This window comes from Rattus norvegicus, chromosome 5 (assembly GCF_021556685.1).
Source record: "Rattus norvegicus strain SHRSP/BbbUtx chromosome 5, alternate assembly SHRSP_T2T, whole genome shotgun sequence".
In the NCBI taxonomy this organism is placed as follows: domain Eukaryota; kingdom Metazoa; phylum Chordata; class Mammalia; order Rodentia; family Muridae; genus Rattus; species Rattus norvegicus.
The window spans coordinates 148,273,283-148,384,416 of record NC_141538.1 but is presented as its reverse complement, the minus strand read 5'-3'; the positions used below and the strand labels follow the sequence as shown (position 1 = coordinate 148,384,416).

Below are 111,134 nucleotides of genomic sequence, written 5' to 3'. Positions count from 1 at the left end.
CCCAAAGTAAAATAAAACAAACAAAAAAGTCTGTAAAAATACCACTGAGTTTGTTTTGTGCTTGCCAGCTTCTCTGCGCATGAAGACTGACCTGACGTGTGGTGAATGTACCCAGTGAACCTCCTCTGGGTTTATAGGCATCAATGGAAGAGCCACCCATCACCTCTGGCTTTTACAAGCTTCCCACCTCCTCTTCCACACAGATCCCAGAGCCTTGAGGGAAGGGCTTTAATGACAACATCCCATTTAGGATTGAGTGCTTCAAAGTCTGTCCCTCTCTGCCCAGTGCCCAGTGACAGGTCTCTGTGTTAGTCCCCATCTACCACAGAAGAAGCTTCCCCGATGAGGGCTGAGTGAGGCACTGATTTGTGGGCGCAGCAAAATGTCCCCAGGAATCATTTCATTGTTATGTTCCTTTAGTAGAATAACAGTATTCAGTTTTACCTTAGGCCTATGACTTAACCTAGTTTCAGGTTCTCAGCCACTTTAGCAGTGTTAGGTGTGGTTCCTTCTCAGATCGGGCCCTAAAAACCAATCAAAAAGTGGTTGGTTACTCCAGCCACACGTGTGCCACTACTGCGCCAAGGCGTCTTATAGGCAGGTCAGTTATAGACTAGAGGAATTGAGGAGAGAGATAATGATGATGACATTTCTCCTCTCAGAGTACGCTGAGTACCCCCCCCCCAGTACTGTGAATGCTGGTCAGTAGGGGTGATGCTTCTAGTTAGACACCAGATTGACTTCTCTGCGTTCAGTGGCCTATATCCATGTTGTCTTCAGTCGCAGGTCTTTATCATCAGGTTATGGAGAGTAACCAATAGTCTTGGCAATCACCTGTGATGTTCGGGGTTTTCATGGAGCCCCTTTGATCAATGACTCGACAAGAAATAATTCATCCCTGGCATTGGAAGTTTTACTTGATGGTAAAAGATGTCGAGTTGGGACATTTCCCCTCTGTTATATGGTGACTTCATTTAGATTCTTTTCATAGATGCATGTATTCTAGGAACCTTCCACAGTAGTGGGTTTCTCTACTGTTTTTTCAGATGCCCTTTAGTGTTAGCTGCCCCCCACCCCCATACTCTCTCATTTAGCCTTCTCCACCACCCCCTTCCCCGCGTAACTCTCCTACTCTAGTCTGCCCGTTGCCTCTCCATGACAATGTATTCTATCTCCCCCTACTTGGGAGACCCTCTCCTCTCCTACAGTCCCTTACCAGGTAACTAACCTCTGTGGCTATTCAAATTATAGCGCACAAATGGGAGGCTTGAAAGCTAGCATCCACATATGAGAGAAAACACTTAAGATTTCTTTTTTAGGGTCTGGGTTACCTCACTCAGGATGTTTTTTTTTTCCCTAGCTCGATCCACTTACCTGAAATTTTCATAATTTCATTTTTCTTCACAGTTGGATAATATTCCATTGTGTGAGTGTATCACATTTTCATCACCATTCATCAGTTGATGAACAGTTAGGCTGTTTCCAATTTCTGGTTATTATGAATAGAGCAGCAGTGAACAGGATTTGGGCAAGTGTCTCTGTGGTAGAATGTAGAATCCTTTGGGTTTATGCCCAAGAGTGGTATGTCGTGATAATTTCTTACCCCAATAAGCCCATATTAAAAAACACACACAACCCGGTGATTATATTTATAAGCTATATGCCTAGATTGGGCAGATCTATCATTACACTAATTTATTCCCCAGCTACGAGACCCCTTGAGACTTGCAGCTTCTCCAGGCCACGTGGTTCTCCTCCATGTTGGCTGCCACCTCCTCTTCCTCTGTCCTCTCTCTTCCTCCTTCCTCTCCCCTCTGAGACCTCCAGCCCCAACTTTCCCTTCCATTGCCCAATCATAGGCTCTAGTCTATTCAGCCAGTTAGAATGGGGCGAAGGTTCAGTGAGATCAACTGAATCCGTGACCTACTCTTCGGTGGAAGCAGCCCCTCTTGAGGAAGCAGAACTAACATCAAAATACAAACAGCACCAGGGCAACCCACAGCGGTGATAAGGCTGGATCTTGAGTTCCATCAATTCCCAGCTCCTAAAAAACCTGACACACTGATTCCCATCATGGTTGCACCAGTTTGCACTCCCATCAGCAATAAAAAGTGCCCCGTCTCTGCCTCCTTGCCACCATGAACTGTCATTTATTATAAATATTTTTTATTCGTGGTTTTTACTGGATATTTTATTATAAACATTTTTTTAAAGTGGCTTGAGCATGGTGACACCCACCTATAGTTACAGAATTTGGGAGGCTGAGGCAGGAGACTCGCGATGAGTTCAAGTCCAGCCAGGGCTATATAGTCTGACCTGTCTCTAAAGCAATGAAAACTATCGGGTACCTGGGGAAAGGAGGAAGGGGAAGTCTTTGGAGGAGAGCACAGAGCAAATTCAAAGGCCCTAGCAGGAGACAAACCATGAAACTAGTTCCAGAAGCAGCCAAGGTAGCCACAGCTGAGTCTGAGAGGAGCAATAGCAACAATGGCGACCCAGTGGGGACCATAATGTGCTGTGTCTTAGACTGTGAGAGAAGATTTACATTCACTCAAAGAGCAATCAGAGGCCCCCGGGCAGAATATCTATGGCTCTCCCCAGCTTCCCCACCTTGGTATCTTAGAGTCTATATCTTCCTCATTGCCATGGTACCATTGCCCCACTTGCGGCCCAGCACAATGTTTATTGAATGGCTAAATCCTATTCTCCTAGGCCCAGACTTGACGCCAAGGCCCAGAGTAGATCATCTGGGTTATCAAGGAGTCCTTGGATAGCTCAGGATAGGAGTTATCTGGACCAGGTGAGCACATGTAAGTGTCCTTTAGAAGAGTCTGACCTTTCTGTCCAGATCCACAATGGAAGCCACACTAGTCCATGAAGTGTAGCAATTTGCCTGTCTAAAATAAAAATAATGTCTTTTGGATCTTCAAGGTCAACGTTCTGGGCATGTTCATCAAAGCAGAATTTTATGCACAATGTGGCTGCTTGGATGATGTATTTCAAGTTGGACATAGACTGCCTACCAAGTCACTCAGGGCTAGGTGTCAGGGCTTGCCCAACAATGCCATCAGTAATATGGCATCGATCTGAGAGACACAGTGCATTCTCTGATCCACAGAATGGACGAAAACAAAGTAGAGGGGCTCGGAATGTAGCTCAGTAACATCCAAGAAGCTCTGGGTTCGGGGCTGGAGAGATGGCTCAGTGGTTAAGAGCACTGACTGCTCTTCCAGAGGTCCTGAGTTCAATTCCCAGCAACCACATGGTGGCTCACACCTATAGTCTTGCTATCTAGAGGCAAAGGCAGGAGATCAGAAATTCAAGATCATCTTCTGCTGCCAAGGAACAGACAGACAGCCATGGGTATGGGGAGTTAGTCCCAAAGCAGGAAGGGCCTGTGTAATAAGATCAAAGCCTGTCTGGACTACATAAAAGCCGGTGTTAGTAGGAGGTGGGGGGGGACTAGCCCAGCCTTGAAGGGAGCCCTGCCCTTGCTCCAGCATACTTTTTTAAAAAAAGATTTATTTATTTATTATACATAAGTACACTGTAGCTGTCTTCAGACACACCAGAAGAGGACATCAGATCCCATTACAGATGGTTGTGAGCCACCATGTGTTTGCTGGGAATTGAACTCAGGACCTCTGGAAGAGCAGTCAGTGCTCTTAACCACTGAGCCATCTCTCTAGCAGGCTCCAGCATTATTCTTATTTTTTCTTCTTCCTCCTCTTCTTCCTCTTCCTCTTCTTCCTCCTTCCCTTCCTCTTCTTCCTTCTCTTCTTCCCCCCTCCTCCCCTTCCTTCTTCTCCTCTTTCTCCTCCCCCTCCTCCTCTCCTCTCCTCTCCTCCCCTTTTTCCTTTCTCCTTTTTTTCTTTTTTGCTGCTGGGCTGAGTACTGAGCCTCTGCGTTCAATGCTCCCCGCAATCTGCCATCTAGCAGAGAGAGACTCATCACAGGATCCTCAAGTGGGTTCCACAGCATCTTGTACTCTGTACATAGACTCTAAGGGAATTAGACCCAGTCCCCAGCTAGGAGAAAAGTTGACCTACCCACAATCTTCACACACACACCCCCAAACTCATTGTCCTCTCGGGAAACTTAGAGCCGAGCTCTTTCTCAGTGGGGATAAAAGCAGGTTGTCTCTGAATAGCACTCCTATACAGGCCAGCCTCTCAGAGCCACTCCAAGCTAAACTGCCTCCACTGGGTTCGAGCATCCCACCCCAGAGCATGCAGTGAGTAGGAAGAGACAAACAAGCCTGAGGAAGCGGGGGTGGAAGGGGGCCTCCGATCGATGGCATTAACATGGTGCCCAAATTAAATATTGACTTTCCTGGTTGACTCTAGGGACGCCTGGATTGATGGCTGGAGCTGTGCAGTGCCACCATAGCAGAAGGGGACATGCCAGCCTGGAGCAGGCACTAAGAGAATCAGAGACCTGTGGTAGGAGAGGATTTCCCCTGCTCTTGCCTGTTTAGGAGGAGCAGAAACTGGGGCTGCAGGGTGTTGGACCTGTTTCTTCTCCTCATGCCTGAGAGCTTCCACATGGAGCTCAGCATCCTCTTCCCAGAGGCCTTAGACCCAGATGTTATCAACTGTCCACCCCCAGAACTCCCTTCCTCCCCTCTCCAGGGACTGTTGCTGGCCTACAGCCCAACCAATGAGCTTAAATCGATCTCTGTGATGAGCCCCAATTACTGTTCTCAGGACCCTGCCTCAGCATGGTAGGGCTGGTTATTTCTCATTATTTAGGAACTTGGCAGGGAGGAGGGGGGTAACTCTCTCCAGAGAATTCACCTTCAGCGTCTACAGCAGGCCCTGCGTTTTCTTTTCAAAGCTTTGTGTCAGAAACTGTCTAAACCGCTTTCATTTCTTCCCCTCCCACTTGCTCAACAGCCCGCTCCAGCCCAGCTCCCTGCCATGTCACCGACTCTAGCCAGTTCCCTCCCGAGTTCCAGCCCTGTGTCCAACCGCCTACCTTCTCCCAATGTCTTCCCCTTAAATATCTGAAAGTTAACATGCCCAAGGCCAAATTCATAACTGTCTTTCCCGAAGCAGTTCTTCTTGTGCTAAGCCAATGGCATGGTCACCTCTACAGGTGGGCAAGACAGAGGCTCGAGGGCCACTGCTCCTTTCCTCACTCCAGCCGCAAGAAGGGGCAGAGTTCTGCCTGTGCACGCACACAGACCACCGTTCTCCTCAATGGTGGTCCCCACAAAGTCTCCTTCCTGTGGACGGCTTCCTTGTTAGTCTCATCATAGCCACCCTCACTCTTTAGTGTCCCCCAATTTGTTTCTCACCCATCCATTCACCCTGCGAACACCCAGATGTCTCCATGCTGGGCCTCTGCTCAAAACCCCCTTGACTAATGACCCAAACCTCCAGCAGAGTTCCTCTAGCCCTACACACTGTGTATGTATCTTTGGGGATTAAGAGGTTAGTCGTCTTACCGGAGCAGGTGGCCTTAAGTGAGAGAAATGAGGGATACAGAGGCACTGGAGATTGACTTCAGAACGCCCTAACATGGCCCCCATGAAGTAGAGTGTGGGCTTGAGGAAGCCCAGAGAAAAGGGAGTCCTGAGGCAGAAGTCAGCAGCAACTGCCATGGGTCTTCCCTCAGGCCACCTAATTCCCTTTTAATTGGTACCTAATGAAAGAAAATTAGCCCAATTGAGTTTTAATGTGTGCATTCAAAACACCAGCCCCAACCTGATTTCTTTCTTTCAGGGTCTGAGGTTCCAAGAGAAAGAAGATCGGACGAGGGTGACTGGGAGAAAGGGTGTCCTTCCCTGCGCCCAAGGCAACCAGCCCTTCCCCTCCGGTGTCCTCGGGGTTTTTTCCTACTTTCCCACACCATCTCTGTCCCTGTCAGGATCCCCAAGACACCAGATGCCATGAGAAACTTGGGATGTTCTCCACACTGGCCCTGTGTTAGGAACTTATCCCACACCACCTCCAGGGACCCTGCCTGGCCCCAGTGGGACATGTCACAGTGAGGTTCCTCCTTTTCAAAGGATACTGGATGGATTTGCCAAAAGATGCTGTCCCTGACCTGCTTAAGCCACGCTGTGTCACACAAGCAACAGCCATGGGCACTGAGCTGTGTAATGTTTACACACGAGAATTCAAGTATGAAAAATAATACACAAGGCAGAGGATCGTGAGTTCAAGGTCAGTCTGAGCGACTTGCAAGACCCTGCTGTGATTGACAGATTAATTAATCAATTAATTAATTAATTTTAAAAAACTTACTTGATAATTTTTATGTTGATCTTATATTTTAAAAATGATCATGCTTAAGCAAGTTATAGAGGCATGTACTTGTAGGTCTAGCACTTGGAAGGCGAAGACAGAAGGATTAGGAGTTCAAAGCCAGCCTCAGCCTTCCAGCAATTTTAAGACTAGCCTAGATTACCCAAGGCCATGCCTCAAAAAATTATAATTTTACTATATTGTGTTAAACATATAGTTACAGTTAATCTCAACTTTTTAAACTTTGTCTTTTCAGACAGAGTTTCACTTTTTAGCCCAGGCTGGCCTGGAACTATGTAGCCTAGGTTGCCCTCAAACTCATAGTCATCTTGTCTCAGCCTCCCCTGTGAGCCACCATGCCTGATTTAACTTTATACAACATTTTTTTTAAAAAATAGCTATCTGAAAATTGTCAACAGGATGTGTCATATCCAGGCGCTTCCCTCAGTGGAGGGAAGCATGGTGTGTCCATCCTAGGAGCACCACACCTGCAAGGCAAGGGGAGTTTGGGTGAGCTCAATGGGCATGGAGTCCTGCTTGCTGTGTCTTGCCATGGGAAATCCTTTCAGCACCATGGGCAGCACCTGACTTGGGGAGCTTCTTTTGAGGTCCCTGGAGCACTTGCAGCCTACAAGACACTCCCCACCTACCTCCCTTCTTCACTGTCACCTCCCACCACTCAACACTCTACCACTGAGCCCCAGCCCCAGCTGGTTAGAACGCTTGCCTACTATACACAGGTTTGGGGTGTAATCCCTTTCAAAAGCTGTAGGGATTGTTGTTACCTGCCCCACGCTGCTGTCTTAGAACTTGCTCTATAGATGAGGAAGTCGGCTCCCCGCACATGCCTGAACCAGGTGGATGCACACAATAGCCATTCTGTACGATTGACCATGCAACTGTAACAATGTGGACCGTGCAACTGTAACAATGCACTCCAGCCGGCTGTAGAAGCCCAGCTAGCACTGTTTGCTGAACCAGAGGCTCCATCACAGCATCACAAACCTGGCTGCCTAAGTGGGAAGAACGCAATTTGCCAATTCAACAGGCAAGAGCATAGGTGGAAGGAAAAGCATGGAGGCGAGAGAAAGGCATGGAGAGACAGGCAGCAGGCATGTCCCCAGGGCCTTGCCTTCTAGACTGATCCTCAGACCACACGTGGCATGTGACCTGGGCAGTGGACTGCCAGGTCTGTGTTTTAGAAAGATCATAGATGGGCCATGTATGTGAAGAGCTGGGGACCAGAGACAAAGAATATGGGGATAATGAAGGGACATTCAAGCCTAGGAAAGAAATGCAGGGTGTTAGACATCGGTGCGCATAGAGTGGCTACCAGGCCCAGGATGGGAGCCCAAGTCTGGCTGAGCAATTGGTTGGGTGGCACCCTGCTTAAAAGCTCTGGGTTCAATCTCCAAGCTCTCCCTTCAAAACAAATGAAATTCAGGTCAGACCATGTCCAGCAACCTGCCCAAGATCATGAGGCAGGTGAGTGCCTGTGGAAGTAGGGACTGGGGGCCAGGCAGGGGCGCAAACCTACCCTAGCAAAGCCCAGCCCCTGACCGTGGACCTGATAGCTCTCAAAACTGTCAGGAGCCTCTGCTGAAGCAATGGTTGCTGAGGGAGAAGAGTCAGCAAGGTGGACCCAATTTCCAAGAGAAGAAAGTGGGGGTGGAGTGGGGTGGGAAGAACTCCACCTCACAGCTCAGCCCCAGAGAGCTCAAGGGAGGTGACAGCTGGTGCAGCCCAGGGCTGGGAAGGAAGGGACAGGAGTAGAGGGAAAGGTAGTAAATCCATTAGAGATGCGGGGGGCAGCTCTGAGGAAGTCCTGGGAAAGATGTCACTTGGGGCCTGCTGGCCCTGAAGCGGGAATTTGTTTGTGCAACCCTATCACCCCCACCTAGGAATAAGCACCCCCTCCCAGCCACTCTGAGACTGGTTTCCCTCCCTCACTAAAGAGGCTGTCAATCACAGTGCTTGGGACCAATCAGAGTTCTTCCTTCCTTGGACATTTTCTAGTTGGAATTCAAGAGAAAAATGTCTTCTCCTTTGGGGCCAAGGCAGAGTGACGGCAGGGGAGCCTGGTTTGGCCCAGGAGATGAGGAAGGCTGCCTAGCAGAATGCAGCAAGCAGGGAGGGAATGAGACACTTTGGGACTCAGCCCATCACCCACGGACAGCCGCATACACCCACGTCTGTCCTTGCCCTGGGTGTGTATTCCTGAGTGAGCGAAGTTCCCCTGTGCCTCGCCGGCTGGTACCAGGTTCTGCCTCCTCTCCGAACATGGCCCAATTAGTCACTCACAAGCTGTGAGAGATTGGTTTCTTCCTCCTCCTCCTCCTCCTCTTCCCTTCCTCCCTTCCTCCCATGGTGGCCAGGGGTCAGACCCTCTGCCCCTCATACACTGGGGGCGTTGGGAAAAGGCACATCCTTACTCTGAGTCTCAACTTCTTCATCTGTAAAACAAGGAACTTAAATACCTGTCTGGAACGCAGATAAATCAGAGTCCCCGTGAACACTGTCTACCTGAACACTGGGGAGTGAGTGGAGTACATAGGCTGGGAGCACAGTCCTGGGAGGACTCTGATCTACTTTAACCAAGACCCACCTCAGGAAGGATTCCATGGGACTGAGGAGCCAGTGCCAAAGCCTGCAGAATTAAAAAAAAAAAAAAAAAAAGGCCTGGCCCACACCCTTCCTCCAATCAGTCTTAGGCTGTCATCAGCTGTGACAACCCACCCTAGTGGTCTGTTCCTTCTTTTTGGTTCTTTTTTTTTTCTTTCGGAACTGGGGACCGAAGGTCTGTTCCTTCTTATATTCCCATCCTAATTCCCATAGCAGCTCCCTCAAGGGCCTGGATTTATGACTCAAGAGTCCCTACGGACCCAGAGATGGCCGTTACTAAATGGCCAGACTAGCAAGCGATGCCTGTAGCTGCTGCTGAATCCTTAGCTCCTGCCTGCTTGGAAGGACAACAGCGCACACCACGAGGCCTTCCACATGCTGATCCCGTGCCCCCTTGTACTGGTGCCCAGAACTCAGACGTGGGAAGAATACAATCCAGCAAAGGGCCCCGCCCTCCGACACTGAACCAGCTTGGCTTCCCACCCTCAACCCCACACCACACCAGAGGCTCCACCACAACCCAGCTCCCCATAGCTCCCCTGCAGTGATGAAGGTCAAGTCCCAGAAGGCAGGGCTGAAATGCTACCTCCACCAAGCCTGGGTACGTGAACCGGCGAGACTCTGCCTTTGACCATGGCCCCAGACATCATTTTCAAACTCTTCATGCTGTAACCATAGAGTGTGTGACTTCTCAACATGGATGCTGTGAAGAATCAGAGATATGGGTAGAGTCCCTAACACTCACCTGAGATCCTGGCCCCTGACAGCAACTCAGTGTGAGCAGCTTGGGCCCATGCCCTGGTGAAAGGTAGCCATGACCAGGGGAAGTCAATCAGTTACAGTGTCCTACCTCACACTTCCAGTTTCTCATCCCAGCCCAGATCAGGTAAGGGGTATGTACTAAGGGAGTCAGGGCCAAAGACAGGGTCAGCATGCAGCTAACCCCTTTGAGTCAGGCTTGGCCTGACCCAGTATACAACTAAGGAGTTGGAGGAACAAAGTTCGGATCCCAGGGCTGGGCTCTGCCTAGGGGAAGCAATTCAGCAGGCAAATCCACAGAGTGAAGTTTATTCCCAACAAAGTTTCCCTCCCCCCTCCCCAGCCCAGGACAGGGACAGACAGGCTGGGGCAAAGATGAGGCTCTGGTGAGTGGCTAAGGGACCTCTGAGAACCAGGAGGAGCCCTGGCCCCCAGGCCCTGCCAGTCTGGCTGCCCCCAGCCAGGCTGAGTCCTCTGCACCTCCTGCCCAGCCTCGGGAGGGGGAGGGGCGCTGGCTCCTGGTAGTTCCAAAGTGGAGTGTGAAAATAGATATATATTTCTGTGCAGTGGGCAGTCCGGCGTGGCACTCACACCTCTGTCTGGAAGTCGCCGTCTGGCGGTTCTGTGGGCTCCCAGGCTGCTGTCCGGTGCAGAGCCAGCCGTTCTCGAGGTTTGGGGGGCAGTGAGCCCAGTGTCATAGATTTGAAAGTGCTCCAGCTTTGATGCCTCCTGTGCTGGGACAAGCCAGGGCGTCCCCCAGGGGGGCTGGGTTTCTCCTGTGAAAGGAGCAGGGCGAGCCTGTGGCACCCTGTCATCCATCGTACAGAGCAAACCAAGGATGTCCCAGGAGGGTCAAGACTGCCCAATGTCGCTGAATGATCCAGGTATGAGGCACGGTCAAACACAATTAATTGTCAGCCCCTTACTGACTGCTACTGCAGTGGTGTTTCCCTGAGGTCATGTCTCCTGTCTGCCCACCCTCCTTTCTAGTCGTGGGAGACCCTGTTCCTGTCTGCTCTGCGGTACCTTCCCACCCCCTTGCAACCCTGAAGCTGCTGCTCATGCAGGCAGGCCCTTGGCGAGGCAACCCGAAGTTATCCAGGTAAGCAAGTCAAGCAAGAGGACAGGAGGTCCTCGGAGCCTCACCCAGGAGAACTTGGCCAATGTATGTACCACTCTACCCCAATACACACTCTGTCACATCTCCTACCAACAGGGTCCAAGTGAGAGGGCCACCCCTCAGGGACCATGCACTCTATAGGGTGGGCAGGGGCAGCAACAGAAGAGCCCTCACCTTGGCTGAGGACTGGCTACGGTAGCGGTCGAAAGTGTGGAACTTCTGGTTGAGTTCGTGGTAGAGTTCCGAGTGCCGTTTCCGGGTATGCATCACCTTCTGGGGGCCACTTGGGTGTCAGAGGCGTGCTCCCCACCCTCCACCCTGTGCCTGTTGGCCCCACTGGGGCAAGGCTAGGACTTCCCTTGCTCTCCTGTGCTAGCTTCCCCCTCCCTTCCCTCTCTCTCTCTCTGTCTCTGTCTGTCTACCTCATCCCCTGCCTCTATGTCTGCCTCAGAGTAATGGGTGTGGGCAAGATAGTGGGGGAGATCCCAGGGAATCCAGAGGCCTGGTGGCCCAGGAGTGGGCTCTGTAGTGGGGCTTGGGATGATTTTAGGAATCAACCTTCTAGGACACACTCCCCCTCCCGGCACCAGCACTCACCTCAAAGTCCAAGTCAGAATACCGAAGCTTCTTTCGCTACGGGGCAACAAGCAGGCCATGAGAGAGGAGCTTTTCGCAAGCAACCTTGGGCCCCAGGACTCTATGGTACATCCCCCACCCAGACCCTGGAGTTGAGAATCCTCGTCTTAAGGGCTAGCCTTATCTTGGGGTCACAGCACAGTAGCTGAGGTCTGCAGCACACATGTATACATGTGGTAAGATGTGCTCCTGGGAGCACACATGGACATGGACACAGGTCAGTTGTGAAGAAGCAGGGTTACCACCATAGCCCATGCATATTCCATGCTCTGGGTTCTAGCGTTCTCTCCTGCCCCATGCTTCCCCCATCCCATCTCCCTGGAATCCTGCACTTTGCCCTGCAAAGAGAACTTTGGGTTTTTCACGCCCAGCCTATGTGCCCCCCCACATTGCCTCTTTGACTCCCTGCTTCCTTGTGCTCCTCTGATCCTTGCCTGGCCAAGGTCGCCTTCAAGGCCCCAGTCAGCTCGGTGACATCCAGTGCCACTCAAGAAGACTTCGATCTTAGAATGCTGGCATTGAGAAGACTCACAAGACCAAGCCAACTGTTCCGGTTAGGTGGGGAAACTGAGACCCAGGGAGGGAAGGAAAAGGGACGCGCCATTTGGCCCCGGCCCTCAGAGGTAGGTTTGTAAGACTCAGCCTGACTCCACTGTCTTGGTTTTCCTCCTGTCTTCCAGCCCTACTCTGCCTCCTCCTGCTTCTCCATCACTAAGCTTGGCCCGTGCCTACCTTTATCTCGATTTCTATAGGCAACAGCACTGCTGTCCTTACCCATAGTGCTCCAGGGCCTCCACTGGACCCATACTATTCTAGACATTATCCTTGACCCTTCAGGCTTCCGCCATTTATTACTACCTCCCCCACAAGAAGCCAAGCACTGGCCCCTCCCCAGCGATCCAACCACCGACAGGTGCCACAGAACAAAGCCTACCCTGATGCTAAGCACACTGCCTCCCATCACTGATGTCATCTTCCCTGTCTTTTCTGTCTTCGTGAACGCCTTCCTGTCTTGTTGCCATCTGTGGCAGGAGCAGGCACCAAATGTTCGAGGAACATTTTAGGCACAAGGCTAAACTCTGTGACCTCCCTAGCTGGTAACTTAATTGTCTTTGCGCAGAGGACAGAGAGCAACTTTTCGAGGCTAGACACAGCAGTTAATTGTGTAGAAGCTGGGACTCCAACCTCTTTCCTTATCCACACCCCCCCATCCCTCCAATTAGATTTCTAGAATCCCCTTGAGTTCTACTTAGGGCTTCGACTAATCTCTGTGTCCCCAGGGATGATCTGCCAAGGGCAGGGCAGAGGAAATGGAGGAGCTTCCATTTTCCCATCAGAGGCCATAGGCAGCACCCTGAGCCAGTTTCTGTGATACCAGAATCTTCCAATTTTCTAGTACTTTCTACTGCCTCTACACAGGAACCAAAGGCTTATATCATCCGGTGCTCTAAGCTATCCCCACTTACACACAAGGAAGCTGAGGCTCAGAGAGACGGTGCAGTGGTCAGCATCTCACTGCTGGTCAGCAAGTCCAGACCTGACTCAGACCCCCATGCTGCGGAGGCCAAGGCTCAGCTTCTTCCTTACCAAGTGGGCACCTGAGCCATGGCTGCAGGAATGGAGGACCCACCCTGACCAGTCACCCCAGGGTGGGCACCAGAGCTCTAAGTGAATGGATTCATGAAGCTTCATCCATTCAGACAATCCAGTTTCCTGGGAGCTGAGCTCTGTGAGCCCCGGTAGAAGGAAGAGTACACGGTGGTATGAGCCCCCAGCACTGTTCTGGGGGAGGCTGATAGCTGTCCCTTCCTGACCGCAGCCCACTTAGACATGATCTCAGGCACACGGGAGGTAGATTCCCCTCCCTACTTTCTGTAGCCCCTCACCTCAAGGGAGCCCAGCTTCATGGTGGAACCAGGCACTGTACGGGGCATGGTCCGGCTACGTTCTCCTGGCTCTGGTACTTGGCGGGCGCTGGGTGTTGGTGGTGGTGGTTGGAAGGTCATCCCATATGGGTTCTGGAGAGACCCATAGGCAGGGCCCAGCCCTAGACCCGAGTGCTCCACAGACAAGAAGCTGGGGTAGCCTTCAGTGTGGGCCACTGTCTTGGCAGCCCGCCGGGGGGTCCCCTCAGGCCGGGCCCTTGGTGCCTCCTCACCCCCTGTACCCCCACCGCCAGGCTGCAGGCTCAAAGTCCGCCGGGGCAGCACCATGTAGTCCCCCTCAGAGCCTGGTTCACTTGGCCGTAGCCATGTAAGGTCCAATTGCCGCAGGCCACCCTCCCCACACATGTACACAGGGTTGGTCTCCTGTGGTGGTGGTGGCTCCCCCAGACCTGGCGAGGCTGCCATGGGTACTAGGATGTTCCCAGGCAGTGGTGAGAAGCTGAGGCCACCCTCAGGACCCACGAGACAGGACTTGGGCTCCTCATCCTCATCCAGAGACAGGCGGGACAAAGTGCCGGTGATGGTGGACGGGTTGCAAGTGTTGACCTCCTTGAACAGAACTGGGGACAGAAGCGGGAGGAAGAGGTAAGCCCTAAGGAAGGGAGGCCCTGCGATGAGACCCTCTTGCTCAGGTCTGAGCTTGGGCAGTGAGGGAAACTGAGTTCTGGAGAGGTGGTTGGTACTCTCCCCTATACCAGAGGGACCAGAAAGGAAACTGGCTCATGGTCCCAAGGGATGCAGAGTAGGAAAGCCTCGAGTTCCCATGAGTGCCCTGGTACACGTGCTAACTTCTTCCTGACAGTCCCGAGGCTGTGGAAAAGGTGCTGCTCTGCTCTGTTCCCTAGGGAAGCATACACCTTAGAGAAAAGGTGGCAGGTGACACCAGTGAAAGCCACTGGCCTGACAGAAGAACCCAGCAGCCAACATTTGCCGAGGCCCCTACAGTAAACTCAATGCCCCCTGATTCATGTAGACCCTGGGCCTTCCTCCTGACCCAAGAGATGCCATTTTCTCCTTTAGAGGTGGGTAGATGAGGCTTAGAGAGGGGATTTTTGCCTAGAGGCAAGGGGTAATTGGCCTTCCCATTTGTAAAGCTACGCTGTTCCTGTCTAATGTCAAAACGGGACACTAGCAGCAGTCCGGTCCCCATCAGGGTTGCCATGACAGGGTATGGGACGCCTGTCTTGCCCACGCCTATGGCTTCTTAACTCTGTCCAACAGACTCACCTGTCTGACAAGCCAGATCCACGTCCTTTTCAAAGTCTGACTATAGGTCGAGAGGGAGAAAGCAGTTGGCAGAGGGAGGAGAGATGTATCAGGGTGGGAAAGGCTCATGTTCTCCCTCCCCAGCCCCTCAGTCCTCCCACCCAAGGTTCTACCCAACATAACCTCCAACTGTAGGGAGGAGACTGAACGGGGCGAGCCTTTGCCCATCGTCTCCCTGCAGTCAGGAGCTGAGTGTGACTTAAACCTGGTCCCGGATGGGATGGGGAAGGTAAGGGACTTATGACGGGGTGGGGGGAGGGATCTGCTCAGGCCTCCACACTCACCAGGATCTGCAGCTGTCCGTTCTTGCACGAGTCTGGGGAGTCTTCACTCTCATCAGTCCGACACACACCCATCTGGCACTTTACCACATCCTGGACCTGGGGGGCAGGAAGCACCTGGTGGGCCTGAAGCCTCCATGACACCCCACAATAGTGGGCAGGGTTTCCCACCCCAGGTGCCCAGACTAGAGATAGAAGGAGACACAGGGATTGAGGGATGTCAGGGACAAGGAGCTGAAGGCAGCTCAGGTCTTCAGGCTGCCTGAGCTGTAAGTGCCCTTGCCAAGGGCCTGAAGCACCCTGGTCACCCTGTACCACACAGTGGGGAGAAGCCAGAGCCCAGCATTGGGGGTGGGGAGGGCAAGAAGAGGCTAGCCACCTCTCGGCGCAGGAAGCAGTGCACGGCGGTGATGACAAAGCCTTGTGCAGAGTTGAAAACAGCAAAGAGCGCCTGGAAGAGGACGGAGCGGCGATCTGTCATGGCCAGGACAGCGGACATCCAGGTAAGCGCCAGGAGAGGCAGTACCACGCAGGAACTCCAGAGGGAAGCCCTGAGAGGGACGGCAGCAGAAAGTCTGTCAGCGGGATGCTCTACAGGACAGGATGGTGGGAGCCTGGGCCTCCACTCAGCTTGGGGGACTGGCAGGGCCCCAAACTCCAGGACCTCAGGAGTGTTTCCAAACAGAGAGGGGCCAAGGAACTGGAAGAGAAACAGAGGGACGAAGATGGAGCTACAGGGCCAGAGCAGGGACCATGAGAGGTAGGAGGGATGGACACACAGACACAGTGGGACTCGGCAAGCACAGAGTTGATACTGGAAAGCAGATGAGGAAGGCCAAAACAGGAGGGAAGCGAGGGCAGACAGCAAACATGGGGAACGTCAGGCCCAACGTGCACCTTGGAAGCTTTGGAAAGAGACATAGTTCAGAGCCAGATCCCCAGAGATTCCAAGACAGTAGGCTGGGGAGAGAAGGGGCAGAAGACCAAAGAAAGATGGCCGCCACAGTAAGAGGAGTATGAGACAGACAGACACCCCAGACGGGAAGACTGAACAGGCAGAGCATGTGGAGAACACCACAGCACAAATCCTTGCAGAGAAGATGGAGCCAAGCCCAGCCAGGTAGAGGCGCAGAGGAGCCTCTGGCTCCTGGTGTTTGCTCAGAACCCAGGACAAGGGTCATAGCTGGAGTTAGAACCAAGCCCATGTATCCCCTTGCGGATAAAAAAGGCAGACAGGCAGTAGCCAACAGACTGGTCTCCATCCCCAGCAACTACTACAGCCCACAAGGAACAAGAGATAGAAGGAGCTGCCTTGCCCTACCAGGCAAGGAGCCACACCCAGCCCAATCTACCCCACCCACAGCATCCCCAGTGGAAAGTCAGGCACAGCTCCAGACAGGGCAGGGTGGCACCAGTCTGCAGAGACAGCCAGAGGCTGAGGCAGAAAGATGGGCAGGCAGGGGGCCAAGACCTGTCCTGTGAAGAGAGGCTCAGGGCTGTTGAGCCAGGCAAGGTTGGGGTGGAGGAGGCATAGTGTCTGTCAAGCCTAGGAGGCGGAGCCAAGAACCGGAGATGCTCTAATCACAGTAATAAGAGCTGTCATTGATTAACCAGCAATTCTCTGCCAGGCCCTCCACTGAACACTTTACATAGATTAGTTCAAATTGTGATCAAAACAACTCCCACAAACAGGCCTGGGGACCAGTATCCCAATTGATAGATGAGGAGACTGGAGTGTGCCCAGCTGGACCGGGAGAGGAGAGCTGGGACAGAAACCCAGCTTGGCTGCGGACTCTCTGGCCCATCCTTTGATCTGCTGGTTCAGCAGGCTGGGCATAGGGATGTGGTAGCCCAAAGCAGAGGAAGCTCACAGCTCCTTGAGCACCGTGGAGCTGCACAGTGATGGCACCAGACGCCTCCACAGGCCCCGAGGAGTGTGACAAAGCTGTGCCCTCACTGGTAGGGGTGACTCAGGTAGACTCCCAGCCCTGGTAGGAGGGTTGGGCCCAAGGCCTTTGTACTCTTGCATAGCTGAGGTTTTAAGATTCTTAGCTGCTAGGCTGGGGTGACTCGATGAAATGACTGTCTCCCTCCGTGAGTCTGTCTGTAACTGTGAGGTCCAAGGCCTCTGAAACTCAAGTCAGACTCTATGACAGACAAGTATGTTCCAGTCATTCTAACATTCTTAAGTGTCTGATTGTCTCAGTCTAAGATTCTTCCTTTCTAACTCGAAGGTTTCAATAGCTCAAAAATTCTAAGAGCCTACGATTCTCAGGGCCTTGAGGGCTGGTGGTGAGAGGAGGGGTCTGCAGCTGTGCCTGTGTAGAAAATTAAGCCAGAGCAGGGGCAGGGATCAGAGGGCAGGGTGAGCAGGGCACCACAGCGCCCTATGCAGGGGGTCCCATTGTCCTCAGCCACCTCATCCCTGAGCTCCAGGGAGCATATAGCAGTTAGGGGGGCAGGGGCAGGGCAAACTGTCCAAGGCACTGGGCTGATATCCCTCCCAATCCCCACCATGGGCACTGCCCTCCCATTCCTTAGCCCCTGCCCGCCCCCACCGCCCCCCAGGGGGCATAACTAACATGGCATTCCTGGCCGAGGCTGAGCTGAGCAGGGGGCTGGGGACCGCTCCACACGCTGAGCAGGGGAGGAGCAGGCTGGCCCAGGGGCACCGCTCCGACCTCGGGGGGCGGCACAGACACGGGAGAAGGGGGAAACACATGGGAAGCCGGGAGATGGGGCAGAATGAGCCCCGAGAAGGGTAGGAGGGGAGGGCAGACGAGAGAGAGAGAGCTGGGTTAGGGTGGGTGAGGGTCTGCAGCAGAGCACTCCGGGTGCCCTGCCTTGCCTGCACCCTTGATGTCCCAAGGTTGGGGAGCCTGGGATGGCATCAGCAAGCCCTGAGTCTCCGAGGTGTACTCGGCCCCCCTCCCTGCAAGCTGCCCAGGAAGGCTGAGTTGCACAGACCCTCCCCTTACCCGGCCCTCTGCTTCTTAGACTTGTCTGAGACGCCATCTCGAGCCATGAGCTTGTTGAAGACGATGATTCCGATGAGCATGTTCACCTGGGGGCCCAGTGGAGCCGAACGGAAAGACAGGGTCACCAGGTGCCCTCGGGGCAGGGACACCCCCCAGGTGGGAGCTGGAGGTCAGGGAGAAGGCAAAAGGAAATGATGACCTTCTGGGGCCACATCCCTCCCTGGATGCTGCAAAGGGGCACGCACATACCAGGACGATGACTGCTGCTGGACCCACAAAGGCGTAGAGCAGGCCACCCTCTAGGGACAGCCAGCAGCTGGGGTAGGGGAGAAAAGGGGAAATCAGATTCCCAGCAAGCCCTTCCTCCCTGCATCCTCAGACCCCGGGCAGTCATGCCCGCATCACTAGTAGATACTAAGCCTCCAGGTGGGGAGAACCGCAGCCATGTCTTGCTAAGTCTGTTTCCTCTCCCACAGAGACCCGCATCGGCCCCCCATAGAAATACAAGTAGGCTGATCCCTACATGCACTGGTGCTTGGAAATGACCCAACCCTAACATGTTCTTTTACAGCTAGGCAAACTGAGGCTCAAAAAAGATCTGCAAAAGTATTGGTGAAGACCTCAGCCTGAGAAGACCTAATGCCCAGTTCAATTCTCTCAACAGACCCACAAACCTCTCCAGCCCCACCCTCACCAACAGAGGCGCCACGTACTAGCTGGATGTGCCGTATCCTTTGGTGCGAGTAAAGCCAACAGACACAGCCACCACCAGGGCAGGCAGACCTGGAGACAGGGTTACAGGTGAGAAGGCTGCAGATACTCAGGCGACCCTCCCTATCAGCCTCAACCCAACTGACTCCCATCCCCGGAGAGCTGGGCCAGAGTCCAGGCAGCATGTCCGTCCTTCCCTGGCTTTCCCTGCCACTCCAGGCCCAACAGCAGAGTCCAGCACCGGCCTTGCTCACCCCAGCCCAGGCAGAGGAAGCGCTTGCGAACCAGGCGGGTGCGCATCCGCCCGATGACAGCCAGATAGGATTGCCAGGCCTCTGTAAGCACCCAGCAAAAGGAGGACAGAAAGAAGAAGTGTAGGAAGGCAGCTGTCATGGTGCATACGCCCTGCAGGGAGAGGTAACAGGAGGGAGTGACCCTGAGCAGTGACCAGGGTAGGAGCTGCCAGCTTCCCACACTGACTGCTAGGCCTAGGCACTGGCTGCATGGCCGGCTGCCTACCTGAGCCCCCCCTCCCCCACCAGAGCCCTGCCAGGCACCCCCGCCTTCCTGCACCCACACACGGCACGACACAGGCCTGGTGACATGCACACAGCACTAGGCATCCGGGGAGGCGGGCAGGCAGGCCACCCACACACAGACAGGAGGAGCACATCATGGCCGAGCAGAACCCCACACCTGGCTCTCACAGTGCTCGAACTGTGCAGAGAAGGCCAAGTGGGGCAGGGGGGACGGTGAGCAGGGAGCATCCACAGGCAGATGGAGGACTCACAGACAAGAGGTTGGGGTCCAATGCCTCCCACCCAACGCACATGCCCCTGGGCACTCATGCACACATTAACTGGTGTACACGAACACTCACTACTCTGTATGTACACACACGCATACACACACACACACACACACACACACACACACACACACACACAAAGCCTTTAAGTACGCCTGCACATGACTTCACGCACTCCTTCTCCACCACAGGGTCTGAGCCAACGTCCAAACAAACATCCACTCTCAGGACTGCTCTTCTAGAGGATCCAGGTTTAATTCCTAGCACCCATGGCGGCTCACAACTGTCGGCAACTCCAGTTCCAGGGGATTGGGGATCTGATTCCCTCACACAGACATGCATGCAGACAAAACACCAGTGCACGTGAAATGAAATCATTGACAATAATAACCGCCTCCCCTCACTTGCGGGCACCCTCCCCTCCCCCTCCCTCCTGCGCCCTCCCCTTCCTCCCTTTATGCCCTTTCCCACACACCCCCAGGAGCCTGCACCTGCCTTGCTCAGCACCCGGGACTGGCCCACGAGGATCAGGATGTTGGAAGCCAGGATGGACAGGCAGAAGTTCAGCAAGATGATGGAGCGTTCTGACTTTATAAACCTGACAGGGCACAGTGGGCAGAGGCAGAGGCGTTGGCTGCCTGCCTGCCTAACCCCAGAGAGCTGGCCACCTCCCATCCTGCTCAGCATCCGACTTTACCTCCAGAAGGCTGCATAGATGGCCAGCAACGTGAGCAGGGCCATGCAGGACACCGCACAGCCGATCACCAGGGGGACAGAGGGAGCACCCGCCAGCTCCAGAGTCTGTGGGAGATGGGTTGCTGGGAGAGGGTAAAGGTAGGGCACCCGGTCTCCCCGTCTGACACAAGCAGGCATGCTCCTCACGTGCAGAAGGGCACACGTGCACAGATGTATTTACACCCACTCACCCACACTCTTCCGGACACAACCAGATGCACACGTGTGCACACATGCTCACACTCACCTACTGCCGCCACATACTCCTGAGCAGCTGTCATGACTATGAACAACAGCCCCCTTTCCATGTACGGGCCCACAGGTACGTCTGTTCAGGGCCGCGTTTGGGGTCACCCGGATGCCTTGAGCAGTCCAGGCGCCTCTCTCCCACTCACCAGGTCCTTGGGTGGCTGGGCCAGGACGGCAAAGGTGGACAGGTGCTGGCACTGGCAGCGGGTGTGAGCTGCTTGGGTCTCCAAGGTCTGGCAGCTCTCAGTGTTCCAGTCCCCCAAGCTGGCATCTCTTGGATGAGGGAGAGGTGGCATGAACCCAGGGCCCCCTCTGTAGCCCCAAACCCAGTGCCCACTACTGCCCAGTCAAGTGAAACTCCAGGACAAGGCTACGTCCACAAGATGACAGCAGGAGCTGTGCTCTTGACCCCTCAGGCCAAGGAACCCTTTGACCTTCTAGATGGGAGGTCACTTCTGCTGAGAGGGTCTAAGGGTTGCCCCAACTCACGCTCTCGAGTAGTCCCAGCTGGCACAGTGGGGATCAGTGGTGCCCTGGAGAATAAAAAGAAGTGTACAGTTTCGGGTGAGTAGCCTATTGTCCCTGCGTGGGCAGATAGCTAGTGTCCCCATCTGGGCCCTCACTCACATTGATGATGTACGAGAGCTCTACTGTAATGAGGGGCTCCGCTGGAGGCTGGGTGGGGGGACGCACAGTCACTGTCATCACCCGGGAGGTGACAGCAAGTGGAGGCCTGGGTGGGGGGAAATTCTGAGGTCAGCTCCTGCCAGCAGGTGCCCAGACTTAGAAACTTTAATCTGTCATGGCCGGGGACCGCTAGGTCCAAGGGTGGACACAGAGTTCTTTGGGGCCCAGCACAGCCTTTGGGAACTGCCTAGGTGTTTTGGCTTTGTGTCTCTGTGTATGCAAGCAAGTGTGTGTACGTGTGTGTTCATGAAGACTACCTCAGCAGTCGTTCCTTACACACTGTTCACATTTCTATAGCAGGCTCTCTTAGACGCCCACAACTTTCAAAGCCGGCTAGGCTGGCTAGCCCGTGAGCCCCAAAAAGTCACTCATTCACTTTCTCAGCAACAAAATGCAAACACATTGCTAACATGCCAGGCTGGTTTGTATGGGTCCATGGTCCTCAACCTGCGGGTCGTGACCCCACCAAGGCCATAGGAAAACACAGATGTTTACATTGCAATTCATAACCATAGCAAGATTACAGTTCCGAAGTAGCAATGAAAATGATTTGGTGGGGGGATTGCTGGGGGAAGGGGGGAGTCAGTGCAACATAAACTATTAAAGGGTCGCAGCATTAGGAAGGTTGAGAACCGCTAACATTGGTCCTGGGGTCCTCATGCTTGTCTTTCACATTTCTAGGAAGTGACCGTGTCCACAGTCAGACAAAAGGCCTTCAGGGACATGGCTGCAGGAGGAGACACTCTCTGTGGACTCACCTGGGGGGCGGCAGGATGAGGCCAAGGGTGCGGTAGAGCACAGCACCGATCACAAAGTAGGAGGAGGACTCTTCGGGGTCAGCTGGGAGAAGGCGCTGGTGGGCGGGGCCTGGGCCAGGGGGCACCGTTCCTGGGCCCCTCCCCCTGCCCGGGCTGCCCGCTGTGGCTGCCCCAGGTGTGGCTGGCTTCCCTGGGGAGGACAGGCTGAGCACCTCCTTGGGTAGGAAGAGGCGATCCTCTGAATGTCGTACCCAGTCCTTCATGCCCCTGCGGCCCCGCATGGGAAATGTGATGTCACTGGACACCGCTGAGATAGGCTCTCTCTGAATGCTGATCACTGCAGTAGAGGAAGGGTGGGCAGGGCACGCCAAAGACAGATGCAGGGGGGTGCGCACCAGGGAAGACACACGGAAGTCGGAACCAACACAGAATGGAGGTGCATGAACACAGACAGTGGAGGAAGACACAGAGAAAGACAGAAGCATGGGGTTAAGGGGAGGGAAGGACAATGCTCGCAAATGAGAGCACAACAGAAGCCTCCCTCAGCACCATCCCTCACCGGGGAAGTAGGGTGCAAAGGTTCTAACCGCATCCAGCACCCCCTCCCCCGCCTGCATTCTTGTACCCAGGTTGTCCGTGACAATCAGAGAGCTCTGGAAGGCCTTGAGAGCGTCGCCCACGAGGTGAATGAAATCTTCCACAACACGCAGCAAGTGCACAGAGCCAGGCGACACCTTGGAGCAGAGAGGGTTGTGAGGGTCTGAGGGTCTGAGGCAGGGTGGCGGGTCCTGAGAGGAGAGCGCTGGAGACTGAGCCCCTCACCTGCTGAGCGTCGTCCCACTTATCCTTGTTTTCTGAGTCCACCATAAAGCTCACCACCTGGAAGAAACGCTGGGGACAGGGGGATGATGGGTCAGGAGGTGCGAGCCACCACGCTGCCCCAGCAGACCCCGGCACTGTGGAGTAGTACCTGCACGTCATCAGCGGAAGGGACATAGGTGGCCCTCTTGAAGGTGTCAGTGACGTTCCTTAGAATGTCCACAGAGAAGAGCAGGTCCCCGCTGTAGTAAGTACGCCGAGCCAGGAGCTCCTGTAGGCTCCGCACCACCTGCGACATGCCCTCACCTGCCAGCATGCGCTGGCCCTTAGCCAGGTGCTCCCGAAGCTGCGGATGACACGTGTGCCCTGTCACTGTACTGTCAGAAACTGGGAGCAGCCCTTGGCCTGTCCTCCCTTCTACCCGCCAGGTGCATCCAGGAAGAGAGAGGGCATACAAGCTCAAAGAGAGGCTCCCAGGAGACACAATCCGAGAAGGAGGCAGAAGGGACTCAGATGTCCAAACGCAGAATAATATGCTGTCCCTGTCCCCAGGGGGCCTTAAACATTCTGGAGCACCACACACAGGATCTCCCAAATACAAGCTTTTGGTGCAAACACAACATCAACACCCAATTTGGTCAAAAGCATGTACACACAGGCCACATTTGTTGACGCCATCTTTCCCCCCACGCAAGCCCTGGGCTGGGAACTAGGGACTCAAAGATAACTTCAACGTTGTCCCCTGCCTTCAAAGAGCTCCCAGTGTAGCAGAGCACACTTAAATGCATTCTTTGTTCATGTTTTGGTTTCTTGAGACAGGGTCTCTCTATGTAGCCCTTGACAGCCCCGAAGCTTGCCAGGTAGACCAGGCTGGTCTCGAACTCAGAGGCTGCCTCTGCCTCTCCAGTGCTGGGTTAAAGGTGTGTGCCCATGCCCAGCTTCAATGCATTCTTCACTCTTCGTGTCTGAGAAGCTCAGGGTGGGGGGTTGTGGGTAGGAACACAGAGGTATGCACCAGACATAGAGGAAAATACTCTAAGAGGCCCTGACATAGAGTAGGAGTTTGCCAGAGAAAGAAACACGGCTTACACCAAGGCATGGGGAATGGATGAGTCTAAAGCTCCTGCCAGGGCTTGGGACACATTGTACACGCCCCCCCCCCAGTCCAGCCATGCACACTCACTGACAGGTACAGGTATCGGTATTCATGAGATATACAACGAGCGAAACTGGGCAGTCCCCAGTATGCCACGCCCTGGGCACTGAGGAGACAGCGGCGGCTAGCAGAACCTGCAGAGATAAAAGTGACAGGCATGAGGGCTGAGCTCTAGCCTACTCCCCCTCCACATCTTTTTTTTTTTTTTGGAGCTGGGGACCGAACCCAGGGCCTTGGGCTTGCTAGGCAAACGCTCTACCACTGAGCTAAATCCCCAACCCCCAACCCCCCCGACCCCCCTCTCCACATCTTGAGATGCAGACCCAGGGCTTTGGCCCAGAGGCGGGCAGCAGGGACAGCAGGGCAAGGGTTTTCAGGGACAGCCACCTGCCCTTACCCGAGGCATTAGGGGGACATTTGTTGTAAATGATCTCGCCAGCCGCTGCCCTCTTCCACGTCATGAGCATGACGTACTCGTCTCTGCACATCTCATGGAAGGCTGTGGGGACAGGGCAGGGGGTGGGGCTCAGCTGGGCTCGCACACGGAGCCCCCAGCCCTGGGGTTGTCTAAGCCATACCTGGACACCTCTTCTCACTGCAGGGTTTCACCTCCTCTCCCGTGCCCTCGCAAGGGTAGCCCTGCGTGCCGGAAGCCTGGCACATGCGGAAGCGGCGTTGCCAGCCCGTGTCACACGTCTTGGAGCACAGGCTCCATGCGTTCCATGGCCCCCACTTGCCATCAGTGGCTATGAGAGAAGGAAAGTGTGAGAGGCCACACGTGTCTCCAAAGCCAGGGCTTCCTACCTACCACCTGCTACCCTCACACCAAGCACTCACCTGGACAGTCGAAGTTGCTGCACTCACGGGTATCGGTGAGGGCTCCTGCGCACGTGGCCCAGGCTGGACCGGCCACACTGCACTTCCGGCTGCGCTGCTGGGTCCCATTGGCACAAGATGAGGAGCATGGGCCCCAGGGACCCCATTCTAGCCACTGGCCTTCCACTGCATTGGGAGACACAAACAGGGGCGGCCGTTGAGCAGACCGTGGGTGGGCTAGTGGCGGGGAAAGCTCCACAGGGAGATGACAGAGCTGTTGGCCACTCAGACCTGCACCAGGCCAGACCGTGTGAGCTGGGCATATGAAAGGGTCTGGAGAGAGTGGGTGGTGACTGGGCCTCTTTCTGCCTGCCCCTCACCAGTTCCAGGAATACATGATACCTCTCCACACAGCACCAAGGGCAAGCCCCAGCGGTGAGGGTTTTTGTGTGAGGATGTAGGTTGTAATGGCACCTTTTGATCTGTGCCTACACGTAAGCCCAGCTTTGCGTCCGTGGTGCCATGGACACCAAAGTGCTATTTACAGCAAGGGCAGCTGAGGGCCTGGAGGGATGGACACCGGGAAGCAGGTCCCTTCTGATGGGGTCACAGTGAACCAACTCCAAGTCAGGGCTGGGTTTCACCTCCCATTGGTTGCTGGCAGCTATACTTCTCCAGTCTCCCCATGCGTGGTCAAAGCTATAGGAACCCACCCCTCCAAGGACGGGGCACTGAACCTCACTGCCTCCCCTAGGTCTTCCGATCCCCCCACCCGGCTGGGCAGCGCCTGCCTAGAAGTCCCTTGGCGCTACTGACCCGGGCAGGCGGCCATACTGCAGAGTTTAGTCTGCAGCTCGGGACCCTCGCAGGCCTTGCCGCCGTGCTGGGGGGGCACGCAGGTCCGCATCCGACTCCGGGACCCCCGCCCGCAGCTGCGGGAGCACAGGCTCCAGGACCCCCACTCCTCCCACACGCCGTGCACTGCAAGGAAGCACGTGGCCGGTGGCTGGGCGGCACCTTGGCTCCGCCCACAGCCAGCGCCTACCCATCCGCCCACCAATCAGGAGTTCCGCAGTTTTACGACCACTCCTTATTGGTTCCGCCCTGGGTTACATTGCCAGAGCAAGAAGATTTAGGGTCCCAGGATAACCACCCTTTGTGGGGAATATGGTCCCAAATCACACAGGACAGGTTCTGTGGACACCCAGATAGGGTGAGCAGGACCAGCCTGAGGAGCCAATGGTCTTCCTTTCCTGAGGGGCACAGGAAAACCCAGGAAAGGATCCAAGATCCAGCCCTCTCTTCCCTTCCCACCCCCAGGCCCAGGGCCTGAATTCAACGGGGCAAGCCTGGGGCAACAGAGGTGCCCCCTCCCAACCCCAATCGCATAAACACGCAGACAGACACAAACCTCTACATAGACGCTGACAAACACAATGAACTCACAAGAGGGAACACAGCTTTCTCCCTGTGCTCCTCCACAAGCTCCTGCTATATCCCCAAGCTCCCAAGCTCCGAGAGCCTCCCCCAGTCGGCCCTACTCTAAATCCACTGCCAGCACTTCACCCCAGGGAAGAAAGAACAGAACAGGTTGACATTGGCCTGTCTCTCAGTCACCAAATGACCCAGGCAGACACATGCATTTCCTCAGTACCTGCGTGCAACACATGCCTGTTCAACTGACTTAAGCATAATGGTCCATCAGAGGCTCCCAAGGGAGTCGAGGGGGAGCCCAGAGCAAAGTGGGAACCATAAGGGAGGGTGCCATTTTAAAATAGAGTGGTATACGTCTTAGGTCTAAGGGCGGGCTGAATACTTTAGCCAGGGTGGGGGAGGGGGAGGGGCAAGAGTAAGCAAATGCAGAGAGCTGGGATGCTGCAAGAGGTGCTGGCGAGGTCAGGACTAAGGGAAAGGGAGGAGATGATGTGCAGAGAATGGCTTTGACTACCAAGATGGAGGAGGCATCAAAGGGTGTGAAGCACCCAAAGTGGGCAGCAGATGTATGTTTGGATTCTAACGTAACCCCAAGTGATTCATGCCAGGTTGGCATAGTGCCTGGGTAAGGTATAATATGGAGGACAGATAAGTTTGTTGATGGCAAGGAATGAGGTAACCAATCATTTGGGGGAGTAGCTGTGTTATGTTCTGTCACAGACAGGACCTGACTCTGCTGGCAGATGGGGCAGGAAGGAGGACGCCTACCTGGGCAGGTGGCTGAATTGTTGCAAGGCCGGGTCTCCCGAAGGGGCCCGCTGCACAGGGTCCCATAGGGGGAGGACACGCAGGAGCGGGTCCGCACCTGCAGACCCTGCCCACACGTCAGGGAACACACGCTCCACGGGGACCACTCCTCAGCTGCTGGGTCGCCTACGAGAGAGGGACAGCGTCGCAGCAAGGGACACCTCCCAGAGAGTTGCATGGGAGCATGGAAGGACCGGAAAGATGGGGGGGTAGGCATCAAAGGGACCCTCCTACCCTGACCCCAAGTGGCAGCAGGCTCTTTCAAAGGCAACCCGTCCCTGCCCACGGGCCTCACGTGGTAACATAACTGAGCTTCAGGACATAGACACAGACAGGCACACGCCAGCACACATGCCACCAGACGCCACAGTCGGGCCCCCGCCACAGAGGAAGAGGCGGGCCCGAGTTACCTGTCTGCGCCATGTATAGCCCAGGCTCATCTGCAGACCTTGGCCACTGGGTTTTCACCTTCGGTTCCTCTTCCGGCTCCTCACCTGGAACACGGAGGTGGTGGCAAGGGGCTTAGCAAAAGCCAGCTCAGTGCTGCCGCAGAGGTACAGAGGGCAGCCTCCGGTCCTCGGCCTAAGGGCCTGGGACCAACAGTAGGTGATGCAGAGAAAGCCTCACATTCTGCCCCCTGCCCCACCACCACCATTTTACAGATAAGGAAACTGAGGCTAGGAAGGCCATCCGGGACTCATAGCCACCTCGTCTGCCTCTTGCCTCAGCCGGATGGGATTGGAGGGCAACGGTCAACATCTTGAGTTCCGGAGAGGTGTCCGTACTATCCCAAACCAAGCCTGACACCTATCACCTTTAACCCCCTCACTGGGACTATGTGGCTGTCATCTCTGTCGAGGCAGGAAGCTAAGGACTAGGGAAATGACTTATCCAGAAGCACACAACCCATTGAGCCTGCAGCTTGGCTGTTTCTCCTCCTAAGCGATACACAAAGAAGCCTGACTACCCCAGACCTGCTCTTGGGTCATGATTTGCACTGGGGTGAACCACGGTCTTGAGGTTCACCGTAAAACAGTAATGGACCGTGATGCAAGGGCTCTAGCTGGTCTCAGCCCCAGAGGAGGAGTGCTCAGACCCAGCTCTACCCAGCAGACCCTCCTCCCACTGGGCCTGGAAGTTTGAACCCACCCTGCAGCAGACAGCACTTCCTACAGCTGCAGTGTCCTCCTGAAGGCCTGTGTGTTTACAGTTTTGTCCTTGGTTTGTCCCTGCTGGGAGGTGGCACTATTGGGTGGAGCTTAAGAAGGTCTTGTGGTTACTGGAGACAGGAAGGGGATGAGCAGACCTTGTCCCTTCTTTGTCTCCTTAGCCTTCCTAGATGAGACAGTTTCCTGACACATATTCCATACTGCTGTGCTCTTCCACAGGATCAACGGGAAAGCAGACTGACACCTCCGAGCTGTGAGCCGAAATAACCTTTCCCACATAGTAAGTGCATAACCTCTTTTCTTCATAAGCTGATCTCTCAGGCCTTTGTTATAGTGCAGGCAAAGAGCCTCGAACTGGGTGATCAGGTGAGGGCAAGCAGGAATGCACAAGGGGAGGCCACACCCCTAGTGGAGTCACGGGCAGATGCATGGAAGAGTATTTAGCGGAGGAACTCTTTTTTTCCCCTAGATCTCTCTCCTGTGGTTCAAAAAGCTGGGTCAGCACCAACCTGAGGCCACAGAAGGCTGTGTTCCTTCACCCCCTGCTACTCAGTCAAGCCTCTGCACCTGAGGAAAGCCGCCAACCAGGCCAGTAGCCAACTCCAGGAAACCTACTGCCTGGATTTGAGCTGCCCTCCCCTAACCACCCCCCCCAACATGGTATCCAATCAGCCTCAGGGCCTGCGCCACTTCCTGTAATTTCCATACGGTGCCAGGAGTCTGGACACCACAAGGCATCCCTGGGCCTCCCCTAGAACGTGGGCACTGGGGACCAACACTAGCTGGCTATGTAGTCCTGGCAGCCCCTTCCTATCTCCGATCCCGGCTTCTCTGGAGGACAGCACTCAGAGCATCCCACCTTCAGGACTGTTAACCTTAAGATTCCCAAGGGACAGCAACAGGAGTTATGTGACGTGTGGCCCTGTCTTCTCTCCTACCACCCTTCAGCCACCATGCTTCCTTGAGCTCTCGTACAGTCTCCGTCTCTACTGATTGTTTTTGGTCAACTCAACATACACCTCCCAGATATGAAAGAGGGAATCTTAATTGAGACAATGCCTCCATCAGACGGACCGGTGGGCAAGTCTGCAGTGCATTTTTTATTAATAATTGATGTGGGAGGGCCCTGCCCACTGTAGGTGACCCGGTTGTGTAAGAAAGCAGGCTGAGCTGGGCATGGCGATGCTGGCCTTTAATCCCAGCTCTTGGGAGACAGAGCAGGAGGATCTCTGTGAGTTCTAGGACAGTCTGGTCTACATAGTGAGCTCGAGGACAGCCAGGGATGTGTAGAGAGACCCCGTCTCAAGAAGGAAGGAAGGAAGGAAGGAAGGGAGGGAGGGAGGGAGGGAGGGAGGGAGGGAGGGAGGGAGGGAAGGAAGGAAGAAACAAATGAAGGAAGGAAGCACGATGAGCAAACCATGAGCAGGCGCACACCAGTAAGCAATGCTTCTCCATGGCCTGTGCATCGGTTCCTGCCTTGAGTTTCTGACTTCCATGGTTGATAGACAAACTGTAAGGTGAAATAACCTCTTTCCTCCTCCAGTTGATTTTAGCCATGGGGTTTTACCACAGCAATAGGAACCCTAAGACTCGGTTTCCAGCAGTCTTCAGAGATGTTGGAGCCAGGCCAGCAGCTCTTCAGTCCCCTTTACCCAGCTCTTCTGTCATGCCTGCTCAGTCATCCCAACCTAGAGCCGTGTGACAGCCACTTTCTCCACACCCACTCCCAGGCTGCTGAAGGCCCTAGAGCGAAGCCAGCTGGCCCTGTGACAGGCTTGGGGCTCTGTGTCTGCTCGGCATCCATGTTGCTCAGAGGCCCCCGTGAGCTTCATTGCCCTTCCTTGTCCCTCTGTGGTCCTACTGGCCCTTACCTGCTCCCCTCAAGCCTCTCTCACCGACTCCTTTAGCCTCAGCCTCCTTTCCAGGGAAGGGAGAAGCTAGGGCCTCCTTCTCTCAAGGCCTGACTTGTGGCCACTCCTGGTCCATTTTCCCAGAAGGCCCCATACATCCTGTCACCTTTCTGAGAGCATTCCCTCAGCGGCCTCTCCTTGTAGCACGTGACTGAACCAGGTTTCCTCTGTTCTAGGGTGGTCCCCACCTCCCGCACACTTCCACTGTTCAAGGGTGTTCCCTTGCCCCCCCCACTTCCTTGTTCTAAAGTGTTCCTCCTGCCCCCCCACTTCTTCTGTTCTAGGGTGCTGTCCCTATTCCTGCCCCCCCCACTTCCTCTGTTCTAGGCTGCTCCCCCTGTCCCCATCCTGAACACTTCTTTTCTAGGGTGCTCTCCCTGTCCTGCCACTGCCCCCCACATCCTTTGTTCTAGGGTGTTCCCCTGTCCCCCCAACATGTCCTCTGTTCTAGGGTGCTACCCCAAGCCCCCTCCTGAACATTTCCTCTGTTCTAGGATGTTCCCCTTCCTCCACACTTCCTCTGTTCTAGGGTGCTCCCCATGTCCCTCCCACACTTCCTCGGTTCAAGGGTGCTCCCCCTGCCCCACACTTCCTCTGCTTAGGGTGCTCCCCCTGCCCCACACTTCCTCTGCTTAGGGTGCTCCCCCTGCCCCACACTTCCTCTGCTTAGGGTGCTCCCCCTGCCCCACACTTCCTCTGCTTAGGGTGCTCTCCCTGCACCCCCCGCACCGCCCTCCCCGCACACTTCCTCCTAGAGCTGCTGCCCTTGGCTTCCATCCAATACCTCTGAGAGGTCCCCAGCTGGCACTCCACTTTCTCACCCGCCACTCACTTCCTGGCTGGAATGTCACCTCCTCCGTTGATCCACTGCAGTCTCACCGCTGCCCACATCGTCCTCCTGAAACTGGTCCTGACAAAGCTGTCAACTCTCTCTCTGCTGCTAAATCCTGGGGACACTTTGCAGGGCTCATCTCGTTGGCCCCATGGACCTTTCCTGACTGCTGCCTCCTTCCTGCCTTTCTAAAGGGGTTCCTCAGGCGCCTCCCCAACAGTCTACCTACCTGTCACTTCTACAGCTTACTTAATAAATCCCTTGAGCCAGCCCTCCCATCATCCTGCCCAGACCCTGCCTGTCCCATGTTCCACAGCTAGGTGACCTCCTGAACAGCTTCACGTCAGACCCTATGTGACACAGCATCTCAAACCCCTCCTCTTAGGGTCCTCCCCTCCATTACCTAGAAAACTCCTACTCAACCTTAAAGGCCCATCTCCAATATCCTCTCATCTCATTGGCCATTCACAGGCAGAAGCTGCCCCCTCTCCTATGTCCTTTTCATTATAGAGGGATCCATTTCCTTCATTTTAATTACTTATTTTATGTATACGGGTATCTTGCTTGTATATATGTCTGTACACTGTGTGCATGCAGTGCCCCTGGAGATCAGACAAGGCTGACAGGTCCCCTGATAGTGGAGTTTGAGACAACTGTGAGTGGCCACCTGGGTGCTGGGAAGCAAACCCGGGTCTTCTGGAAGAGTAGCCAGTGCTCTTAGACACTATGATATGTCTCAAGCCCCTGGTTCTACCTACTAGCTGCAATGCTGGTCTCTCCAATTGAGTGCTTTGAAGCTGTATATAGCGCGCGCGCACGTGCACGCGCACACACACACACACACACACACACACTCACACACACACACACTGAGCCTCCGGAACACCAGCCCCACCCTTAAGGCCACCATCAATTGGAGCCCACATTCTGGAGACACTGTGAAGATTCTGCTCTGGGTGCTGCTCTAATTAGACTGTGTGCACAACCCTCAGTCTGGAGGGCATCCTCCTCCCAGCCCGGCATAAACCAAAACTCAGAACATGTCAGAGAGCATCTGACCTGTGTGCATATTGTGGGCTTGCCCTGCTCCCTGTAGACCTCACATCCTCTAACCAAGCCATATACGGGGCGGCCCTTTAGTATATAACTAATTAGAAGATTTCCCAAGCCTGGCTTTGGCGGGTCCCCCGTCAGTCCCCTGAGCTGGGCCAGATTGGTAGAGCAACGAGCCTGTAGCTGCACAGCTGGGACCCATTCCATAGCTTCCCCATCTACGCACCATCCCACCTCCCTCAGGAGTAACCAGCAATTCATCTCCCCATTCAGGAAAGCCAGTTGTCCCTGAAGGGGACAAGACAGATAAGACCACCTGGCATTTACTGCCAGGACCATTTATTCAGTGTACATGTACTGCCCCGAACAAGGCAGGCCTATGGTGAGGCTGAGGCAGGCGGCTTGTAAGAGGACAGAGAGGACCCAGGAAGGGAGTGAGTGTCCTGCCTATGTAAATGGCCATATGTATGCGTGTGTGTGTGCATGTTGGCATGTTGTGAGTGCAGGTCTGTGCATGCCACAGTACACGCATCAAGGTCAGAAGACAACCACAAGTGTGAGTCCTCACCTTGTTTGAGACAGGATCTCTCATTGGTCACCGCCGGAAATGCCTGACTAGCTGGCCAGCAAGCTTCCGGAGTCTTCTAGTCCTCATTCCCACTTTGTTGCAAGATCACGGGGATTACAAATGTGTACTTCCGTGTCTGGCGTTTACACAGGTTCTGGGGATCCGGACTCAGGTGGCAAATACTTTACCCACTGGGCCATCTCTCCAGCCCTAAAATGTCATTTATTAAATAGCTCCATGTGTCCTGAATCATGAACTCTCCAGTACCTTAGTCCCCTTGGGATCAGTTCACCCTGCCTGACTCTGATTTCCTCTACAGAACCGCACTGCTCTGACAGGATGCCGCTTAGCCAGAACCTTCTTGGTTGTCTCTTACTAACGCCTATGGGGCCTCGCACAAACCACGGTTCTTACCTGTTACTCGGAACATGCTAATTGTTCCATCGGACCTCTGCTTCCCCTCCCAACACTACCCCTCGCCGCCATTCGGGCCTAGCTCTCCTCTGGGGCCTCCAGTGACCCTTTGGGAGCCCAGCTCTAGCCACACGAGCCCCCTCCCGAGGGGGCCTTCGCAAACCCCCGACTATTATAACTGTACTATAAACCTCTGGCTCCCGTTGTCCACTCCTGCTCTCACCTTCCCATCAGACAGTCAGACATACAGCAAGACTGCCCGGGTGGTTCTAAAGCTGAACCAGTAATGGGTGTGACTTCCAGCTCTGCCGCCGTCTTGCTGTGTGCTCTCACCCAAGGAACCTGAACTGCTCCGAGCTTCAAAGTCTTTAACTGGAAGTTAAGGATATAACGCCTACCGCATGTCTCAATGGTGGGAATTAAAGCTATGGACTGTCTGGAGCACAATCCAAAGGGGGTGCTGTACCCCTCCTCATCGCTCAATCACGCAGATATTTTATTCTCACCATGCTTTCTGTTCCCTCCTCACAGAACGCCCTTCCTCCTGCCTAGGTCTGTCAAGTACACAGTAAATGTGCCCTCTTCCAAGAAGCCCTCCTAGACTGACCGCACAGAAATCTGAGTGTGATGACCACATCTACGTGGCCTCATTCTTAGATCAAATCTTACACTAGCCGTCAGTCTCCTGTTCCCAGAGCTCTTGTGACACCATCAGTCCTCCATGTCCTGTGGCATACAGAAGGTCTAGATTGAGTAGCCAGGCACAAGGAAACCATCCAGTAATGGGGAAATAGGAAATAAGCTAAATCACCCTAGGGTCCCTCAACCCCAGCCTTTTGGGGCTACCCTCGGCTCACCTTGGCTCTAGAATCCACAGGCCCTCTGCGTCTGCTTCACGACTACAGATACCCACCATACTGTGCTCCTCAAACTCCGCATGGTTCAGCACCCAAGACCTCTACGTCATGAATGTGTTGTGGACACCCACAACAACCACCACGTCCTATGACTCCCAAAGCAACCGTCCTCCCCAAGGCCCTCAGAGCCCTTCCTCACACTGGCCCCAGAGCCTGGTGGCACCAGCTAGCCCCCCACTGTGTTCTCCCACACCTTCCTGGCTCCAGCAGTATGTGCAAATCCCAGGGATTCAGAGAGAGAAGCCACTCTCCCCTGCAGTCCAAGGGAACCGGTCCCTATAAAACCAGGTACCTGTCAGGATGCCGGGTTCCCTTGGGGATCTTCTTCCTATTAACCTACCAACCTGGCCTTCTGCCTGAGTTGAATCCCTGTTGCCTCCCCCATGTGACCTCCTCCTGAAAAGTCAGGACCACAGCTGACTGCCCACCTCCTCCACAGTGTCCCACTTCTTGCTCTCTCCAATTCACCGACTAACAGGATGAAGTCTCCAAGCAAGGCGTGTATCTTGCTTGGGACAGCAGTCAGAGCCCTAGCCCCGTCTCCCTTCACAGCCAGCAGTTCTGCTCCTTTTAGCTCCTTCCTCCACATGATGTTTCACACTTCCCGCCCTTGCGCAGGCTGTTCCCTCGGCTAACAAGACCCTTCCATGGGCTTCCACCAAGTGCCAGCAGATGACTGCGGTGGACGGCTCAGAAAGAGCCTTGGTCCTTTTACAAGTCTCCTCTAGGACTGTTTGTTGGAAGCAATCCTGTTGGTGCCTGATGTCCTGTTGAAACGAGACACAACTTCTCCCAGTACCGTCAAATGCCCTTCCAACCTCGAGAAGGCAAACATCACGTGAGCCCCAGACTTTCCCACAAACCCACCTGGCGCTAGCTTCTCTTTCTAACAAATGGCAAAGCCTGAGAGCAGCAGGCTGAAATGTAATACCACCGCTTTGTTTTCTCAGAGCTTGTTGCCTTTGTTATCTTCTATTTCAGATAAGTGATAACTCTTTCCATTTATGATACAAAGTCTCTTTTTAATATATTAAATTTAAAAGGCAATTCAATTTAAGGAGAAATTTCACAGGCTAGTGAATTCCTATTCATTCCTCAAAACCCACCTCACAGTCACCTCCTTTAACCGCCTTCCCGCTCTTTCACAGTTCAATCCTCCACTCTCCCACCTCGCCCTCTCTGACATGCTGAACACCGCACTGTGATAACACACCAAGTGTTTACTGTCCAGCACTGTGGTATAGGCATGGCTTCAAGGTGGGTCCCAAAGGTTCCTGTATTGGAATTTAATCCCCATGGTGAGCTATGAAGAGAGTGGAAATTTAGGGTCAGGCAGGTCGACACAAGCCTTTAATCCTGGGGAGATAACAGCAGGAGGGTCAGAAGTTCAAAGTCATCCCCAGCTGCATTGTGAATCTGAGGCCAACCTGGGCTACATGAGACCTATTTCAAAAAAAAAAAAAAGGAAAAAAGGTGTTTAGGAATGTAACTCAGGGGGCTGAAGAGATGGCTCAGTGGTCAAGAGCACTGACTGCTCTTCCAAAGGTCCTGAGTTCAAATCCCAGCAACCACATGGTAACTCACAACCATCTGTAATGGGATTTGATGCCCTCTTCTGGTATGTCTGGAAAGAGCTACAGTGTGCTCATATAAATAAAATAAACAAATCTTTTGTTTTTTTAAGGGGATGTAACTCAGTTGGTAGAATGCATGCCAACTTTCCCAGCATGCACAAAGCCCTGACTTCAATCCCAAGCAGTGCCTAACACTGGACATGGTAAGCCCAAAGCTGAGGGATAGAGGCAGGAAGACTGGAGGTTCAAGGTCATGATCAGCTACATGGCAAGTCTGAGGCCAGCCTGGGATATTAGAGAGGGGTAAGAGAGAGAAGGAGGAGGAGGAAGAGAAGAGGAAGAAGAGTAGGAGGAACAAGAAGAGTAGGAGGAACAAGAAGAGTAGGAGGAACAAGAAGAAGAAGAGGAAGAGGAAGAAGAAGAGGAAGAAGAAGAAGAGGAAGAAGAAGAAGAAGAAGAAGAAGAAGAAGAAGAAGAAGAAGAAGAAGAAGAAGAAGAAGAAGAAGAGAGAGGAGGAGGAGGAGGAGGAGGAGGAGGAGGAGGAGGAAGAGGAGGAGGAGGAAGAGGAAGAAGAAGAGGAAGAAGAAGAGGAAGAAGAAGAAGAAACAACAACTTAAATATAGTATTAATAGGAAGAAACTGGGTGGGCATGGTCACATGAGTTTAGTCCCAGCAGAGGCACATGGATCTCTGAGTTTGAGGACAGCCTGGTCTACAGAGCAAGTTTTAGGCCAGTCACAGATACATACTGAGAAATGAAGGAAGGAAAGAAAGAAAAGAGAAGACACACATACACATGGTCCCTCTGTTGCCGTGTGATAGAACTATATACCACCTGGGAATTTCGCCAGCAAAAAGGTCATCACCAGACACAGGCCCTTGACTTTGGAACAGAATCATGAGCCAAAGTAAACTTCTTTTCTTCAGAACACACTGAGGATATGGTATTGTGACGTTGGTAACAGGAAAGAAACTTAACGTAGTTAGGTACCACACTGAGCTCTCACGGTACTGCAGGGCCCAGCTCTCCTGGCCTCTCGTCAGGGATGACAGAAATAGTTGTGAAGTCGCTTGTCTGGGGTCACACGGCTCAGGACTGGGCCACTTCAGTGTATGGCCCTGACTATCACTGTATACCAGTGGCCACTATGTGACTTGAGAGTACATAAAGTTTCCCTCACTCTATCCTGGTCTCACTCAGAGCTTGGTCAAGGTTTGGGAGAAACTCCACAGCTAAAGACACAGTAATGTGGGGCTGGAGAGATGGCTCAGTGGTTAAGGGCACTGACTGCTCTTCCAGAGGTCCTGAGTTCAATTCCCAGCAACCACATGGTGGCTCACAACCATCTGTGATGAGATCCGATGCCCTCTTCTGGTGTGTCTGAAGACAGCTACAGTGTGCTCATATAAATATAATAAATAAATAAATAAATAAATAAATAAATAAATAAATAAATAAATGACACAGTAATATGTCTGACTGGCAGGCCATGCTGAAAGCCCTGAAAATTCTGCACTGACAGGACCCCAGGACACGTTGTGGGCTAGGTCTCTCCCACTTTGCAGAGAGAGAGGAACTGCTTCCTACCACGGGAGCCTCAGAGCAGCAGGTGAGACGCCATTTCCTGCCATCAGAGAGCAGCTGACCCAACACAGAAGACGTTGGCTTGAGTCGGAGGGAGAAAACCTACTCTCAAGCCCCGATGGCACAGTCCTTCCTAGCAACTACAGGGTGGTAACACATGTGTATATAAGGCTTAGCAGGATGGGAGAGTTCTGGTCACCAAGGGTGAAAGGGAAGGAAAAAGCAAGCAGAGGCAGAAAGCAGGGGCTGTAAGGTCAACGAGGGGTTCAGTGGGCGGGCAGGAGGGACATGGAGGGGAGGTTGTAGAGCAGACAGCTGTGTCCAGGAAAGGGCTCCGAGCACAGCAGGCCGGGGTGCTCTGGTAGAGCTATGGACTCAGGCACTGGGTTGGGAGAGTGACACATAGAGATCTTGGGTCCCTGAGGCATTCCAGGAGAGACAGCAACTTGTCCAAATGACACAGTGGCAGAGGCAGGATAGGGATCTGAAGCCTTTCATGCCTCCCAGGAGTCCACAGCCTGCCCTGGTGGCTCTGCCTCAGGAATGGAGTGTGGATGAAGGGGAGAGGAAGCTGAGAACATGCGGCCCAGGAGAAAAAGGGTCCTGAGGGGAAGAGAGTTGTGAAGCAGAGAAGAGAGGAAGTCGTACTGGGAAGGGGTGCTCTCCAGGTTTCACCGGGCACAGCCATCTCTCTGCACAAATGCTCCCTAGTCCAGGGGGATTCGTGGGCAAGAGCTGGACCCATCCTCAGCTCAGCAGTGGGCACCACTCCTGTGACTCACCTCCCAGCTCTGGCCTCAGCCAGCCTCTCTGCCAGTCTTCTGAGAGCTCCTTCCTGCCTGCCTTCTCTTTCTTCCTCTCCCCACACTTAACAGATTGCGGCAGCAAGATGGCACAAATTTATGGCTCAACTCACCAAAAATAACAAGAGATCTATCAAAGGCAGTTTGCGTGAAATTAACAGGCGCCTGTACCCTCTTGTCAAACGCACTCAGCTCCGAGGCGGGCCAAGGCACCCCACTGCCCCTGGCCTCCTTATTGTCTCGTCTGGTGTCACCCTGCGTCCATCCTGCTTTGTCTCCCAAGGATGCCCCAAAGAGGGTGAGCCTCGCTCCCTTCCCTGCCCCAGTTCCTGGCAGAGGATCCCTTCTTGTTCACCACCCCACAAACCTTCCTCTCTGTCTGGCAGCTCCGTGCCAGCCTATTCTTCATTCTAGGGTGTGGCACAGAGAATGGTGTGGAGGAAGTCCAAGGTCTTGGTGAGGATAGCAGTGTGTTCTGGGCTCTGACAATGCCTCTGGCCAAGAGAAACACCTTACCCTGGCACATGAAACGAACTGAGTCAGGTACCCGCTGCCTCTCACATCAGAAAGGCAGGGGAGAGAAAGTGACAGAGCAAAAGAGCCTCCTGCCTGCTTGGGGGAGAAGAAGGGGTTGTGCCAGCAATCTCCGGGTACCAGTATGCTGGGTAAATTCAGCTCGCATATGTCAGCTGATGCCACATCCCCCATACCAGCTCCCCACAGGCACTCTCCCTACAGAGCAACCACCTGAAGAGGTGCCAGACGGAAAGGGGGCAGAGTAAAGGTCATGCCTGAGGATGACCAGGCCCTCCAACTCAGCAATCTTTGCTCCGAGAGCCTCAAGAACAACCAGCCATCCGACCACCATCTGTCTCACACTCAAGGATCCTCCCGCAGGGTCCGATAATAGAACTCTTCCGGTCACTGGCCCTCTCTGACTCCTGAAGATGCCCTAGCTACCAACCAGATCCTGCTTCCGGCTTCAACCAAACCCAGCTGGCTGCTCCTGGCTCTGTGCTACCCATGGCAACCTGCCCAGCCAGTGCCCATCCAGGAGGGCAAAGCCTTGCTCCGTCCACTCCAAACCACTAGGGCCAGTGGACCTTAGGGAAAGCCAAACAAAAGAACTAGCCCTTAGCTAAGCAGCGTAGGGGAGGTGACAGTAGTAGTGGCCACGCAGGAGGAGCCATAAACCTCCTGATATATGCCGGGTGCTCTCCGCTGATGTTCAACAAAGAAGCAAAATTCAATTTCTTCCTGCAGGCACTAAATCCCAGGCCAGCCTCCAGGGCCTGTAACCTGCCCACGGCCTGGCTGTCACACGGATGGCTTCATCGACCGCTGTTAGAGGCCAAGCTGGTCTGGGAGAGAGGCCACCGCAAGGCCACTGGGTCCTCACTGTGCCCATGTGGGCATGATGCCAGATGTTTCATGGGGGAGGCCCGAAAGGTCCCCGCTGCACTGGGAGAAGCTATTGTCATGACTCCCCTTCTAACTAATTCGGGGATGCCTCCCAGTTTCAGAGAAACCATGCCTTTGTTAGTGATGCAAACCCTTACAGATAGAGCGCAGTTCCTGGGCTCTAGTCTCCAAAACACGGATAGGGACAGGTTCCACCCTCTTCTAGTCCCTCCAGTGCTCTCATGGGAGCCTCCTTGACCCTTTGTAAATACTCAGTGAGATCTAAATGCCTCCTTCCTCCTCTCCAGGGTAGGCAGCATTTAGGGAAACTGAGGCACAGAGAGGCAAAGGGCCTCCCAATATGTGGACCAGCCTCCCAGACCTACTCTTACCCATCTATCTATCTATCTATCTATCTATCTATCTATCTATCTATCTATCTATCTATCTCCGATGGCCCCTAAGTCACTTCTTGGCACAGCACGGTCACCAGGCATGGAGGGTCCAGCTGGTGGGTAGGAGCTGGGACTGGAAGCTACAGGAAGCGGGTCAGTGGAAGGTGGCCGTGACTGTGAAGCTGGGGTGGGTGTGGGAGCAGGCAGGCGCAAGGACTCCAAGAGCTTTTGCCCAGTCAGCAGGAAGTGCCAGCAGCTGGCAGCCTAGGTCCCAGAAGACATGGGCCCAGAGTGGGAGATGGGACCCTGGGAGCTGAGCCAGTCCAGCCCTCAGAGGTATCCTCAGAGCTCTGGCCTCTTCACCCAAGCACTCTTCCTCACCTCCTTCTGCCCTGACCCTGGGGTACTGCCAAAAACCACTGACCTGTGTGGGCAGGAACACATCTCGGCTCCCTGTCTACTCCAGCCTCCAGGCAAATTTGTCAACTCACAGTGCCAGGGTCTGCCACAGCCATGCGCTCCAGCTTTGGGCCTCAGTGCTCCATCTGCCTGAGATGGCCTCACCACTCCTGTGGTCTGTCTCCTCCCCACCTGTTCTGCGGGTCTGTGATCCCACACCCTTCTCTTCTGGAGGCTCCACTGGCCATCTAAAGGTCCCCTGCCCAGGCATCTGCCTCACTCGGAACTCCCTCATCTGCATCTCGCTCAAGTGAGATCTCATTTTGATGACCTTTCCATCCGGACAAGGCTGAGAACAGAGGCGACATCCGTGAATGACTCTGCAAATGGCTGGGACCGGCCAGGATGGACACCAGCAGACACCGTCAGTCATTCCCCTCGATGCCCCGCCCCCATGAGGCTTTACTCAGACTCACCGTATCTCATCTCGGTGGTGAACAGGTCATTGCTGCTCCCCGAGTGCAAGTCGGCCTCAGCAGGAGGGGCTGGGCCCCCAGGCACCAAGGCATTGGACAGGGTGTGGGCAGCTGGAGGCCCCGGAGGTGTGGTGGTGGCAGGGCTGGCCCCAGCCTCCCCAGGGCAGCTACACCCTGGCTGAGCAAAGCCACAAGCCCTGCCTGCAGCCCGACCACACTCCTCACTCCAGCGGCAGAGCACGCCGCAGGTGAACTGGCTGGAGTTGTTGTTGTTGATAAGCAAAACCTCCACAAAGCGGAAGGCCAGGGCAGCAGGCGCTAGCAGACGTGGGGCCTCCGAGGGCTCAGCCGACAGGCACAGCTGCACGAAGTTCTTGTCGAAGTGCAGAAAGGTGAAAGGGCCTGAGCCACCACACAGCTCCAAGCCCGTGGCTGCTGCCTCGGCCTCCGCTTCCTCCTCTGGCCGCCCCACTTCTGATTCCGCCCGGGCTGTGGCTTCCTCCGGACCAGGCCGCAGACACGTAAAGTTGACCAGGTAGTGGTCCAGGGGCAGCAGGCGCGGGGCAAAGTGTGTGCACACCTGCTCCTGTCGGTTGAAGCGCAGGTAGAGCGAGTACTTGGTGGGGTCTGGGTTCTCCAGGGTCCAGGAGCAGCCCGAGGCGATGGTGGGAAAGAGGTCCTGCAGTGAGAAGGCCCCGTAGAGCACGCCCGAGGCCAGGGCAGAGCAGGCACTGGGGGCAGGGTCGAAGGCCGTGGCCAGGCGCAGGGACAGAATCACAGACAGTAAGAGGGGACAGGCTGGGGTCATCCTATGTCCCTTGCCCTGTGGGAAAAAACAGAAGTCAGCAGGGCCCCAGGTCAGTCAGCAAGTGCTGTGGGGCTCCAGTGACCAGTTACAGGTAGTGGACCCGTGGTTCTGACCGTTCTCTTTTAAGTCACTTGGGCCTGTCTGTGACCTTAGACCAGGCAGATGACCTCTCTCTGCCTTGGATTTTCCTCCTGTAAAATGGCTGGACTATCTCCTGGTATCCTATAAATTCTCCTTGCTCATCTCTCCTACAAGGGCAAAATGAGATGACTTGGGGGAAGGTTCCAGAATGAGGCTTGGATGCTGATGGTTTCTAAGAGCTTTAGTCATCAAGATCGCGTGCAGCCCCTCCTATTCAGCATGCCGACCAGAGGTGTCGGCCTGACGTATGCATCCAGTGCCATCCCTACACCCCCTGGATCCTCCAGAGCCACTGCTCTCAGTCACAGCGTGTCGTGATCAGCTGCGAGGAGTGCCGTGTGTAATCCAGCAGCCAAAGTGGTGGGGTTTGACAACCATTTGCTTTTTTATAAATCAGCGAGATTCAAGGTTATTCCCGGAACAATGTTCTCACTCTCTCCCTTCACTGAGCGAGAGAGGAAGGGGCGGAGTCACTGCCAGGTGCCAGGAACTATGCCCAACCCAGCCGTTGCCCAAGGAAGACAAGATATCGCCAGTGTGAATGCCATGGGCACCGCTGCTGTGGGAACGGGGAGGGAGGTGCCAGGCTTCCGCCCAGCTCAGCTAGTCACTTGCTGAGGTGGGTGAGCCTCATGAACCTTGATTTTCTGATCTACAAAATGGGCACAGTAATTCCCACCATAGCCCCTCTTCCTGTCTTCTCCACAGGATTAGCGTCCAAGGCCTGGCAAAGGGCCCACGGCTCTCAGTGTATTCTCTCAGTGTCTGAAGAGTGAAGACCAGTCTCTTGACTTCCTTCCCTCAAAGTACTATGCTCAGCTGGTCAGTCAGCAAGAGCAAATTCACTCCAGGCCAGACACATAAGGCCCAAGACCCACCCTGCAAGGCAGTCAGGCCAGAAGGCTGCAACTACCTTCCCACCCATCAGACCCACAGAGAACCAGTGACCACCCCCGCCCAGCTTCTACCCTGCTGCCTCAAAATAGCCTGGTACAAATCTAGATCTGCCTCAATTCCAGTCCAATTCTAACATGGCCACACAGTCTCTGTCCTCTCTGCCACCACACAGCCCACGGGACTGCACGGACTCATATGATTCAGAGCTTCATGTTAGAGGAAAATACAAGGCCACCTGTTCAAGATCACGTGAATCTGTTAGAACTGGAATTCGGGACCTCAGGCTAGGCCCACAATCTGCCCCACCCCACCCCTTCCCCACCTCCACCCCCTTCCCACCCCCACCCCAGGACTTCTTGCTTGTGCTCTCCCTTAGCTTGTTGCTTGGGATTCAGGCCAAGTGGACAAGTGACACAACCACAGAACAGCCTACAGGTGTGGCTAGGCTTTTCTAAGACACAGCTGTCCCCTAGGGACAAATTTCCCCAGGATTGTTCTAAATAGTTCCAGGAGCAGGAGATAGAAATTAGAGCTCCGGTAATTCAATCCTCCTGCAGCATGCACAGAGTTCCAAAGGCTACTTTCTCACATGGGGCACCTCTGAGCCAGGCCGAGCCCCATAGACATGCACTGTCCTTCCCCAACCATCCGGGAAAGGAAGGAGGCCGTGCAGCACCAGGCTCACTCACTGAAGAGAAGCTACCCCACTCTCCTCCAAAGGCCGGCAGAAGCCAGGACAGGCTGTCTCTGCCCTACTCTCTGCAAGGCTGAAAAAGGGGCTGGAGCCCTGGCCTTCCCTCCCTCCTGCAATCTTGCCCGTCCCAAAGTGTTCAGTCCGCCCAGGCTGCTGCGGCAACCAGAGAAGCTGGCAGAGGGTGATGAGTGACATCCAATCCCCCCTGCTGCCCCCAATTATTTTTAAGCAGGCTGCAAAATTCAGGCCATGGCTGCAGCTCAGCAGAGGGGAGGTGGGGGCTCATTATAACTGGCCTCCCCTCCCCCACCTAGAGCAAGGCAGGCAACCTGGTCCCTGAGGTATATACACCTCAACAGACCTGGGCTTCAACAGACTTGGGGCCAGAGACATACATACTCAAAAGCACGCACACACGGGTTATATATGTGCACTTACAGTGTTCTCCATATGATCAGGCACATATGCATGCAGATCTGTGACAAGCGCCGCATCATTGCCGAATATATGTGGACACGGGAATGCACACACCACACACACAGTGACACCAGACCGCTGCATACATGCAGAGATTCACCTCTTCCCATGTGTGGACACACACAGGTGCTTGGCCCTGCGACCCTGTTTTACGACAGCTAATTGGGTGGGACTGCCTTTGTGTGAGACTGCCCAACGCTCCCTCCTTGTGTTTTTTAGAGCTGGGGCACCACAGAGCCCTGGTCCCATCTCCGCTGCTCCCAGTTCATCAAGAAACACTAAGTCCGAACTGGTCCTTGCCAAGGTCTGGCTTCTCCAGAAGGGAATCACCGGTACACACTGGCCCATTCCCATGCCCACGTAGTCTCCTCCAGACATGTCATACCCAGTCCAGGATCTGACCCCACCCTCAGGGTATGGTCCTCCATAGCCCCTGCTTCATAAAGAGACTGAAGCTGAGGGAAGGTATTTCACCTTCCTACCCTTCACATTAACGTAAACACTCAACTGGAGCTGGGTCACAGCCATGGCCTTATTTGACATCTTCCTGAAGTGTGCGGTGGTGGCCTGTCCTCCTAGAGATATTGACCCAGAGCCCATACCCAGGAAAAAGACTTGGAAGGATCCTCCCAGGTGGCCAAGTGATTATTAGCCATGCATAACTACCTGGGCCTCAGTTTCCCTCTCTGGGGAGTGCAGTGTCATCACTACCTCAGAATGGCACATGCATTCCTTCTCCATCAGTCTCCCTAACATGTAGCCTGACCCACCACAAACGGATGAGCTCTGTTCCTGGTCTCTTAGAACTGTGCTGATACTGATACTCCTCTTGCCTGAGCCCCCCACCCCACCCCCGTTCCTGCACCAGGGAATGCTCTTTGGGTTAATCCAAGAGTACCATTGTCACTTCAAAGTCGAGGAAGACCACAGACGCCTCCCAAGGTACAACTGCTAGAAAGTAGAGAGGTCAAGGTCAGCTCCAAGGCCTGGGTCAAACAAGGTGGTGGAGATGGTCAAAAAGGTTTCAGGACTTCCCTTAACTGAGATAGAAGAGCTGCCTGGAGTAGTCTTTCTCGGGGACCCAGTCCCCGGCTAAGCACCCTCAGAACTCCCAGGAGTTCCTCTCTGTCTAGATTCAGAGAGAATGGGGATCCTGGAAGACCCCTCAGATCTTCCCAGCCTCGGGCTTCCATTTTTCACCAAAGAAGGACCCTAAGGTAGCTGGAGTGGAAGGTGAGGAGCAGAGGGGGTGGGGCACCTCCGGGCCGGCTATCCAGGGTGTCCCCTGGATCAGATCGACTCTTGTCTACAGGGAGAGCATGGACACTGGGCAGGGAGTCCAGAGCCCTGGCCTTGGGCAGAGGAGGGGCACCTAGCGGGGAAGAGGGCGCGGCGACGCGCACATCCGTCGCGTTTATCCACCTGACAGCTCCAATTCACGCGCCCGTCACTCATCCTCAGCAGCATCGGTGCCTGCCAGGGGGCCTCCGGGTCTCCCGCCCTTGCTTCGAGCTGGGGGCAGGGCGCTCGTGGACCCCTCTCCAAGAGCTCTGGCACCCAGAGAGGCGCACACCCTCCATCCAGCCTCTCGAGCTAGGGGGGCGGGACCGAAGGAGCGGGCAACCCGGGTGAGGCCTTTCAGGGCCGATGACAGAGAGGGTCGCTCCGGAGGCCTGCGGCAGACGCGGAGAGAAAGGCTGGCCAAGCTGACCTGGATGAGGGGCGGCCCCCGGGGGCGGGGGCGGGGGCGTGCGGGTGGCAGGGGAGGGGGCGGTGACTCAGCCGCCCTCCGCCCGCCTCCCCGGAACTTTGCAGCAGCTGGAGCGGTTGCTACAGGAACCGAAAGCTTTTGTTCCCCAGTGTCAGGACTGCCCCGGCGGCGGCGGGAGGATAGCTCAGAAGCTACCACTCCCCGCTAGAACCCAGGTCCAGCCCCACTGCCAGAAGACAAAATAACCGACCAGAGAACACTACGGGTTCGTTTCTCTTCCCTCCTGCTACCAGTCCTTCGCTGAAGCAATCACGTCAGTCACTGAATGCTAGGCTTCTCTAAACACCCCAGCTCTCAGACCAGGTTGCCCCTAACTCTGACCTGCAGCGCTAAGAAACCTGGAAAGTTCCTGACGATGTCTAATCACCAAGGGGTGGGAAGAGGGAAAGGGCTGGTTTTCTATGTGGGCCACCTCTAACGGACTGCCTGCCTTTGGGCGCCTAGGCTAGAGTCTCTCTATACTGATTCCACTGCCTCTATACTTTAATCTAGACCTCAAAGCCCTGGGCTTGGCCTTCACTGGTGCCCCTGTGGCCAAGGAGGATCCGGATGTTGCAGAACCAGGGAAGAAGAGGCAGAAACTAACAGTCGCAGGCTTCCTGGGCCCTTTTGGGGTTGGAGGGGTGAAGACACTTTCTGTCTTTATTATTCTGAAGGTTAGAGTGAAGAAAATAGAACTCCTTTTATCTTCCTCCCTGGGATTAGCAGGCGGGAGGGACCTGACCTTGGCTTTGATAGGAAACAGCAGAAAGCATCATCATGAGTATTGACGAATGTCAGACACTTCATAGTACAATCCGATTCCATTTGCCACCAACAATACATGGCAGTGGTCACTGACCCATTTCATAGGAGGTCAACTGAGGCTTGGAAAGGTTAAGTAGTGTGGCCAGCTCACACAGGTTTTGAACCCAGGCCACCAGATCAAAAGCTGAGTCTCAGCTACTTACCTTCAAAAGCTGAGGGGTGGGAGGGAAGAAGGGAGGGAGGAGAACAGAGACTAACTAGAACCTCCCTTTGTGTTAAGAAATCCCCACCACTGACACACACCCTAAATGAGACCTGTCTGTCCCTTTCTGAAGAGAGGGGAGGGGACAGAATGAGGTAGTGAGGAGGGAGGCAGAAGGGAAACCGAGAGGAAGATCACCTCTGTTAGTCTTGGTCCCTGCCCTCCTCAAAACATCACCAGGGTGTCATTGCTGACCCCAACTCTCCAGGTGTCTGCTCTGTCCCTGGGTCAGGTGGGTTTGTTCACAGCCTTCAAAGCTAGATAGAGTGTGCCTTTGCCCCTCTCTTGTGAGGAATGTAATGGAGGGTAGACAGACAGAAGCTCCCTAGGGACACCTACTCAAACCCAAGAAGCAGCCAGCCCATTCTGAAAAGCAGGTTCAGTTGAGCTGCGCCTGGTCCTCAAAGGGTTCCTGACTTGCTGTTGGGATGAGCCTTCCATCGCACACCACCCCTCTCCCCCCCCAAAGCACACAGTCTTACAACCAGGAGTGTTTGGGCACCTGGCCTCGCCCACCAACCTCATCTCCCCAGGGACTTCCCAGCGTCAGTCCCGCAGACACCTAACGAACGCTTGGGTTGCGGAAACCCGGGGCTGTCCGCGAGAGAGGGGGCGGTGGGTCTCGGGATGCGGGCAGGGGGCGCCAGAGGACGCCCAGGGGCCGGGCAGGCAGCTGGCAAGGCGGGCAGGCGGGCGGCATCTCTCGGTCTGGGCGCCCCTCCCCCGCGCGGGCAACAGACTGGTCGCCCGTTCTGCACTAGCCGTGGCGCGGAGGATTTCCCGCGGCTGTGCCCTCGGACCAAGCCGACTGCAGGAGTGGCCGCCAACTTCACAGCCTACAGCCCCCCAAATCATGCCAACCCCCAGGGTTGCAGGGGAGTGCGTCTGGTGCCTGGCTCTGAGGCCGGTGGTGGGAGGATAGGGATGGGGGGGCGGGTGTCCGGCCAAAGACGAACGCGGGAGTCGGATGCGGGTCCGATGGAGATCTCGGCCTGGGGAAAGGGGCTTGGAGGAGCAAGGGGGACACGGCCCCAATTCCAGGCTGAGGGGGAGGGGACTTGCAGCAGAGATTGGAAAGGGAAGGCGGGACTCTGGGCAGATATGGGGGAAGGGGCACTCGGGGCAGAAATAGAGGGGAAGCATGGTCGCCGTACAGGCGCGGGGGAGGGCAGTAGCAGACACGGTTGGGGACCGGAACGACTCCGGGCAGAGTCGAGGAGAGGTCCAGAGTCCCGCGGCCAGACTAGGAGGGGAGATGGGGGAGGGGGACAGTCGAGCTGCAGGTTGGAGAGGGGGTTCAAATCAAGACCGGGGGCGCACTGCTGGGATCTTGGCCGAGACAGGGCAAGACTCGCGACAGCAGTGTGGCAGTCTGGGTCAGAATTCTAAAGGTGGGGGACTTCGATATAGACGGCAAGGGGTCGGTCCAGGCTGGGGGAGGGGGTAGCAAAGGGGTTCGCGGGAGACTAAGGGGCTTCGGACCGGGGCTTGGGAGTCCCTCCTAAGCCGGGGGCTGGGTGAGCACTGGACAGACTCTGTTCGGGCCGGAGGAGAATTAAGCAAGACGGGCTAACGGAGCACCCCGAGTGCGGGCACTCGGGACCGCGCGCGGGGGTTCGGTGCGGGGCCGGCTGGGGTCTGGGGCCGAGCACTCACCTGGGCGCCGTCAGCAGCAGGAGCGGGGGCCGGCGCTGGTGGAGGCGGCCGCGGGGCGCAAGTTTGCCATCCCTAAGGCGGGGGCCGGGCCGGGCGCAGGGCAGCTCGCCGCAGCCGCGCCGAGGCCCGAGGCTCCCGCTCCGCCGAGCGGCGGGTGCAGAGCAAGCGCCGCGGAGCTGCACGGGGCGGGCGGGCGGGCGCCGGGCCGGGCGCGGGCTCCTGCCGCCGCCGCCGCCTCCTCGCCGCGCCGCCCCCCGCTCCCCGCCCCGAGCACCGCCCGCGCCGCGCGCCGCCTCCTATTCGCGGGCGGCGGCCGCAGCCCCAGCCTCTAATCGCCGGTGCCGCATCCTCCTCTCTGCCTCCCAGCGCCGCCGCTGCCACCGAACCGGATTCCTCCGGCCGCTCCGGCCGCTGCCCGCAGCGCGCGCCGGGCCGAGTGACGGCCGAGGCGGGACGCGGCGCCTGCGCGGGCCGGGCCCGGGAGGGGGCGCGCGCCGGGCCGGGCGCGAGGAGCCGCGGGAGAAGGGGCGGGGGGGCGGGGGCGACGCGCGCCGCCTCCTGTTAAAGGGGGAGCAGCGCCAGGCGAGCCAAGCGCGCCCTCCCCCCTCCCCACCCTGGGCCCCAGGCGCCGGCGCGGGAGAAACCCGGGGTAAGCCCCCACCCTGCCTGTGACCGCCTGTGACCGCCTGGACTGCAGAGTGAGCCTATCGGTGATACCCCTCCAGCGATACCCCAGGCCAGTGGCGTCTAGCGCAGCCAGGGTCTCCCGAGCTGTGAAGGCTAAAGCGTATCCTCCCCTCCCCAATATGCAGTGCATATTGCGTGTCCCCGTGCATGCAGGTGCCACTCGTGCACTGAACTTTACATATGCATACAGGTGCCCTGCGTGTGCACTGCAATATTGCCTGGCTGGGTGCATGCAAATGCTGCACATATGCATCGACATGCGCTCAGGTCCTGAATGCATGCTGCTTTTTCCGTGTGCCTTAAGAATACTGTATGTGTAGAAGCTCACAGGTGCCACATGTGTGTAGACTGCTATGGGTAACTAGTATGTAGAAGCAACACACATACCCCCGCAGCGTGGCATGTTTACTGCATATTCTGGTGTTAATCGCTGCGATATTGTATGTCCCTAGGCACGGGGATGCTACACGTGTGCAGTATGTTACATGTTTTCCCGAGTCTCTTCTCCCACAAGTGCCTTTCTCTGTGCCAGGGGCGCCCCCATGTTGCATCTGTTTGTGTAGAAGCCACAGAGATGCACAGACCCACCCCATCCTGGCACTGTGCCCAGGAACAGTTGGGTGGGGCCTAAGCCCACATGGCTCAGGCGGTACCCGGAGAGATGTTCATGGCTCAGGACTCTGGTCAGGCTGTTTGTGGCCTGGGCATGTTGCCACCAGGAAGGTGGGCCGACTGGGGACACACCACAGCAGCCAAAACAAGTAGGTTAATCCGATGACTCTGGGCAGAGAAGCCAGCAGGGGGCAGCTTTGCAATGAGGGTGGAATGTCTTCTTTGGAGCATACTTGGGAAGGTTCACACACGTGCAGGAGCCGGAGCTGTAACGACAGGGTGGTCCACTGCCCATTCATTGCTAACTCCACCTTTCCTGATAACTCGAATTTTGTCACCTACTGACTAGTAAGATGAGAAAAGCCCACCTCTTCCCAGAAGAGGCAAAGAGAACTCCTGTCCCTTCCCTCTGTCCCTCCCTCTAAAGCAGTCCTGGTGACATTTGTTGTGAGTGATTGGGAGAGATTATCCTTTAATGGAAGGAGGTAATAAGGGGTGAGAAAGGAATTTCGTCTGTCACCTTAGGGGAATTTATGAGGCCTTGTGAAGCAGGAGGGCGGTCTGGGCTTACACCTTCCCTTTTCCTGTGGGAGCCCTGAGAAGGCCAGTGCCTTGGGCCTCGCACTGGCAGGCAGAGCTCCTAGGTTCTTGGTAGGCATCTTCAAACATACCCTGGCATGGTTAGAAGGCTCAGCTACCATTGTGAGCGTTGAGCCAGGCAGGCCTTGCCATCTGCAAGGCATTGGCAGCCACCAGACACAGTGGGAAATCCTGGGCTCCTTCCTCACTTGCCTGCTGTGAGAAGCTACAGAGTTGCTGGAGTTGGGAGCCCTGAGGAGGTAGACAAGACTGGGGAGTGTGATCAGGACATGGACTGCTCACAAGGATGCAGGGACCAATCCTTGGAAGTCCCTACAAGGTTGTCCTTCAGAGCTCTGGCCCCTTCCTCTCCTATAGGGAGCCTGGCTCCCTCTTTAGGAATAGTCAGGATCATTTGCATGCTGGAGACCCAGCACCAAGAGAAACACAGGCAGGTCTCTTACAGATGTGATGCAGCTGGATCTCTAAAGCTACCCTCTTCCTCTGCTCTGAGAGATCCAGCTGGGTAAGGGGTGCAAGGAGGGGTGGCCTCCAGAGAGACAGGGAAGTTATTTATCTGTTTCTCTGTTCCTTGGTAGTCTCCTGACTTCTTGACCTCCTGCCCTATAGAAATGGTGGGATGTGATGAGGGACTCACAGGGGCAGCCTTGGAAAGAGAAGCTAGGTAAACTGGGTAGAGACAGCGGGAGTTGTCAGGGGTGTACAGAAGCTGTCTGGACTAGGGCAGATGTTGGGAAGGCCCTCCCTATATGAGGGCTTCCCCCACCTGCTTTCCCAGGAGCCCCTGCCCTTCCAGACTCACTCTGGTGATAATGCCACCCGCCTGCCTGCCTGCCTGCTTGCTTGCCCGCCCAGGAGGACTTGGAGTAATTACAAATTGTTTCCATATTCAAATCCAGCTGGTTGAAGAGAAATTACTTCTCTGAACAGCCCAGGCAGGGGTGAGAAAAATGCATCTTAGTCCCGGGAGGGACCCCCACACACCCAGGGAGCCTGAGGCTGAGACAACCTGGGAAGAGACACCATCCAGAGCTCAAGCCCAGAAGGCTTGAGCAGAGTGAAGGGCCACCCCCTGCATCCTTACTCTCCAGGCAAAGGACAGTGACCTCGGCTCTTGTGTCCTGTGTGGGTCTGCTCTGGAGCCTGAGATGAAGGAGACCAAATACATACATGGAGGCAGTAAGGGGGCTCCTACCCTGACCTACTGCTATGCTGGGTGACCTTGAGAAAAGCCTTCCTGCTTCCTGGGCCTCTGCTTTCTCATGTACGGAATGGCGAAGAGCATAAACAGTCTCTCTGCCTGGGGTCTAGGAAGGCCTGAGGTATGGATTAGCAAGTGCTAGGCCCTGAGGAGGGGCCTTTTACAATAATGATCTTATTTGCAACTAATTAGTATTTTTGTTAAGAATAACTACCACCAATATCCCGGCTGGGAGGCAGCACACTGTCAAAGACAAGGCCAGAGGGGCAGCTCATGAGAGGATGGGGGTCAAGCAGGGGAACTTCCTGGCCTCACCCGCCTGGCCTCAGCCTCGCCTCCCGCTGGGCCAGAGCTGCTATGCTTGGTTGCCCTTTAAACAGATGAGAAAATGTTCTTCTTCCCTTCCCAATGATTTATTTGGCCCAGAGCCTAGGCAGGTTTCCTTTCAGCTGATGAGACCTAGAGCGACCCTCACTCAGTTCCCTCAGTTCCTGCTCACCAGGGCCATCCAGGGCCACCTGTGACCAGGGTACCAAAGTCTTTCCAACCCCATAACCACCTGGGACACCGAAAGGAGCTCACACCACATTCCCCAAAATATCCAAACCCATTCAACAATCTCCTCCCAGCCGGCCGTTGTCAGTCGTAGTCGTCTGCCTCAGCGCTCACATGCTCTCATTCGTAACACCCCCATGATGGGGGCGGGGGGGAGGGTCATAGGTCCCAGAGGGCTCTGTCGTAAAAGGCACCTGCAGGAAGTCCTGTGTGTCTAACTAAATGGGTTGAGGGGCCTTGGGTAATATGGGTTGGGTGTTTTCTATTTTCTTGGTGTTGACTGGGGAAAGGGGGAGGGGGTAGATATTCCCTCACAAAACCCTCCCAGAGGATCGATTCCTGGTTATATACAGTCCATTTGAGCAGTGTGTACCTTCTCTGGTCCCAAGGGTAGAGAGTCCTTTAGGGTGCTGGGTGGTCACCGTGCATGCATACGAGACAGTGCATGGGAGTAATCGCAAGGCCTCATACCAAGAAGGCTTCCTTTCAAAGTGTTCACCCAGCAAGTATGTTTTGAGCCTCTGCTCTCTTCTAGACACGGGGACCCAGTGTATCCGCAAGTTCATGGCTTCCTCTTCCTCCAAAAGTAGCCCCAGTGTACTCACTCTTCCCAGCATCTCTGCCAGCAACAAGGTCCCAGTGTGCAGACTCTCAGACCTGACCTCTGGCTTCCTACTCCTACCTCTCTGACACCAGGTCATGCTCCTGGGTCAACTGAACCCTTTCTTCCATTTAAACCCAATGCCTCTTCTTATAGTCCCAAGCTATGAATGTCCCCGTCCCTGTCAGCTTCTCCAGACCTGCCCAGTTTCCTTACCCCACAACTCCTAGACCCCAACTGGTCCCATGATCCCCTCATCGTTCATGAAAACCTCCAGACTATTTCCTAGAAGCTCCCATGGTGCACCACTTCTAACCAGCTCCTGTATTACCTCCCTGGCTGCACCTCTAAAGTCACCCCTCCCCCATCGCTCCATGCTGTGCCTCAGTTGCACGGCCCTGGTAGCGCTCATCACTCTGAAAATGTGCTTTCTTTTTCCTGTGTATGCACATCCCCTATCTCCCTCCATACCAACTGGGAGCTGTGAATTCCACGAAGACAGGACTTTGTCTAGTCGCAGCTGGCCCCCTAGCACCCAGCACTACCTTAGGCACAGGAGGGTCCTCAGTAAATACTCCCTGCGTGGCTGAATGATAAGAGAGCCAAGACAACTGACACCGCTAGAGCTTTTGACCTATGACCCTTGACCCATTATCACCAGCCGTACAACGTCTCCCTTTCTCATAGGATAAAATAGAAGAGTCTGGGGCCATAAGAAGCCTCCATCCATCACTATCTGTGTGGTTTTAGACAGAGTTTAGATCTTAGAGCCTCCTAAGGCTCGTTCTTTTTCCTTTGTAAACTAGAAATAATTACTTGGACTTACCAGACCCATAGAGATGTCAGGGACAAGGTGTGTAGCATGTTGCTGTGCCCGGGCGGGCTCATCTGTGTGACTGAAGACTCCTTTCAGGTTTACTCAAGGCCCAGGGGCTGGCCTGGATTCTGGGGGCATGGAGATGACTCAGAATTCGGGTCCTGAATGTGACCCCTTCCCAGTGTCCTCCACAATGGAAAGACCTATCAACTGGACCTCTATTGGTTGAGACCACGGGAAGAAACCATGGGTCCGTTGAAACCCATGTCATGTGAGAGCTGCCAGTGTGATTGTATTTGGGAACGTGCACATGTGTGCGTGTGTGTGCATGTGTGTGTGTGCATGTGTGTGTGCATGCGTGTGTGTGTGTGTGTGTGTGTGTGTGTGTGTATGGTTTCTAAATCTGGATCCTCTTCCCTGCAGAATACCACTCCATCCTTTCCTCCAGATCTGTGCTAACACATATGCCTATGACTACATAGGCAGGGGACCCCCATCCCACACCGCCAGAGTCAGGGATTCACAATTGCATATGTAACTACACATGCAACTCATGATGTAATCCCCCACCCTCATTTTTCTGCTCTAGAGAACACCCATCTATTTATCTATGCCCCCACCCATAGCTCTAGGCTGGGGTCAGGGATCAGACGTGGTTCCTCAAAGGAGACAGCCCAAACATTCTCTTTTTTTTTTTTTTTTTTTTTTGGTTCTTTTTTTCGGAGCTGGGGACCGAACCCAGGGCCTTGCGCTTCCTAGGTAAGCGCTCTACCACTGAGCTAAATCCCCAGCCCCCCAAACATTCTCTTGATGACTTTCCCCTTACCTCTAGTCCAATCCCACAATTACCTACATCAGGCCTTAAGGATTGGCCCTGGCAACTGTTTCTGGCATGTGCGGAATGCAAGGAAGTACCATGTCCATCTGCACACAGCACCAGTTACACACAAGCCCTGCCTGCCCTGTCCACACAGATTACATTCACCCAGACACTGCATAGATATCCAAACCCTAACATTGTACGTATATGCTTCTATTACCATATTTAATCACAAACAGAACAGGAGTTATGCATGCAAATACTACCCACCGTGCGTGATCTCTTACACACACACTTACACACACACACACACACACACACACACACACACACACACACAGAGCAGAGATCTCACAGCAAGTTCCAAGCTCCTGACGTACAAAGCCTAGGCAGACACACACAAAGACGGCACCCAGGCACGCCACACACACACACAGACTCTCCCCCACACACACTGACGCACACAACCACCCACTCGTGTACCCGAAGCCCCACTCCCACTCTGGTATTCGGATTAGCCAGGCACGCTGAGCCCCACCCTCTCTGACCATAACCTTCAGGAACTTCTTTTCCATCCCCATTCCTTCCATAGGCCTTACCCCCAGCCTAGAGCAGACTATACCATGGATGGTGAGGTAGAAGGCCCACTCCTTCACCCAGCAGTGACAGCTATACTCCAAGGGATGGCTGTCCTCCTGGGGGGGTGTGGGTGGGGTGTGTTCTCAGCAGTCCTTGACAGCTCTAATCACCTGCCCTAAACTCTGGTGGCCAGCTTCTTCTTGTAAGATCCAGAACCAGGAGTCAAGCTCTCTAAGTTTGTTATCCTGAGGGAGCAGGTCTTCATGGGAAGATCAACTCTAATCCTGAAATAAATCGTTTTTCCACAGCTGGTGCTTGGTCTGTCCTCTCGGGGAGGTGACAAGGAGGATGAGGACAGGGCAGAGCTGAAGCAAGGTCTTGCAGGAACCCTGGAGGAGGCAGAGACATGGGTCTTGTCTGACTCTGTCAGTCGGTCATCTGTGAAACTGGGTGGCCATAGAGATTCTAGGGAAGGCCTAAGGGCTCTTTTTAACAATAAATGAAAAGCATCTGCCACGGTGTCTGGCCCCAGAGGGGGTCGGCAGCATGAGCTGGTGCTTCTAACTCCCTGGGCGTTACCACACTCTCTGTTCTGCCCATTCTGTCCTGCTTGGCACAAGGCCATTTGGTACAAAGCCCACGGATAAAGACCCAGGGCAGCCAAGATGAATAGATGGACCAATCCTCCAGGCCCGCCTGGAGTTCTCATCCTTCTGGGAGGGGTCTCCATTCCTCCCTGGACCAGAATCTGGGAGCCTCTTCACTGGCATCCCTGTCTCTGATGCTCACAGCCCCTTCCTGTCCCCCCCCCCTCCTGCTCTCTCTCGCTCGCTCTCTCTGTCTCCCTGTCTCCCCCACCGTGTGTGTGTGTGTGTGTGTGTGTGTGTGCGCGCGCGCGTGCGCACACGCGTTTGTATGCACACATGCACACGTGCTCTCTGGTATGAAAACAGTGTTAGCCGGTATTTGTGTGTTTGGCCTTTGGTGAGGCAGGGTGTGGCAGGGATCTGATGTGTGCAAGGGGCTCCCTATAAGTCTTTCCCTGCCTAGTTGTGTGCGCTTTAAGGTGCCAGCAAGTCTCCAGCTTCCGGTGGGATCCATATATGTCACTATTTGGTATGTGCCTCCAGGTGCCTAGTTTTGGGACGTGAGTAAGTGTGTGTATGTCTGCAGGGAAGACCTGTGAGTCTCACCTTCAGGGACCTGTGGAATAATTCTCTGGGCAGCACCCTCCCCCTGGAGCTGAAACCACCATGCCTGGCACTGCTAACTTTGCACCTGCCCTACCCAGAGGTCCCTTGTCTATGGGAACTCTGAGGCCACTGCCTACCAGATTGGGTCAAGGTCATACCTTGGAGAAGATTGACACCTTCTCCTCTGGTGTCCCAAACCTCTTCCTGCTTACAAAGGGACCCACCCCTGAGGCTGCCAACACACAATGCAGGGCTGGATCTACCCTGGAATAAATTTTAATCTCCACTCACTCAGAGCCGGCAGATACAGTGAGCTCTGAGCTGCTAGTGGCTTGGCAGCAGGGTGCTGGGGCTGCCAGCAAGGCCACAGGGTGGAGACTGGGAGTGGGCATTCGAATTTCAAAGGCAGCTTGGGCTCCAAGCACAGCTGGGTGGGCGTGGCGGTTAGCTTCTCCACTGATGTCCTCACAGACGTGCACCTGCAGATGTGCTATGCGTTTGGATGAAAACCTACTTTGTGGTTATTCCTCTGTGACCCTATGTCAGTGTTTGCATAGGGCGATGTGTCAGTACAGTAAGATTTAGAGCTTGTGGCTGTTGCCAAATTAATGCTCATGAAAGTGTGTCTGGCGTCAGTGGTATTCCTGGGCATTTGGTCTACTTGGGTGTGTCGGCCTTTGTATGTGTCTATTTCAGGTCCTGAGTTCATGTTGGCACATATCTGTAGATATGGGTGTGTTTGCATGTATCCCTATTCCAGTGTGTTTGGTCTCTGTGTCACTGTGTGTGTGTGTGTGTGTGTGTATCTTCAAGTGTTTGTGCCAGTGATTATGTGACTGTAGTGGAGTCAAAGGCCATGGAATTACTGGAACAAGAGGGAGAAGCAGCCAGTGCCACACTCCCCACTGCCCTCTCTGGATACTGAATGGGACACAGCCCTGGGCCTGCCCCTCCACCAGGGGCTGAGCAATGACCCATGTACTCAATAGGCTTTTGGGAGGCAACAGCCGGAGAGGATGGGCTGTTAGTGGGAGGGGCCCCGGGAGCTAGTTTCTCCACCTTGCTGGCTTGAGGGCATGAGGGTAGCTCATCTGTCTTGGGCAATGGGCCTTTGCTGCTGTGAGATCTTGGCTGACTATGGCTATGCTGGAGACTCTGCATAGAGAACACAGGAAGGACTACATAGACAGAAACAGCAGTGCCCAGACCCCAAGCACTATCTTCACAGAAGTCTAAGATACCCAAGAGTACAAACACATACACGCACGCGCACGCGCACGCACACACACACACAGACACACACCAGAAGACTAAGGACAATCTATACACTCCAACCATTTGACCCTCCCCATCCCAAGTCTGAGTCTCTGAGGAAGAAGAGGGCCAAGGCTCAAAGTCCCAGGGAATAGGGCAGCCTTTAGTGACTTGATGGCCCCTCTCTTCGGTCGTGTTTTGGCTGAACCTTGAGGACCCCAAACAAGAGGACACAAACAAGGGTAGACTCCAAATCTAGCCATTTGTATAAGGTGCAAATCCACAGTTAGTCCTAGGTTAAGGACAGAGGCTGCTTCCTGCCTCTATGTAGGAGCCCCCAAGAGACCTAGCTGAACCCAAAGAAGGGACATCAGTATGACCATGTACAAGAAGAGAGGTCCTAGAGATGGAACCACAGCTTCAAGGCTCCTCCCCTGACAGATAGGCAGCATTCTGAGAAGAGGGAGCCACTGCTCCAGGAGGGTTCAGCTCAGGGCTGGCCCTGAGGCTCTCTGCTCTAGCAACTTTGATTGCCTTAATCAGTGGATCTCAACCTGTGGGTTGTGACTCCTTTGGCAAGCATTTATGTTCAAAAAATATTTACATTACAATTCGTAACAGTAGCAAAATTACAGTTACAAAGTAGCAACAAAAATAATTCTATGGTTGGGGCTCACCACGACAGGAGGAACTGTACTAAAAGGTGGCAGCATTAGGAAGGTTGAGAACCAGCAGGCCTACATGAAGACTTGTAAATGCAGGGCCATGGAAGCGAGGGAGCACTGATCAAAAGGCCCTGTGTGTGTGTGTGTGTGTGTGTGTGTGTGTGTGTGTGTGTGCGCGCGCGCGGGCGCACGCGCGCGTGCGCATGCATTTGGAGGAGTCTAGATGAAGCAAGGTTCAACTGGAAATCCATCAGGGAGAGCCTTGTGAGCAAAACCCAAGGTTGATTTTATTCTGCAACTAAAGGAAAGCTATGAATGGTTTCGGACAGGACAGAATCGCAGTCGATGGCTCAGTAAATGAAACACTTGCAAATGTGAGGGGTAGAATTCAGATCTCCATCCCCAGGTAAATGCCCAGTGGGCAAGAGAGCCTGCCTGTGATTACAGCTCAGGGAAGACAGAGACACGGACTCCCTGGAGTGAGCTGGCTAAACAGTCTAGCCTTCTGTCAGCTCTGGGTTTAGTCGAGAGACCTTGCTTCAGTGACTAAGGGTGGGGGAGGGAGGAATGGTTCAAGAAGACACCGAATGTCAGCCTTGGGCTTCTCCATGCATATGAATATGCATGTATCCACAAGCACATGCCTTCCCACACATATATATGAGCATACATTCGCATACGTCACACAGATAGAGGAATTATAAAAAAGGAAAATAAGGGGTTGGGGATTTAGCTCAATGGTAGAGCGCTTGCCTAGCAAGCGCAAGGTCCTGGGTTCGGTCCCCAGCTCCGAAAAAAAGAAAAGAAAAAGGAAAATAAAAATGTGTTAAGAGACAAGTAGGAACCGGGCGTGGGGTGCCCTCCTTTAACCTCGGCATTCAGAAGGCAGAGGCAGGTGGATCTCTCTGAGTTCCATGCCTGACTGGTCTACACAGAGAGTCGAAGTCAGAGCCACATAGTGAGGCTCTGTCTCAAAACAAAACACAAAAGGGGCTGGAGAGCTGGCTGAGTAGAGTCGACTCATGGAGGAGTATGTGTGACAAGGACAAAGGAAAGGAATACGGTAGGTTGAGTGACAGAGCACAGGGGCCCTGCTTGGGGAAGGTGTCTAAGGGAGCTGTCTCTGAGAAGGTGACATCTAAGCAGACCCCTGAGGGAGGAGAGGGAGGAAGAGCTGTCCAAATAGGGGAGACTGCAGGTGCAAAGGCCCTGGGGAGGTGTGTGTCATTTACTCAAATGGGGAAAGGCTATGGGAAGTCGATCTTTCTATTTTGGACTTGCTGCATTGAGACGCCTTCAGGACATTGAAGAGACAGTGACCAGGAAATGGCCGAGATAGGGAAGATAATAGTTAGAGAGGAAGGCCTCCTGGGCACCGTTGCAGAGGAGAACTTTGGGCACACGAGCGACTAGAGGCAGGAGAGTCAACTGTGAGGACGATGTAGCCAAAACGCTGGGACCAGCCCTGCCTCTGTCTGTCTGCTGCTGTCAGAGAGGAGAGAGAGAGAGAGAGAGAGAGAGAGAGAGAGAGAGAGAGAGAGAGAGAGAGAGAGGAAGAGTAGGCCAGGCTGTTGACAGCAGGCCCCTTTCTAGATGGCCTTCTAGGGGCCTGCTGCTCCCACCCTGGCCATCAGAGTCCATCTGCCCACCAGCTGAAGCAGGATCCTCTCTCTACAGTCTCTGCTCAGCTGTTAGCAAACCTTAGAGTCCGGGAGTCCAACTGAGAGCTAAGAGGTCTGACCGGATTTCCCAAGTGACCTCTGAACCTGCTTCCCCTGCTGTTGGGATTTGGGGTGATACCTAAGCCTGCCCTTCCGGCCAGGGTGTGGTTGGGATCTCTAGGAAGAGGTCCTCGTGTTCAGACGGGTTCTGTGGGATGCTGGCACCTGTCCAGGGACTGGCACGGACCGAGCTGGGGAGCTCTGCTCTGTAGCATTCGCCAGTTCTCCTGGCATCATTGCTCCCAGGACAGAGAATTTAAACTACCAATGGGAAGTGAGCTAGCTCTCCACACATCTCCAGAAAAGCTGAAAAGCTGAAAAGCAGCAAAGCCAGGCTAAGAGGAGTAAGCTCCAGCACTTTCTCCAAGACCCTTTCCAGAGAGATAGGGAGGGGCAGGGAGCCTAGGGTTTAGGCAGGGAATCCACTGCTTGGCACAGGAGGGAGGAAAGCCAGGCTTCCAGCCCCATCTTCTTAATACCCGTCTCTCACCAACAACCCAGCGAGAAACTCTCTGAGCTTCGTGGGCCCAACTGTCCCTCCAGCTGTGGATGCTAAACATCTTACCGGAGCTCTGTGCCAGCACATTAAAGTGGGTGGGGTCCCCTCCCCCAATCCACTTCCTCTACCTTTGGAAACAGGTGCCAGAAATCCACGGCCCTTACCACCCCGACCCCTCCAGCAATGGTTTCGATAGACCAATAAGCCAGATGTCACATCCAGATCTTCTTCTCGCCCCCAGGAGTTTTTCCCACCCTCAGTTTCCCCATCTGTGAGATGGGTGACACGTGCTCGCCTTGCCAAAGCCCCTTCACCTCTAAGATTCTGACATTTCCACCATTCTTTGTCCCAGCCTCAGTGGCAGCTCCTTTCTCAAACATGTCCCCTGCCTCTCAGACCCTCCGTGCTGTTGAGGCCCCCCACTGCCTCTGGCTCCCCAGGCTCCCCGATAAGGGGCCCAACTAATTACATTAGGATTTCATGCCAATTAGCAAACAATTACACGGGCGAACTGGTGCCTAATTTGGAGCAATAACAAAACTCCATTGGCTGGGGAGAAAGATAGCAGTAGATGAGACTGCTCCCCCCACCCTGGCCCTAGAGGACCCCAGCAGGATGCAGCTTGACGTCCCACCCCAAACCAACCAACGACTCAGCTCTTCTTTTAGGTTCCTTGAGCAACTGCTCATGGTGGCTGCAATGGTTTACCCAGGCCTGCAATAAGAGAGAAAGGAACTGAACAGATGGGGTGGGCTTCATGGAGGAGGTGGGAGGCAGAAGGGAAGATGGCCGAGGTGGGGTGAGGGAGAAGACAATAATTAATACAGGCAAAAGCCTAGATGCTGAAATGAGCCAAGTGTGGAAGACGGTTGGCCAGAGTACAGGGTGGAGTGGAGCAAGACTTGCGGAGTACAAAGAAACAGATGAGGACCATTGTTACGGGACATTTTCTTGGAGGCCTATGGGAGCCACTGAGGGTTCCAAGAGGGAGGAAGAGGCAGTTGAGGCTCATCTTGGACCACCAGCGATCACGTAGCCCATCTTCAGATTCATGGAGCATGGGCTAGTCTCCCTTCCTCCCATCCCTAAGCTTCTCACTCCTCTTCCAGCCCCCAGACCATATATGTGCTTCCCAACTACACGCTGGAGTGAGTGTGTATGCGAGCTCGAGTTTATGCATGGGTGTGTGTATGCATGTGTGTGTGTGCACATGTATGTGTGTGGGTGTGTCTGTGTGCATGTGCACATATGCATGTGTGTGTGCACGTGTGCACATGTGTGCATGTGCCCACATACACATCACAATACACACGTGGCATGTGGAGGTCAAAGGACAACTTCCCACCTCACCCAGGCAGGGTCTCTCTTGTTTCTGTAGCTGTGCCATATACTCCAGGCTAGCTGGCCAGCGAACTCCAGAAAATCTGTCTCCACCCCTCATTTGCCCATTTAGAGTACTGGAATTACAAACGTGGACTATGGCATCAGGCATTGTATGTAGGTTCTGGGAATCCAAACTCAGGTTGTGGCAAGCACATTCGCCATGCCATTTCCCTGCCCCTCCCTCCCACGCCGATTCTTACCCATGTCCCTTCTGAGCCAGCGCTTTGCTTCCAAACTCAACCATATCCTTTGGTTTAAAGGCTCCGTGGTTCCCTAGAACTGTCAGAATACACTTCAAGCTTTTGCCCTCCGCTAGGTGACTTACCCTCCTCCACGGCTGCTCCCTGGGGACTTCCAGACTTCCCTTTATCCTTCCTCCCACCCTCTCTTGTGCTCCAGGAATGCCACATACAAACTGGGCCAGGCTCATGCCCCTCTCTGAGTCCTTGCTGCTCCCTGAGCCCAGGCTGCTTGCCAACAGCCCTTGCTTGTCAGAAAGAGGCTTCCTAGCCCCTCCTCCAGCTCCCCCATATCCTCCCCCAAGCTCCTCTCTTCTCTCCTCTGGGCTCCCTGTAGAAGCCTTCTTCTGGACCCTGGTCACTTGTAGCTGAGCTGTGTGCATTGGGCTCCCCGGGTCCCTGGAGTTGGGGTTGAGCTGTTCAGGGACAAAGCATGGGGAGCTGACATTATCACCCCTGAATGGCCCAGCATTGAGGACAGAGAGTGACTAGAGAGGACAATGAGTGGGTCTCAGGGTGTCCCCCCGAGGACAGTGGGGACACTGAGGCAGAGATCCAGAGAGAATGTCACAAGTCAAGTTTCTCTTAGAAAGCAGAGCCGGGTCACCGGGTCACCGTTCAGCTCTCTGCCCACCCCTGCCCCAAACCCCTTCCAGCTCTGCCCACCCCTGCCCCCGCCCCTGGCCCCTCAGCTTATTCCTGAACATTCTCACAAAGCCTGCAGGAGCGACTTCCCCTCACTCCCACCCAGGCATTTTCACTTCAGCCTTCAATAAATACAGAAGGGAAAAAAAATCCCTACAGGGAGGGCCTGGGGAGATGGCTCAGCAGATAAAGGACTTGCCGTGGAAGTGTGAGGACTCTGAGCACCCAAGTTCAGGTCCCCAGCACACATATGAAGATTGAGTGGGCGCGGCAGACAGACAGGCAGACAGACAGACACAATCCCTACAGTTGAGGATCCCCCAAAAGTAATGGCAGTTCCCCCTGAAGGCAGTGGCAGAATGTGGACTGCAGCGTGAAGGACTGTGGGTAACAGCCGTAAAGAGAAAACTCTCGACTGTCTTAGTGCTTAGTGTTTAGTGATTCTTGGAGGAATGACCAATAACCAAGGATAATAGGGGAGGGGGTCTGCTCAGTCCCTGGGAGCCCAGGAAGAGGTCAGCACGGGAACACAGACCTTCCTTGAGGCAGGGGGATGACCCAGCTGACTTTCCTGAGATCTTCTTTCTCTCACTTGGGGGGGCTACAGCGCCATCTCAGGGCCCATCACTCACGTTAATTACCGAGAAAAAGCCGATTTCTCCTCATTCCCAGACTCCAAACGACAGTATCATTAGGCTGGTAATGTGCAGAGAAATTGTGCGTGTCTGTCTTGGAACATGTCCTGAACCAGAATGGGTGAGGGCACCCCGGCCGAGGTTTGCCTCCAAGATGTTTCCTGTGGCAGAGGGCCAACTCCTGAAGAGATGCTGTGCCACCCAGGGAGAGGTGTGCTCCTTCTCTGTTCCATGGGCACCGAAGACAGTAATTAAATCCTTCCAGCCAAAGGCATAGGCCAAAAACTGCACATCACACAAAGCTTGCTGATTTTAACACTAGCACAAAGACGCAGATCCCTGAGAACCTGCAGGCCTCTGGAAGAGAGGAACTAGCTATTCTTACCCCCTTGGTCCTTCACTGGGGTAGCCTGTGTCCACGAATATTAGCACAAGTGGTCTCCTCACCCTGGGGTGTGAGCTGCTGCTCACACACCTTCCTACACCACACTGGGCCACATTCAAGCCCACTCAACACAAGGAAACCCAGGCCCGAGATCAAGCTCTGGTTAAGTCTCAGAGCTGAGCTAGCCGGAAGACCAGGCTGGTGACAGAGTCCCAGTCACTTCAGTCTACCAGGTAATCCAGGAACTCAGTCCCCCTCCCACTCCAGTCCTCGAGCTGAGGAGGGTGTGGCAGAGGCCGGGAGTACAGATATAATTATAGTTCCTGTGGCGTTGCCAGCTAGGAAGGCATACAAAGGGCTCATCTCACCAGGAGCCAAAGAAATGCAAATTAGAACAACAGCACAATACCTGTTTCCTCCGACTGAAATTAATACAGGTTTTTGTTTTGCTTTGTTTTGTTGTTTAAAGACAGCTGCAGAGCTGATGACAGCTCAAGTTCCGGAAGGAAGCAAGGCTCTGCGGATGAAGGGGTTTAGAACCACTTTCCTGGAAGGCCACTAGGCAGTTGGTGTCAAGAGTGTTTTTTTCACCCCATTGGTTTACTTTTAGGGACTCAATCTAAGAAGTAACCAGAGATGTTTAAAAAAAAAATAAATAAGAGAGAACCAAGAGAACCACGCACGACAATGTTCAGTGCTATTATTTATAACCATGAAAAATTATAACTGACAAGCTGGCTAGTGGTAGAGGGTTGGTTAAATAAATTATGATCCATCCATATAGAAGAATATTGTGCAAACATTAAAAGTCATGTTCTTGAAGAATTGTTAATCAACCTGAGGGAGGGACTGGTCACCCTATAAGAGAAATGAAGCAAGAAAGAAAAAAACTTCGAGAAGGGGAAGGCACCAGATGCGCCTAGAAAATAGGTAATCAATGAGTAGACCGTCTGAGAGAAATAAACACAGTTGATCTGACAGGATTACTGGTGATTTCTTTGTTCCAACCTAGACTTTCATCTTTCCTTCAAATCTACAGATGTTCAGGAGAAATGTTACTAGAAATACATGCAGGCTGGGGAGACAGTGGTCAGTAAAGTGCTTGGTGTACAAGCTCAAAGATCTGAGTTCGAGACCCAAGCATGCACTGTGAGAAGCTTTGTGCAGCAGTATATGCCTGTATTCCTAAAAGAAAAGAAGCACGGACAGGAGAGTGCCTGGGGCTTGCTGGTCAGGTAGCCTGCCAAGTCAGTAAAAGACTTCGAATCAAAAAAAAAAAAAAAGTAGAAAAATAAAATAAAATTAGAAGAAAAAAAATAGAGAGAGAGACATTAAAAAGACACCTGAGGGCTAGAGAGATGACTCAGCAGTTACAAGCACTGACTGCTGTTTCAGAGGACCCAGGTTCAAATCCCAGCACCCATGGCAGCTCACAACTGTCTATAACACAACTGTCTGTAGCTCCAAGATCTGACACCCTCACACAGACATGAGGACAAAACACCAATACACATTAAAAAATAAATAAATTGAAAAGTCTATACCTGATGTCACCTCTGACCTACACACACACACACACACACACACACACACACACACACACACACACACCTACACACACCCCTGCAATCTACAACCAGGCCTGGAATCTCAGCTACTCAGGAGGCTGAAGTAGGAGGATTCAAAGTGCAGGTCATGCCTAGATTTCAAGACCAGGTTGAGCAACTCAGTAAAACCATGTCTCAAAAGAAAAGGTAAACATAGGCCCAGGAATACAGCTCAGCGGTAGCATGTGCAAGGCCCCAGGTTCAATCCCATAAAGAGAGACAGAGACATTGTGTATGGAGAGAGGGCTGCCAGGATGTCCAGAGATCACAAGCCCACCTTGGGAACAAAAAGCAATGTCTACCTGGGGTCCCAAAGTGAGACTAGACTAGCACAGGAAGAGATTCCATGTTCTAGGCGAGAAAGTCATATGCAAAGGCACAGAGACCAGAGACATCCCGACCACTCCTGGGAGCTCTTAGTAGCTCAAGTTGCAAGAACGTGGGGGAAGGATCTAGTGTGGGGAGGCCCAATGACCTTGCATATGAAGTCAAATGAGGAGGAGTCTTGTGGGGATGCAGAATGGACACGGATGTATGGGTGTGGCGACACAAGATGCCTCTAGAGCAGCAGACTATCCCGTAAGAGTGGGTGGGCTTAGTCTGACCATGCAGCAGAGAGGAAAATGAGAGGGGATTGCTGGAACAGTGATTGTACAGATTTGACAAGACTTGGTGATTGATTGGAGAGAAGAGGTGGGCGGGGGGAGGGGAGCCGCACCAGTGACTGACTGTAGTGCACATTAGCAGACAGACAGACACACATACACACACACACACACACACACACACACACACACACACACACACACTCCTTAACTCCTAGGCTTGGATATCCCAGTGCTCCCACCTGGACAAGACTTGGAGTTTAGGTGCAATTTGATAGCAGGTCCTAGGAGAAGCTAACCCCCGCCATGTCCTCTGACCTCTTGGCTCACTCCCAGTCACTAGCCTTCTTTATACTGTCCGCCCATAACTCCAGAAGGTAAGGGACAGGGCAGGGACATTCCCAGGAAGCCACAGCCACATCCCTCCCTCAGCACACAGACACCTCCTGTCACACATGGGTGCAGATTCAGAAACAAAGCACAGTCAAACCCACAGGGACTCTGACAGTCGAGTCACAGGCTTTGACGCACACCCAGGGAACAGCTCAACAGAGGCCATCACACAGTCACACACCCCACTGTCACATAGCCTCCACACAAGCAGACCCAGCCTGGGTCTCACACACAGGCCATTGTGCTCTGTCAGGGTTCCCAAGGTCCTCTGGCTTGCACCGCCCCCGCCCCACACCTGCTCCCCCCACCAAGGAAGACAGGACAGAGGGTTGGTTGGCAGAGGGGCCAGCACAGGGGGACTGGCACAGAGACCTGAAGCCAAACGGGGCAGCCCAGCCAGGAGGGAGGCCTCTGAGAAGGGTTGCCACGGCAACAGGCTCCCACAGAACCAACCAGAGGCTTCTCTCCTCGGCTCTTATTTTTAGAAGTTGGGCCTGGACTGGTTGGGCCTGCCAGGGGCCAGGTTCCCACAAGCACAGACACTAGCCAGAACCTCCAAGGGCTCTGGTAAGCACTGCCCACATTGGGCTCCTTCTCCAGGGTCATGCCCCGGGGAGGGGTCTTTTGCTTACCGGTTGGTCTTCATCATGCCTAATGGCCTTCTATCGGGAGTACCTTTCACCCTGTGGTCCCAGAGAGAGGACACAGGCAGATGACCCACTGCACTGTAGCCTGTGAATGACTGCGGCTTAATTTATAGTGTGTCAGGGGAGGGAAGAGGCAAAGGCTTGGGCTGATTTATACAGTACAGTGGGCAAGGCTGTGTGTAATTGGGTCTGAATGAGTGTATTTGTGTGTGCTTAGCAGGGACTCTTCTACCCTGTGTGAGTGTGTGTGTGTGTGTGTGTGTGTGTGTGTGTGAGAGAGAGAGAGAGAGAGAGAGAGAGAGAGAGAGAGGGAGAGATTCCCTCTTCCACATGAACAAAATTGATTGGGAAACACCACTACTAACTTCCACTCCCGCCACGATGTGGTAAATGTGGGGAGAGAGGGTGGAAGGGTAGAAGCCCTTCCTATGTCTGAGAAGACAGCTTTCAGAGCAGCAGTTCTCAGCCTGTGAGTTGAGACCCCTTTGGGGTCTCCTCTTTTACAGGAGTCGCCTCAAACCAACAGAACGCACAGGTGTTTACATTACAATTCATAACGGCAGCCAATAACTTGTTATGGAGTAGCAATGAAACGACTTTGTGGTTGGGGTCACCACAGCGTGAGGAACTGTATCAGAGGGTCGTGGCCTTGGGAAGGTTGAGGACCACTGGTCTAGAGGATAGAAGGATAGGATGGTGGCCCTCGGGGATCCAGGTGGGTGAAGCCTGACATGGGGTTACAGGGAAGCTGGAGCGAGCTGACTTTTTCGGTGACTCCTCCAGCTGCTGGGGATTTCTCTGTTAATCTGGGACTGCTCTGTTTGCATCTCATTTGCCTACATTTGCATAACAAGGGCCGCGCTGGCACCAGGGATCGAAATTCCTGGCCTGGGTAATTGTGTGAAAAACCCTCTGGAGACTGAGCAGGAATCCTGGGGCCCTGAGAAGCAGAGGCAACGCTTTGCCGGGACACTGAGGGTCTCCAGCTGATCCTCCCTGGGAACCCCCACTTCCTCCCTAACCCCCCAGGGGGCAGGAGCAATAGGAGCGAAGTAGGAAAGGTGACAAGATGTGGAACTAAGTCCTCCTTCAGAGACCCACTGTGGCTTCCAGCATGGAACTGGACCCAAAGTATTTTCCTGGGTGCAAGTAGCTTGAAGTTGGCAAGGTCTGGGCTGAGATGGGGGAGGAAATACTCAGCCACTTCTGCCCCTCTCCATCAATTCCAGCAGCATGACTGACTCTCTGGTTACACTCTGGGACTCTCTGGTCACACTCCCAGATAGTCACTATAAACTACCTCCAGGACTCTGAGATCAAGCAACAGACGTCTCTCCCCTGGGTCCTCTACTTCAGATGCCTCCACTTGGGCTCTTTTCAGCTAGAGTTAAAGGTTACAGGTCCACAGGATCAAAGGGTTGTGTCCCCTGGGACTCCAGCCCTCTTGAATAGCCTGAACCTCAACCTGGGACCCCAGATTTCCACCTCCCCCCCCCCAGACTGCCAGAAGCCAGCCAATAGAGCTTGTGGGGGGGTCATCTCCCCACCTCAAAGAGGAGCTATTTGGCAGGAACGGGGACCTAGTCATGAACTGAAAGGCAGAGGTGTCCGTGGGCACGCAGAGAAGGCCCCTGGAGTCGCAGGATAGGGGAGGGGCTGGAGGACTGGCGGCCTCCTTTGGAATGTTCTAAACACTTGGGGTGGCTCTGACAAGCTGTTTGACCTTGGCCAAGTTACTTAACCTCCCTGTGACCACAAGTGGGGTTAATAACAGTAGCAGCCTCTGTGGGTTGCTGCACCGATGTACTGAGTTAATTCATGGAAAGCACTTAGAACCCTGCCTCGCACCGCATATGAGCGGAGCGAGAGAGCGTCGTGTCAGCTATTATTATCCATTACCCTGGGATTCGGTGCTTTCCCCTCCAGCTACAGAAGCAGCCCCTCCTCTTTCATCTCAAGAAACTGAGGAAGAAGCTGTCTGGGATAACCCTTCCACTCATCCCTGCTGGTCCCCTCACCCACTCTGTATGTCCAGGCCAGCATCCAGCAAAGCAGGGTCACTAAATGTCATGGTTTCCTTCATGTCTTTATTGGCTGAAGAAGTGAGAAGACGAATGAATGAATGATGAATGAATGAATGAATGAATGAATGAAAACTGAGACTATGGGAGAGTCTGACAGGCAGATGTTTTGTGGTAGATTTGTGGGGTTGCCAGGTCTATGTCACTCTGACTTTCTGTTGACTTTCAAGGGCCCTGGTCAGCAGGGGAGCAGTGAGCTGCCTGTGGTATCTGCAAGCCAGTCCTGGCTTTGGGAGATGGCTCTTCCCTCTGTCCTGTGGGAGTGAGTGTCCATGTAAGCCCGAGGTGCTTTTGTATCCTGTAGCTCCTGCAGGCCTCAGTGTAGGGGTGGCTCTGAGACAACTCACTGTCCATCCTGGTGTAGGGCATGGAGGCTGGCGGAGAGGCTGGCGGGCCACGTCAGTCTTATTTCCACCCCATCCCTGTAGCACAGCCAGGCCTCAGTGCATCTGCCTGTCAGCAAGCAGGGATGGAGAGCCCTCTTGGGAGCCGGTGGCTTCCACCCTCTGGCCAGTGGGGGGGTGAAGGAGGTGGGGGGACCTGCCAATGGACACCCTCTGTGCTCCTAGGTCTAGCCCTAGGCTCACTTCAGACAGTGACAGTGTGTGGGCCTATGTGTGTGATTCCATGTGTGAGAGAGCCAAGGCAGAGTGGTTAGGTCCTGGTGTGCCTGTGAGGAGCATTCCAAACATCTACATTCATGACTTCCTATGTTAACACATTGGCCTGTATCCCTTCACGATAGAATTTGTGTGTAGGATGGTGTATGTCCCAGATTGGAGACTTGGTGTGGATAGTTAGGGGTGGGGATGCAATATTAGTTTGTGTGAGTGTTAGGTGTCCAGTGGTGTGTGTGTGTATGTGTGTGTGTGTGTGTATGTGTGTGTATGTTGTGTGTGTATGTGTATGTATCTGTGTATGTGTGTGTATGTATGTGTGTGTATGTGTATGTATGTGTGTATGTGTATATGTGTGTATATGTATCTGTGTATGTATATGTATGTGTGTATGTGTGTATATGTATGTGTGTATGTATGTGTGTGTATATATGTATGTGTATGTATGTGTGTGTGGGCATGAGTGTGTGTATGTGTGTGTATATGTATGTGTGTGCATGTATGTGTGTGCATGTATGTGTGTGTGCATGTGTGTATGGTGTATGTATGTGTGTGTGCATGTGTGTATGTGTGTATGTATGCATGTGTGTATGTATGTGTATGTATGCATGTGAGTGTATGTATGTGTGTATGTTTGTATGTATGTGTGTGTATGTGTGTATGTGTGTGTATGTATGTGTGTGTATGCATGTGTATGTATGTGTGTATGTGTATGTATGTGTGTGTGTGTGTGTGTGTGTCAAGGCCAGAGGTCAAGCTTAGTCCGTGTTTCCCAGGATCTGTTCGTTTTGGTTTTTGCTTTTTGTTTTGTTTTGTTTTTGAAACAGGGCAGGGTGACTCAATGGAACATGGGACTTGCAGATTATGTGAATCTGGCCAGCCCGTGAGGCCAGGGATGCTCCGGCCTCCAGGTTCCCGCTGCCTCTCTTGCACTGTGGGTTCCGAAGGTTGAACTCAGGCTTCCATTGCCTGCACAGCAAGTACCTGACTAGTTCAACTACCTTCCCAGCCTTGGATAGTAGTTTTGTTTGTGCAATTTTGGCCTAGAACTCACTCTGTAGGTTAGGCTGATCTTGAACTTGCCACCTGTGATGGCTAATCGTAGTTCAGTTTGACACAAGCTAGAGTTATCTGAAATGAGAGAACTTCAATTGAGAAAATGCCCCCATAAGGTCTGGCTGTAGGTCATTTTCTCAATTAGTGATCGACGTGGGAGGGTCCATTCCACTGTGGGCGGATCCATCCCTGGGCTGGGGGTCCTGGGTTCTATAAGAAAGCAGGCTGAGCAAACCATGGGGAGCAAGCCAGTCAGCATCCTCCTCCATGGCCTCTGCATCAGCTCCTGCCTCCAGGTTCCAGCCTTGTGTGAGTTCATGTGGAAGTGTAACCCAAAGAAACCTTTCCTTCCCCAACTTGCTTTTGGCCATGATGTTCATTACAGCAATAGTAACACTGACTAAGACATCATCCCCCTGCCTCAACTTCCCAGTCTGAGGGTTTTCCATGGGACTTCTTTCAAATCAATAGAACCTTCAGGTCCATTTCTTTAGAGCATCTGCTCTAAAAGATCCTATAAGGAAGTCCAGGTCAACCAAGGAGCCCCTAAGGAATCCCTAACTCTCCTCAAGCTCCACTTCCAGGGGGTGGACTCCAGCTTCACAGGTTCAAGGATCACCAGAAAGAGTTCCTAGGTTCCTCAAGGCATCCTCCCCACACTCAGCCTATAGACAGACAGGTCCCATGTAAATTCCCTCTTATGTACAATGGTACTTTATGCAGAAATGAGTGTAGGTCATGTGTATGCACGCACACACACACACACACACACACACACACACACACATACACAGAGTCACAGATCTACCAGACCCAAGCACATAAAGAATACACAATCTATGTTTACATCATGATACACCAATATAGGTTAATAATGTAAATAAATGTAAATATACAGGTGCATGCATGCTGACATGTTGGAGCATATCTACAAACTGATAACAAGTTCACACACGTCAGCATGTGTGAACGTTTAGAAACATAAGCATGCACCGCTCTTGCACATATATTCATTCACACTCTGTCTCCTCAGGTCCCTTCCTACCTTCAGTTCACTTCTCCCATGCCTTAGCTCTCACTAAGACGGCCATCAGGAGATGGCAAACACGGCGTGCAAATATGACGCCACGTGCATGAAGCCGTGTGTTCATATGTCTATGTTTCGATTGTTATATGTCACATATACTGTGTATGTCTAGGTCTGTGTGACATGGGAGTGTCTCTCTGTGACACAGGGGCCATTTTCCTGCAAGTCTATGTGTCTCTCTGGAAGGATTTCTATGTGTCTGTGTCCCTCCATCTCCATCTGAGGGAATGTGAGTTTTACCGTCGGGGTATGTCTGTGTAGCTATGTCCTATGGGTCATTTCTCTGTGTGCCTGGGTGTATATACCTGTGTAGATATCTGGGTGTGCCCCGTGTGTCGATGGCTCCAGTCCTCTACAGACTAACTCAAGTGTCTCCACTGCCAGCAGAGGCTACGGCTGGGGTGGGGCCAGGTGAGACTGGACTGAATTCCCCAGTGGTTGACAGTCGTATTTACAGAGCTCCGAGTAGGACATAATTGCTTCTATTAATCTTTCTCCGGTTGTTAATTGCTCACTTATGGGGTTGTGTATTATGCCGACTGTTGCTCTTAATTCGCCTCCGTAGCTGCAGGTGCTTGCTGCCTTATTAGCTGTTAATCGGCACAGCTAGGGATAGAGACTTAATTGGCCCCTAGAGTGGGCCACAGGCAAGCCAGCCGGGCACTGCCAGGTTCTCAGCCTGTCCCTGGAACTCTCACCTGTGGAGCACAGGTGGCTACAGGGAAGGAGCTGGTCTACTGCCAGCAGAGCGCAGTCGTATATACAGCGGTCGGAATGGCAAAGACAAGGTATGGTCCGCATATTGTCCTATCTCCTCCCAGAAGCCAAGTGACCCATCAGAGTCAGGTTCCTTCGCCCTTCTTTATCGCCGACCACACAGTCTACACTAGACGGGAAGCAATCCCATTTATTTCAATTAAGCCTAATAAGAGCTCTCCCCAGTACAGAGTGGAACTGGGTTTTGCCCTTTAATGCCTCTTCTGCCTCCATGTGGCTCTAGCAGTCAGGCCTGTAGCGGTTAGAAGGTCACTGGGAGAATGGAAGGCAAGCAAGAGAGCCTCTACCAGAACAGGAAAGGCAGAAATCAGATTCAGGAAGGATTCTCCACCTTTTGGGGAGGCAGCTCAAAGTTCTGCTCAGTTCCAGCCTCGCCTCTGCTTGCATAGCCCCAAGAATGGGGAACTCACTCCCTGTTTGCTGCAGCAGCAAGACAGCTCTTCACTCCCACTCGACCCCGGGTTGTAGCAGAGACTCCCATGTGGAGGGAAACTGAGGTCCGAGAAGGACAAAGAAGTTGTCCCACAGCTCTGCGGACCTTTCTTAGTGAAAGTGCAGACTGGAACCCCAACTCCATCACAGGCATTTTGGACCAGCCTCAGCCAGCTACAGCAGCAACCACCTTAAACTCCAGTGCTCGGAGGATACAAGGGATCCCGACACCGTGGACGCCTTGAGAGTAGCAGTGGAGTGGAGAAGGTTCATGGTGCACCAACCTGGCCTGGTCAATAGTTCTCATCTCATGCCTGGGATCCAGTCTACCCTGACATCTGGAAGTTCCTCCTGCCATGTCTGGAGCTGCAAAAGAAGTTCATTTGCTCTACATCTGAGTTCTGAGTGGAACTGGGCTCTAAGGAGGGAGGCAGAAAACAAACATCCACTGCCTACTGTGCACCAGGACATCAACGAGTGTGAGCCAAAGTTGCAGTTCACGAATCCTCACATAACTTAGTGAGTTAAAGACTAGTACGTCTATTTACGGAGAAGGAAACTGAGTCACAGAGACGGGCACAGACCTAAGATGACATAGCCAGGGAAGGCAGAACTGGGGTCTAACAAGTCACATTGTTGCTTAAGGAACTGAGTCTTCGGCTCTGTAAGGTGAGTGGACCAGAACTGATGACCACCGTCAAAAGTCTCCCACCCACCTCAAACCGAGAACACGGAGACGCAAATCACTTACGCATGCGCAGTCCAGGTGGCCATCGGACGGGATGAAAGCAGTGCGAGGAGAACTGTCCAGCAGGGATAGTTGCCCAAACAAGTTCCGGCTCCGCCTCTATGTTAATGACATGCAGATATATGTAAATTTGTAACGCAACTGCTTAAACCTTTGGGAGCAGTAGGGTGACACGGGAGCAGTTGCTATGGAAATTCAAAAGAGACATTCTACCCCCACCCCCCTGCACCAGCAGGCGCACAGACACGTGTACAAAGACCCAGGGTTCCTCGCTCTGGAGCCCAGAGGATCACGGAGTGACAGAGGGTGTGAACCGGAAGGAACCCCAGAGACTGCGTCCAGCCTGGGGGTGCCAATGCCGGTCCTGGTGGGGGCGGGCGCAGTTCGCTAGAACCCTTTGGGCAGCGGGCGACTCCTCCTCGGCCTAGCAACCAGGGCCCTGCCCGGCGTTGCATAGCAACATTCCTAGAACCTAGCAACCGCCGATCACACCCCCTAGCAACGTCATGCCAAGCTGCGTTCCTGGTCCCTATCAAGAGATAAGGAAAGGGCTTGAGAACTAGGAGCAGAAAGGGGGGGGGGAGGGTCATATGCCCAACTCATACCCCGAGGCAGGATGCATGGTTTCCGGGTTCATCTATATCCCGCTCCCCGGGGCGAGTTGTCAGAACGCCGCGTTTGCACCCTTGCTTATGGAAGGGCAAACTGAACCTCTAAGGGCAGGCCCCGGCGGTGGGCAGAGGCTAGCTCTTCCCCCGATGCCTCTGCTGTCTTTCCAGGAGAAAGCCGCGGCCTGGGAGAAACGTGTACTGCGGTTTCCCCAACCCCAACAGCGTTAGGAAAGCCACCCAAGTTGTGGGCTCGGAGAGGAGCTGCAGGTTTGCATAGTAATTTGCATCATTTGCATTTAGCGCTGAGGCTGCGGCAATCCCGTGCCCTCTGAGCCAGAGGAGTTCCTTCAAGAGCCCCGTTTCTTTCTCTGGTTCACCGGTCCGGCATACTCTCGTTGCTCCCACTTGCAACCCACCCTCGCCCACCTTCCCCGCTCAAACCTTCCCACTTTCTCATCCGCCCCCAGCTCAGACTCGGTCCTGCCAGCCCGGACCACCATCCCAAGGTAGAGGGCCCCCTCTGCTGTCGGCTGTGGGTAGGGCAGACGCAGAGCTCTTGGGGTAGAAAGAGGGGCTCCAGAATGAGGCATGCTTCTGATACTGCAGCAAAGGGGGAGGGGAGCGAGGGTAGGTTAGGAAAAGTAGCAGGGTGGGGTTGGGGGGTGTCCTGGGTGAATTAGTCTGGGGAAGCTACTCAGTCCCCAGACTCAAAGCTGCTGTGAGAAGCTCACTCCAGACCTAAGGCAAGGCAGCAGTGGTCAAAGTCTATACCACTCACTTAGCAGGCCCGAAGGTCTTCTCAGACCTAAACCCTGGCTGTCTCTAGCCGTTGTCAAGACCTACAGAAAGCATTCAGCTTCAACAGCGACCCCACAGAGAGAGAGGGAGCCGACACGTATACTGAGAAGCCCCTCACAGACGCACATGGGGATGGACTCCTAGGGAACATTACGGTATTTTGTGCCCACCCCTGACCTATCCAAAAGAAAAATTATTGCCTTCCAAAGTTTAGAACAACTCCTGGAGCTGCAGAGAAAACCCAGGGGCTAAGAGCCTGTTAACACCAGCATTAGAGGAACGGGGACAGCAATTAGCCAATACTTTAAGCTTGCTGGCTAGCCAAAACGGTGAGCTTCTGATTCTGGGAGACAGCCTGTCTCAAAACAGTCAAGGGGACGGCGAAAGAGGAAGTATCAATGCTCTTCTCTGACCTCTGAGAGCCACGGGTGCATGTGCACACCACAACTCCATGAATAATAAAATTCCTTTAGCTTTCCTGACACCTCTACCAGCCTGTGTCTTTCTCTCTCCTCCAACCCCAGTCTCTCTTCTCTCCCACCACGGATCCTGCCCCTTAATTCAGGTTTTTTGTTTTAGACAGTGTGTTAGGGTTCTCTAGAGGAACAGAACTTATAGCATAAATATATGAGATTTATTAGAGTGGCTTACAGACTGTAAGGCGCTGGATAGTCAGTCTTGAATTAGCTATGTAGAATAGCCTAGATTCAGATTCAAGAGATCCACCCGCCTCTGCCTCCTTCGAGTTGGGATTAAAGGTGCGCATGCCCACACTTGGCTCAGAGATTTTTTGTCGTTGTTTTAGATTTTTCTAATGTCTCCAGAAGCCACATAGTGACTTTGTCCTGGGACAAAGTGATGGCTCAGGACCCCCACTCAGCATCCTGGGGCAAAGTGATGGTTTGGGACCCCCCCTCTAGTCAGCTACTGGGGAGATCATGCATTTGTGTAGAAAAATTCAAAGATACCTCAAGCCACACCTGGATGGGACTAGAGACTCCTTGTCGGCCATCAGATGCAATCCTTACTTTGCCAAGTTTTTATTGAACCAAAAATCAACATCAAACAGACTGCAGAACAGACACAAACTGGGCAGGTGTGGGAGAGCTCACTTGTCGTTCCTGGGGTTCAGCATTGGGAAAGGATTCAACACTCCTATTCTGGAAGCTCTAAAGGGTCAGGCCCCTCTGGCAGGGGACAGCCAGAGCCACCTCCATCCAAAGGGCCTGAAGAAGACCCAGGGGGATCTGGAACTACAGATACTACGGTAGATGGGAGGCAGGAATCCTGGCCTTGGGGCCTCAGTGAGGCCTGGAACTGGTGACTCATGGTCACTAAGACCTTGAGGTGCTGGTGTAGGTCATGGTGGAAACAGGAGGCCCTGTGGAGGTGCTGTCCACGGCTGATGCCAGGGAACATGGGTCCTGCTGGATTGGGATGCTGGGAGTAGTGCTGGGAGTAGTGCCAGCCTGCTTCTGAGGACCACTGTCCCCACCCAGGCTCACTTCCCCTGCCTCTGGAGAGGCTCTGTGGAGCACACACACTCCTTGGAGCCAGGTTGCCCTGGGCCAAGCTCTGCTTTGGCTCCTCCTCATGGGGAGATGGTCCTCTCGGGGTGGCCTCTGACCTCCTGTCCTCTGATGAGTATCGGATCCTTTCCACCTTTTTGCTGAAAGACACGGTCTTTGGAGCCTTGCTCCACACGGGGCTGGACAGAGCTGTGTCTGGAAGCTCATCCTCTGGGAACAGCACAGCCAGTAACAGGCTCGTGTGAGCAGTTTCAAGACCTGAAAAGAGGAGGAAGAGGGTTCCAAGACCTGGAGGAAGTCAACACACACACACACACACACACACACACACACACACACACACACAGCGGCAAAGGTTGCAGTGAATCCAGAGGTTTGGTCGAGAGAACTTCCTGTCACTGAGGTGGGGAAAAGCAACCAGGCGATAGAGCCTGTCTCAGAGTGTTCGGTCTAGGTGATCAGTGGTCATCTGGCAGAGGTAAGGCCATTGATGGTTTGACCTCAAGGCCTAATGGAGACAGTCTGCACCATCCCCAGAGGTGTATCATCTGTCTTGGAGCCTTCCACAAATTGGGGAAATGGCTTATTGTAGAATGAATGAATGAATGAATGAATGAATGAATGAATGAAATGAATGAGAGGTGAATGGAGGACATGCCAACCTGCCTCCAGTACTGGGAACTGCAGCCCAGCGAGATCTTAAGGCTTTTTGCTTCAGAGCAGGCTGACACATCCTGCGTGTGAGTCCCTAAAGTCCTTTTCCACAGTGATTTCCTAGGGCCACGCCTAGGCCGATCCCTGCCCTGAAGCCAGGCCTAGCTGGTGCAGCGGCAGACGCACACCTATTCGTCTTGGCTGCATGTGGTCTGGATCTGCCTCTGGCCTGCTACACTTACTTGGATCAGATGTGGCTGCTCTGTAGTTCTATTGGGCGAGTAGCTGGTTCTCACCTGGGCCCCCCAGAGGGCGCAGCCTGGCTGGCAGAGGCTCAAAGGCAGGCAAGGGCATCAGGACCATTTTCACATGATGCACGGTCGCCAGGCAGTGGCACTGCTTGTCGTTGAGGTAGGAGTAGAGCAAACGGTAGTTCTGGATGTCCCGAGACCCGTGGGGACTCAATCTGACCACACAGATGTCCTGAGGGATACAGAGGGAGTGGCAAAGGGACCGTCATCCTCTGGGCCTGCAGGCACAATTAGACCAGCAGACCTCCGAGAGCCTACTTCCTCCAGAGCAGTGGTTCTCAAACTTCCCGAGGCCGAGACCAGATCCTCGTGCTGTGGGGACCCCCCAACCATAACATCATTTTTGCTGCTATTTCATAACTGTGATTTTGCTATGTTACATTATGTTATGAATCGTAATGTAAATATCTAATATTTATGCAGGATAGCTGATGTGTGACCCCTGTGGAAGAGTCATTCAACCCCCAAAGCCGTCATGATCCACAGGTTGAGAACTACCGCTCTAGGAAGAAGGCAGGAAGGGAGAACCTTGCCCAGGGTCACTGGCGAGTTAGATGGGGAGAGAAGAAGCTGAGAAGGGGGAGCAGAGGAGAGGGTGCCCTAAGAGCAGGCCACTTACCTTTGCCCTGGATGGGCCCATACTGTCTAGAAGATCCCAGATGTGGTTTGGAGGGAGGCGGCCTGCTGAGCGAATGACCTCTGGCAGACCCTGGGGGCAGGAGGTTGGTCAGCACCTAACTTCCCACGCTCTTAGGCAGATTCATTTCCCATTACCTCAGGCCAAGTCAGAGAAGGGGAAGGACAGGCAGTGTATCTGAACCCTCAGGGGCTCCCTAACTAACAGTTACTCAACATCACTCCCAAAACCCTCCTGTGGAGTGAGGAGTCCCAGGACGATCCCCACCCCCGAGGTCTCTCTCTCCTTACATCTTGGGGTAGAGTTATTAGCCTGAGTGTGTGTCAGAATCAGGCTAGGGTATCATCTGCTTAGTCAGCACAGGGCTCACTGGATGAATTACCAACTGGGCTGAGAAGGGCGTGAGGGAGTCCTTGTCAACCTAAGTACCTGGACAAGCTGACAGCTGTGCCCGGAGATCAGCTGCGCCTTGGTCCGGAAGTGCTTGATGGAGAACATGTCCAGTGAACCCTCCCAGGGCGGAGGGCTGGGCGGGACAGGTTTGGGCCCAGCAGGCATCTGGAGCCTAGAAGAAGGGACAGGGCAGGGCCAAGCAGAGTCATTCATTGGGATATCCCCACGGTCCCTTTTGTTTGCAAAGTCAGTAAGGGCTGTGTTCTCACTGTAGAGACCTGAACACTGATCCAAGCATTGGCCTTGAGCAGGAGGGAACCAAGAAGCTTTGTGAGCTCCATTTCAGATAGAAAAAGAGAGGCTCACAGACAAAGGAAGACGCCGTCACAGAGGAATGAAGCTCTTGCAGTGTGTGGATGCTGTTACTCCAGCTGGTGGCCTCTCCCACCCAGGATGCTGGGTTGCTCACCTATTGGCTACCAATCCCATACCTGTCTTGTGGTTCCTTAGGGGGTGTCTTCCCAACTTTGAGCATCTCTGGAGAGGACACAGGAACTGGACTTGGGGCTTTCTGGATGGTGTTTTCCTCCTCGTTCATGGCGGCCGGGGAGAAGGCTGGCAGTTTAGTTGAGGATTTCTGATCTGCAAAGAACAGAGGCAAGAATTGAAATGTGTATACGGAGGGAGAAGCCAGCCCACCGCCTGCCTTGGAACCAAGTCTTGCGCTGTCTTCATTCCAAGGTGACCTGTGGCACAGGCACTCCCGTTCTGCTGCCTTCGAACTCGGCTACTCACCCATGCTGTGGCTGATGCCAGCTTGTAGCTCTGGCTGGCTCCCACTGTCAGCCTTCCTGCCTCCCTTCCCACCCGTGCAGATCTGGCAGCTGGAGTCACAGAGGTGGTGCTGATGCCAATCTGTGGTGTCCTCCAGGGGGGTCGTTAGGGCCTGTAGGCTGCACTCTCTGGGCACCATGGGTTCCTGGAAAGCACGGAGGTTGAAGGGGGGGTTGATGGCAAGGTGGCCGGGAAGTCAGGAGCCCTCTCTACGTAGAGAGCCTCAAGAATCTGGTTTATTTTTCTAGGTATGTTTTTCTATTCCAAACACTGAAAATTCGTAAAGAAACTTGGGAAATAAATAATTGTAAATAAAAAAAACCCCACCATTTTTTTTTGAACAACTGTTGGTACACTGGGTGTTCTTTCATAGTTTTTCTATGCAGAGGGTCTGGGGGTCCTATTCTTTGCACCCTGTTTTGTACCCCATTCATTGCAGTAGACACATTTGCCCCTTCTCTAGACACCCCCCCAGGGCCAACTGTGTGGCAGCTGCTAGACATTCAGGTCACCTCCAGTTTTCACAAGCAAGAAGCCCCGAAGGCATCTTTGTGCACAAAGTGTTTTTCTAACTTTTACTTCTTTCCTTGGGTCAAGTCCTCAGAAGCAGGGGACGAACCCAGGAGAGTAAACATTCTAACCACCTTCGCCCTCTCAATAGAAATCCCTTCCGTTCAGAAGGTTTGAAGAGATTTCGAGACACTGCCAGGGGCACATCCCCAACCCACTCCAGCCCAGGACACTGGTTCCGGTTTCAGCAGGAGCACGAACTGCATTTAGTAACCGCCATGTTCAAACCAGGTGCTGTTTGTGTAGGGGCCACACGGCAGGGACTCGGTAAGAGTGGAGATTGCTCTTCTCTGTCACCTTCCCCGTCCCCCTATCATCTCCTCTCTTTCTTTCTCCTGACACCTCTCTGTGTCTCCAGTCCCTCTCCAATGCTGACACGCAGCCTCTCGAGGGAATGTGCTTGGCCTACGCCGGGGAGCAGCTGCACCCCCGAGGGCTCCTCTCTACACAGGCAGTGATTCTTCCTGGCTCGAATACTTGGGGTGGGAGGTGACAAACCCGCAAGTGTCGTCTTGTCAAACCCTTGTCATTTCCCCCAGGGCCTGGTACCCAGGAAAGGCTCCATAAATCTGTACTGAATGACTGAACATGAGCTAAGAGACTTGCCTGCCCTCCACCCATCTCCTAATCAGAACCAAGTGACAACCGACCCATAAAGACCCCAACCAGGCCAGAGAGGCCTTCTCAGAGTGATGGATATGGGGACAAGGGGGAGGTCCTGCTGACCACAGGACACTGGTTAACCAAGTTGGGACAGATGAGCCACCATACTAAGCAGGCTCCGGACAAGACGGAAGTGCTCTGGTAAAGGATGGTGCTCCACCAGGGGATGCAGCTGGCCCATCAGTTAGTTAGAGGCCTAAGTCCTGGGCCTCCTCCAGTGCAAGGGCAAGGTCGGGAGGGCCCCTGGCGTTATGCCCAGGGTCTCGGGTAGTTCCTTGCCTGTGGCAACTCCAAGCATATAAACCCATTGATAAAACAGATCTCTGTGTCTCTCACATCTGGAAAAAACCTTCGCCTGAAGCCAGAGTGGCTGTGCTTGGGGTGAGCGTAAAGACAAGTGTCCTGGAGTTAGGCTAACAGGAGGGAGAACAGTGCCAGACCTACTTACTGTCTTGAACATGGGGCCATGGAGTAGGCAATGGCCGTGCTCAGGGCCCCATAGTTAGCAGGGCGAGGAGTACCTGTGTCGACCTCAGGTTGCCCCTTACCATCAGGTCTTCCAAGGTCAGCATCTGGTCCGAGTCCCGAGGGATCTCTACCTCGCCCTTGTGAGTCAGTTTGGAGGCGGGAAGCCTGTACGGTTCCTTCTGTTGTTGCTCAATGATATCCAGGCTCTGCAGTAACCAAGCCAAACTCAGCCAGGGGCCTCTGGCCACCCAGGACCCGGTCGCTCCCTCCCTCCTTCGAGGCCCTTCCCTTGGGGGCTCCCCTCATTTTCAAGCCTCTCTCTGTTCACTTAGAAAGCCAGCCCCCCTCAGCCCTACCCTTCCAGGTCCTACTGAAGTTGTGCCTCCTCTAAGAAATGTCGCTGTACTTGGCCTTCACCCAAGTCAACTACGCTTCTGGCTGCCCCACCCATCTGTCCCCAGGGAGGCTGTGGTGTGGGAACAAGTGTTGCAGGCTGAGTCCCAGATGGGTCATTAATAAAGATTTAAGGATTAGAGTGACTTTGGGCCACCCCTTAGTTGCCTCTAAACCTCAGTTTATCTGTTCTCTGGGGATTTAGAGCAAGGTATTAAGCAACACATGAGGAGGGCTCAGCCTAGCTTCACAGGAATGACTGTCATCCCCTTTGTTGAGCAAAGTCACCTGACCTGTAAGCCTGTCTCCCCTTTTCTGTTTGTTTAAAGCAAATTCTTTTTTTAAAAATGTTATTTAGATTGGTGTTCTCCCTCCGTGCTATGTCTGTGTGAGTTACTGACAGTTGTGAGCTGCCATGTGAGTGCTGGGACTTGAACCTGGGTTCTTTGCGAGAGCAGCCAGCGCTCTTAACCACTGGGCCATCTCTCCAGACCCTCTCCTTTCCTAATGGTGCAGGAAGACAGGGGTCCTGCAGCCTCCACACCCAGGCAGGGAGACTCCGTGATGGCGACACACTCAGCTTTGTACTCAAAACAGCTCACACTAGGTCAGGCCCTGTGTGCATTACCTTCTTGCTTGTGTACCTATGCCCACATGTGGGGGTGTGAGTTAGTGGATGGCTAGATGCATGTGTACAAATGCATGTGGAAGCCACAGGTCCATCTTCAGTGTCCTTCCTCGGGAGCCATTCACCTTACAGTTTGAGGCAAGGTCTTTCACTAGGCTTCCCTGTCTCCGCCTCCCTAGCCAACACTGGGATTGTAAACACATGCCACCATGCTGACTTTTTACATGAATTCTGGGGCTCGAACTCATACTGTAAGGCAAGCTCTCTACTAGCTGAGCTTCCTTCCCAGTTCCCACCCCGGAATTCTTTTCTTTCCTTATTTATTTATCTATCTATTTATTTATTTACCTACCATTTTATATACTGATCACTGTCCCCCTTCTTCTAGTCCCCCTTCACACAGTCCCTCCTCTCATCTTCCCTACCCCTTCTCTTCTGAGAGGGTGAACACCCCTCTCCCCATCCCAGTATCCTCCAACCTTGGCACATCAAATCCCCTCTAGGCGGGGTGCATCCTCTCCCACTGAGGCCAGACAAGGCAGCCCAGTTAGGGGAGCAGGATCCACAGACAGGCGACAGGTTTAGAGACGGCCCCTGCTCCAGTTGTTGGGGGAACCCGTATGAAGACCAAGCTGCACATCTGTTACTTTCCTTTTTTAAGATTTATTTTATTTTATGTATTTGAGTACTCTACCTGCATGTGCATCTGCAGGCCAGATCTCATGACAGATGGCTGTGAGCCACCATGTGGTTGCTGGGAATTGAACTCAGGACCTCCAGAAGAGCAGCCAGTGCTCTTAACCCTGAGCCATCTCTTCACCACCACCCCACCATGGAATTCTTAATAGCTGTGGCACAGAGGCTTCAGTGACACCCAAACTACATAGCTGCTCCCATCTGAGGACACCTGCAGTGCCTGGACAGAAACTTGGCTGATGGATGGGGACACCGGTTGGACTTGGGTTATTACCTCAGCACCTCAGCAGCTCAGCATTGGACTATTGCCTCTGGCCTTCAAACATTGGGCCAGCATTCCTGACAGCAAGCTCAATGCTATGCCTTCCCTACTCCCGAAAGGAGGCCCACAGGCAGGACCCAGGAGGACCTGACTGAAGGGAGTGGAGTTGTGGGGCCCCTTTTCCAAATCTGAAGTTGGGGTGGAAAGAGGAGCAATGGTGATGTCCTCACATACCTCCCTCCCTCTCTCTCTCTCTCTCTCTCTCTCTCTCTCTCTCTCTCTCACACACACACACACACACACACACACACACACACACACACACACACCTTGCATGGTTTCTGTTTTCTCCAGCTCCTTCTCAGTCCCGACTGTCCTTCTGTCCTGCTTCCTCTGTTCCCCTTCCGCTGCCCTCCCCTTTCTTCTGATTTGTCTACAAAGCTCTCACCCTTCTCTTCTCCTGGTCCCGCCAGCGGGACAGCTCCTTCGGGGCCAGCTGGATTGAGCTCATCTGTACCAGGTCCTTAGGGGTGACATCACAGTGAGCCACTTTGAGAAACAGGTCCTGTGGAGGTTGGGGGAAGAGAATGCACCATTCCGTCCTGAGAGCACCCACTCCAACCTGCTGTCTGCTCCTGGTGACCCCAAGCGAGGGTTAGGCAGGTGGAGCCACCCCTGGCTCACATTTCGGGGATCCCGCAGGTTGAAGAGCAGGTTACGGTACTTGCTCTTGTAGCGGAGGTTGGTGTCCTGGGTCAGGTGGAAGAGGGCAGCCTCAATGCCTTCTGCAATGCCCTCCACCTCGTCTTCCCTCAACTCCAGGTTGGGAAGCTCCTGGGTGCTGTGGGGACAAGCAAGCCCTGAGCAGAAATGTTCCCCACTCCCTTAGCCTGAGAGGGAGATGTAGTGATGGGAGACAGGGCCTGGGCCATCTCCTTTCTTTTAGGGCTGTTCCCCTACAGATCTGTTGACTCCCACCCCTGCTCTGTGAGGAAGATGTGGTATTAACCTAGGGAGAACTCAGAGTTCAGGGCTCACCCTAAGGCTACCCAACAGACCTGTGGCAAAGCAAGTGTCAAAGTCAGGCTGCTTGGTCCTGCTAGACAGCTGAGTCTGTGTGGAGAGGATCGAGCCTGGGGTTGGGGGTTAAGGAATCAACCAGAGAAAAGAACCAAGCTGAGGTCGGTACAGTAAAAGATCAACCAAGGAAAGGGAGACATGATCCTGATCTGCTGCTGACTCTGCCTTCTCTGAGTTTGGTCTCAGATCTCTGACTCTCACTGCAACTGAAGCCATGTATTACAGACACCCAGGTTCACATTTCAGCTTGCCATGGGCTGTGTGGGTCCGTAACCACCCCAACATCAAATAGGTTTAGACACACACACACACACACACACACACACACACACACACTATCTCACACACTGTCTCTGTCTCTGTATCTTTGTACCTCTTTCTCTACCTCTGTCTCTGTGTCTCTGTCTCTCTGTGTCTCTTTGTCTCTGTCTCTCTGTATCTCTCTGTCTCTGTCTCTCTCTATCTCTGTCTCTCTGTATCTCTGTCTCTGTCTCTCTCTGTCTTTATCTCTGTCTCCCCCCTTTCTCCCCCCCACCTGCCCCCCTCTCTCTCATATGGTCTGATCGGAAGCTACACAGGACAGTCTGTCAGCACAGCTAGGAGGTAGGGAACAAAGCCTTACCGAGTCCACAGTACCTCCTGCATGGCACGGACCACAGTGGATCGCACTCCAACATCCAGAGGCATAATCTCCCGCTCACCTGGGGTAGGGAGAATGTATCATGCAATCCCAGGGGACAACAAGAAATATGAGGAGGGGTAAATTTGAGGAGGGGGTTTGAATCTCCCCCACTCGTGGCTCTAGGACCCCGTTCCTTTGGAGAACTTTGGGCTGATAGGGAATGAAGAAAAAGATCCCAGAAGTGAGCAGCAGGGTGAGAGACTCCTCACCCGCTCTGGGGACGTCACCTGGGTCCTCTGCCCTCTGCTGAAGAGGCTGCACATTCTCCGCTTCTGAAGGGTCACTCTGCAGAGAGAGATGAGCATGGCAGAGAAGCCCACTCCAGCCAAGGCTGCTTTGAGGGCGGGGGCTCCATTTATCTATGGATGAATGGGTAACTCAGCCCCTATGAAGAGATCCCCAAGGGGCTTTGGAGCAATGGAATCATGTAAGAGCACCCCACACCCCACTCCAACGGATGGCTGGAGATCTTGATGCAGTAGAACATGTGGGTCAGCAGGATCACCGTAGACAGAGCCTTCCCAAGCACAATGGAGGAAAATCGCTCCCGTACTCCCCTAAATTCCCAAAACTAGTAGAAAGAGCATCCACAGAACCCAGGCCAGCATCCAAATGGGGATAACCCACCTCTTTGGGACCTTGGCCAAGTCACTCCATCCTGGGCCTCAGTGACATTGGGTGGAGTCAAGATTAAGCACTAGCCCCTAGGCAAGGAAGTCAGCTTTGTACCTGACAACAGGCCGGGTGAGCAGTCATGGGCTTTCTCTTCCTCCTGGCTGAGCTGGCCTTCAACTCCTCCATAGGTTCAGTTTGTCCTGGCTGCCTGCTGCTGACGGCTCCCAGAAGCTTGATCCCTGACCCAGAGCAGACCTGCTGGGAGAGAGCATGTCAATGCTCTGTCTGAAATAGTTCCCGCCTTGGCTTCAACTGTTTGCTTTCTCTGGCTTCCAGCAGCCAGTGACTCCAATAAACACAGGATCAGGACTGTACCCCCTTGTATCCACAAAGGCCTGGCACATAGTAGGACTCAGTAAATGTCTGCTGCCTGGCCAGCCTCTGTCCCGGGAACAAAGCCACCTGTCTCTGTGCTCGCCCTCTGGCTTCCCCTCTACCTCCCAGCCCCATTTTCTATCAATAGGCTCTACGTCATCAGGAAGAACACACCAGTCCTCGTTCTATCCACTCCTGCTCAAACATTTCTCATGTCTCTTTTGGGGACTCGGTGAAGCTAAAGCTCCTGTTATCCATGTACTGTCCCTGAGAGAAATCCCTTCATGGCTATTTAGTGAGCAGTTTGAATGCTGCAAACTTATTGCTTCCCCCTTTCACCACTACTGGGGGGGGAACCTCGGTTCCTTTGGAGCCTAGAGGATGTGCTGTTTCATGATTGGTAGATGAGGGTTAGGGGCTGTTGCATAAGGGTTTCAATTCCTTCCTCTCCTTGCTTCCTTTGGACTCCTCTCTCTCTTTTCCAAAGGTACATTTCAATTCTTTTAATTCCAAATCACAGGAATTGTGTTAGGCGTGAGTTGGGGGTGGGTTGCAGGGTCTGAGAGATACCGAAAGTCTAAGCTTTAGCATCACTGAGGTGAGGGGAGCGGGCTCAGAGAGCCTCTGCTGAGGAGGGCCCGGCCCACACACATCCCCAGAGCCAAACAGGGTGAAGGACAGCACTGAAGAAGAAGCACCTACATAGTACACGGACTTCACCCCGCAGGACACTCGCACCTCCTCCTTGGAGAAAAAATAAAGAGGGGTGAGAGATTAGAATCCAGAGGACCCCACAATCTAGCCCAGCCCAGAGAACTGCGTGCTTACGAGGCTAACATTTGTAAAAAGGCACCGGGCACAATCCAGCATCTACTAACAAGGCATTGTTAATACACGGTAACACATCCAGACTGTAAATTCTATGAGGGCATTAATCGGGGGAAGGAGTCATTAAAAGACGACCTTCTCCTGGGATCTGGAGGCAGGGACACGATCTGCATGAACTCGCTGCCACCCTAGACCATGAGGAAGTGGACGCTATGCTACCACCTCACAGAGGAGGGAACCGAGGCTTCAGTCGGCTGTGAGGAGTCCTAAGCCACCCAGCAGTTAATGCTAGAACTTCATCCCCCATTTCCACAGCCCCAGCCCTATGTGGAGCTACGGAAAGATTCATGGACCGATGTCATGTTGTGTTATTGGGAGGGAAGGGGGGAAAATAGGTTAGAAAACATTGTCTGTTGCATAAGCCCATTTATGTAAATATATATTTATAGATGCAAAATAGATGTTATCTCTAGGGAATGAATTCCGGGGAGACTTTCATTTTCTACATGTGTACACTTGGGAATTGATGTTATTCAAAAATGAGCATGTATTTCTTTCATAACCAGAAACATATTTTTTTATTAAAAGGCGAGTGCAGAACAATATATGTAGCATGCTACGGCTTGCATTACCGGGAGAATGAATTTTTAAATGTGTATTTGCTTGGCTACACATAAAACATATCTGGAAGTCTTTACGGATCCTAATAGTCCTGCCTCCCGGCAGGGAGGCCCTGGGTGCTGGGACGGAGGCTCTGCGTTTGGTTTCTTTTTCAATCCATGAGATGAATCAGCCTTTCAAAAAAAGTAACAAGGGAGAAAGAAGGAAAACGGGACACAGCGCGGGGACGTGGGAGAGGTATTAAGATCAGCCTGTCCTTCGAAGTAGGCTGGCTGTGGATTCAGGGGTCCTTCCACCGGCTTCACGGGGCTCAGTCTTTCAGACATACAAGACGGAACGCAGAGCGGGCAGGATGAGTGTGGGATGTAGTTAAAGGGAGACAGGGGTGGAAAGGAAAAGACAAAAAACAACCGGATTCAGCTGGGAACCAAACACAACTTCTGGAAATAAAAACATAATTAAAATAAAATAAAATAACTCGGTGTATGGTTTAATAGCATGTACTAGACACAGCTGAAGCCAATTAATGAGCTGGGAGATGGATCTCAAGAAATTATCCAGAACAGTCGCAGCCCAGAGACTGTGGAGCAAAGTCAAGAAGATGCAGCCGATGGGAGTGAGCGGGACTAATTAATCTAACTAATTAGGAGAGAAGGAAACGTGGCAGAAGCAGCACTTGAAGGTACACAGCTAAGAATTCCTCCCCGACTGATAAAAGAGGGCAATTCACAGTTTTAAAAAGTTCTGTGGAGTTCAGACAGGAAAATTAAAGGAACCTCACACCTACAGACATCAATCCTCAGGAATAAGAGAATTCAAAAAACGTCAAGAAAAGGACTGGAGAGGTGGCAAAGCTGCCCTTTCAGAGGACCTGAGCTCTGGTCCCAGAACCCACGTGTAATGACTCACAATAACTGCCAGGAACTCCAGCTCTAGGCAGAGTGGGTGTCCTCTTCTAACCTCCACATGTACACGCATGCATACATACACACACAAACACACATAAACATACACACTCACATATACACTCACTCACATACACACATACTCACACACATACACACATACACATATATACATGCATACACACACATACACATACATGCACATACACACACTCCCACATATACACACTCACACACACATATACACACTCATATACTCACACACATACACAAACATACACATACACATATATACATGTATACACACACATACACACACCTACACACACTCACACACACATATACACACTCATATACTCACACACATACACAAACATACACATATATACATGCATACACACATACACACATACACACACTCACTCACACATATACACACTCATATACTCACACACATACACAAACATATACATACACACACATATATACATGCATACACACACACTCACACACACATACACACACACACATGCAGACTCACAATTTAAAGAGTGAAAGAGGCTGGTGAGATGGCTCAGGGGTTAGGAGCACTTGATGTTCTTGCAGAGCACTGGATTTCAGTTCCCAGCACCCATGTTAAGCGACTCACCAACCACCTGTAGCTGAGATTCCAGGGGATCTGACACCCTTTCCTGGCTTCACAGGCACCTGCACGCATGGGGTGCACTCGGGTGCACATATAGATACCTACATCCTTTAAAAAAGTAAAAATATAATTTTAAAAATCACAGAGGAAAAATACTGGCTGGCAAGAACATTAAAATTGTCTGCTACAGCGCTCTGAATTCCCTCCACCATGCCCGGGTGGGCAACCAATACCGTCTTTAACACGCATTACACACCAGGAGCCTGAGGCACAGTGACTGGCTAATCAGGTAGCAGAGGAAAGAGCTGACATTTAAACAAGCCAGCCTGATTCTAGCAGGTGCTACCTTTACCCACCATGACACAGCATTCATTAAACGACACCACACCTATGAAGGGGACAGGCCCTTAGCCAAGCAGCTGGCTCCCCGGTGTTGAGAAGGAAAAGCAGAAGGCAGAGGGGGTGTTATTTTTAAGGTGCCCGAATAAAGCAATAACCCCTAGTTCCTGGAGGTCAGGGCAAAATCTTTTTTGAGAATACAATGAAAAGAGACACAACAGAGAAAAACAGAAGTTACCCTTCTTCTTGATAATTGTATGTTACTCAGTAAACAAAATGTACTAAAGGCAAAATGAACCAAAAAGGCTAAAGAAAAAAAAAAAGTAAAAATGCTAAAGGGTAAACCCGAGTTGGAAGGAAAAACAAATTCTCGCAGAAGGGAAAGATGAGTTGCAATGAGAAACTTTGAGCTGGGAAAAAGAAAAATACTGCGTTGAACCTAAACATTGTCTAGAATTACGATGACGCTGTGTAATTTGGGGGATTAAGAAACGCAAGAAAGGACCAATTTTCTGGATGACAATAGAACACAAATTGGGAAGGAGCGTGCTCGGAATTAAAACATCCCAAGACTGTCATTTTATCTGGGAGGAGATGTATCCTTGAGTAAGTGAATGATTCGCGTTAAAAGTCCCAGGAGGGCCAGTGAAGAGGTCCAAGCAAGGCACAATGAGGTGAACAGAGGCAGATAAGCCAGCGGTTACAGGAATGCACTCGGGTCTGTGGCACGTGCCTGCAGTCTCAGAAGCTGAGGCAGGAGGATCGTGAGTTAGAGGCCTACTTGGGCTGTATACCAAAGTCATGTCTCAAATGAAAAAAAGCCCAAAAAAACCCCCAAAAAACTAATACATAAACGAATTAGTATTCCAGACAATTACAAGAATGATCAGGTTTTTAGTCATTTATTCACTGATTAGGGAAAAAATGTTTATCCGCTCCACTTCAAAGAGTTGCAGGGGGCAGAGAAAAAAAGAGAAAAAAATCCCATTATGAAAAATAAATGCTATTCCTAAAATATAATGAGGCGAAGAGACAAAAATGGAGTAACGTGATATCGGGGTGTATGCCAAGCACGATGAAACACCGGCGTGATCTAAACAGCAAGGAGTGCGAGGCTTCAGAGACAGAGGAACATCGTTCCAAAGACTTCACAACTCAGCGAGACTCGGGTCTACCACGGAGCTACGGTTCGGAATGTATAAGCATCAAATAACATAATCTCCAAAAACCAGGGAGCAAAAGTTGACAGAGCTACAAGAAAAAGACAAACTCGCTATCACAACAAGCCCGTGTCTCTGAGTCGAGCTGACGAGACAGTCAGTGGGAATAAAAGAGATTTGGCAAAACCACCAGCTGCTTTACCCTACGTGGGCAACACTGCTCCAACCACTGCCGAACACACATTCTCTTCGAGTACACGTGCAGCAGACACGAGTGCACTGCACAGCCTGAGCCATAAACCAATGCTTAGTATTCTTTCCTTAGCGGGTGTTTGCCAGCAGGTATGGAAACGTGTGTATCAGGTGTTTAAGGTAATCAGGAAAGGGTGCAGGATTCCCTGGAACGAAAGTCAAGAGGTAGCTGCACAGCCTCATGCGGGTGTTGAGAACTGAACTTGGAGCCTCTGCAAGAGCAGCACAAGTATGGCGGCTGGAATGATGATGTCCCCATAGGGCCATATGCTTGACCCGTTTGGAAGGATGAGAAGGTGTGGTCTAGTTGGAGGAGGTGTGTCAGTGGCAAGAAGCCATTGTGAAATATTCATGCCAATATTGTCAATGAATCTATAAACGCAGATCACGCGGACACAGATCCAGAAAAATACAACTCAACAAAACGGCTCAAAACATAATAAACTGAGTTGGCGATCAGAAGCGGACACCCCTCCTCCTGAGGCATGCGGCAGGTGCGAGGCACTGTAAGGGGCTATTAAAATCTGTCCGAGGGGTTGGGGATTTAGCTCAGTGGTAGAGCGCTTGCCTAGCAAGCGCAAGGCCCTGGGTTCAGTCCCCAGCTCCGGAAAAAAAAAAAAAAATCTGTCCGAGTCAGCCAGGCACGGTGATACATGGCTTTGAGCCCAGCAGTCAGAAGGCAGAGGCAGATAGACCTTGTGAGTTCGAGGCCAGCCTGGTCTACAGAGTGAGTTCCAGGACGACCAGGGCTGCACAGAGAAACCTTGTCTCAAAAAGCAATCTGTCTGGTTGGGGACTTAGCTCAGTGGTAGAGCGCTTGCCTAGCAAGCACAAGGCCCTGGGTTCGGTCCCCAGCTCCGAAAAAAAGAAAAAAGAAAAAAAAAAAAAAGCAATCTGTCCAAGTCATTGTCAGCGTTAGTGATGTGTTGGGGGGGCTGTTTTAATTTTATTAAATCTATTTATCGAGGGGGGAGGACATGTTGTAGTCATGACAGACCTCTGTGCACTCTCTCCTTCCGCCATTTGGATGTCAGAGATCAAACTCAGGTCCCTCAGGTTTGGTAGCAGGCACCCTGACTTCCCTCACTGGCCACGTATTCTGTAAGTCTGTACTGTAAGGACCCCTTGTGAAGTTCCTTTTCTAGTTGACAAGATGCTGGCGATGAGGTAACCTGACCGACTACTGGGACTCTCGCTCACTACCTTGAACAATCAGTCCAACAGGCAGTCTAACAGCCTTACATCAGGACCAGAATATCCCATGAATATCTTTTTTTAAAAAATGCAGGATGGTCTGCGGAAAGCTCAGCAGAAGAGAGCATTGAATGCTCTTCCAGAGGACTTGAGTTTGATTTCAAGCACCCACACGGAGGCTCACAATGGCCTGTTACTTCATTTCCAGGGACCTGATGTTCCCTTCCAGCGTCAGTGGACATCGTGCATGGACGTGGTGCACATAAGAAATAAAAATGAATACATCTTTAAAACAAACAAACTACGGGCTATGCCAGCTCACTGCCTAGACCCTGAAGGCACAGCCCCTATCAGATGCTACCACCACGTATCCCAGTGTGCTGAGCCTTTGACAGCAGCCGGGGTTACAGCCTGCAACTACTTCTGCCTAGGCTTGTCTGGAAGTTGCAAAGCCGTTTGCAAGCAAGGGCTGAGAAAACCCAGCTTTTTAGGCCCATCCATGAATTATCGCCTTAGAGAACAAAGGGGTTCAGTACCTGAGACCCGCAGGAGAACCCAAGACAGTCTGGGGCTCCCACCTGCCTACTGCCTCCTTCAAGGCTACCAGGCACCAGCACTTGGCCCACCATGTCTATCTGTAAGAACAGCCAGCTAGCTGACTCGTAACACACCTACAACCACAGGTTACACCCAATCCACAGGGAGGAAACGTCTCTCCTGAAGAACATTCTAACAGTTGTGGGTTGTTTTTTTTTTTTTTTAAGCAATACTCTATTCCCACAATGTTCAAAAGTCAAATAATTCCAACCTCAAAGAAATTACTCCAGAAGACACTACAACCCACAGATCAGTCATTTCGGGACAGTTAACTCATCAACTGAAGTGCAAAAAAATTACAAGCAAATTATTACTAAGAACTTAGCAAATAGGCAGAATACACAGAAAAAAAAAAAAACCCCACCAGGACATTATCAAGTCGGGTTTGTTTCACTGAGGCAAGATTGGCTTAATATTTAAAAACTCATTAACTCTACTACATTAATAAATTAGGGGGTAAAAATCATATGACTATCTCCCCAAATGCACTGTGCATTCGGAATAATTAGCGATCCGGGGACAGAAGGAAGCTTCCTCAGCATGCTAAGAACAGCAATAGGAAAACACTGCAACGTGAGACCCTGAACGATTCCATAACACTCACGTCAATCAAAGTTCCCCACAACCAACTTTATCCAGGGTCATATGCATGCAGCAGGTAAGGACGGTGTGTGTGTGTGTGTGTGTGCACACATGTGCGTGTGTATGTGTGGTGTGTGTGTTATGTGTGGTGTGTGTGTGTGCGTGCGTGTGTGTGTGTGCGTGTGTGTGTGTGTGCATGTGTGGTGTGTGTGTGCGTGTGTGTGTGTGCACACATGTGCGTGTGTATGTGTGGTGTGTGTGTGTTATGTGTGGTGTGTGTGCGTGTGTGTGTGTTATGTGTGGTGTGTGTGCGTGTGTGTGCGTGTGTGTGTGTGTGCATGTGTGGTATGTGTGGTGTGTGTGTGTTATGTGTGGTGTGTGTGTGCGTGTGCGTGTGTGTGTGTGTGTGTGCGTGCATGTGTGGTATGTGTGGTGTGTGTGTGAGGTGTGTGTGGTGTGTGTGGGGGAAAGGATTGTAAGGAAATAATACAATTACCATTTGTCCGCATGGAACTGTGTCTATAGAACACAGCAACTGCCTAACAGATAAATTATATGAATTAGTAAGAGTTCAGCAAGATTCCTACATACAAAAATCAATGAGCAAAAATCAATCTTTTTTTTTTTTTAATATGCCAGCAACAGCCAGACACTGCGATTTTTAAAGTTACCACGTTAGAAAGGCATGGAAAATATCAAGCAGTATGCGGGATTATTGTGAGCCCTCCAGTAGGAAGGCTCACCCCCTGAGCAGTGACATGAGGCCCAGAACCTCTGATCCAGACACCATCTTGAGGGACTACAGGGAACAGAAAGGGAGTTAGCCCACCTGCAGCCCGACTGTACCGAGGAACACCGGGAGAGTGTTCTGAGTGTTGGAGGCCCATGCTGGGGTCTCCCAAGAAGATGCTCAGCTATGGGAAGAACCTACATGTGAGCAGAACCATCCCATTGGCTGGGAGCCTAGACACACGAAATGAGTAAGAGATCTGTAGCAAGGGAGACCACTTGGCTTCCTGGTCACTGACTCTGCCCCACCCTGACCTCCTTGTAGTGATGGACTAGAACCTCTGAAATCACCTGCCAGAATAAATCCTCCGTGGGGTGGTTCTTCTCCAGGACTTTCACAGCTGTAGAAAAACACACACGAGAGGGTCAGGCACTGGTGGGCCTTTAATCTCAGCACTCAGGAGGCAGAGGCAGCCTGAGTTCGAGGCCAGTCTGGTCTACAGAGCAAGTTCCAGGTCAGCCAGGGGTATAGAGAGGAACCCTGTCTCAAAAAACAAACAAACAAACAAACACCACACAAAGGACCACGTTTAACTATGAACCTAAAATGCAATAAATTATAGAATAAACAACCTCATTTCTTCAGCTTCCTGGGAAAAAGAAACAAAACCCCAAGAAGAGACAGGGGGATCCTGTGGTTTAAAAGAAACATGAAAGACTTATCAACCACTTCGAATGGGCGGAGTTCATTTGGATCCAACATTAAAAGGCAAACTATGCAAATAAATCAGGAGTTGGGTGTGGTGGCACATACCTTTATCCCAGCACGTGGAAGGCAAAGACTTGAGGAGTATGAGTTTGAGGCCAGCCTGGTCTACACAGGGACACCCCGGCTCAAAAAAAATTGCGTGTGTGTGGACACACACACACACACACACACACACACACACGGCTGGACTTGAACTCAGATTTGCTTGCCTCTGCCTCCCGAGTGCTGGGATTAAAGGTGTGTGTCACCACCACCTGGCTTGGATGAGTGTTTACTTGGCTGAGTTAATACTATCAAGGAATTGTTGCCATCTTGAAAGGAAGGTGACACTTGGTGGCTAGCGTGGGTGGGAGAACAGGGACTTCATCCCAGGAATCAGAAATTACTCTCTGTAAGAGGCTACACAGAGAACACGGCTGATAACAAAGAGTGTGTCCCCTTGACTAAACTCTATCCAGGTTTCTGCAAGGGCTCTTCTCCCCCCAGCTCTCAAACTCATGTTTATAAGGACCTAAAAGCTACCACCACCCCACAAGATAACCTTAGACTTTAATCACCTGCTTCAGGAAACCCAGTAGAGACCCTCAAGTTCACTGCTGGTTCTGCCAACATCTGCAGACAGGGCCAGTCTCCCAGACTTGACATTTGTCATCTAGAAGAAAAATTAGTCTGCTGACACTTAAACCAACCAAACCTTTGGGATTTGCACTTCCCTGACCAAGTCCCTGCCTGCCCTGTCCCTGTTCTTTAAAATGCACAATTGTTTCTGTACAGAAAGGAGCTGGAGGAGGCGTCAGTGCACGCCTTTAATCCCAGCACTTTCGAGTCAGGGACAGGCAGATCTCTGAATTTGGAGCCAAACTGGTCTGCAGAGCAAGTTCCAGGACAGCCAGGGCTGCACAGAGAAACCCTGTCTAAAAAAGCCAAAAAAGAGGAGGAGGAGGAAGAGGAGGAAAGAGGGAGGTAGGAAAGACAGACAGACAGACAGACAGACAGACAGACAGATGTGGTTTCTAGGGTCTAGAGGTAAGCAGGAATGAGAACAGGGAATTACTGTCTGATAGGTGGATTCAGTTGCAGGGTGTGTGTGGGGTGTGTGTGTGTGTGTGTGTGTGTGTGTGTGTGTACTAAATGCCACTGACCTGTACACATAAAAACTGATTAAGACCCAAATTTTATGTTATGTGTATTTTACACAATAAAAATTTTTGGATTTTCTTTCACCAACAGATACTGTAAGAAAAGCCAAAATTATGGACTGGAGAGACTTTGGTGAAGAATGCTTGCTATTGTCACAGAGAGCCTGAGTTCAGTTCTTAGCATCCACATGGTGGCTCACAATCTCCTGTAACTCTAGCTCCTGCAGAAATGATGCCTTGTTCTGGTCTCCAAGGGCACCCAGTCCCGTGCACAGACTCACACTCAGATCCACAAAAGGACAACAAAACACAACTGGAAAGGAATATTATCCAGAATATGTAAAGAATTCCTATGAGTTCATAAGACATTAAGGCACACACATATGTCTATGATTATGTATATGTATATTGTATGTATGTGTGTATATGTGTATATATACATACTTGATATATACATGTATATACATGGGACAAAGTTTTAACAGGGATGACTAAAATCGATGAAAAGTTTCTTATATTAAGGAATTAACATGAGGACAAAATCAAGCGCACGGAGTCATGTTGTCTATCTCTAATTTGGCAAAAATCAAACACTGACAGCATCAAATGTCAGCAAAGACGTGAAATGACTGGAACACACCTACAGTGCCGGTTGGGTGCACACTGCTTCGGTAACTCTAGGGTCACTCCACCTCGAACACACCTGACCTCTGTCACTGTGGTGGGTACCTACCCCTGCAGATGCACATGCCCTGTAGTCTAGATAACCAACTCCAGATGCTGTGCCCTCTGAAGACATTCTTGCTCAACTATGCCAAAGAACATATGCTAAACTGTTCACAGCATCCCCATGTCTAATAGCAAAAAATAAACAATAAAAAAAAACCACTACAAAGTCCCATATGCTGTAAATATATCTGTGACCTGTGCATGCAGTGGGAACCAACATTTAGGATTGGTGCAATCAGAAGAATGTTACTAAGTCTTTCTGTGCCTCAGTTTCCCTATCAGCAAAATGGGGATAATACGAGGTGAGCAACCTCCTCAGAGTGTTAATTCGAGGACCATGGCATCAAGAGTAAGCATCAGGGCTGGAGAGATGGCTCAGTGGTTAAGAGCACCGATTGCTCTTCCAGAGGTCCTGAGTTCAATTCCCAGCAACCACATGGTGGCTCACAACCATCTGTAATGGGGTCTGATGCCCTCTTCTGGCACCCAGGTGTACATGCAGATAGCACACTCACACATAAAATAATTAAATTAAAAAAAAAAAAAAGTTGACTGGACCATGATGTCTCTCTTCACACCAACAGAGCACTGAATGAGGATCTGCCCCCTTAAAAAGAAAAAAGTTATCGGTCCCCAGCTCCGGAAAAAAAAAAAAAGAAAAAAAAAAGTTAAACATCCGCACCTGCATCAGCACCTGCATCAGCACCTGCATCTGCACCTGCATCTGCACCTGAAACATGTCAAGCTCTCTCTCTACCAATGTTGGCTCCGGCCTCAGAAGGTTTCCCTCCTGGCATACACCTCTGACTTCCTCCAGCCAATGCTGTCTCTGCTGATCTTTCTCGGTCTTCCTGGATCCCGCCTACCACTCTACCCCTGTAACACACCCAGCTGCCCCAGCCTCAATGTTCACTACTCTACCCTTGTAACACACACTGCCCTCTTTCCGGCATATTCCTCCTACCTCCTCTGTCTGCTGAGCACCTATTTCCCTTGTCCAGACCCACCCAGCTCAGCCGGCCGGGTCCTCTGCCCTACTCCACTGTCTGGGAATCCACAGTCTTCTGAACTTCAGCTTTCTGATTACTTTATCTGTGCCCCTCCCAGGCTGGCAGATCCAGGTAGGAACCCTCCCGCCCCCTGCTCTGCTCCAATCATCCCACAAAAAAGTTCCATATGTATCTGAACCTCTTCCCCAGGCCACTGGCAGCCTCTGGACTAGCACAGCTCCGCCTGCTCCAGCCACATGAAATTGACTGAGTCAAAAACCTCTAAAAGCCAATTTTCTTACATCGGTTGGACAGAGGTATTAACATTGACTTCCATGCTCCTGTGGGATTAAATGAGATGATGTGTGTGAAGCACCTGTTAGAGCAAATAAATTCGCTAGTCAAAAAAGAGCTTGGCGCTGAGGTGTGGCTTCACCAGCAGAGTGTTTGCCTCGCTTCTGTGAAGCCTTGGACTCAGTCGCCAGCGCCTCATGGGGCAGACTTGGGGGGGTAGTACATGCTGGCAGGCTCCATAGTGCAGAGTCATCCTTAGCTCCACAATGAGGCTGAGGATGGCCTAGGATACAGTAGACCCTGAATCACAAACACACACACAAAGCTGAATTGAGGAGGGGGGAGAGAGATCCGTTATTTCGTCATTGTTTTCAGTGCAGGGAATAGAACCGAGAACCTTGTGCATGATAGACAAGTATTCTACCCCTGAGCTACACTCCCAGATAAGGCGCCATTCTTAGGTCATCCACTGGGTGACACTCCTCCCTGCCTCCTGACACTTGGCAGCTGTGGGCTAGGTGTCTGGGTCAAAGCCAGAGGAGCTGTGAGGGGCATCCTCAGGGAAGAGGGCAAACTCACAAAGCCACCCTCCTTATCCCTCCTTCTACCCCGATCCCCAGAGCAGCTCCTGACCTCTCTGGAAACTGCAGCACAGAGGGAAGGATGGCATCTTGACCCACCCACCCTCCAAGGGTCTCAGTTTCAAGGCAGAATACAACATGGCTAAGTTCTCCTGTCAGAGCTGGGTGGTGCTCAGGCTGAGTGGACGCTCTCCATTTCACAGAGGAGGCAATTACGACTCAGAGAGGAGAATCTCTGCCTGAAGTCTCTGTGTACCAAGATCCTGACCTTGAACTCTTCGGTCTGGCTCTGCTTCCACTCAGGCAGCCTCCAGCGAAAAGTTGTGGGGTCCCCCCAGGGCCCTGACAGATGATCACTGGGCTCTGTGCCCGTGCTTGTCCATGCTGCCCACACCCCACTCTACTTATCCTCAACCACCCACTGCCCGTCCCTGTCACAACCCAGCCCCAATTCTTTTCCTGCAGCTGGCACCGGTTTCCATGGAAACGGGTTGTTTGGGCAGCTGTGTGATGGTAGGCTGAGCTGCAGTATCCAGAAAGATGCTTGGAGCAACGCGCAGTCGTGGTCTGCATCCAGCCAAGCCAGGCAGGAAACCTGGTTACGACACAGCGCTCCAACAAGCCCTCCCCTCTGAAAATGCTGCAACCCTAGGCACCCGGACCCCAGCGTTCAACCCGAGTTAAGTTGTCTGAAGTGAGGAGAAGCCAGATGTACCAGAAACCTCTCCCCAGCATCCCTTCCTGCATAGCAAAACCGCGTAGTTCTTGTCACAAGCATCGAGTTAAATGGCAAATGTGTCACGACAGTGACTCCTCACCACCACCCCACGAGGTAAGCATTATTAACACCCACGTGACATCCCGTGGGTCATCAGGCAAAGTGAGGCTGAGCGGCAGCTCTCAGTACCTTCCAGTGGCTGGAAACGAGAAAAGGAAGTCCCTGCCCAGTCTCTCATCAATGTGCCCACGGCTGTGACAAATACAGCAAGATACAGCTCTGACGCAGGGTCAGGAAAGGCACAACTTCTGTGGAACCATGCGCACCAACCTGGAAAGACCTTCAAATGGTACAGAGCCTAAACCGCAAAGCAGCCCCGCACCATACTGCGCAGTCTGACAACCTATTCACACACGAAAAGGCCAAGAGCAGACGTTCACATCTATACAGACACTCAAGAAAAGGAGCCCGAAGGGCACAGCCCTCAAACAGTTGTTACCTCCCAGCGAATGGCAGTCTCAAGGGCATCCAAAGAAGCTTCTTACTCTACTAAAAAAAAATATATGATTTTTTTTTTGTGTGTGGTATATTCTGTGTGTGTGCACAGGCACCGGCACAGGCATAAGCATCTGTGTGGGTGCAGAGGCCAGAAGAAGGAGCAAAATGTCTCCCTCTGTCACCTCCACCTTGTTTTCTGAGACAAGGTATCTCACTGAACCTGGAGGCAGGCTGACAGGCTGCTGCCAGCGAGCCCCAGTGAGCCCCAGTGAGCCCTAGTGAACCCTAGTGAGCCCCAGTGAGCCCCAGTGAACCTCAATGAACCCCAGTGAGCTCCAGCGAGCCCCAGGGAATCCCAGAGAGCCCCAGTGAGCCCCAGAGAACCCCAGTCAGCCCCCAGTCAGCCCCCAGTCAGTCCCCAGTCAGCCCCCAGTCAGTCCCTAGTGAGCCCCAGTGAGCCCCAGTGAGCCCTAGTGAGCCCCAATGAGTCTCCTGTCTCCACCCCCCACAGCGCTTGGGAGACACATGCATACTGGTTCACTCAGCTTCTTACTTGGGCCTCATATTATCACAGGACCTCTCTCACCTCTGAGCCATTTCTCCATCTCTGGGTTCTGAAGTGGAAACTTCTAGTTTCTTTGGAAAGTTAGTTATGTCAAATGATGTTTTGCTGGAGCACAGAGGTGAAAGGGCATCTTGTTAAAGCAGACACAAGAAAGAATGTTTTCCTGAAGCAGATGCTGGATGAAGGGGTGTCGTATGACCCCACAGGCAGTGGGAGACAAGCTCTGTGCATTGCTTTGGTTTGCCCTGCCTCATTATTCCCCATTCATCGCTAGGCTGCCATTAAGAGGAGCTCACCCAAGAACTGCTCCTGGGGTTCCTGAAGCTGTTTGCCACTTCTGTGGCCTCACCTCAGGACAGTTGGTAGCCTAACACTTCCTTCAGGATTGAACGACAGCTGCTGGTTCATGCCTGGTGTCAGCCTGCCTAGAGGACTGGTCTGAGGCTGTCAGTTCGTGTGTGCTGTCTGCTGCCCAGAGCATTGGTCTGCAGCTGCTGAGTGGTATTTGGTGTTTGCTACAGGACTGAACTGCTGCCCAAGAAGATGGACCTCCCCCCAAAAAACTACTGCTAAACAGGTCCACTTCCCCCACATCCTAATAGCTTTTCTCTTCCACCACCTCTGCTGGCAGTGGGCTAGAGGAGAGATTGAACCCTTATTAAAAGTAGGTTGCAAAAACATTTTATGCCTACAGGACTCTGTTTTGTTTTTCTTTTGTTGAGACAAGTTCTCCACATCTCCCAGACTGGCTTCCAATTCGCCCTGCAGCCAAAGGTAAGCGTTAAACTCCTGATCTTCCTCCCTCCTTCCACTTCCCAAGTACTGCAATCAGAGGTGTACCCCACTGCACCCTATTTATGCAGTGGTCCCCAGTATTGAACCTAGAGCTTTGTGCACGATAGACAAGCACCGTGCCAACTGAACCAAGTCTCACCCTAACTGGGACATACTTTATATATCAAAAGGAAAAATAAAATATGATATAATTATGCCAGTTTGGGGTAAGACAAGACCCGTGTGTAGGAAAAAAAATTGTGAAAGGCCTGCTCTGAATGCTGCCAGGCGCTCACACTAGATGCCAGGCACTAGATGCCAGGCGCTCGCACTAGGTGCCAGGCAGTCACACTAGGTGCCAGGCAGTCACACTAGATGACAGGCGCTCACACTAGATGACAGGCGCTCACACTAGATGACAGGCGCTCGCACTAGATGACAGGCGCTCGCACTAGATGACAGGCGCTCGCACTAGATGCCAGGCGCTCGCACTAGATGCCAGGCGCTCACACTAGATGCCAGGCGCTCACACTAGATGACAGGCGCTCACACTAGTTGCTGTGGTCACACTAGATGCCAGGCAGTCACACTAGATGCCAGGCGCTCACACTAGGTGCCAAGAGGTCACACTAGATGCCAGGCACTCACACTAGTTGCTGCGGTCACACTAGATGCCAGGTGGTCACACTAGATGCCGAGGTCACACTAGATGCCAGGCGCTCACACTAGATGCCGAGGTCACACTAGATGCCAGGCGCTCACACTAGTTGCTGCGGCACACAGAATTTGTGTCTCTTCTCTTCTTTCTCATTGTTATTTTGTCTTGGCTGTTGGTTTTTTTGTTTTTTTGTTTTTTTGTTTGTTTGTTTGTATGCTTTGGTTTTTGTTTTGTTTTTTTTTTTTTTTTCTGGAGCTGGGGACGGAACCCAGGGCCTTGCGCTTTCTAGGCAAGCGCTCTACCACTGAGCTAAATCCCCAACCCCGCTTTGTTTTTTGAGACAGGGTTTCTCTGTGTAGCCCTGGATGTCCTGGAACTCACTCTGTAGACCAGGCTAGCCTTGAACTCACCAGAGATCTGCCTGCCTCTGCCTCCAGAGTGCAGGGATTAAAGGTGTGCGCCACCACTGCCTGGCTCCTCTTTATTTTCTAAGACAAATTAAAACAACTTTGGAAATTAAAGATGACTACTTGGGGGACTGGAGAGATTAAGCTTGCTTTTCATTCCTCCAGAGAACCATTCCCGGCACCACTTCAAAGTTCACAACCACCTGGAACTCCAGTTCCAATGCCCTCTCCTGGCCTACTCCGACTCCTGCCCTCACGGACACACACTCCTACACACACAGACACATATGCAAAGTGAGTAATAAAACAAGTCTAAACGACAACCAAGCAGACCAAAGGTTTCTGGTCGGGTGTGTGACACAAGCCTGCAATCCTGCCATTCAGGAGGTGAAGACTCGAGGGTCAGGAATTCAGGACAGACTTGACTACATAGGGAGTTTGAGACTAGCCTAGGCTACCCAAGACCTTGACCCACCACCTCCACAAAAGCCGAAATACAGGTGCTCGCAAGAACAATAGCACAGGGTTGGAATGCACGAGTCCTACAAATAAGAACATAGGGAGCTCATTCCCTCCTGTCCCAGTGTTACTAATGAGCTCTTTGACCCCGACCAGGCATTTTATGACTCTCGGAGCCTCCGTGGCCAAATCAGTACAATGGGTATATCCGCAGCGTCTACCTCAGAGATTGTTACAAAGATTTCAGATAACATATTCAGCACCCAGCATATTGAACAAGCCAGACGGTGACATCAAACACACGAGCGCACAAGACAAACCACCTAGGTTTGGGACTCGCTGTCATTTCCTTCTCTATGTTTTATATAATTATATCAAAAGCACCTAGTAGATAATACACATTCAATAAATATAAAAACAATCAATATGTGTGAAAAAATAAATGCCCTCTTCCACCCCTTGGCTTGAAGACATTAGATATGATTATTAACAAAATTAGTATCATGATTAAACAGACAATGAATGTAAAGAGAGACAGTGACTAGAGGGAATGTGGCTGAGCCCTGACTCCATTCCTGTATGAACCTGGAGATGTCTGTTAATTCCCCCGAGCCTCAGTTTCCCCATCTGGTAAAGTGGGCTGATTTCTGTCTTGTGGTACTCTCACTAACACTATGAATAAAGCAAACACAACAGGAATGGAGTGACTTACCTCCTATCTTATGCTGGACACGTTATTTCATGTCCTGTCTCATTGTCCCATTAAAGAGGGATGTGTATATCCTTAGTTCAGACAGGGTCTCACTAGGTAATCCTGGCTGGCCCAGAACTCACTCTGTAGACCAAGCTGACCTCAAATTCACAGAGATCTACCTTTTGGCCTGCCTCTGCTTCCAGAGTGCTGGAATTGAAGGCACACACCATCTCACCCAACTTACTAAATTCCTGTTTTTAAATGAGAGAAAACTTATTAAAGAATAGTGGGAGGCGAGTCTCTAGGAAGCAGGCTGGAGCAAGATTTGAACCCAGGACTTGCTGCCTCTAGCAGATAATGGGCCTTCACAGGAACTCAGTAATGGAGTTTGTTTTTCCTTTCCTGACGCCAGAATTTCAATTTACAGAATCTGGGAAGCTACACACATCTGTAATCCTAGAGACTGAGAACCTGAAACATCAGAGCTACGGTAGGCTACAGTGAGTTCAAAGCCAGCCTCGGCAATTTAGGGTTTGGTGGATATAGTTCAGTCATAGAATGTTTGCTTTGTGTACATGAGGCCCTGGGTTCAGTCCCCAGCAAACCAAACAGAACAAGCATGAGAGAGAACGCTCACTAAGAGACACTGAAGTTTACTTCTGTTCAGTGCCACCCCCCCCCCCCCCCCGGAGGGGAGAAGTGGGAGCCATCCTATCCTAAACTATCAGCTTCGACTTACCGGTCTAGAGCAATCATTTTTCCTGGCTTCCTCTGGGTGATCCTGGCTTGAGTTGTCTGGACTTCCCCAAGGCCGTTTATTCACATGCTTGGGTCTTCTCTGCTCCTGGGATGCACCATCGAGCCCACCCAAGGGCTCCAGGGAGCTGGCACAGAAATCAGCTGGAGTAACAAGTCCTTGCCCCAACTCCATCCTGGACCCTGGCTGGGCCTTGTCCTCTGGCCTCTCCGGGTGAGGTGGAGTGCCGGGGCTGCCAACCACAAACCCGGACTGCGCTTTCTGCTGCTTTGTAGAATCCCCGGTCAGCACCTCTGGGTACAGTGCTGGACTCTGGGGGGGATCCTGTGTGACCAGACTAAGGGGCTCACCTGCAAAAAGCCCTGGGAATTCAAAAAGGTGGTCGAGGCTGTCTGGCGGAAACACGTCCTTGGCAAAGAACATGTTTTCAACCTCAGATTCTAGAGCACATTCTGCCCAACTTCCAGCGGGCTCTTCAAGCCCAGTGTTCTTGGAAGAAAGAAGACTTTGGGGACCAGCAAAGGCCTCTGGAGGAGCTCTTTCCGGAGGGCCTTGCACAGGCTGGCAGTCGCCAGACGGTCTCTGACCAAGCTTCAAGGAAAAGTATGACTCCTCCTCATCCTGGGGACAGATGCTACACTTCCTGCATTTTCTTCGGCTCCTCCGAGGGGGCAGGACTGGAGAGGGGGGCAGGTCCTTTTCACTGAGCCCCTCTTTGCTGTGTGTAGGGACTCTTCCATCACCCTTTGGGGAAACCATCCCTTCAACCGTGATGGCTTGTCTAAGGCTGGGGCTACTGGCCCCTTCCATCCCTGATGGCCCCTCTGTACAGGCAGTATTCTACTTGAGAAGCCCAGTGATGTATCACAAAGATTTCTGGAGCTTCTCGTAGCCAGAAAGTCACACAGAGAGTCCTGGAACCTAGACAAGGTCCTCTGTCCACCAGCCCTGGCCAAAAGCTGGTCAATAGGCTTCTGTGGAAAAGAGGAAGGTCTCAAGGAAAGCCTGACTGGATAGTCCTCCCGGACTGGCAACCTCACCTCCTAGAAGTGCTCCCCCACTCCCGCGCCCTGCCCCGCAGAAGGAAAGCTATCCAGATACGGCCAGTGCCTCTGAGCTTTCCCAGAGCTTTTTTACCCTTTAAGCTTTCTGCTTAAATGGAATAGGGTAAAAGTCAGTACTTATCAGTGACACTGTGAAATGAGGTATCTCGCCTTATCCTAGCTGATTCAGAGACTGCCCAAGAGCACACAGAGAGCCGAAAGGAGGAGATTCTCCCAGAAATGCAAAGGCCAGCTCGAAACTCTACACGGAGCAGAAACCATCAGCCCTATACTCCACTCCTATAGACCCCACTCTGAGTCAAGCCAGTCCCTGACTGCCGAAGGGTCTCAGGCCTAAAACTCCAAACCGCTTACTCCTGAGATGCTACAGCTCCTTCCCTTTCTACTCCCGAGGGGCAGGGGTGGGGGTGGGGTGGGGGCAGGGGGTGAGGGAAGAAGCACGAGATGCGGGGGAGATAGTCCTTGATCATGGACGGTATGGGGGTGGGAGGCGGGGCCTGGTGGTGCGCGCAACGGCTCCCTAGGGGTACTGTCGTTCTTGTCCAGCAGGAGGCGCTCGCTCCCTGCCGAGGGCTTCAGGGAGGAGGTGCCAATCATTCTGCCTCCACGCGACCGGGGCGGGGGCGGAGGGGGGGCAGGGAAGGAGGGGATGGTGCGTGGGCGAAGGAGTCCCAGGCCCCCTGGAGGCTAAAAGCTGATTGAGAACGTAAACAGAGTGGAGGAGGTGTCTGAAACCCCAGGGGATTATTAAACTCAAATCTGATACTTTTCCTATTGGATATTTTAATATTGTCTGGAATACAATTTATCTAGTCACATGTGGGCTTTCTAGTCCAATAGAACGTCTAGAAATAGAAAAGTTTAAACTTCCTCTCATTTCTCAACCCTCCATTCTGGGGAACTTTAGGGTTTTTCTTTGTGGTCGATTTAGTTTGCCTGATTTGGTAACTGTAGGTAACAGTCCCATGCCCGTATCACTTGGTTCTTAAACTTTAATTTAAAAACCAAGTGAGGGGTTGGGGATTTAGCTCAGTGGTAAAGCTCTTGTCTAGCAAGCGCAAGGGCCTGGGTTCAGTCCCCAGCTCCGAAAAAAAGAAAAAAAAAAAAAGAAAGAAAAAAAAACAAGTGAAATGGTACTTAAATTCGTTAGTTTATTAATAATTATTATTGTTTATATGTATTATTAGTAGTATAATTAGTTGTTGATTGTACGTGCTACAATTTATGATTAATTAGTTATTGACCCCACATGTAGTGACTTTAATTTACTATTCTTTCCCCTCCACCCAGTTTTTAGTTTTTGCATTTTTTTTTAAAATTTTTAAAGATTGCATTTATTGGGCGTGGTGGCCCACACCTTTAATCCCAGCACTCAGGAGGCAGAGGCAGGTGGATGAATCTGAGAGCTCGAGGTCAGCCCGGCTATACAGTAGGTTCCAGGACAACCGGGCTTCAAAAAAGAAGAAAGAAAAAAAAGAAAAGAAAACTGTGAAGGCCACGTAGGATCATCCTCTGCCTTCGAGCTCAGAGGCCAGTCTGGATGTATAAGGCCCTGCCCTGAATAAAATAGATACGAACAATAAAATACCAGTTGCAAGGGATTCTGGGAAGCCACTTCCACCTCCCCTCCTCTGAAGAGAGCAGGAAGTCACACTGGAACGGGAGAATGGAAGCAATATTTGAAAATATTTTTCATCTAATTGATATATCAATTTCTTTCTCTTATGGGTTTTGGTTTGATTTGCTTTGGTTCGTTGAGACAGGGCCTCATGAATCTCCTCAGGCAGGCCTAGAAATCAGTAAGTAGCCAATAGTAACCTTAATCTAATTTCTAGGGCTCTGGGACCACAGGTGTGGATCGCCACACCGAGGTTTATGCAGTGCGAGAGATGGAGCGCATGGGGGGGGGGGTGTGTGTGTGTGTGTTCAGGCACGTTGGGCAAGCACTCTAACCACTGAGCCACATCTCCAGGCCCTCGGCGGGTATTTTTAAATATCAGTCATGGGTTAAAAATACCCCGCGTCAGTGGGGTATTTTTAAATCTCACATTACTATTGTGGATTTATGTGTCTGAATTCCTGCCTTCGATTATTTCAAAACCATTTTTTAGAAGCATACCAAAAAAAAAATACTTTTTAAAAAGAAATGTGGAACCCAAGGATAATGTTTGTCCTCAAAGCTTATTTATTTCAGTGTAATTCCCAGCTTGGGGGCAGGGGTGCAAATGTATATATTTCTAGAAGCTCGCTCCCTGCACTTCCTGCTGCCCTGCTTGCTCGCCCTGTGTGTTATGAGGTAACAGTCCCTTCAGCTCAGCAACCACAGGGCTGTCTGCTAAGCTCTGAATCCCCTGTGACCTTTGGGTCTCAGGCTCGGGCTTGGGCACTGGAGGCTCTGTCATCCCCTGTTTACGGTGTCCTCATCACTCCTTGCTTCTCGTGACCTTGACAGTTTTTGAGGGGCACCCATTCTCCTGTACAGTGTTTATCAGCTGGGGTTTCTCTAATGGCTTCCTCCTGCAGTCAGCATTTTTCAGAGTGCCATGAGGGGGAAGTGTCTTCTGTCACGTCCTACTGGGGCAGGTGACAGCTACCAGTGACAGTAACCTTCACCACGGGTAGAGTGTTTTCCAGACTTGGCCTCGGCCAAGTTGCTATTTTAAGAGTCTTAAGATGGAGAGAGGTAGTATTTTCAAAGACTATTTCAAAGTGGCATTCTATGACGTCAAACAGGAAAACAATAGAGGCCCCGATGGAAGGCTGCTGGCTCCTCCTAACATTCTGCCTTTGATTTCTGCATTTTCCTTATCCCAAAATTAAAACATATGATGTAAAATTGATTGATTGGTTGATTGACTGACTGACTGACTGATTGAGAAAAGAGTATCTTCCTGTAGTTCTCATTGTCCTAAACTCACCGTGTAGACCAGGCTGTTCTTGAACTCACAAACCCACCTACTTCTACTTCCTCTGTGCTGGGATTGAATTTCTTTTGCTTTTGTTAAGATTTACTTTATTTCTGCTGGGCAGTGTTGGCCCACACCTTCGACCCCAACCCTCGGGAGGCAGAGTCAGGCAGAGTTCTCTGAGTTCGAGGCCGACCTGTTCTACAGAGTGAGTTCTAAGACAGAGAAACCTTGTCTTAAAAAAAAAAAAAATGGTCGTCTCTGTGTGTGTATCTGTGTCTGTGTGTGTATCTGTGTCTATGTGTGTACTTATGCATGTGTATGTGCATGTCAGCGTTTGTGTGTGCCTCCAGAAACTGTAAGAATACCCAGGGCAGGGGGCTGGAGAGATGGCTCAGTGGTTAAGAGCACTGACTGCTCTTTCAGAGGTCCTGAGTTCAATTCCCAGCAACCACATGGTGGCTCACAACCATCTGTAATGAGATCTGATGCCCTTTTCTGGTGTGGTCTGAAAACAGCAACAGTGTACTCACATACATAAAAGAAAGAAAGAAAGAAAGAAAGAAAGAAAGAAAGAAAGAAAGAAAGAAAGAAAGAAAGAAAGAAAGAAAGGAAGAAAGGAAAGAGAGAGAGAGAGAGAGAGAGAGAGAGAACGAAAGAAAGAAAAAGAATGCCCATGGCATCTTGGAGCTGAACTATAGGCAGGTGGGAACTGACAGACATGGGTCCTGGGAATTGGACTCAGGTCTCAGGTATTCTGAAAGAACAGTGCGAGCTCCTAACTGCTTAAACTAGGGAAGCTGAGGGAGGGTGACCCTGGTACCAGAGGCAACTGCCACGTGGAAATGACCAACGCTCCACTCTCTTGAAACCTAATTCTGCTCCCAAGTGGAAGTAAGCGCCTATCTCTCCAACAGCCAAGATCCTTGGGCTTACACCATACCTGGCATACATGGTGTGTCCTCTCCCTCTCCCTCTCCCTCTCCCTCTCCCTCTCCCTCTCCCTCTCCCTCTCCCTCTCCCTCTCCCTCTCCCTCTCCCTCTTCCTTCTCCCCTCTCCCCATTTCCCTTCTCCCTCTCTCCCCTCTCTCTCCTCCCTCTCCCCCTCCCCCCTCCCCGTCCCCCTCTCCCCCTTCCCCTCTCTGTCCTCCCCCGTCACAACTCCCTCTTTCTCTTTCTACTTCCCTCTCTCCTGACATAAACACATCTCACTTTTTTTTCTATATTTCTTCTAAATTTAAAAGTAGAACTCATAGAGATCTGCCTGCCTTTGCCTCCCAAGTGCTGGGATTTAAGGCACCATCCCTGCCCAGCTTACAGAAGAAGAAATAAATTTTATGTTTCCAAATATTTTCTACTAAATAACAATTGTGGCATTAGGGCCGGGGCTTGTGAGGCCCTGGGGTCGGAGGTTGTAGGCAGAGTAGTTGAGCAGGGCTGGAAGGCTAAACTGTCAGAGGAACTGAGGGAGGGTGTGCAAAAAGGGGTGCAACAGAAGAGAGCAAGCTAAAGGCTTGGTAGAGAAAGGGATGAGGAGGACACAAACAGATGACCTCCAGGAAACAGGACAGAATTCACACACAAAGGAGAGGTGTCTTAGCACACATTCTATTGCTGTGAAGAGACGTCATGACCAAGGCAACTCAACTGACGGCTTGCTTATGGTTTCAGAGATCTAGTCCATTATCACTGTCATGGCAGGGAGCATGGCGGCACACGGCACTGGAGCAGTAGCCGAGAGCTGCACCACCACGATACAGACTGAGCCTGGGTCTGGACCAGGGCCTGAATGTGAGCTTTCGAACCCTCAAAGCTATACTTCCTCCAACAGGACCATGCATCTATGAGCTATGGGGGCCATTCTTATTCCGGCCACCACAGGAAGCAACCCGAGATGCGGGTGAGATGGACATGTTCCGGGCTCCTGCACTTGCTGATAGATATGTTCATAGAGGCCAAACTCATCAACTAGAAAACCAAAAAGCAGACCCTGGAAGCCCCCAGCCAGAGGCTCTGTGTCCTGAGGCTCAGTCCTATGACCAGACATAACTGCACCCAGGAACTTCTGGGGGGCACTGTCCTTCTGACTCCTTGGGGACTCTTATAGACACAGCTGTGCACTCAGGGTCACACCTGCTGCCACTGGAAGGTGCCAGTCCCATAACTTCAAATGTCTAGGTGACACTGTCCTCCCCCTTTGAAGACGTCACACACATGAGTCCTGGGCAGTAGTAGTGAAGAGACTGAACTCTTTGTGCCTCTGAGTTCAAAGCCAGGGGCTTGGGGTCCTCATCCTGCAAGGACATTGACAGCTGAAACCAACAAAGGATGTGGCTGCTGCTGGTGGCTAAGAACAGAGGATGTGGCTGCTGCTGGTGGCTAAGTGTGGGTACATGAAGGTGGCCTTTTGCCAAGATGTCTAGGTGCTACTGGCACCCTGATCAAGGCTGCCAGTGGACAGGTAGGACATCACTGTTGATGCTGACCTGGATCATCTGGTCAGCGTTCTCCACTAAACAGATTCCTCCTCCCCTCCCCCTCCCCCTCCCCCTTCCTACTATGAACCACGACGGGGAGGTCATGATGCAAGGACAATCTTCCACATGGGGGAATCTGTGTCCCACCTCCTTACAAGCGCAGAAGCTGCACCTGTCATTTGGAATGCCACAGTCAGGTTCTGCCCCAATTCCTTGATTACATCATTCAGGGATTAACCTCTGTGTGGACTTGGAGATGCTTTAATCTGTGGAACGGAATTCAATAGTACTTTATTTTGTGTTGGGAATAATCCAGTTTGGGGACGGGAGGGATAGCTCAGTTGACACAGAGTTTGCCTAGCATCCATGATATTTTGCGTTTGCTAACACGAGGTAAATTGGTGAGGGTGATTCATGCTTGCAAAGCCAACGCTCAGGGGGTGAAGGCAGGAGGAGGCTTAGACACTCAAGGTCATCTTCAGCCACAGAGTAAGTCTAAGGCCAGCTTAAGCTATGGGAACTCTGTTACAAAAACAAAGTAAATGGGGCTGGAGAGATGGCTCAGTGGTTAAGAGCACTGACTGCTCTTCCAGAGGTCCTGAGTTCAATTCCCAACAACCACATGGTGGCTCACAACCATCTGTAATGGAATCTGATGCCCTCTTCTGGTGTGTCTGAAGACAGCAACAGTGTACCTATATATAATAAATAAATCTTTAAAAAAGAAAGAAAGAAAAAGACTGATTCCTTTTCACTCACTCCCAGGCTTGCTACGAGGTGGTTTGACCCCTGATCTCTGAGCCCTGGCTAGTGGGAACTTAAGACTCTGCCCTTCACCCCCTCCTCACCCCTCCATCTCAGCCCTGAGGAACTTCATGGTGAGAAGACCTAGCTGCCACCTTCTGGGGGCTATGAACAAACTTATTTAAAGGACTACAGGAGAGCCGAGGGTGTGGCTTACTATGTTCACCTAGCATGTATGAAGCTCTGTCTGTTCTGATCCCCAGCTCTACAGAGATCACAGGTTGTGGATTGAGAAGGATAAGGAGTTCAAGGTCACCCTTGGCTATCTGCGAGCTTTTGAATAACCTGGAATATGTGAGATCCTGCCTTTAAAAAGAAGGAGGAGGAGGAAGGAGGAAGGAGAAGCAGGAAGGAGGAGGGAGGGAGAAGGGAGGAGGGAGGAGAAAGGAAGGTAGCTAGATAACATGATTGGCTTCTCTGTCACCTCTGAAGCCTGCTGTGTGGTCCCTATTCCTGGATGAGGTAATCGCCCTCCCCCTTGAGAACATCTGTCACAAGTTCTTTCACTTGACAGGGCAGCATTTCCAGAATCTCACTGTGGTGATCAGAACATCACTAATCTCTCATGGCCTCAGTTTCCTCATCTGTCACAGATGGCTAACAAGGTCCCCCAAGGGCTAATATTGGCTGAGCACCTGACTTGGGAATTACGTGATGTCTCTGGAAAGCTCGTAACACAGAACACACAGCGCACACAGAGCGCACCCAGCAGGTAGTCATTTCCTGAAGTGTCAACTTCTCTGGAGTCTTTCCCTCAAACTCCAGCTCGACCTACAGTCTACATTAAGTGCAAACATGACAGCTTCCTATGTTCAAGATCCTCTGTGCACACACTTGTGTCTGCGTGTTTGTGTGATCATGTGTACCCATT

At 52.4% G+C, this 111,134-nt stretch overlaps 2 protein-coding genes and 1 long non-coding RNA gene across 27 annotated transcripts; 1 reads left to right on the top strand and 2 right to left on the bottom strand.

Moving 5' to 3' along the window:
* Positions 1–9,912: 9,912 nt before the first annotated feature.
* Positions 9,913–73,011, bottom strand: Adgrb2 (adhesion G protein-coupled receptor B2). Of its 18 annotated transcripts, none has more exon segments than NM_001107914.2 (30): positions 9,913–10,408; positions 10,927–11,025; positions 11,350–11,385; positions 13,275–13,894; positions 14,562–14,601; positions 14,885–14,980; positions 15,261–15,432; positions 17,464–17,562; positions 17,860–17,945; positions 18,109–18,175; positions 18,573–18,642; positions 18,825–18,975; positions 19,874–19,976; positions 20,076–20,179; positions 20,509–20,635; positions 20,852–20,895; positions 20,990–21,095; positions 21,808–22,144; positions 22,433–22,541; positions 22,630–22,698; positions 22,778–22,972; positions 23,810–23,916; positions 24,180–24,281; positions 24,361–24,528; positions 24,620–24,784; positions 25,415–25,579; positions 26,801–26,965; positions 27,250–27,333; positions 40,336–41,158; positions 47,789–48,226. In NM_001107914.2, coding segments are annotated over 29 exon segments (4,683 nt in total). In that variant the 5' UTR covers positions 41,144–41,158; positions 47,789–48,226; the 3' UTR covers positions 9,913–10,219.
* LOC148006067 (uncharacterized) lies at positions 14,911–22,109 on the top strand. Of its 4 annotated transcripts, XR_015620495.1 has the most exons (5): positions 14,911–15,384; positions 18,524–18,660; positions 18,790–18,987; positions 19,860–20,926; positions 21,731–22,109. It is a non-coding gene; the product is annotated as an uncharacterized LOC148006067 (long non-coding RNA). The 4 variants fall into 4 exon arrangements; XR_015620497.1 differs by lacking the exon at positions 18,790–18,987; XR_015620498.1 differs by lacking the exon at positions 18,790–18,987 and having other exon boundaries at positions 19,570–20,926.
* Positions 73,012–75,362: 2,351 nt separating the features above from the next.
* Positions 75,363–104,479, bottom strand: Spocd1 (SPOC domain containing 1). Of its 5 annotated transcripts, XM_087548788.1 has the most exons (14): positions 102,995–104,462; positions 85,831–85,872; positions 84,868–85,008; positions 84,366–84,423; positions 84,079–84,157; positions 83,061–83,217; positions 82,825–82,941; positions 80,478–80,603; positions 78,658–78,841; positions 78,354–78,504; positions 77,899–78,034; positions 77,452–77,541; positions 76,818–77,004; positions 75,363–76,125 (listed from the first exon to the last, which is right to left on the bottom strand). In XM_087548788.1, exons 1-14 carry the CDS (start codon positions 103,820–103,822, stop codon positions 75,494–75,496), a joined length of 2,928 nt encoding a protein of 975 aa, XP_087404914.1. In that variant the 5' UTR covers positions 103,823–104,462; the 3' UTR covers positions 75,363–75,493.
* Between the last annotated feature and the right edge of the window lie 6,655 nt (positions 104,480–111,134).

Coding starts and splice junctions, on each gene's coding strand:
- Adgrb2 (XM_087548771.1), bottom strand. CDS start 41,143: ATGACCCCAGCCTGTCCCCTCTTACTGTCTGTGATTCTGTCCCTGCGC. Junction 22,145..22,432: donor GATTGTCACGGACAACCTGG/GTACAAGAATGC, acceptor CCTCTACTGCAG/TGATCAGCATTCAGAGAGAG. Junction 17,946..18,108: donor CAGCAGCAGTCATCGTCCTG/GTATGTGCGTGC, acceptor CTGGGCCCCCAG/GTGAACATGCTCATCGGAAT.
- Spocd1 (XM_087548788.1), bottom strand. CDS start 103,822: ATGGAAGGGGCCAGTAGCCCCAGCCTTAGACAAGCCATCACGGTTGAA. Junction 85,873..102,994: donor AAAATGATTGCTCTAGACCG/GTAAGTCGAAGC, acceptor TTTTTCTCCAAG/GAGGAGGTGCGAGTGTCCTG. Junction 78,842..80,477: donor TGACCTTGGAAGACCTGATG/GTAAGGGGCAAC, acceptor CGTGCTTTCCAG/GAACCCATGGTGCCCAGAGA.